Below are 144,179 nucleotides of genomic sequence, written 5' to 3' on the forward strand. Positions count from 1 at the left end.
TTAGACATTACAGTTACTTTAGTTTGTCATAACCACACTCAGGAGTTGGAAACATAAATTCATCTTGGTTTCTGACTTCATCTTTAATTTTATGGCCAGAGAGCAGGAGTTCAGCAAAAAGATATGATCACTTTCTAATGAAATGAAAATCCAAACAATGACAAATCTAGTTACATCGTGCCATGGAGTAAGATTTGTTCAAAGTTCAGGCTCCTAAGGGAAGAAAAACCATGATATCAAATGATAGACTGCAATCCATTGTTGAAGTAGTGAGTCTGAGTTAACACCTTAGAATTATTTTTGTATCAGCTACACTTATATTACAGAAACTGTTTATTATGCTTTCAATCTCGTCTTTAAAATAAGGCCACCAACTGCCTGCTGCAGCTTATGGAAACACTATATACAATAACAGATTAATATTGTGTGAGGAAATCTTTCAAACATAACTCATCCATCAGACACTGCTGAGAACTTAATTATGTGTTTCCACCTATTCTTTCTGCTCTTTTGATTATTCTGTTCTGCATATGGTAAGAAATTAAAGGTTAGTTTCCACCCTTTCACAGGAAGAACTGGCTTTTTCTTAAATATCAATATCACATGAAAACATATACAGGTTTCTTTATTTTCATAAAGTAGTGAAGTATGCTATGCAGTGCAGCAGACCTACTGCTGCAGGGTTCATGCAGGACCAGCCTGTTCTGGTTTTAGGTCACCTGGCATCAGTTAGTAGTAGCAATGAATATTTAAAGGGAAATTTTCATCCGTCAGCCTTAAAACAGGTCATGCAAATGGGCCATTGATTCCATTTTTTACAAGTGGGGAAACTGGGACATGATAAGGATAAGTGATATGTCTAAGTGAGTTAGAAACAAATCTGGGAATAGAACCTAGAGGTGATATTTTCAAATCCCCACTACAGCTCCTGTTTGTGGCCATGGTGATGTACAGGGTCTATACGAGCCCCTTTGCTGGCCAAGGCAGAACTCCCCCAATACAGGTACAGTATTGCACAAGATAACCGTAATGTGCCCTATATTGTTGTATACTATATGCATTATAGTGCCTAAGAGCCCTAGTCAAGGATCAGGACCCTGTTGCTCTAGGCACTGTACAAACACAGAATTAAAATGAATAGTTTAAGTAAAACCCTCTCACAAGTCTCAGTGCAACAGGGGCAGAGCAAGGGGCTGGAAGGGAAGTGGGGGTATCCAGGGCCATGTTATGGGGATTCTGAGCAGTGCTGCCTCCCATAGAACTACCCCCACCAAACACAGCCTAAATTATGCTTGAAGTAATTTGGTCCTCTGTAGCACCCCAGAATTGGAAGGGTGCAAAGGTTGCTTAAACCACCGTAGCTTTCCCTCCCCATGCTCTGCAAGTTCTGTGTTGTGCCTCCTAAAGGTACTGCATAGAATCTCCTTCCAGGCCTCTTCAATCTTACTCCTGCCTTCTAATCACTTAACCACCCCTGACAGGTGCATTTGCTATAGTGTTACTCTTTCTTTTCCCAGGGAAGTATTTTAGGTTTATTTTTATTCCTTCCTCACTTTGCTGTTCTTACAAGCATTTTTCCTTCTTAAGTGAATTTTCAGCCCAGGGACTGAATTATTCTATTTCTCCACAGGACAGGTACTGCCTAAGGAGAGGCAATACAACATACGTATAATGCTTTCCCTCCATCGGTGTGCCTCATACCTAAAGTGGAGAGGACCCACTTTGGAGATGAAAGTAGGTCAGTCTCCTTACCTATTTTGCTAAGACTGTCAATAAAGGTGCAATTTGTGACCTGGGTTTTCTTGCATGTAATATATATTCACTAGTTAATAGTATTTTTTAATTAACAAAGGCACTGCAGGCATATTCTATTTAGATGAGTGCACAGAAGTGTATATTTCTGTGGTTTAATACTTCTGCCCAACATTGGGGGCATTATTTCTATTATAAACTGCAAATGAAGGGTTGTGGTGGGGAAACTCATAGGCTTATGTATTTTTTATGAGATGATGCAAGTTTCACTTGGTACACATGGGGAATTTCTGAAGAATTAATGCACTGCACAGCCTCAAGGCCAATTGTTTGATCATCTCTCTGCATTCCATCAACCTTCTAACTTGCTAGGATTAGGGCACATTATGATACCACATTCACACTGCTTTGAAAACATACCTGATATTCTAATAAGGTAGGGAGTTTGGTACTTTTGCTTTCTAACAAATGTTTAATATGGATGGTAATTTTTTTAGTGCAGAGATAGAAGTGTCTATATTTGCTGGCTGTAAATAGCTGTCTCTCATCATGTCTGGTAGCTAATTGAGTGGGGGTGATGTCAGAGATATTCATAAGCTTTTATACTCTACATTTTTGAAAACCAGAATTTGCTTCCTCTCATTGCCATCTCCACAGCAGGTTCAATCAGAATGCTTATGTGGTCAGGCCACAATTAATATCTATGCAGTTGATTGATTTATATGAAACTATAACCAACTCGTCTCAAAACTGGAGTTTGTGTCTAGATTGCTTCCAGGAAAGCTGTCTCTTTTCTGCAGCTCTGACCATTAAAACATAGAACAACAATTATTTGTTTTACAATATAAAATAACAGAAAAGCTTAGCATATGATATGAGAAAAAAGTAGTAAGCTCATTGAAGCAGGGCTTTGTCCTTGAATTTGGTGATCGTTTTGCTTTTTATTATTATTTTTAGTTTTTGTTTGATCAAAACTGGACCAAATATTACTCTCATTTACACCAGGATAAATCTGGACTTAGGCCACTGACTTGAACATTAACAGATAATGTTAATACAAGAGCAGAACAAACTAACAAACAAAAGCGTACAATACCAACCAACCACAAAGGCTTTAATTTTCCATAAGACTGGAAGGGGAAAAAAGCTGTTTCACTGTTAAATTACACTGCTCTACAGCCAAAATGCTTCTGAAATAAATGTAGTCAAACTTTACTAATTCTTGGTCACTGAGAACAAAAATGATGCTTAAAATTGTTGATTGGCTCTAGTTTTCAAGTTATTCTATTGAGTCAGTATATACGACCCTTGACTTGGGAATAGCGGAGGATAAGTGAGTTATAAAGGGAAGGGATCTCAATTTAAACCAGAAATGACTAAAATACATCTTTGACTGGATCTATGAATAAATCTATGACTGGGTTTGGACAGTACTTGCTTTTTAGACAAAACAATGAATAATGCAATCTGAAGTTGGTATTGCATCATATATGATATGAATTGCATCATGTTGTTCCTAGAAGTCATGGATGATGCAATCATAACGAAGCTTACATCACTCTGCTGAACAAATTGCCCTATATCAGCTCTAGAAATCATACAGTGTCGTGCTCTCTTATTTGTGAGTGTTTGATTTTGCAAAGGGACACATTTCTGTTTAGCCAAAGTGAGCAGAGATGCCTCGTACTTGTGTGAACAGTGCAGATAACTTCTGCTATGTTTGTGGTGAAGTGACTTTTGCATCACAAAAGCGCAGTATAACCACTATGGTTAAGAAAGCCTATCACCTTTATTTTGGCTGCAAAATTGGAGATCCGGACAAGAGGTGGGCCCCACACATATGCTGCAACACTTGTGCAACAAATCTTCGCCAGTGGTTGAACAGGAAAAGGAAATCTATGCCTTTTGCAGTGCCAATGATTTGGAGAGAGCCAACCGATCATACCAGCAATTGTTACTTCTGCATGGTGCCTCCAGTTGGGAAAGGTGTGTCAAAGAAGAAAAAGTGGACTGTGCATTATCCAAACATTCCATCAGCTATACGCCCAGTACCCCACGGAGAAGGACTGCCGGTTCCTGATGCACCAGAATCATTCTCACTTGAGTCAGATGAGGAAGAGGATGAAACTTCTGGTCCTGAACCATCAATGTCACAGGACCCACATTTTCTCCCATCCTCCTCCTATGAACCACACCCCATAACACAAGGTGAACTGAATGACCTTGTCAGGGATTTGGAACTACCCAAGAGTAAGGCAGAGCTGTTGGGCTCCAGACTACAGCAGTGGAATCTCCTGGCAGGTGATGTTAGGGTTTCCATGTTCCGTGACCGTCAAAAGGATCTTGTCCCATTCTTCTTCATGGAAGGTGATCTTGTAGCCTGCAACAACATCGATGGTGTGATGGCAGCCCTCAACATCGTTCACGATCCAGATGAGTGGAGACTGTTGATTGATTCATCGAAGACGAGTCTTAAAGCAGTTTTACTGCATAATGGCAATGTTTTGCCATCAATTCCAGTTGGTCATGCAGTCCATAGGAAGGAAACCTATGACAACATGAAACAACTTTTGAGGTGCATAAACTATGACCAACATCAGTGGCAGCTTTGTGGTGATTTGAAGGTTGTTGCTCTCTTGCTTGGTCTGCAGACTGGATACACAAAGTACTGCTGTTTTCTCTGCGAATGGGATAGTCGTGCAAGAGATTCCCACTACATCAAGAAAGATTGGCCACTCCGACAGTCATTGGAGCCTGGGAGGAAAAGTGTTCAGCATCCACCACTTGTTGAATCAAGGAAGATTTTGTTACCACCCTTACACATCAAGCTGGGTCCGATGAAGAACTTTGTCAAGGCCGTTGACAAAACACAAGCAGCTTTCAAGTACCTCCATGGAAAATTTCCAAGGTTAAGTGAAGCTAAGATAAAGGAAGGTGTCTTTGTTGGTCCTCAGATTCGTGAACTTCTTCGAGATGATGCATTTGACCATGCACTGCGTGGCAAGGAAAAGACGGCATGGAAAGCCTTCCAGATAGTGGCAATACATTTTCTCGGAAACAACAAGGCAGACAACTACAGGTTGTTGGTGGAAAACCTCCTCAAGGCATACAAAAGCCTTGGTTGCAACATGTCACTAAAGATGCATTTTTGCACTCTCATCTAGATTTTTTTTCCACCGAACTGCGGAGCAGTGAGCGACGAGCACGGCGAGTGATTTCACCAGGACATTGCAACAATGGAGAAACGCTATCAGGGCAAATGGAGCCCATCAATGCTTGCAGACTATTGCTGGACAGTGACAAGAGATGCTCCATTTAATGAATACAAGAGACAAGCCAAGAAGCGCTGAGTAGACACTGAATAGGACTAAACTATGTACAGAATAGTTTTTTGCCTTTTGTTTCATAATAAATTTTAGTTATATAACCCTTTTGCTGATTTTTAAAGTGTTACATAAACAGGACAGGTGAAATATTATTATGTAAAGCAACCATAAACATATGAAAAGTCCTAGGTTTACAATTTATGATTAAAACTCTACTATCTACACAATATACATAGACATAAAATGTAAAAACTTAAATAACTTAGAAACAGTAGCCAATCAGTTGTTTTAATTGTCATATTTGAATTCAGCACATCAAAATACATAATAAATAGCACATTTTATCTCTGAAGCAGACGACTTCTCAAAAATTGTAGACCAGTGTTATCCTTGTGGTTTTAGTTTGATCTCTCCATCATGCTTGAAATTGATTTATTCTCCTCAGTAAATATCTATCCAGGGTCCATATATGGCTCCCATCATTCTAGTACCTGAGAACCTCACGAGCTTTAATGCATTTATCCTTACATCACTACATGAGGTAGGGCAGTGCTATCATCCCCATTTTATAGGTGGGGGATGGAGGCACAGAGACTAAATGACCTGTCCAGGATCACACAAAAAGTCTGTGGTGGAGAAGGGTAGCACTCATAGACTTTAAGGTCAGAAGGGACCATTATGATCATCTAGTCTGACCACCTGCACAATGCAGGCCACAGAACCTCACCCACCCACTCCTGTAACAAACCCCTAACCAGGGCCGGCTCTAGACCCCAGCGCGCCAAGCGCGTGCTTGGGGCGGCGTCCCACGGGAGGGCGGCAGGCAGCTCCGGTGGACCTCCCACAAACGTGCCTGCGGAGGGTCCACTGGTTGTGGCTAGGGTGGACCTCCCGCAGGCATGCCTGCAGATGCTCCACCGGAGCCGCGGGACCAGCGGACCCTCTGCAGGAGGTCCACCGGAGCCGCGGGACCGGCGACCGCCAGAGCGCCCCCCACGGCGTGCCACCCTGCTTGGGGCGGCACAAATCCTAGAGCCGCCCCTGCCCCTAACCTATGTCTGAGTTACTGAAGTCCTCAAATTGTAGTTTGAAGACCTCAAGCTGCAGAGAATCCTCCAGCAAGTGACCCGTGCCCCATGATGCAGAGGAAGGCGAGATCAGGGCTTTAACCACTTCCTGGGAGTGATCATCTGGCTTAGAAATGCCATGGAAATTGGGCCCTGCAGTGTCCCTGTCCAGTCTAGCTCTAGCTGTGAGCTGCAGATACCCTAAGAACGCATCTAAAGAATTAACCACTGGAGCAGAAAACGTTTTTATTTTTCACCTGTACATGTGTGATATTGTGTTCGTACCTCTGGGTTTCAAGAGGGGTCACCAATCACCATAACAACAGGAATAATTAAACAGAGCCTCCCTCAGATGACTTATCTGAAATTGAATGTTTGACTAGTGAATATGTTCATTGAGCTCCCAGCCTAGCTGGGTGAATAATTTAAAGAAATATTTAGTGAATAATTTATTTTAAAATATTGCAAAAATTTATCAAGTAAACTTATGCTATGAATATTTTTCAGTCATCTCTAATCTCGTTTCCTTTGGGGAGGATTACCCTTATTTGGTGAGGCTTCAGATCCAGGCATCCACTTGGAGGGAGAAGTGCAGTTTGGCCCATTACAACATATAGCCACACTAGAAGCAGTGGAAATAATATGAGACAGAGCAAAAGACTCTCACAGGTCTGTCAACATTACAGAGTGCACTGTCAATGATCTTCTTTTTCATCTGTGTTTTTCAGATGTCCATTGCTTGAAAATGTATGCATGTGAATGTAAAGAGGTTCATAAATTGATGCTTCCCATCTTAGTGGGGAATGTTTGATTGGGCTAGCAGAGGAATGTCCATTCTGTGGGGTCTTTTTAGCTATTCCTTGCTGAGAATGCACATGGGGACTGTGTGTGGGCAAAGGCTGGGGCTGGGGAGAGTGGAGTGGAACACCAACTCCCTAGCCACCTTTTGCCCATTTCAGAATAGGAGTGAGGAAACCCACTAGCTCCAGCAAACCACTCTCTTCCCCTTACCCAGGTTATTAACATTCCAGAGCACACAAAAACCAGTCTTGTTGTTGAAAGCTGCCCAGCTTATCCTGCCCTATAGGTGGTATAGTTGTCAGAGCCAAGTTTCCAGACCTGCTGCGAGACTAACCAATGACTTATTCTGGGGTCAGGAGGGAAATGTTCCCTCCAGACAGGAGTGAGATGTTGTCTGGTGGGTTTTATTGCCTTCCTCACAGCAACTTGAAGACGTGGAACATGGGATAATATGTAAGAAGTGAGGCTATTATCATGAATAAAGGAGCCAAAATGGATAAATGTTCATGCGTAGGTTTCTTAGAGATCAAAAGATACAATCTAGACCTGCACCAGGGTTCAAGAGGTGGAACAAATTCTAGGAACCCTACAGGGGTCACGAGGGAGAGCACAAGCCAGCATTTCTTCCATACTGCGCATGGGAAATGTGGGTGAGTGTATACTATGCCTTGTTAAAGGATAAACAGTAGTAGTTAACACTGGTAGGTGTGCTCCCTTGGCACCCTGGGGTATACTTTGCCTATATCTGATACAATGGCTCTTATCCCTCTTATTGCCTGGGCTGAGGTTTAAAATCACAATCCACCCATACTCTGTTTAATAACAATGAACTGGATATAGTGCTATTTAGAGAAATATTGAGACAACAAGTATACCAATTTTTCACTGCAACTCGGGCCGTGATGCTCCGGTCTGAGCCACATGGAGCAACAATGAAGTCAGTGAGCTTCCATCACTGACCATTTTAAAATCAAGATGGGATGTTTTTCTAAAAGATCTGCTCTAAGGATTATTATGGTTTGTATTATAGGGGAGGTCAGTCTAGATGATCATAGTGGTCCCTTCTGGCTTGGCATCTAAGAATCTATGACTCTAAGGAGCTTATACAAGGATCTGCCTGTCTGGATCACATTTCAGGGGCCTGAAAGTATAAACCTTGAATAAGTGTCGTGAAATAAAAGTAAAGCTCTGCTCTGGTAAATAGAGTACAGTATTCCATTATTTGCTGATACAGAGATTGCTTAAATATACTTCTAAACGATCAACTATTGCTCAGTTCTCTATGCTCCATATAGTAATAGAAAATCATAATATTATGATATGCCTATGCTGCCATTTCTCCTCCCCCCACCCAAACAAAACAAAACAAATGAAAAATTTGAAACGGCAGTGGTGTTGTTTCTTGACATCTATTTTTGTTCTTTTTTGTTTCATAGTTTTATCTTGATACATTTAGTATTTGTCTAACACAGAATTATTGTATTATGCTGGACAAAAGAAAACTGGATTTTGTTCCTAGTAATGAGTTCTCTGAACAAACCCTTTGGATAGTAATAATTCAGATGGTTCTTTGTGTTGGCAGAGATTAACTTTCAAAATTCAGTTTTAAAAGTCTTTTTAAAAATGTACATAATGTGCTTACCATGACTTGACCCCACATCCCAGGAAGAAAAATACAAAAGTCTTTCATGGTCATTCTTTTTCCAAAGACGATATTGTGTCTTCTCCTGAATCTAGTCTGTCTGTTCTTGGTATCTCTTAAAAGAACAATCTTCACACATCTTGTTTGAGAAGATGGTAAACTTTTAGCTATGAGCTAGCATCATATTTTTTTCCTCAAAAAAATGGATACTGTTTTTTGTTTCTGTACATGTCTAAGCAAAGCAAACAAAAAGGTGCCTAATGACAACATCCCAGGCCATTTATATATATGTATTTAAAAAAATCAACTCTAAAGGTGCTTGTTGTAAAAGATCCACTCATTTGGGTTGATGCTCCCATATCTGGGGACCTCCAATAGTCCTGGAGCTCTAGAGAGGAAGGATGATCTTGTATTTAGGAGATTGGAGTTCACTTCCTCCTGACCTTCTTGGGCAAGCACTTAGGCTGTGTCTACACATAAACAGAAGATATGATTGCAGCTTGTGCAAACATATCTGAGTTAGATTTAAACTAGTTAGCATGGGCCAGAGAGGAGTGAAGCCACAGTACATGTCTGCTCAGAACCCTGGGTAATTATTTGGGTGGCTAGCCCACTCCAAAGCCCAGGGTGCCACAGCTTCACTGCTCTGGTACCTAAACTAGTTGGGTATATCTACATGAGCTGCAATCAGAACCCTGGATTGCAGTGTAGCTACACTGTCTCTATACCTCAGTTCCATGTCTGTAAAATTGAGACAATACGTCATTTCTGAACACTCTTTTTCTGTTTGTCTATTTGGACTATAAGCTCTTAGAGGGTAGGGATTGTCTTTACTATCTGCTTGTACAGTACCTCATGTAACCGGGTCCTTGTCCTGTTTGAGGCCTCTAGGTGCTTCCATAATACAAATTCTAATTAGGCAGCTACTCTTCAGTTCCCTTTAGGGCAGACTGGGCATCCAATTCTGTCTTCATCGAATACGAGGGAACTAGAATTCACATCTCTGTATGTTTGTCAGTACTATTTTGTAATTTCATACACAATAATGATGTCTGCCTTATTCATTCCAGTTGGGACACTCTAACCAGACTTACAACTGCAGACATTTGGCATATATTTAAATTGAGCTGCATCCAGTAGACAAGAATGGAAGGCAATTCCTTATCTCACAGTCTCACACGGGTTCCTGCTTTTTTGTTTTTGTTTTTCGGTTCAAAAGCCCTAATTCTTAGAACCAATTTCAGAGTCTCAGGAAAGAGTCAGCGAGCCCCCTCCCCCTGCTATGTCCCAGTGGGACACTGAGGTGGGAAGCCTATGTTCTAGTCTCTGCTCCTCTCCTACGGATTGAGCATTTGAGCTGGGGTCTCCCACATCTTGGGTAAGTGCTGTATAGGGCACCACTGGCAGCACCACCTGTATTTTTGTTTTTGTTTGTTTTTGTTTTTGCAGGAGATAGCTGACCTGCCTTAGGCACCTAATTCCAGTAGAGGGTTCATGATTGTGAATCCTAAAAGGAGACAAGTGCCTCCCTCCAGCACAGATTTAGGCACCAAGTCCATGTGAGAGGCTTAGGCCACACTCATCTCCTCAGCATTTCCTCCCAGCTAGTTTAGGCACTTCACTGATCAGTTGTCTGGCTTATGAGGATCCTGTTCTTTGGCATCTAACTCTCCCCCTGCATTGTATAGGGAGCATAGGCACATAACTCGGGGCTGTGGATTCCACTAAGTGGCAGGATGCCTGAAGTTAGATCCACTTTGTGGATCTAGCCTAAAGCCTCTTGCACAATTAAAATCTGTGTACCGTATGTATAAGAATTGGTTCATTCACAAAATACAGCTACTTCTCAATTGGGGGTATTGCAGCTATTATAATAGTAAGAGATAACATTATACTTTAGAAAAGAATACAAAATATCATAAGCAGCTGCTGGTACTGGAATGGCAGCTAGACTGTAATTAATAGAGTTGATGACAATGCCAGCTTTAACATGCATAGTTTTGCAAAAAAATTCAGGGCTCTTTATTGACTACTAATAGCCAGGAACCTGCTTTTTATCTAATCTGAAATACAGCACCTTCACTAGGACAGCATCCCTCTAATGGAAAACATACATCACTTGCTTTGTCATGTTAGTAATGAGATCCAGTCTTGCTTAGTGTGTAAGCTCATGAAATCGCAGACCACTGGGTATATCAACACAGCAAAGAAAACCCACATCTGGCACATGCCAGTCAACTCAGGCTTCAGGCAGAGGCTTCGGAGTTATTTCATTGCTGTGTAGACATCTGGGCTTGGGCTGGAGACTGGGCTATATGCACCTGGGAGGTGGGAGGATCCCAGAGCTCGGGCTCCAGCCCAGGCACAGAAGTCTACGCTGCAGTGAAACAGCCCCACAACCTGAGCCCCTCGAGCCTGAGTCAACTGTCATGAGACAGCCGTGGGTTATTCTTTGCTGTGTAAACATACCCACAGTAACTTGGCTGCAGAGTTCTAAGATTTAAGCCCCACTCATAGTAGCTGCTATATATGGGTGAATCTTTATTACTGAGTGTAGAAGAGTGAATACCATGTTTGTGTCCATAAATTCCATTTTGATGAGCAAGAGAGCTTATTGTTTGCATTGCACTGGGAGTCCCAGATTTTGTAAAATAATTATTGATAATGGAGAGAACTGAATTAATGTTTAACTGAAAGATGTTTCCCCCTTCTTGCTTATCCTAGGATAAGTTTAGGATTTGCAGAGTTTAAAATTTAAATTTGTTTTTGGTCTTTAACTTTGTTTGTGTTCCAGTTAAGCAAAAGGGAGAGAGAGGGGCAGTAAAAATTCACCAAAATGTAGTCCATAAATAAAAGTAAAACTAAACTCACTTGAAAGGGAGTCTGAGCACACAAGAGATGAGTAGAACTCTCCAGTAATTCCAAAGCTGGGTTAGCGCTCAGTTAATTTACTGGGACTGCTTAAATATTAAGCCTTTCCTGTCCTCTGAAAATACTGACTTTGAAATAAAGATCAAGCGGTCACTCTTACTTCGTTCTCCCTCACATAACATTACTTTTCCAACAATCAGCTTTTAAAAATAAGCATAAATGCGACAAGGGCAGAGTTAATTATTGAAGTGAATTCACAATTATGTTGGCAAGATGAGTTTTCTGGAATGGATGTTTTTGCATGAAAGTTATGAGCTGGACTTTCCCAATATAATATCCTGGGGAAGTGTCTTGTCAAATAAAACCTGTTCTGGAATTACTTCAGCAAGTTACTGATATAAATAACTGTATTGTAGCTAAGTTTCGGTATATGAACACTATTGATGGGTATGGAAAAAGAACCTCTGTGGAACAGAATTATTTTCAAGCACCTAATAGTATACTATAACCCACCACATATTTGCAATGTAGATAATTGGTGAAATTTTTCCCTGGGATAGCTTGCCAAGCGACTAGAGCTGGGCAGGAAGTGGTTCGCCCATGTGAGACTTTAAAAATGTTCCCGTTCAGCATCAAGACAAAACCAAGAACTTTTGAAGTTGACCATCAGGCTACTGGCTATTCTGGGGTGGTTCTCAGTGAATACATCCTGTTGGAGCTGTTCCACTTTGTGTAAATAAGTAAATTATTTATTTTGGGGGTGGGAGTGACTGGTTGGATCACTTACCCGGGAGACCCAAGCCCGAGTCCCTGCTATGTCATTCTGCCACATCTCAATTGAGCAAACTAACAACCACACCATGGTCTATTCTGGAGTGAGTGTCTCCCATGCTCGTTTTGTTTTGTATTGTATTGTACGTACTTACTTACCAGAAATTCCATCCTGGAGCTGTGAATTATTCCTCAGTGAAAGTTTTGTCAAAGCTGGTATGTTCCCAGGGAAGATTTCACATTCAACAAACTGGCATTTTTTGACACACAACCATTTTGTTAGAAAATTTCCATCCAGCTCCACTGGGAAGTACTGGTACTAAAAGAGGGATTTGCCTTCTGTAGAGGACAGCTGAACTATTAAATCTGGTTGTGGCTCCATAGGCTGCCCTTGAGAGTTGCTGAATAAGTGCATTGCCAGGTCCAACCCTTCCCAGACTACTTTGGGGCTGCATGAGCTAAATCCATAATACCAGCCAGGGCAAGAGTTGCCAGTGGCTTGCACTGCTCTGCCTTTTCTCCAGGTTAACTTAAGCCATCCTAAATACTACTTCCTGCTCAACCTGCCTGGTTAGAGCAGCGAGCACCCCAGAGCCACTGGGTGTCTGCTGCCAGTGCTGGTGAAAAATGGGAAGGAATGCCTTAAAAATGGGGGCAGACGCCCTGGAACTATAGAGGACAGGGTGTCTGGCAGATCTGTTCTGGTGCCTCTCACAGCAGGTGGTCATAGTGAGGAGGGATGGTTAGGCACCCTGGTCACTGCATATGTGACCTAACACTGGATTGAATTTAAATTCACCAGGATTCCACAGTCTGTTCTTGCCAGTGCAACCCAGGTTGTGAATCTGGTTTCATGTGCTAGGAATAAGCCTAGCCATTAGATGGCTGCTGAGTACATGTTTCTTTCTGGATATTTATTGATGCAACACAGATGTCTTTATGATTCCATTACATTTTAGTCACGAGCTAGCTGCAACCTCTCAGGGCTGCTCTCCCCATCTCTATATTAAAATCCTGATTCACAAAGCTTTAAAGCTGATAGATCATTTTCTTTTATGTTGCATTAAAAGGGTTGTAAGGAACACCCAGTGATAATATAGTCAGAAGACAATTAACATTGGAGTTGATGATGATGATGATACATCTGAGTCGTGATTCAACCTGGTAAAATATCTTGCAGCATTAGAAGCACACAGCATTATATTTCTTCTTTAACAATAAAATAAAATGTGTAATGGTTTGCATGAAATCACTTGGGTTCACATTTTTCCCTAGTCCTTATACTTGATGTCATTCTAAAATTTGACTTCCATTTCATTCATTCACCATTTACTGCTATATTTTACTAGGATTTCTGTTTCAATGTTAAACCATAATTGTGCAGAATGTCAATGTACCTTGGTCCTTTGTGTCTATTTAGGGGAGTAAAACCCCAATTCTGAGCCTATGAGTGGCAACATAGGACCGTCCTAAACTTTGCAGTCAGGTGCAAAGGGGAAAACAAGGGTATGTGCCTGAAACCTCTTCCCCTTCCTCATCCCTCTCCCCAAGTGCTTTTCCTGGAGTGGTACAGCTACATGCCTCCCCTTAAGGCTGAATGCTTGATCTGCTTCTTTTCGATTGGTTCCACTCTGCATAGTTAATGTACAATTAATGTGTGAAATGTTCTTTTTTCCATTTATTCTTCCCACACATACTACTATTTTCATCATTCATAGCAGAGGCAGAACTCCTCCTAGGCAGAACTCCACTACTGGGAATACAAAATTACAAAATCCAGCAGTAATCAGCAGTATTCCTGTGTGAACCAAAGCCTCTCAATTAACACAAAGCTGCTTCCTTCAGAAATTCTGTCGGATGCCATCTAAAGGAATTTTTCCCTACTCTGTCTTCACGTTGTCATTTTTCCCCATTGTGTCTGCCTTATAGTCTGGATTATACATATGAAGTTGCTTTTTTATTGTTTATTTTAAAGCAAGCTTCTGGAAAGGGTGGTTCCATTAAATACAAAGAATGTATTTTGTTAAGAGCCAATTGCTAGGAAAAAAATGACTACTGATTTTTCATTATTATTCAAATGTGTTCTTCATTTATTTTTGCTCTGCATATGTGTCAAGCACAGGCTATTAATTGTGAATGCTCTGTATGGTGTACCTATCGTGCTTGCTCACTTAGCCTTAAACAAAAGGGAAAGACAAAACCTGTTCTGTTAAATCAGAATAATCTAAATTGCATTATTTATTCTCTACTGTGTATTTCTGTGGAGCTTTACAGCCTGTAGTCAGAATGATTATGCTATGCAGCCATTATAATATAAACCTTAATCTGATCTTGATTGATGGTTGCATAATCACAGTGAAGTGTGACAAGAAATATGGTTCACTTTGATTCATTTTCTGGAAGAAGAAAATACATTTAATGTTTCTATAGTTTTGACATTAATGATTTTTTATGAACTTGGGAGATAAAGGTGAGTACAGTTTTATGACTAGAAGAATCAAGGACCAGATCCACAGCTGCTGTATATTGGTGCTCTGACATTTAAATCTTCTGTTCTCGTTAGCTAGAGGATCTGCCTCCAAGATTCCTACTATCGTTGAGATTACTTTAAAAAAGGCTACTGTGTGTAAAAGCAGATGTTATACAGTTTGTCTAGGAAAAGTAATGAGGATTCAAATATGCTTTGAAAATAGCTGTAACTATTAGGTTTACTGACAGTCCTCCTTACCATTTGCAAACAGTGAATGATTGTGTTAAACCTACACCTGATGTTTTTTCCTTCAGTGCATTGGGGGTGCACCACCAAACTATATTGAGGAGAACATTTTACATAATGTCCATAATATGGCAATTTTCTATTTTGTTTTCCTTCAAAGTGACTGTATAACAGGGTTCAAAATACATACACCATCATAATTCTATTTCTCTGTCTAAAAATAGGAATATAGTAAAGAACTGAATAGCCTTCTTCCCTATAGACTACATGCCTTAAAGTTTCTTCCATGAGTTCCATTACTCCTCATAAGTGGGGGAAATCCCTTCTTATTGTACTCAGTTGCACTCATTTCAGGAGATCTCACTCATTTAGTCCCAAATTTACCTATATTCCACACAAATGTAGGATCTCATCACTTCCAGTGTTTAAAAGTACTCACATCAGAAATAAAGATTCAGGAAACTGACTGAGGTTACACATAGTTATTTACAGGAAAAGGTTATGGAATTCATTCTTCATGCATAAGTTGTCTCTCATTTTGAGTCTTTATCACACATTGCATCCCACATCTGGCAGAGCTGACTGAGAAATATTTTTCTCTTGTTGTCACTGAATTTTTTCTAGGAAATGTTTTGGGGTTTTGGCAATGAAAACTTCCAGAAACAACAAAACCCCTCAATTTTAGTTGCAAAATAAAAATGTGGGGGTTTTGATAAACTGGACATTTTAGACGACTAATATAATTTGTTTATTAGTGCCCAGATATGGCCTAGATATGGTTACTTCAATTGAAGAACTTATAAAGGGAAGACAAAATAGACACATGGAATAGAATTTAAAAAAGCAGATTTCTTTGTCTTAGAAGGGAAAAAAAAAGAAGAAAGTAAAACTGTATCTGCTAGCGTGGGTTTGTTCTTTTGAATCCTTTGCTACCTTCAAAGGAAAGTATATCATTTCCTCATGTATTTTTGCATGTTTAATGGCTCAGTGCCTCTGGGTATGATCTTCTTGTGCTGGCACTGCTTTTTTGTTTTGTTTTTCCAGTTTACATCTCAGGGTTTACAGGAAAATGTCCAATATACAACAATAAATGCCCAGATTAATAAAGCAACATAATCCCAAATGTCTACAGAAAGCAGAGGAAGCTTCCCCCATCTTTATGCATTTAATAAAAATAAGGAAAATTGCAATAGCAAATACTGAAGTAAATAAAATGCTCAAGTTACTTTTTCTATAGCCCATTGTGTGCTTTCCCCTCTTATAAGATGCAATGTGCACTTTCTTTTTATTCAAGAGGATACTTATCAATTTTATATGACGCAGTGCTGTATTTGTCTTGTTAAATACTGTTAACGTTGACAGTCACTGAGGTTGCATTAATATCGTTTCATCTTTTCTTGTGAGATGCTGAATGGGAGTGAGCAAAAGAACCAGTCCTACTGAGAATCAAGGATGATTTAGTAAACATCTGCAGTACTTCTGTTCCAGAGACACACAATTTATTAAAAATGCTTAATTCACCTCAGACCTACAATGAACATGAAGATATTTGAGAAAATAATTTAAAATGTGCTGAATGTAATGTTTGAATAAGAAAATATTTTCTTTTGTGTAAGCAACTGTTCATGATTTTTTTTTAAATATGTTGTTTATAATTACACAGTTCATTTACAAACCTTCATCAAGTTCCTTATTGCACTACTCTCTTGTTACTGCCTCAGATGCTGGGTACAAAACACTGACATTCGATGATGTTACATCATCTCACAGAATGCTCTAGCTGTCTTCAGACTTCAGTTTTTCTGTTTCCAATCTCTGGAAAACACTGTCCCTAGCAGGCTACTAGGGGAGAGGTAGACTGCCCTTATGGTATGTCTGCACTGCAACTAGACAGCCACGGTTGGTCTATGCCAACCGTATATGCAGTGTATATGTTGGTTGGTATATGCCAACCAATTGCAGTGTATATGTTCAGGTTAAGGCTCAGGCTGCAGCCGAGCTATGGTACCCTGCAAGGTGGAAAGGTCCCAGATCTCAGGCTGCAGTCCAAGCCTGAACATCTACACTGCAATTAAACAGCCCCTTATCCCCAGCCCCATGAACCTGAGTCACCTGGCATGGGCCACGCCTAATTGCCACTTCTAATTGCAGTTTAGACATACTCTTAGAGGCTTAAAGAAAGCCCTGTTATGCACTTCAGTGCATAGCAGCCCTATCAGTAAATGTGATATACTGACAGCTTGCAGACCTTCCGTTCTCCTTGAATCAGGGGATTCCCCTCCTGGACTGATCTGGTGTCCAGCATAGCTAAACCCAGCAAGGGAAGAGTCCAGGGCCAGGCTCAGATTCAGCCAAACCTTGCCAGAGCCTTCGGCCTGAATTCTGGGGTAGCTCAGCCTCAGAAATGGGGAAGCAGGGTAGGATCTCCCCTAAGAGCCAAGAAGTCCTGTAAAGAACCACCACATAGCCCCCAGGGACCCAGCCCCTTTGGGAAAGAGAGGAATGCATGAGGCCCCAGATAAGGTGAGGAGGTAGAGGACAAGTGCAAGCTCAAGTTTGCCTTGGACAAGGGCTGTCCCCACTGCAAGGTAGCAAAGGCAGACAATAGGTGCATGTTCAGCTTTATACCCCCTAGCTCCTGTACACAATATTGCCCTCAGTGAATAAAAATGGTTTGAAAAAGGCTAGCATATCTCTGTCCTGCCCCCTGTAGACCATATCACTGAAATCAACCAAAGTGCAGGCGTGGGTAGGTGTTCCCTTCACATTTTTCATTGCATTCTGAATGTTCTATGAGATTTATAATGAAAACATTGGCATAACATTTCAGTCATGTTAACTGCACTATTATAGTATTCTAAACATTTTAGAAAGTCACTCAGGTGATGACAATGAGGCATACTTGTGGCACCTTAGAGACTAACAAATTTATTTGGGCATAAGCTTTCGTGGGCTAACACCCACTTCATCAGATGCATGGAGTGGAAAATACAGTAGGATTACCACTACAAAAGTGATTTTCCTCCCGTTGATAATAGCCCACTTTAACTGAATTGTCTCGTTAGAACTGACCCCCTACTTGGTAAGGCAACTCCCATCTTTTCATGTACTGTGTATATATATCTTCCTACTGTATTTTCCACTCCTCGTTGTTTTTGCTGATACAGACTAACACGGCTACCACTCTGAAACTATGGTGATGCTGATCAGCAGGCTTTCATTTGTCAGTTGGTAAACTTCATTTTCAACCCCAAATATAAATCCATCTGGAAGTATATAATAATCAGTTTAGAATGTAACTACTTTTTCCAATTAACTCATGAAAATTGAAAAATTAAAATCTGTTCAAAGACAGCAAGTGCTTTACTGGATGTGACTAAGGGTCTAATTCTACCAGGTGCTGAGCATCTCCTGCAATGTGTTATATACCCTCAACTTCTAGTGTGGCTCTAAGTGACTTTTGAAAGCTTCTGAGCACACCTTGACTCCAAGTGCTGCCAGCGTTCAGTAACCAGTAGGATTGTTTCCCAAGGTCTTAATTCTGCAAGGTACAGGCAACTCTTGGAGGTTACTCAACTCCCATTGAAGTGAGTGGGAACTGAAGGTGCCCAATGTCAAACCATAAGGCCTCAGTCCAGCAAACACTCCAATATGTGTTTGTCTGTAAGCCTGTGAGTCGTCCCTTGCCTTAAGTGGTATCATACTGCCTGAGCAACAGAAGAAGGGCCTGGGTTTTCAGAAGAGCTCAGCACCCAACAGCTCTCATGCAGGCATCCAAAAAATTGGCCAGTTTTCATAAGAGCTGTTTCCATTTAGACTTCTTTACTGCAGTGGACAGACTTGCAGGATGGTCACCCACAGTGATGAGCTGCCAAATTTTTAACAACCGGTTCCCTCCTCCCTCCAAATTTTTAACAACCGGTTCCCTCCTCCCTCCAAAATTTTAACTATGGGTTCCCTCCTTCCCCCCCCTCCGGGGGGGGGGTCGTGCCCCATCCAACCCCTCATGTTCCTTGGCACACACACTCCGAGACCCCTGACCCATCCTCCCCTTCCCTGTCCCCTGACTGCCCCTTGCTGCCCCACCCAATCCCTCCTCTCATTCTCAATGGACCCCCAGAACCCCTACCCCATATAACTACCCCTTCTCTCTGTTCCTGAGTGCCCCCGCCACCTCATCCAACCCTGCTCTTTCCTGACTGCTCCCCGGGACCCTTGCCCCCATTCAATCCCCCTGTTCCCTGCCCTCTGACCCTCCCACCCCCAAACTCCCCTACCCTCTCTCCAACACCCCCTCCCTGCCCCCTTACCACGCTGCCTGGACGTGGCTGGGCCGGGACAGGAGTCGCACGGCCGGAGGATGCGGCGGGAGCCCAGCGGTCGGAGCCAGGTGGCTGGCCGGGTGGAGCCAGGGAGGGCTGCGGCCAGAGCTGGAGCCGGGCAGCCTGCCGGAGCCCGGCCCCCTGGCAAAACAGCAGGGGCGGCTGGAGCCACGGGGCCAGGCCGGGCTGGAGGTGGGGGGCCGTGTCCAGAGCCGAGCATCCCGGTAGGTGGGGGCACGGCAGGGCCGGGGGGGGGTTGCGGCAGGAGCCGGGCAGCCGGGGAGGGGTTTGGGGGGGGGGTCGGGGACGCGGGGCCGTGCCGCAGCCGGTGAGGGTCGGGCGGGGACCCGGGGACGGGGGGGCGGGCCCGGGAGGGTCGCGGCAGGGGCCGCGGGGCCGGGAACGCGGGGGGGGGGGCGCGGCCAGGGAGGGTCAGGCGGGGACCCGGGGAGGGTGCGGCCGGAGCCGGGCGGCCGGGGAGGGGTTCGGGGGGAGTCGGGGACGCGGGGACGGGGAGGGTCGCGGCCGGGGACGGGGGGCCGTGCCGCAGCCGGTGAGGGTCGTGCGGGGACCCGGGGCCGGGGGGGGCCGGGCAGGGTCGCGGCCGGGAACGCGGGGGGGGGGACGCGGGGACAGGGGGGGCCGGGGGGCCGGGCAGGGTCGCGGGCGGGGAGGCGGGGACGGGCCGCGCCCCCCCCCTTAGTTTCCTACCTCAGCGTCGTCTTCCTGGGCCGGGGAAGCCTGCTTGCTTCTCAGCCCTCCCAGGCTTCCCGCGCGAACAGCTGATTCGCGGGAAGCCGTGGGGGAGGAGAAGCAAGGAGGAGCTTCATGGCAGGAGGTGGAGGTAGAATTCGCAACGGTTCGTGCGAACCGTTTGCTAAAATTAGACGCCGGACAGAGAACTTTAGCATCCGGTTCTCTGTCCGGCGTCTAATTTCAGCAAACGGTTCGCGTGAACCGTCGCAAACCGTCTGCAGCTCACCCCTGGTCACCCAATGTGATTTTCATTGTTGTCCATGGGACTGAGCTCTTTCTAAAAATCTTGCCCCAATTCTGGGTGCTAATTTTTTTTTTGATTTTTTTTTTTAAAAATAGCCCAGATCAAAGAAACAGCATCAAGATGTTAATCAAGGAGGATCATGGGTAATGACTCGATTCAGCCTAGATAAATTGTCACCAATTTCCCATCAATATATGTGGTGGTTTCTTCTTTAATTGCCAACCCCCCAGACTGACCTTGGCATCTGAGAGTTGATCTGGATTCTTTCACTCTAGCTCGTCATCACCATGGGGATGTTCAGATGTTGTTTAGATCATAATCTGGCCCATAAAAGATCTGGTATGGAAAAGGACCAGCTTGACTGTTAACACTTTGCAGGGATGACACTTAATATCTTTTTAAATTTCAAATAATTTATTTCGAAGTCAGTGGGATAAAGTGAATGTGGAACCCAATGATATTTTTCAGAGTCATTCACAGGGTAATGTTACACTATAAACAGGAGAAAGATTTAAATAAATCAAAAGGTCTGATTTTGATTTTGCTGTAATATAACCCCCATCTGGAAGATGTGAAGTAAATACAAAGCAAAGCAAAGTCATGTTGGGGAAAGATCTGTCTCTGAAGTATCCTTGCTGCAAGTTGAAAACTGGAAAGGAAAGAGTCCAAAATAATTGGCACATACTCCAGCATTCTTCTTCCTGTCTTTCAGGAACAAGAGTTCAAAACCAAGAGTTCTCAATAATAGTTCAAATCACAGATGGTAGGTATATTGGCAGAGATTTGGAAAATAATGCATTTCTTGGCAATTATACATTATGTCCCTTATATCAATAGGGTTACATTAGTTTGATCCCATAGACAAGGAGAGTCACTGATCACATAACAATTAGGGATTCTCAATGTCCAGTCTCTAAAAGTGAAAGGTTACTAACCAACAAGATTTGTGTGTTTGGGACAAAGTAACATTGTGATGATTGCTTCATGCTGTGTGTTGGGGAGGGAAGGGGTGTTGGTTGGTTTGGGGTTTTTTGCACTTAAAACTGGTTGCTTCAGTTCACAGGAAAGAGGTGTATGTAGTGGTAGTGTAGCTGTGTTGGCCCCAGGATAGTAGAGAGACAATGTGGGTGAGGTAATATCTTTCGCTGGACCAACTTCTCTAGGTGAGAGAAATAAGCTTTCGAGCCACATGGAGCTAACTTTGGATAAACATAAGACAAAATACACAGTGTTTTATAACATTTAAATTGCATTCTTTTAAAGTCAGTTGCACATAGAGCTATTCTAGCTTCACCAGTGCATGCATCCCATTGTTTGTCTGAAAGTGAAATCTTCCTACATGGTTAATTTCTGTCCAAGGAAAATCTTCTGGACCCTGAGTGTACGTAAGCTGGTTATATTCCTACAGTCCGTTTTGTTAAGGTTATGTATCCTTGAAAAGTACTAAGCAGTGAAAATGGAATTCATGTCCAATACACCCAACTTTTAAATCAGCAACAAAAATATATTTTGCTCTGTGTTAACAAGATGTATTGGCTTAGCTGAATCACTGCAGCAAGTGCTGAATCATTTATGTGGTGAAGCTCCCTGCTCAGCACATAGAGAACTCTGTTTGTGTGGGGAAAGCTACATATATTGTACAAAATATTCACCTCTGATTCTACCCTGACATGTCTTTCTGGCATAAAAAATAATAGGCTATGAATTGCTTAGCATCAATTATGTTTTCAGTCTGTATGATATGGAAAGACTATAACTCTGGATAAAGTCCGATTTATAGCCAGTACAATTATTCTGAGGCCTAGGTATAATAGTTTAAATATAGTTCAAGGAGCAGGTTTCTCATAAGTGATTTAGGTGTGCAAGTCATTGACCTTCAATGGGACTTCTGAAAATCTTGTACTCCTAATGGTCTAAGGGATTTATGAAAATCCCCCACTTACAGTAACATAATATAATAGTCTGTGTAAGCCAGTATCTGTCTAATTCTTCCATACTAGAAAATTGTATATTATGATTCTATTTCAATGCTCAATGGAACCCACTTACTTCAGTGGGTTTTGGATCCAGTCCTATGTGCACAGTGCTGTTTTGGAGTGGTACAGCACCTCTCTGGCCTAGGAGAACACAAGGAGGCACACGGCCAGTCAATAATAGACACGTGGGAGTTAAATGGAGGACTAGAGACATCAAAGATAGGGACTTTGGTATAAATTAGACTCAACAGTCGGAGTAGTCACACAACCTATTGTATAGCGCCTGTATAGAGTACCCAAAGACACAGCATCAATGAACTTGACCTTATAGAGAGCCTTTCACAATCTGCCTGGTTTTAGGGGAATTCTCCCCTTTAAAAAAAATCCATCTCAAAAGTAGAGGAGTATATTATTTACTTCTTTGTGTTCTAACATGATACTAGGGAATATGGAAGAGGAATTTCAGGGTTAATTTCTAAAGGTATATTTACTACAAATTCCTTAAATTTAAGCTATTAATGTGAACTAATATTCAAACACCACTTTATACTAGCTTTAGTAAAGACAAAGAATAATATAATAGCAGAGTAATTTGACAAATGGATTTGGTTTATAATGCAATCTAATGAACTAAAGGAATCGGAGAGCCAAAAAATAATTGATTCTGCTGTGTGAGTTGTGTATTGAAGAGGAATATATAAATTCTTCCAAGGTTAAGTGAAAAATTCTCCAGTAATCTAAAAGAACTCATTCTTTCTTCAATTAGGAAATTAATCTTAATGAGAAAACAAAACCTCAAAAGATCAATTGATACAAAGCTGTGAGATAAAATTAATATAGAGTGGAAATGGTTGAAAAGTTGCCTGTTACATAGGCTTACAGTAATGTTCACAAAATTAATATTGTATGCATTACATTGCAATTTGGGTGAGCAGACACCCAAAATCAGTTGCACAATCAGTTAGTCTGAGTGCAGAATATGTCATGAACTGACAGTGCCTTGGTTTGCCTTAGTAAACTTTTTGGTTTGGGATGTTCAGTTACTGCATGGTTGAAAAGGGGGGAGGGAGGGTGGAAATCATAGTTATAAAGATATTTTCTATTAAAACATTTTTCACAAGAGATTCCACTTTAAACTATCTGCAGTCTCAGCCCAGAACTTGGGCCATATTCACGCTTTTGCGAAACTCTCCAAAAGTTGGAAAATTCTGCTGGAAATCTTCATGGAGTTACTTGGTAAGTGGGACAGTTTGTGCCCTCCCCCAGAGAATGGGCACCATATCCTGCCCTCTATCCCTACGGATCTGTGTAGACCCACTACCATATACCTCCCCAAGGCCAGTTGAATCACAGCTCCCTCAGGAGCCGCCACTGATTGATGGATACCTCAAAAACTCAGAGTCATGAATTTAAGCTTCAGTTCCCAGACCTTTCCCAGATCTAAAAAAGAGCTCTGTGTGGCTCAAGAACTTGTCTCTCTCACCAACCGAAGTTGATCCAATAAAATATATTCCCTCACCCACCTTGTGTCTCTAATATCCTGGGACTAACACAGCTACACCACCACTCCATATAACATGTTTTTGTGTAAGTATGGACACAAGGAAAAATTCTTCATCTCTGGACTGTTTGGATTCTAACAGGGCAGAATAACTGAACAAGAACACGGAGATCCCCAGAGTTATTCTGGGTAGCCCTGAGAAATTTTGGGAAGCTAGACTGTTACTCATCTGTACATGCATTTTTACCTGCTTTAACCTTTCAATAACTCTCATTCCTTTTTCTTAGCTAATAAATCTTTAGTTAGTTTACTAGAGAATTGGCTACCATCATTGTCTTTGGTTTGAGATCTAGGATGCAAACTGACCTGAATGGCTGGTCTCTTGGGACTGGGTGTAACCTGGAATATTTTCTGATTTTTGTGTGTGTGTGTAAGTGACCATTTACCACACAGTTGAGCTGGCCTGGGTAGCAAGATAGACTGGAGTGTTTCTGAGGGGACCGTCTGTGACTCCATTAGAAGACTATAGTAGTGCTTTAGGAGTTCACATATTATTTGAATTAGTGAAATCTAATTATGGAACATACCACCAGTTTTGGTTGTCTGCCCTGCTTTTGACAGTCTGCCCTGAAGTAGGCACTCACGGTTGAACCATTCCAGGCAGCATGACGGGGAATCCCTGCAGACAACAGCCATTCTCCTAGCAGCAATTTCTAAAAGGAACTTAAGGCAGGGTAATTTTGTAGAGTACGTGTAATGAGTAGAGACAAAGCACTTCAGACGTAGATAGTGGAGTAAAATATTGTAAATGTATTTCAGCAAATATTGGATGACTACGTGGAATATAATAAGTTAAAGGGTATTATTTGATTTTGTTCTTGGAAATAGTTGGGCGATCTTTAAGGGTCAGATAAATATGATTTCGGGGTTTCCCCCCAAATGATTTTTTTCTTGGGCAAGTTTTGTCAGCCATTGATTCAAAAGGTATATTTTTAAAATATATATGTATCTATGTATGATGAGAGACTACAGGTGAATAAAACAAACAAATGGGAGAAGTTGAATAAATAGCAATGATTGGTATAAGTAATCTCAGCACACTAGCAGCTTACATATCCTGTTGTTTCAAGGCTGCAAATAGGAAGTACTGAGGTGTGCATAAACCTCTGTTTTATTTGCATCTCAACCAAATATGATTGTGATGCTCTACACAGAAGTCAATAGGTGGGCTGTGTTTGGAGATGGGATTTGCCGAAATAAAGAGCATGGACAAAACTAGGACAGGGACCGTTTTAAAATGTGGCTGATTTTCTAAGCAAGGGTCCCAGACCACTGGCACAGGGAAGACGACCAGGCCAAGGTGACAGAATGGGTTGTTGGCCTAAGGAGGCTCACTAGACCTGAGGTGCAGAGAAGGGGTGAGAATCAGACTAGGGAGCAGGCCCACTGACGGGGTGGGGGAGGGAGAAAGGAGGCTTCCTGCCCATCCTTGCTCTGCATCACTGCCAGAAGTGGCTGGCACATACCTGTGGCCCTGTGCGCTGCTGCCCTGCCCCTGCCCTAAATGCCGACTCCGCAGCTCCCAGTGGCTGGGAACTGTGGCCAATAGGAGCTGCGGGGGCGGTGCCTGTGGGCAGCGGTGTGTGGAGACACCCTGAGCCCCCCCGCCACTGCCAGAAGGTGCAGCACTGCCCAAATGTCAGGTGGACTGCGTCCGCGGCTTGTGCATGCTTGGGGGCCCATTGACTGTTCTGCCCTGGGGCCCAAAATTGCTGTCAGCAGGCCTGCTCAGGAGATGGAGAGAGAGAGCTTGCACTGAGGACTTTTTGATATGTTTTCAGATATGTAACTCTCTCTAATGTGTTTAAGAATAAAATGCTCATAGTTAAGAAATTCCTTTGCTAAGCTTATGTTACTTGCTTCCCTACCACACTGTCCCTGAAGGGATTAACTAAAAAATCAGAGCTCCCACAGTCCAGAGAGCTCTGAGGGAACGTGTCTGGTAAAGCTGAGCTTAAGAATAACCATACTGGGCCAGACCAGTGGCCTATCTAATTCAGTATCATGTCTTCCAACAGTAACCAATGCCAGATGCTTTAGAGGGAATGAAAAAGACAAAGCAATTTTGAATGTATCCCCTATCATCCAGCCCTAGTTTCTGGCAGTTGGAGGTTTAGGGACACCCTGAGTATGGAGTTGCATCCCTGGCCATTTTGGCTAATAGCCATTGATAGATCTATCCTCCTTGAACTTACCTAATTCTTTTTTGAGCCCAATTATACTTTTGGCCTTTACAAAACCCCTGGCAATGAGTTCTACACACTACGCACAGTCATCCTGTGAAAGTTTTCCTTTTGTTTGTTTGAAGCCTACTGCCTATTAATTTCATTAGGGTGACCCTAGTTCTTGTGTTCTGTGAAGGGGAAAATAACACTTCCCTTTTCATTTTCTGCACACCAATCATGATTGTATAGACCTCTATTTGAATAACTGATTTTTTGGTTCAGTGGCCCAACTGGAGGGGAGAGGGAAGGCGAGAGGGATTTTTTTTTGTTATGAACTGAAACTGAATTTTGTTTTGCCTATCAGAAGGAAAAAAACAAATAACAAAAATATTTGGGTCAAACAAAATATTTTGAATGTCACTGTGAAAATGTCCGTTTGAAATAACACAGTTCATTTCAAAATAAAAGTTTCTTTATATTCGTTTGGCCAAAATTAGTTGCTGAATTCAACTCAAGTTTGTGAATAGTGTTAGCCAGTGAATTTATTATATAACCAAAACATTTCCCAGATCTAGTTTCTAAGTGACCAGGGGCAGGAGAGGGCTATGGTACTAGTTCCAGGATATAAATTGGCACGCCTGGGGGGTCCCAGTGGCCAAAGAATGCAGTGGCATAGGTTTAAAAAAAAGAAATGGGTAAACTAACCTAAACTAAACTCCATATTCCCCAAATGGGAAGTAGGTAAACTCATTTTACCCTCAACTACACTAAAGAAAGAAGGTGTTGGACATGGGGGCTGCACCTGAGAGTGTGCCTGAGACCCAGAACTAGGAACGGTGACCCATCTCTATCCACTCCCAGGGGACTTAGCACCATGTTGGGTCGAGCCCGTGGGTGCACTCACAACAGACTGGTGTCAGTCCAGAGAGTGGGACTGGGAAAAGTTATGATAACTGGACCTGATTCCTCCTTTTTTTCCCCTTTTAGAAAAAGTTATCATTGTTATAGAAATCCCAGAAAAAACATTCTGACATGAAATGTATTTGTTGAATATAATATTCTTTACTGTTCTCACTAGATATGAACAGCCTTGGTTCAATGTATAAAAATTAAAATGAAGAGGGGTGTAATTCTTACCAAAAAACCTCATGACTAAATACATGACAATGTACAGAATATTTGTGAACTCACTAAAACGTAAAAAACCCAAAAACTTTCGATTAAATCTCATATCACTTCAAATGGGGGAGAACTAGAGTACTCCAAGCCTTTGAGAATAATACAAAGAGCTAATGATAATTGCTTTGGATAAAAAATTAGCAGTGTTCACTATCAAATCACAAGCACAAGTTTGTATTGTGGAAAACAATTACTTTATTCCCTTTTGTTTTATAGTATAAAATAAAATATATATATTTTACAATTCTAGAAGTCTCCCAAAATATCTGTCTCCCACTGTAATGAATCTGATAAGAAGATGGAGAATGACGTGTTAAAAATAAATAAATCAACTTCATTCTCCCGTCAGACCATTAGTTTGCAAGCTGTAGGGGAATGGCTTTGAATTTCCTATCTTGGTAATGATTCAGAGTAGTGCTATGTTTCCTTTGTGCTTCGACACTTAGAAGGCACATATTTTGTAAGAAATCTTTTTTTCAGATTTCTTACCAGACCATAATCTTCTTTCTTTCGCATTCTAGTCCTCATGTACGGGAGCTTAAAAACGTCCCATGGGCATTTTTCATTAAGGTCTGTACATACACATGGGAAGTGCAGAATCTCTCAATTTCTGACAGATTAGGAATCTAGTCGGATGAAATTAGAAAGCAGAGTAATAATAAACTATTTAATGTCAAATCCTTTGATTCTCTTTTGATACCGATCATCCTGAAATTCAGTCTCTAGTTCCTATTTTGTGCAGTTTAATTTTCTTGAAATAAGGATATTTTTCTTGTCACTGCAAGGCAGATACCAAGAAGTAGAATATAACTTGTTTATCTTTCTCTGAGCTTCAGGAGGCTATTAGGGGTTTGTTTGTTTGTTGGTTAGTTGGTTTGTTTTAAGAAGTTTGGAATCTGTAATTTCTCAAAGGCATTTATTTTTTTAACCGAATCTGCTCCATTTCTAATTTCCATTATTATTTCCCATAGGTGATTCTTCTACAGACTTGGAACTGGAGAGAATTGAAGGAAAGAAACTGCCAAAAATGTAGCTAAGGAAGACCTTTGAGGTCTTTAGAAAAATAAGCAATTGAAAAAACTTGTGCTTAGATATTTTATAAAAAGTTTAAACTCATTTGAGAGTAAAAACAAGCTGATTAAGTCTCAAATATAAGATTTTCAGACTCTATTGGAAGCAGTCTATGCAGATATGCCCAGTTCTCTATCATAGGTTATTTAATAAACTGTGAGGTTAGGGGTATGAGGTGACTCTATGATGCTTATATTGTCCTGTCATCACTGAAAACTTAGGTTGAAAACGTTTACAAGCAAAGCATGTGTAGATGGTCCTTTCTTATCTCAAGTGAACATTTATTAATGACAAAAACTCACTACGGATTGTAGCTTGATGTGCCCTCTCTGTACAAGAATGTTCCAGGACTGAAATTGGAGAGACGCAGATTTCAGTACAAAGTTACAGTCACAGTTGGCATGTGGGATAATTTATTTTTATTTTTATTTTTATTTTTTGTATTATGCTTGGTTCTAGGCTTGATCTAACCCTTTTGATTTATTATTCCTCCTACCATGACTGTTTAAGAATCTACAATATCCAAGGTTTAATCTTAAGCAAAAAAGAAAAGGTTCCTAGTCTTCTGGTTGGGTGGTAACCTTTGGAATCCAAAAGGCATGAAGATCCTGCCCATGCTCTTAAATGGTGATCTTTTTTTTTACCTGTTTAAGGCGCAAGGCTTTCCAAATGTTGTAAATAAATAACACAGCTCAAATGGTGTCAACACAATAGCTTTTCTGCCATCTCAATCTCCTTTGTGCCTTTGTACTTACCATACTGCCTGACCATGTTTCTGTCAGTTCATTATGGGGAAAAACTGAACAGCTATCCCCTAGTGCCTTACCAGGGAATAAAGTTCGGAGGACATACGCAGTAACAAAAAGCAAATAGTCAAAGTGAAGTGTTTGTAAACAACCCATAGTCTAAAACTTTTTCAGCAAGAAATTCAGGGTCAGTTCTCAGACAACTTGATGGGGCACGGTCCTTCCTGGCATGTATCATAATTGAGCCAGTGCCTAGATGTCACAATTTTGCCTAGAGCAATAGAATATGAGCTTGTGCAATTCACCCAAACTCTTTTAAACATATCTGCCAGTTATAGATCATCATCTATTCCTGGTTCTGCAAGAAACGTAGTATGGGATGATTACAGTTTCTGGTGGCTCCCACTGTTTAAATTACAGTGCCATGGCTTTTCCTCTCCTTTCCTCACTGTTCTCCATAGCTACATACGTATTTTTCTCTTGGTATAAGTTACCTCTTCTATGCAGTAGGATTCTGTTAAGGTGGTTGTTAGTTGCTGTGGGAGAAATTCACTCCTGTCCAGAAGGCCAGCACAAAGCTTATGCAGAAATTAAGCTACATTTTGATGGTTTGAGCACTTAATACCACTTGAGTCAAAAAAGTAGGGCTTAATTGTGGCTGGCGTGGTGCATAGTTCTTGTGCTGCTCTTCTGCACAAGAGTGAATTTCACCCTATATTATTTTATTTTTACATGCTTGATTGAAAGTTTGCTTTTTCCAATATCCATGGAGCAATGTAACATCTTCTGAATACACTCCATTGGATTTAGAGATAGATTTATATTTTATATATGGTCCAAACTGCTGCCTCAGTTCACCAGTCCCCATTCTTTACAGACCTTTAAAATGGTGGGGGGAGATTGGGAAGGAGTACTAGTTTTTTAATGGTGTGTTCCTAATTCCCATAGAGGGAAATATATCTCACTTGTAAAAATATATATATTTTAAAGGTAACTTGGCCAAGGCTACATGATGAGTGAATTAACATATTGCCAAACCAACCTGATCTCCTTCTTTGAGAAGGTAACAGATTTTTTAGACAAAGGAAATGCAGTGGATCTAATTTACCCTGATTTCAGTAAGGCATTTGATACGGTTCCACATGGGGAATTATTAGCTAAATTGGAAAAGATGGGGATCAATATGAAAATTGAAAGGTGGATAAGGACTTGTTTAAAGGGGAGACTACAATGGGTTGTACTGAAAGGTGAACTGTCAGGCTGGAGGGAGGTTACTAATGGAGTACTAATGGGGATCGGTTTTGGGACCAATCTTTTTATTACTGACCTTGGCACAAAAAGTGGGAATGTGCTAATAAAGTTTATGGATGACACGAAGCAGGAAGGTATTGCCAATACAGAGAAGGACCGGGATATCATACAGGAAGATCTGGATGACCTTGTAAACAGGAGTATTAGTAATAGTATGAAATTTAATAGTGAAAAGTGCAAGGTCATGCATTTAGAGATTAATAACAAGAATTATTGTTATAAGCTGGGGATGCATCAGTTGGAAGTAACAGAGGAGAAGAAGGACCTCGGAGTATTGGTTGATCACAGGATGACTATGGTCTGCCAATGTTATATGGCCATGAAAAAAGCTAATGCAGTCTTGGGATGCATCAGGCGAGGTATTTCCAGTAGAGATAAGGCGGTGTTAGTACCATTATACAAAGCACTGGTGAGACTTCATCTGGAATACTGTGTGCAGTTCTGGTCTCCCATGTTTAAGAAGGATGAATTCAAACTGGAACAGGTATAGAGAAGGGCTACTAGGATGATCCAAGGAATGGAAAACCTGTCTTATGAAAGAAGACTCAAAGAGCTTGGCTTGTTTAGCCTAACTAAAAGAAGGCTGAGGGGAGATATGATTGCCCTCTATAAATATATCAGAGGAATAAATATGAGGGAGGGAGAGGAATTATTTAAGCTCAGTACCAATGTGGACACAAGAACAAATGGATATAAACTGACCATCAGGAAGTTTAGACTTGAAATTAGACTAAGGTTTCTAACCATCAGAGGAGTGAAGTTCTGGAACAGTCTTCCAAGGGTAGTAGTGGAGGCAAAAGACATATCTGGCTTCAAGACTAAGCTTGATAAGTTTATGGAGGAGATGGTATGATGGGATAGCCTAAATTTTGCAATTGGTCCTTGACTATTAGCGGTAAATATGCCCAATGGCTTGTGATGGGATGTTAGATGGGGTGGGATCTGAGTTACTACAGAGAATTCTTTTCTGGGTGTCTGGCTGGTGAGTCTTGCTGACATGATCAGGGTTTAGCTGATCACCATCTTTGGGGTCGGGAAGGAATTTTCCTCCAGGGCAGATTGGCAGAGGCCCTGGGGGTTTTTTTTTTGCCTTCTTCTGCAGCGTGGGGCATGGGTGATTTGATGGAAGATTGTCTGCATCTTGAAGTCTTTAAACCATGATTTGAGGACTTCAATGGCTCAGACACAGGTTTGATACAGGAGTGTGTGGGTGAGATTCTGTGGCCTGCGTTGTGCAGGAGGTCAGACTAGATGATCATAATGGTCCCTTCTGACCTTAAAGTCTATGATTCTATATCTTTAAAAGTCACACAAAAGGGTTAGAACCAGCTGTTCAATAAATGCAAGATTTCATTTTAGGTAAATTCAATGATCTGTAAGGGTTTTTTATGTCTAATTTTGCTTTTGTAGGTTTTTCACATTATTTCCTAGGCCATTAAAAATAGAGGGGGGGGATGAGGCTGACTTTGATGCGTTTAATAATTAAATTCCAGTGACATCAATGTAATTATTATATCCAGACACTTCTATTGCCCAGGTTAGGATATGGAGAATTGGTGCCATGTCTCTGCCTACTGCCCCTCTCACACTGCACCCCATTTTGTCCACTTATTCACAGGGAGGGGAAGAAACAGCAGCCACAGAAACTTTCTGTTCCACACATGAGTCCTTGCTCTTGCCTACTTCTCTGTACAGTCACTGGAGTGTCCCAAGCCCTTAACTGCTGTTCACACTCATATGCCTGTGTAGTTCTTGGATCTGGTCAGGACAGGAAGCAAAATTGACAATACCAGTTCCCACATGTATTGTTACAAAACTGATCTGAAAAGCATAAGAGAACCAGGTGGTTCAAATAGTTTGGCCAGGGTTGAGCTAAGCATCCAAACTTCTGGGTGCATATCAAAACTTGAATGCTGAACCTTCTGGGATTTATCCATCATTAGTTTTTTCTAGTTCCTTGTTAATAGTACAAACTGTTTTTTGTTATGGTTTTTAAAGGCCCAGAAATTCAGAATGGGATTATCCTGAAGGGTCTGGAGTGACCATTCCCAGAGGAATTTTCACATGGGCTCCTCTGTGAAAGTAGCAGAGTCCAAGCAAACATCACCATGCCTCCTTTCACTCAATGCATTATATGACACCATTGTAACCAGGAAAAAATAATTGGACCTTTTACTTTGGGAAAATTGTAAGGTATACGCTCAATTTATTTACAATTCTCCAGGTATTGGGTATATTTTCTGTTGGCTCATCAGCCATTGTTTTTGCTTACTTGCTTGTTGCCTAGTCAGTTGCCATTCCCTTGCTAGCAAGCAAAAGGATTTTTTTGCATTTATTTCATTACTCGAAGAGCAAAGTCCAAGCACAGCTTCTAAAGGAAAATGGAGCTTGAGAAATTTCTTAAAAGAAAACAAGAGGCTCCACAACAGAATTCAAAAGAGCTACATGTGTGTTAAAGCCTCATACTGGTGTGGTTGGACGGTTGCATATAGCACAGCCATGGGAACTATCAAGAGAACACCACCCTTTTGCTGGAAATGGGCCATTTTCAGTACCACTATAAACAGTTCTTTTTCTCTCCTGCTGATAATAGCTCACCTTAACTGATCACTCTCCTTATAGTGTGTATGGTAACACCCATTGTTTCATGTTCTCTGTGTGTGTATATATATATCTTCCTACTGTATTTTCCACTGTATGCATCCGATGAAGTGGGCTGTAGCCCACGAAAGCTTATGCTCAAATAAATTTGTTATTCTCTAAGGTGCCACAAGTACTCCTGTTCTTTTTGCACCCTTTTTTGATACACTTGTAATTAGTGCTGTGAGAAACAGGAAATAATCATGTTGCCACACTAAGTGAGATTACTTCTGGGCATGAGTAAAATGTTGTTTTTTTTAGTCATGCACAACCTCAGTAGAGCATAAGTATGCCCCTTTAACATTCCAGAGAATATTTCAGAGAATGTTGCTCAGATTAAATTCTGGTGTTTATGTGATATTTTTTAATTGGCCAAGAGTTTTGGTTACTAACAAATCGGAGAAGAAGATTTTTTGCGCTTGACTGTTCAGGGATAAAGCCTTTTTAAGTAAACCAAACCTATTTTAAAATCCATTCTGGCATTTACTACATCTGTTTTTTGTATGAGGAAACAATAACAGTTGCTTACATTTTAATAATAACTGGCTGAATAACTTTATATACAATGAAGACAAACCTTTCAACTTAACTTTATTTACACATTTGACCAGATTCATTTTTAAATGTCTGCCATTCATAACTTGTACTCATTCTAATTAAGATATAAATTGTCAGCTCTCCTGGTTTCTAGCATATTCCTCTCCAGTGAAGAGAGAGTGACTGTTTTATAACTTTCAAAGACTAAGCCTTTGACAGATTATCAGGAAAGTCATCAAATGTAGGATATTTTATACTGAAGGGAAAATGTGATTTTTCCTTTCTTATTCCAAAAAGACAGATGAAATGTGTTGAAATTAAGAATCTTACATTATGCTATGTTGCAATATTCATGGAGAGAAAAGGGGGAAAGTTCCTTCTTTATTAAAATATCAGAAAAACCATTTATCTCATAGCAAATTATTACTCTCGTCTCTCAAGTACTGATAAATATTTAAAGAAGGAAAAGTAATTTCATTATGTTACTTTTACTTTGTGTCCTGATATATTCTTAATTTTGTGTCAGTTCTGTCACTCGTGTAAGAAGAATATTATTAAACTATAAAAATGACTACTTATTGAAATAGTACATTGCACACTGATTGGCAAATTCTACTGTCACACCAAAGTGAATCTGAAATAGCTCTCTTTATTTCAGTAATGGTACTCTGAATTTACCAGTGTAAGTGAGAACAGAATTTTGGCCACTCTCAAGGAATTTCCCCCCTCAAATAATATTAGAGATGAAATACAACTGTGAAATTTGGATTCAGGATTGGACCTGATCTTCCCCCTCCCCGCCCCCCCCCAACCCAAGTTATGGGGTTTTGGAGAGGAGCCATGAAGTTTAGATCCAGATTTGACCTTACTCAAAATTTCTGATAAAGTGGTTTGGATTTAGGTTTCCAGTTCAAGATTATCTCTAATAAGGCACTATGTATAATAATTGATTTTTTGTTTAAACAAATAGGTAGAAATGGGGCCTCTTTCACTAAAAGCTTTGTGGATGGCATGAATCCATTTGGTAACTATCCGATAGCAAATAGTTGCTGCACTGGTTGCCATTATAATGTTAACATGAAGTTGCCATGCAGTGGCTTCTGAAATACCAGTTTGCTCCCTATATTTGAAATAAGAGGTTGTTATTGTGGTAACTCGAATCCTGTGTCTGTTGGCAAATGCTGACTTTTTATTAATGATGATTGCTGCATCAGCATTTGTTGCATACTGAATACAACTGTAAATAATGTCCTGTGAACGCTGTGCACAGCACAGTGTCAGTGAGGTTTGGAGTCAGCTAGAGAAATCCATTAGTAAATAGGGCTGTTAGAGAATGGAATCAGTTTATAACCTGTGCACATGTCTATGGCATGCAGGACAGCTTGTAGTTGATGAAAATGGAGACTTAGTGTTTGATTCTCCACAGCTTTTCAGTCTTTTACAGCTGTGTAAGGGGGTTGTAAGATGCTATCAAATCAGAATGATAGTATTTTTACACCCAACTTTCATTCACTGTGCACAAATGTGAAGGTTAAGGACAGAGAAGCAGAACCTAAGATTCTGTGGATTCATGGGAAGTTGCAAAACTAGACAAGATGAGTAAAGAAAGGTGAAGTAATTCATCATGACTCTGCTCACGTGGAGAAGACTATGTATTCATTGGCTATCACATCCATCTACTGTACTGTTTTTATTTTGGATGTGGATAGGCCTTCCCTATCTAGCTAGCTAGCTAATCTCGGACAGGGATTTGTTTTCAAATAAGTTTAAATACAAAGGGTATGTCTACACTGTAATTAAACACCCATGACTGGCCCATGTCAGGGCTCAGGCTGTGGGGCTATTTAATTGCTCTTGGAGTCCCAGAGCTCGGGCTCCAGCCTGGGCCCAAACATCTGCACCACAATTAAACAGCCCTGTAGCCTGAGCCCTGTGAGCCTCAGTCAGCTAACATGGGCCAGCTGCAGGTGTTTAATGATAGAGTAGAAATATCCCCAAAAGTGCCCTGGTTTAACTAACATTGTTTTCTTTGTAGATTAGTTTATGGGGTCAGTTATCAAATCAAATTGAATCTATATAAACCAGTTGTAAATCAGCAGAAATGTGTCCACACACACACACACACACACACACACACACACACACACACACACACACACACACACACACACACACACACACACACACACACACACACACACACACACACACACACACACACACACACACACAGGATTGAATGTATTGAACTAAATCGATTTAAAAGCCAATAGTGATTAAACTGGGGTTGCCTAAATTCGCCTTGTGATTAGTCTCCTGCCTGTATCATTTTATTTTATACTGTGCCAAATTCTGTAGTACAGACAAAACTCAATGGTAAGTTGTTGTTGTTTTTAGTAAGTGTTGACAGCTTGTTCCTTCAGTATTTTCTACAACAGCAACATTTCAAACAGCAATGTATATTACCAAAACTATAATACAGAATTTCATTTTAATTTCAGTGCTACTGTATTTTCCAGTACAGTGAATCAAATGACACATTTTAAATCAGATGCTCAGTACCTATCCAGTAAAGTATTTGATCTGTTAATTACAAAAGGAAAATTAAAATGAGAAAAATGCATTCATTTTGAAATGTTGAATGTAGAAAAGAAAAATGAAAGTTCCCTTTCAGTTAATATCCTAGATAATTTAATTCCTTCCAGATGGTTATCTATGATGAACATGTCATCTTCAATATGGAATAATCTTAGAGTCCAGTTTGTTTATTATTTGAATGTAATAATATTCACAACCGTGGTAGCAGCACTAAATATATAACTTAATCATCTGAGATTAGAGAGAACTTGAAATAGACCACGATTCATAGTGTTTCTAAATTTAATTTTAGAAATTTAACTGTTAGCATGTTCAATGAATTCATTGGTGGAAATGCTGAGTAATAGGGTATTCAGGGGCGGCTCTAGGTATTTTGCCGCCCCAAGCACGGCAGGCAGGCTGCCTTCAGCGGCTTGCCTGTGGGAGGTCCCCGGTTCTGCGGATTCGGCGGTATGACTGCGGGAGGTCTGCCAAAGTCGCGGGACCAGCGGACCCTCTGCAGGCACACCGCCAAAGGCAGCCTGCTTGCCGCCCTCGTGGCGACCAGCAGAGCGCCCCCTGTGGCTTGCCGCCCCAGGCACGCGCTTGGCGTGCTGGTGCCTGGAGCCGCCCCTGAGGGTATTGTTTGAGTTCCAAAACCTAAAAATAGCAATTGTAGGAGATATGATCATCTGGATTTTGGCCTTGTACTGAGTGAACTTCTAAGGGGGAAGGGCCTTTCAGCTGTGCTGATCTCCCTTTCCGGTAGTAATGATATTCAAATTGGCTCAGGTAATAAGAAAAATAGACTTAAGCTTTAATCCCTAGGCTCTCCTAGGAGTCTTAAAAAGAGAACACTCTCCCCCCTGTAGTCAAAGAAACAGTTTCATGTACCACAAACTGTGGTTCTTGATGCAAAATGCCATGCGTTTCCTATTGGCTGCTGAGTGCCCTCAGTTCCCATTCAGCACCTTACAAGTATGGGATGCTACCTGTTGTTATTGAATGTGACCTTCAGTAAATGGAAGACTTAAATCATGACAGATCTTCTAGGGAACTTTGATCCCAATGGCATGCCCATTTAAATTCACTTCTCTTATTTTGAACTGCCATTGCAACTGTATGCTACATTTCTCCTGGGCCATTCAGAAGGTGAATTTCATAACTTTCTTAAAGACAATGAAAATATTAATCTGTTAGGATTGTGGATTTATATTGAATAAAAAATATTTTGCAGAAGAAGTGTAATGTTGCCAAAACTCATTCAAATACAATTAAGTTTACTCATATATTGATAAGAAAACACCACAAGCCTTTAGTTCTCCCAAATTATAGTGTTTTCTATAGCACAAAGCTAATTTAACATGTGGAACTATATATGTAATAGTTTAAGCATAAAAAAGAAGGATCATACCTATCTTCAACTAACTCATCCTGCAATCAATGGCCATGTTTATAGCTTTCTTCAGCAATGAACCTGCTTTCATAAAAACAGACATTTCAGATATCAATATAGTCAAGTAGTAGGTAGAAGCCGGAGGAAATGAAAGATAGTAACAGAAATTGGAAATTTGTCAAGTGATGATCCTGCATTTGACATTTGACAGATCTTCCTCATGATCTTGCTTTTGACATTTGCATCTTTGTTTTATTAATAAAGTGTGCTTGTACGGCACTTCTATCTTGATACTAAGCCAGATAACATTAACCCAGTGCAATTAGAATATTTGGTTTTTATTCTCTGTTCACTGAAACAACTGATCTATTGTGTTGCTGCAGGCACTTAAAGATAGATACTTTCTTCACAACATACAAAAAACCTGCTACCATAATAATTTTATATTTATATACCTTCCATAATTAAAGACATTTAACCGTGGGCTAAAATCTTCTCATTTACAGCAGAAGGGCCACTGAAATCTCTAGAATACAGTCAATGAAGGTTGTAACTGAGGGTTTATTTTGACCTTGTATCTGATCACCCACACATCATTTCACCAACCAGTGACAAGCAGCCAAAGCTTTTGCAGAGCAAGGGAATTGTTAAACAATTTAAAATAATGCAATGGAACAGTTTAGCTCTGAGCATTGAAACTGAAGGAGAAATGTAGGTAAGCAGAATAACCAACACCGGATTTTGGCTAGGATATCCTGGTTAACAATGTGCCTCTCCCTACTTGTCTTTTATTGCATTTTCCTCCAACCTTCTCCATTTTATAAAGCCGCTGCTGCCCACACAGCCCCTATCACCATGCTAGGGTACTGGTTTCATATAATGAATTTCCAACAACACTTTTTAAAATATCCTGGGCTTTCCTTAGAGGTTTCCTGTCAAAGTATTGCCTCTCTCTGACTCTGCTTTATTCATGAAATAAATAACACTCAAAGGCAACGTGTATGCAGGCCCCAGCCATAGAAAGATGGTAGCAGCCTCAGCATGTTGTCCTTTGCTGCTACTGCATGTACAGTACTTAAACTGCAGATTGGTAAGGTTTCCAAGCCAATAATTGTTAATGAATATAAATATGCAAATAAGGGCATCTTAAAAAGTAGTCACTGTTGGGTGACTGAATTAAATCTGTGAAATTATATTTCGAGTAGAGATTTCTCAGAGGCCAGTGAAGCAAATGCAGGCATGTGTAAAACCAATGCAGCTTACAAGAAAAATGTGCTTGAGAAGAACATACAAATTGCAAGTCATCAAAAAGGTTAATAGAATCTGGAAAATAGCTATTTAAGATAACAAAAGGTAACAGGAAACAAGGAAATCACATACATTTCCTTTCCAGTTGTCATTGTTAAATCTGTAGAAAATGATAAATGATGATTTTTAGGGAGATAAGTTTTTAAAAAATCAGAATTGTCATTTCATACTCTACAGTTTTCAACAGATCACCACATAAAGCACATTGTCTGTCACTGATGTGCAGAATAGCCTACCTCAATTTTAGATGCTGCACCTGTGCCCCACATCCTCCTAGAAAAATGGCTAACAGCAAAATAAATGTATTCTTTAAAATTCAGAGATGAATCTGCTGCTACATAAAGAAAAATAAACACTTGAAAGCGAATTAAACAATTGACTCTACAATGGCAGCTCTGGCAAGTGTGTTAATTGGATACTTCAGTATAAACAAACTTATCCTGATTGTTGCTCTTTTTATTTTAAATAAAGCAAAAGGATTAAAGTCAAATGTCAAAGGATGCCATAATTATTAACAACAAATATATTAACGCAGGTAGGGTTATTCTAAAAGTAAATGAGATCAACTCTAAATTAAGGGAAGAGAAGTGAAAGAAATGTCAAAATGTAGGTAAGTATTTTGCTAACATCAAATCTTATTGCAGAAGGCAGTTTTATACAGCACAGTGTCAGAAAGTGTGCCATATTCTGAACACAACTCTGTGAATGAAAAATATTCACATCAAGGATGCAACTTTTGTCATGTATTTTATTAGATTAGCAGTTCAAATGGAGAAATGCTTTAGGTGGATTAAAGACCCCTGGAGATACTATATGAAGCTAGAATCTTTGCTACAGCCTTTTATCCTTTTTATCTCTTACATATTTTCTCCATGTGCATAACAAGTCAGGCTATAATGCTTTCACCTGCCATCAATACCCTTTGGACTCTACTGTACTAAGTTGACTGAGGACAGCTTTTCTTGGTAGCATTTGTGTTCTTCTTAAATACCTTAGTTTCCTTTCAAATTCCCAGGAAAGCTGGATTTTCAGTAGCACTGAGGATTTGTAACAAGTTGTGTCTGCTTCATGTCATATTATAATAAATAAGTAGTCTCTTTTATCTGGATTAGTAAATTACATTTCCAGGTAATAGATAGGCTTATCTTTTATAGACTATTATATTTAGATTTGTCTACATTTTGTCCTATTATAATATTCCATTTGTACAAATTAAATATCAGTGGCCAAGAATTTAACTGATGAATATGATTGCAACCAGGAACCAATTACTGCCAACCGGCAAGGGGCACAGAGCGGGTGCCTAGAGGTAACGGGATCCCCAGAGTCTGGCATTTACATTCTAGCTCACCAAAAGAATGTCTCGTGAGGTCTCTGATGAAAGCCTGTGTTGCTCTGGTCTTCGATGTCATTGTCACATGAATGTGCATATACTATGTAAGGAATTACGTACATATACTGAAAATATGTTCTGAAAGTCTGTCTTGGGACAGGTCAGCAGCAAAGAGGAAAAACAGGTTTTCTGTCAGACAAGAAATGGTTACTTATCTGGCTGTTTAAATGTAAAATACATATTGCATAGTTCACAGTGGGTCGCCACTCACCAGCCTGAACCAAATACAAATGAAGTACTATGAGAACTTCAAAGAAATAATCTAACAGCAAGTGGCTGGTTGGGAAGAGAACCATATCTTGAGGTGCATATCAAAGGTTTCCTCTACTATGTTCAGGGGACAAAGACGACACCCTACCACTCTTCGCTAATGAAGTAAATGGACTGTGAGTCTGCTTCATGTAAAAGGGGTCTCAATCAAGGTTGGCTGAAAACTGTGGTGAAAGAACTTTGGGTGGGATAACCTCCTTTAGACAGGAACTAATTCATTAGTTAGCTTAGTCTCTATAAAAGTGTGTGTTATAATTTTGTTTTACATGTAACCATTTGTTTCCAATATTCTTACTATCACTTGAATCTCTTCTTTGAAAATAAATGTATCTTTGTTTTCACTATAAATATTTCTGAGCACTGTGGTGTTAAGCAAAGTGGGGACAGAGTTGACTCTTACAAGCTGGTGGGAACAGCAGGCCTAGTAATTCAGTGAATGTTCAGTGGTGAGGGTCTGGACACTATAGGAAATGTTCTGAGGACTCAGGGGTTACTGTGAGCCTATTGCTACCTGTAAAGAGAGAGCCTGCAAGGGTCTGGATGGCATCAGGGAGTTGACTCACAGCAGGCAGAGACAAGACTTCCTCACACTATGGGCAGGAGGTGGGGAGGCACCTCTCAATCCTGTGTAGCCCTGGGGAGACTATAAGCCTTAATCTGCTACATCCATAATTAAACTGGGTAAACAACATTTATGCAGAATTTGTCTTTCTTGCAGTTCAATTTTGGGGGGCCCTTCTACAGGAATACTCACTGTGAGTGACAGAGTAAGAATTCTCTATAAGTGAAGATTTATCTTTCATTGTTCTATCAGGTGAAAGGAATTTTCCCCTCCTGAAATCCTAGGACCTTCAGGAGGCCAAGAACATCACCATGCAGACCCTGTGCCTCTGCACAACCTCTGGATTTTTGGTGTCTTATCCTACCCTGGCTGACACTGAGCAAAGAGTGGGAAATTCTAAAGCAAACTTCCATTCAGTTCATGGCCCTTTTGTGCTTGCCTTACACGCACTTCGAGCACTCAAGCTTTACCGGCATGACTGGTCATTTAAAGGGAAGGTTAAACTCAAATGCTTGAATAATCACTGAAAGCTAATTCTGAATTGTGTATCCAATTGTAAAAATTGCAAATGCTTTGAATGGTTACATAAGTCACTCAGGTAATAGAAGCAATGCCATGTAGCTTTACCAGCACAGAGTAAATTGTGACCATTACTAACAGCTATGAAACCTGAAAGTCTCTCTGTGAGAGTTAGGTACATAGTAGACACATATTACAGATATGACATTTTTCTGTTCCCGGCATGGATAACTCTCATAACTAAACAATGCAGCCCAGATTACTGACTCTGATATATAGTGTTGACTAGTTTATATAAACCATCAGTTCTGCCCAGTGAACAGGGTGAGCATTTACGAAGACTTTAAATGCTGAAGAGGTGTCCATAATGTTTTTTTTTTTTTTACTTATTGACTAATTCCCTTTTCCAAGATTTTCATAGTCCTCTGATTCTACCTCTTTGCATATCTTCCTGTCTTCTGAAAATCTTTTCACCAGTAGAAGGAATAGATTCTCTCGAGTAGCAGAATTATTTATAAACACCTCTATGATCAGAACAAACCAACTCCTGCTCAGAAGCAAGGATATTTTGGGTCCAAATTCTGCCCTCAGGTGGGTATGTTTGGCATTAGCATTTCTATGAGACTCGCATACCTTTGTGAGAGCAGAATTTGATCTAATATGTCCTACTTTACCATGCACATTTTGCTGCACAAGAAAAAACATAGAATCTTGAAGTAATTTAAAGAATATTGAATGTGTCCTTTTCTTTTCATCTTTACTGAAGAAAATATTGTCAGAAGAAGAAAATTCCAGATTTTTTTAAGCAACTGAGGGTGGAGTGAAAGAGGAAGATGTTTCAGCTAACAAAACCCAACTGATTTTAAATTGTATCCCATACATTAAGTAGTATGTACCCCTTACAAATGCTGAAGTCTAGCAAATTCAAAATATCAGTAGAGGTCATTTTATATAGATTAGTTTTATCAGCTAGTTAGAATTCTTTATCAGCTAGCTTATAATTGCTTAGATGAAACATAGGTTGTCACTTGATAAGAGCTAATTTAGTACAATTTATTATGGTTCTGATTACATCTGGTAATTTCAGGATACTAATAAAATAAAGCAATAACAAAATGATGATAAATTGCACTTTCCAAGCGATCTGATTAGCAGGAATGAGTCACTGTTTATCTGAATAGCCATGCAAGTACCTTTGCTCAAATAGCCTCTAAATCCTGAAGATAATGTTGCATCTCTAGGGCTAAGTCTACATAACAGAATTGTTATTATATGAGCGAGTGAGATAGCAACAACATAAATAGCATGCAGTGTAATGTGTCCAAAACAGGCAGTGCAGTGCATCCAAACTAGGCATCCTCTTTCAGGTAGAGTTGCCCTCTGCATTTAACTGTACTCTACCTGCCCTCTGGGTGCCTAGCCTACAATTCCAGCCACAGTTCCTGGAGACAGTGAGATTTGCAAAGGCTTTCTGAGAGCCCCAAGGAATTATGGAAGTTTAATCTCTTATCCCATAATTTGTGGGGAAACTCATGTAAACCCCCAGGTACCAGTATAATTTCCTAGGCATTTTCTCAGCACAGATGCTCTTGCTCCTTGTGCTCACAGTTTAGCCAATTAAAAGGGCAGAAACTACCTGGGGCTATAAAGAGCCAGGCTGTCAGTAAGGAAATAGTTGCTCAGGGAATAGCAGTAGGAAGTTCACTGGGAGTGGAGACAGTAGAAACCTGGTAGGGCTTATGATAGGGTAGTTTGCCCTTTAAAACCAGTACTGCCTACCGGGCCATCTTTCCTGTCATGTAACATGGCCTTTAAGAGTTTGGGGTGGTCTGATACACAAGGCCTGAGGGGATATAGGAGGAGATTAAAGTACTAGCATTTAGAATGAATTATGTTACTATATGTTTAAGGGCCTGAGTGGGTTCTGGAGTCTTGCAGAGGGTGGGGTAGGGCTCCCTTCTCATCCAGCCAGTAAGGAATGAGCTGGGAGAAGATCCCAGCATAAATGCTGCCTTCTGATTGATAATAGGGCAGATGCCTGTAGATACTATAGAGAGCAAGAAGGCTCCTGTAGGGACCTTAATTAGCAGGGGGAAGGTCTGCCTGCTGAACTCTCCTAGCCATTCATGACTGGTAAAAGGGCCTAGCTAGAGGATACTTTAGCTAAAGCCCTGCAGCTGGCTTGAACCGCAGCCCATTTCCACAGAGAAGAGGTGTGTGAAAATCCTGCCTTAATGAGGGAAACTATAAGGGCCTTGTATATAAACTATAAGACAGCATGCAGTGGTGGATTAGCCACTGGACCAATGTGCCCTTACCCTGTTCCCCAGCAGGATCACTGGGTGTGGTACAGGACTGCGAGCAAAGGGGGGGGGGCACTTGCTCTGGCCCAGGACCCCACAAAACCATAATCTGCCTCTGATAGCCTGGTATGTGCTGAGAAGCTCAGGGAGAGGCTTATTTGTGTAATGTTCTGCCTTTGGGAGTGAATGAACTAGATCTCTGAAGGGGTGCTGTTCAATATTCAAGCTTCATGGGACTTACTACACCCCTGACTCAGAGAAACTGAGGCAGAGATGCAGTGGTGGTGCACTATGCCTCCAGGGGAGTGCTTTGGGGATAGGGACCTCCACTACAGGCCTACAGGGAGAAAGCCCTTGGCAGTGGTGCTCAGTTAAAAGCGCATGGAAGAATCCTGTGCCCTGAAGCAGGAGGGACTGAGGAGAGAAAAAAAAACCCCTGGGAGCTGTAGCCCAGGGTGGCCTGAGGAACTGTTTGTGTTTGTTTACCTATGTAAGGCAAATAAACCTGTGCCTGGAAAGAGCTTCTGGGTGTGGCAGCGAGTACTTTGTGAGCTGGGGACAAACCAGTACTTTACACTTGTCTACAAATGTTTCTGCTGCAGATTTGGAAAAGAAGTCATGAGACACCTGAAGCAAAATGACAGCGGGTGCTCCAGAACCATGACGAAAGCCAGCAGTGGAACAAACAGCTGACAAAGTTTTGTGCCAGCATTCATCCACCTGTCCCAGCCATCTCTATAAGGTGCTTGAAGCTACGGTTCCCCAAGTGGAATGCTGCTTTTGGATCTGGATCATTTCTAGCTTTTAATTGCTCTCAAGATCTGGATTGAGCAGCAATTGCTTCATAACTTCAGAATGAGCAAGGAGAGTTACTGTACCATTTTCCTCCCCCAGTGAGGTCCCTTCCAGCCCTGTGTTTCTATTATTATGGTGAGAGAGCCTAAACATAGCCGTACTGGCTCATGAAGGGGACTGCAATCTTCATGTGGAAAAGTACAGACAACTGCCAACAATCTACCCCAGAAGTTACTGGTGAGTTAGAATGCCATTTGGGGGCTGTGGATGATGATGTCATAGAGGTTTTCAGGCCAATACATAATGTGTTGCAGTGGTCTGTGATCAAAGTGATCAATATCCCAAAGATCCCTGAGGAATTTTAACAACTGGGTTTCCTCAACTATACAGGAAGTATTAATGCAGCCCTGTGACGGTGCTGCCCGTGGGAGCCAGCTGAGGTCACTCAATTAGGGTGAACTGCAAACCAAACAGGGCAGACAAACCCCAAATGCTGGTGGTTATTCCAATACTTAGATTTACCAACCAGCACAAAACAGCTTCTACAGTACCTTACTGGTCACTTAGAGTCCAAACCATGCAGTTCCCTTAAAGTGCCCAGCCTCAGGCCTCCGTCCAGACACACCTGTCAGATATGATGATGATTCCTAAGAATCTTACTTCATCATATAAAAGAAAAGGTTCTTCCAATCCCAAAGGATCAGCCACATACCCAGGTCCAATTATAACTTAGATCTTACCCAAAATACACGCTAGAGCCAATTCTTATTAACTAAGCTAAAATTTATTAAAAAAGAAAAGAGAGAGAGTGTTGGTTAAAAGATTAATCTACAGACAGACTTGAATTCAATTCTTGAGATTCAGATACACAGCAGAGATAAGCTTGTAGTTGCCAAAAGTTCTTTTAGAAATAGTCCATAGGTTATAGTCCAATTTCCATATTCAGGGTGGCTCCAGTCAATGACTGTGGATCTCAATCCTTATGGCTTAAGGTTTCCCCCTCTTGAAACCCAAAGCAGATCTGAGATGAAGAAGGATCGTGTCCCAGGGTTCTTATACATTTCCAGCAGCCTTTCGGCCTGAGAAAACAATAGGCTTAATTCCTTCTCCCAAACATCCTGGCAATTAGCAGAGTAATGTATCCATTAAACAGTTCAGATACAGGTTAGCACAACCTTCAAAGAGATACATAGACAATAATACTATTTCACTCAAGTATCATTATAAATGTTAATATTCCCTTTTTTGATCTTTGAATTAAAACGATAGCAATAGACAAGACTTGTTTGCTGACATCCCAAGACCTGAGCAAACATCTCCCCTTCTACCTCTAACAATGCAGACTTGCATTTCAAAGCTCTGTTCATTTACATATCTTCCTAACCCGTCCTCAAGGTTCACCCATGGGTCAGGTCAGTCTGTGAGTTAATTAACTCTTTCTGGCCCTGTCATCTTTCAATGAGATATTATATCACAGTCATAACGTCACACCCCCAACGCAAAATTGATGCAGGAAGGGATGACACAAACATCACTGACTGCATCCCAAAAGCTCCCCATCCTGGGTTTTGTTTTATTACAGCTTGTATTGGGTTAGAAGCCATGTTACTGTATAACAGAAATGGTTTACCCAACTCATGTTCAATAACATGATTGAATCTTTTTATGAACTTAAGGTAAAACTTGGTTAGAACAATAGTGGATTGGATCTGCTCTTGCAGCAGGGTTCCTGTATGTTTCATGTGATCTTGCCAAGAGCTAAAGAAACTAGCTATTTTATTTATACAAGCTTTGGCAAATGCCTGGATCCCAATTAACATTAAACCAATGTAGATATTAATGTTGTTCATTGTACAGGAATCTTGGCATTTAGCCATGCAAGCAATATGGTAGTGTGCCTCAGTTTCCCTTTTAACACAGCACATTAGGTCTGGAATGTCTTTTCTCCTATGAAAAGTTCCAAGACTGTTTATAGGCACTAACAGTGAAACATTAGTATAACAAGGCCTTTTAACATAAAGTGGGTTCTTATGCATTGCTTTTAACATGTTCAAGGGATTTACCATAAGATTAGGCACATTGTACATTTTTACATTTCTTGGTAATAGCAACACATTAGTTATAAACATTACCATCAGCAATAACAACAAATTTATTGCAGGTGTCCATCTACCATCACGTTTGCTATGCCACACCTTTGGCTCAATACCATTGGGGTTTGGGCCTTTTAGGGTTACCCTGTGGCTTTCCTTTGCAAAATTAAGTTTTTTCTTTTCTCCTTGTCCTGAAGGATTAAACCCTGATTTCTTTTGTTTAACAGAATTCACTGGCTGATGGGGTGGGCTCTGTTTGCTAACAGCTATTAGCAAGTCTTTCTTCTCCCTGCCAGCCAAGTAATTTGCATCAACACAGACACTAGCTTTTAGATTTTTAGCTGCTACCCATTCCAAGGCTGGACTTTGTTTTACAGAGATATCACACAATTCCAAATAGTTTGAGGGTGAGAGTTCACTTGCTTTCCCCTGCATCCTCAAGCATTCAGCCATAAAACTGTTTTGCTTTGAAACACCAGTAACCAAATTTCTTTTTAAATCCTGAAGCACAGACTGGTTACTTACAGAATCAGCATGGAGACAGTCCTGTCCCAACACCATGGTCTTTCCAACAGGCTGGCCACACACAGCCACCTGGTTATATGGCTGCTTAACTTTCTTAACAGCTTCTACTTCATCTGAGACCTTCTCTAAGCTACCCACACTGGATCTCTCAAAAGGAAAGTCAGTGGATCCATTCACAACAGAAAATTTCTGGCTGTTAGGAAATGAAACCTTTTTGATTAAATTACTTTTACACCCTTCAGTCGCAGTAAACTGCTTGCACAGATTACCAGGAGGATTTCTTTCCTTAGCAGCTTCTCTAAGCAACAATTTACCTTTCACAGAAATTCTGCTCTTACCCTCTTCACCCAGGGCTTGCTCTAAAGGAACACTTTCCTGAGCCACAACAGACTCTTTCTGGGTTTTACTTACATTCATGATCACCTTTGGCCCTTCAGGCAGATTTCTAGACAATTTCCTTTTAGGCAAACCTACAGACTTTCTAAATAACAGGTTAGAAGCAATCTCCTTCCCTTGGCCATGAACTAGTTCAGGAATCTTTTCCTTCTTGCTACAAGTTGTTAAACTGTCAGTAGGTAACACACTTAAATCACCTTCATGCTCTCCTTGTGCCCTGGCTAGGGTATCACCCTGATCAGACAGCGTTGCTGCACCCTTTTCCAACCACACATTAGCAACTGGCAAACTATAAGCACCAGAATTGTCTGGTCTCTGGGATTTTGCTAAGACACTAACTGGATGCAACCTAGTTACAGTGCCATTCTCCCCAGCAGACACAAACTTAGGACCGTTCCCTTCCTGGGCTTTAGCTGTATCCACAACCAACTCTGAGACAACTGCACTATTCTCAACCATCACAGGCTGACAGGCACCTTCTGTCTGCTCCACAGACAAAGAAAAGCTGGAGACACATTCTCCTCCACTAGACACACAGCTTGGAATGTTACTTCCCTGGTCCCAGCACACAGGGCTGTTCACAGACAACTGCTTGGAGACCGAGGTAGCTCCCTCCATAGGCAAGTCAATACCCCTGACAGACACAGGCACATTCCCTTCACTGTCACATTTCTCCACACAGGACACAGGTAAGGGATAGGGACACTCATCTTCCACTATCCCTCCCTTCCCAAACTGCTGACTGGACAAAGCCATCAGCTCACAAGGCTGCCTAGGCTTATCCAGACTTTCCCTGCCAGGCACATTGCCACTCCCAACAGATAAACTGCTGCTCTTTTCACTACACTGAGCTACTTCCAGCAAATCACAGTTACCCATTTTAGGTTCACTTTTACAAGCTGTACTAGCCACCAATCCATCACCCATCACAGATCTACCCTTTCCTTCCTCAGTTAGGGCTTTCACCTGACCATCTACTTTAATCTGCTTCTGAGAAATATTCTCCTCACCAATGAGATTTTTTTGCTCCTGATCTAATTCCAGATTTACTTCTGAGACATTAGACAGACATTCAGAAACTTCATTCACAGACAAACAGCTATTTCCCACCAGGTTAGAATCCCCCTCTGCATAGCCATAGCAAAACTGGTTAAACACAGAAAACTGCCCAGAGTAATACCACATATCCACACAGTTATAAACTGGATTTTCAAGAGGATACAGTTTCTGCTGTTCTTCCATTGCTTTTTTGACTTGGAGCTGGAGTCTAGCAGTTTCTTGTTGCATCTTCTGGGTCTCCTGTTTCAGCTCCTGTTGCCTCTGTAGAGCTTTCTCCTCAGCAGCCAGTAATTCCAGACGCCCCTTACGAGCTTTTTCTTCTCTCTCATCAGCCTCCTTCTTTCTTTTAGCAGCTTCTTTCTCTCTTTCAGCAGCTTCTTTCTCTCTTTCAGCAGCTTCTCTTTCGAATTCAGCTATTTTTTGCCTTTCCAGCAATCGAAGATCTGCTAGTTTCTGTTCATGCTCCAGTTGCAGTTTATTTGCTGCCTTATTTATTCTAATTGTTTCTGCATTTTCTGTAGCATCAGGTAAGGGCCGTGCTCCTGCCTCCTGATCACTGGCCGTTAACAGATCTCTCATTTCTTGATTTGTAGCTTTCTTTCTAAAGCTTATCCCCTTTCCTGAACACAAATCTTCCAGGGCTTTTTTGTCAAGACCCTCATATGCTCTTTGCTCATCCATTGCAACTGCTCCTTAACCAACCAAACTCTCAATACCAAAATTCCAATTTGGATAGCGTGGGGTTCTGACCCAAAGCTTAATTGACCTGGTTCTGTGGATCCTAGCACGACTACGCCACTGTGACGGTGCTGCCCGTGGGAGCCAGCTGAGGTCACTCAATTAGGGTGAACTGCAAACCAAACAGGGCAGACAAACCCCAAATGCTGGTGGTTATTCCAATACTTAGATTTACCAACCAGCACAAAACAGCTTCTACAGTACCTTACTGGTCACTTAGAGTCCAAACCATGCAGTTCCCTTAAAGTGCCCAGCCTCAGGCCTCCGTCCAGACACACCTGTCAGATATGATGATGATTCCTAAGAATCTTACTTCATCATATAAAAGAAAAGGTTCTTCCAATCCCAAAGGATCAGCCACATACCCAGGTCCAATTATAACTTAGATCTTACCCAAAATACACGCTAGAGCCAATTCTTATTAACTAAGCTAAAATTTATTAAAAAAGAAAAGAGAGAGAGTGTTGGTTAAAAGATTAATCTACAGACAGACTTGAATTCAATTCTTGAGATTCAGATACACAGCAGAGATAAGCTTGTAGTTGCCAAAAGTTCTTTTAGAAATAGTCCATAGGTTATAGTCCAATTTCCATATTCAGGGTGGCTCCAGTCAATGACTGTGGATCTCAATCCTTATGGCTTAAGGTTTCCCCCTCTTGAAACCCAAAGCAGATCTGAGATGAAGAAGGATCGTGTCCCAGGTTCTTATACATTTCCAGCAGCCTTTCGGCCTGAGAAAACAATAGGCTTAATTCCTTCTCCCAAACATCCTGGCAATTAGCAGAGTAATGTATCCATTAAACAGTTCAGATACAGGTTAGCACAACCTTCAAAGAGATACATAGACAATAATACTATTTCACTCAAGTATCATTATAAATGTTAATATTCCCTTTTTTGATCTTTGAATTAAAACGATAGCAATAGACAAGACTTGTTTGCTGACATCCCAAGACCTGAGCAAACATCTCCCCTTCTACCTCTAACAATGCAGACTTGCATTTCAAAGCTCTGTTCATTTACATATCTTCCTAACCCGTCCTCAAGGTTCACCCATGGGTCAGGTCAGTCTGTGAGTTAATTAACTCTTTCTGGCCCTGTCATCTTTCAATGAGATATTATATCACAGTCATAACGTCACAAGCCCATATACCCATTCTGATGCCTTCCCAAAAAGCTCAGGAGTATGTAATATAGAAAGCGGTACTGTTCAGTGGTGGTTCAATGCTTAGTGGATTATCATAGTAGATTCCTGAACACTTACATAAGGTGGCCAAGCAAAGTGAATGATACAAGAGTGGGCCCAAGACCATTCTATTCCCACCAAATAATGTTAACAATAACGGTAACTTCATTCCCATGTGATTCTTGGTGACCATTCATACCATTTTTACCATGGTTAACAAAAGTCATTCTTGGATTACACCAGCCTGGAGGGAGACTGATTCTAATTCCCACTGCAAAGGAGTGGGATAGTGGTGAACAGCACTTCTGAAAGGAGGGGGGCGGGGGGAGAAAATTTTCTGCTGACCTGCAAGACTGTTCAGCTATTCGTGTCATGACTATATTACCTTCCTGTGGCATTCTGCATGGTATAATGTGTGGAAATGGCCTGTGAATGAAGTGAGATCTAAAAGGATTTACTGCTACCAGTGTGCAGCCAGACAAACAAGCTTTTGCACCTGAGGCTGCTGCCTAAATTAAAACACACCCCCTGACAATCAGCATGCTGTCATAATTAGAGGTACTTTTACCCACACTTTCAAACCAAGTGTGGTGAATGAGGGATGGCTCATCCAGATAAATTGTATTTTGGTTTTGTATTATTAGTTATTTACATGTGTGCTATGTTCTGTGGTGGCAGATTTTCCTTTATGCTTGACATATATTCTTGAATTATTCTATGCAATGTTGTAGCAGTGCTGGTCCCAGGATATTAGTGAGATACAATGGGTGAGGTAAACTCTTCTTATTGGACCAATTTCTGTTGGTGAAGGAGAGATGCTTTCAGGTTTACACAGAGCTGCTCTTCTTCAGGGCTGGGAAATGTAGCTGTGACACTCTGAGTACATTTCCCAGACCTGAAGAATAGCTCTGTGTAAGCCTGAAAGCGGGTCTCTCTCACCAACAGAAGTTGGTGCACTAAAAGATGTTACCTCACCCACCTTCACTGGCAAATGGACAAAGATTACAGAAATCATCTCAGTTTCTATGGTAAGAAATTTGATGATGCAAAGAAAGTAATTATTAGCAGTTGCTATTTTGAAGTCCTTTTTATGGTGGGAGCATACTCCAGGGGTTAATCACTTCCTTTTTTTATACTTTATGAATAACTTGTATTAATCTTGTAGAAGGTGTTTGTAGAGAAATGAACTGATACTGTAGTGATAAAGAATCTCGTGTTTTGATGTGAGAATAACAACCTCTTCTCAAGAAACTATATTCTTAAAAAAGCATTTGCAGGCCAGATGCAATGTGAAAACAAAGTAGCATGTGCATGCTGCAATAGACAGAACTTCTTATAAATCCATAAAATGCTGCTTGTTGGAATTATAATTTTCACAGGCTTGTAAGGAACAGAATGCCTGGGCAGTGAATCTAAAGGTTGGAGAGGAGAGAGACAGTCCAAACAATTAGTGTTGTACTGATTTACATTTTTGTATTGGACTGGCGGTGTAGGGGTAAGATGTCATTGGAAGTCTGTCTTCCATTCTCTCTCATTCTGGAAATGATTCTGCATCATTTCCCAATATTCCTGCCTGACCTGTCCTGAGTTCTTCAAACTGGTACATTCTGTCTGAGTTCTTATGAATAGCTCTGTTCATGTTCAGGAAAAGGTTTTTCCCTTCTTTGACCTGAAGTTTGTCAGGTGTCCCAGAACTGTGAATCTGGATAACAACCCCCTCCCGCTGTCTGTGAGAAGTTACAGTTAGGTATTGCTGCGGCAATATATACCTAGCCATCCTTTGAACTACTACTTTAGTGATCTAAAAGGAGCACTTTCAGTCAGGCTTTGAATTCTGATACCTCTTGCAAGGAATTTTCTCCAGACTAGAGATAATGAGGCACAATTAAAATTCACACAAAACTTACAAGAATATGGATGGTTTAGGATGCTAAATTAGTGCCAAAATAAATGGTATATAATCTTCACTTTAACTGGATTTAAAAAGTTGCCTACTGTGGGCATCTGCCACAGTCGTGCCCAACTCTCTTTTAAATGAACAATTGAGATTGAAAGAAAATCCCATGTTTTTACAGCATCGCTGGAGTTCTCATTTTAGTTATACCCAAATATTGATTTAGGGCTGGATTGTGACCCATTCCTATATGGTTGAGCAGGATAATTAGGTGGTGTAATACCCCAACCCCTTTCATAGCTGTGTGTACCTCTCTTTGTTGCTTCTGGCATGCTAGGTAGATAAGGAGTTTTATGTTCCAATGCACAGATGTAAATGAGGTGGTAATCGGGACCACAAATTCTTATTTCAGATGGCTATGCACAAACTATAAACAATCCACTTTGATTCTCAGATTAAAGGTTGAATATATAGGGCTGGCAGTGGGGGATCTTTATACATGAAAATTTAGTGTTTGAAATGCAGATGATTGAGGCATAGAACCCCCTCAGCTTTTGCCACTTTTGCAGAATCACAGATCTGACTATGGTGGTGTCTGGAAAGTTACCTAGCTGGTCAGTTAGTGCTGATCTTTTAATACTTCAGAGTCATTTTTTCAATATTCTCTGAAAATGCGGTTGCAAAATTTGCAATTGCACTCATTTAAATGCATACAACCTGGCATTTGGGATAGCAATTGTATATTTACACATACATACATCTGCATGTAGATTCTCTTGTCCATGCAAATATATGATTTTGCACATTCAAATGTTCAGACACATTAAGACAATGTGCCGTGTCTGAGGTTTGCTGGAAGGCAACTGGAAAAAAATATTAAGAATTTATTTATTTACTTGAGTGACTAGTAGAGACAGTAGGCCAGATGTGTTGTATATGGAGCCCTTGCAACAGATCTGAATTTTTTTCCAGAATGATATAGTGTATTCTTTGTACTCGTCAAAAAACAAACAAATTATCATTTGCTTAGGAAAGCAAGACTGGGAAAGAACACCTTAGTGTATCATGAAGTTCATGACACTTATTATTTGTACTTCTAATCACTAAAAGAGTAATTACAAACTCACCTATATTTTTACTACATTCTCCATCATTTAAATGGAAACCAAATTATAAAATGTATTAGGTTGGTGCTTCCAATCTTGTAAAACAGTTTTTCTGTTACCTAGGTGAATGAACATGCTCAAGCAACATGTTCAGATTTTATACCAGCAAGGATTTCAGAATTCTGATTATACAACCAAGCAAAATTTAATCATCTGCCTCCCAAAGTTATGTACCTCTTCTGTATCATATCTACACTCTTTCTGCTGTGGCTGGAGTCATATATGACCAATGGGGAAAAGGACATAATCTACTCCTAAGTCCTAGTTGTACCAAATATGTACTACAAATATTCAGTGCTACACAACTGTTCTACCACCAGAGCTGAAAATCATTTGAAAAAAAATAACCTACATAATTTTTAAAGCAAAGCACAAAAGTACTTCATGTTGTGTGAACCTATTCAGTACCACATGTCATCAAATCTTCAGTGAGAGAAAACTATGCAATAACATCTCTGTGGTTCATAAGGGCTTCCCACATGGAAGAACTTACATCAATCAATGTGTTCTCCCAAGACTGCCAAAGTCTCAAAACATTTCAGGTCAGTAAACAGTGGTAGGTCTTTATTTATAGAAGGGAAACCATTAATTCCTACCATTAATACTGAAGATGATTTTCTTTCTTTCCTTTTCTATAATAAAAGGGTGGTTTTGTCCTAACCTGCATGCAGACAATTTAATATAGGTGAAAAATGTTAGAAAAGAACCAGAAAACAGTGATTATATTGTCCTTGATTCCAAGTGGATGTCACAGCTTCCAAGTAACTATGGAAGATCTGAGGTTACTGTATTTCCTTGTTGTGTGTGGTTTTTTTTTAATTGTATATAGAGGATACTGTATGGTATAATTTACATACAATTGGCACTTCACAATTACAAATTTAAACATTTCCATTCTGAAGTTCAGATTACAAATGCAGAGGAGCACAGTAGCACAACACTTTGACAGTTTCAGGGGATAGCTGTGAGAAAACCTTATGCTAGTGCTGCTTCTTGATGTAGGACTCTGTCGCCTAGGTCAGTGCTTCTCAAAGTTGGTCCACTGCTTGTTCAGGGAAAGCCCTTGGCAGGCCGGGCCGGTTTGTTTACCGGCTGCGCCGCAGGTTCAGTCGATCACAGCTCCCACTGGCCACGGTTCACCACTCCAGGCCAATGGGGGCAGCAGGAAGGGTGGCCAGTACATCCCTCGGCCCACGCCGCTTCCCGCAGCCCCCATTGGCCTGAGCGGCGAACTGCAGCCAGTGGGAGCCACGATCTGCCAGACCTGCGGACACGGCAGGTAAACAAACCAGCCCGGACCACCAGGGGCTTTCCCTGAACAAGTGGTGGACCGGCTTTGAGAAGCACTGGTCTAGGTTATAGCTTTAAGCCACTATAGGAAGGAGGGAAAGGTCTTTGCATGGGTAGCACAAGGCTTGGAAAGGAGATAGCTGCTGCTTTTTCACACAGTGCAATGTGGGCTCCACTAGCCAGGACACAATGGAGTTCAGGCTTCTCTCCTTAGCTTCTCCATTTGAGGTTTCCAGTAATGTTGTTGGTGTTAGAGACCTGGTCTCTTGCAAGCATACGGGGTTTGAAGACCAAGATAAGGCCTGGTCCCTGAACAGGGCACAAAGTCATCTTCTCCTCCACTTCTGCCTATCTACATACCCATTGGCCCCCATCATCCTAAATAGCAATTAAGAACGTATCCTTGCAACATGCCTGTGGGATAGAGAAGTGTTGTCACCATTTTGCAAATGGGGAAATTGAGGCACAGAGATTAAATGATTTGTTGAAGGCTACTCAGGGAGTCTGTAGCAGAGTCCAGTCTTTAATCCAGGACACTTCACTCCAAGGGCTTTACTGTAAACATTTTTCTTCTTGTCCACAAGGGTAGGCAAAATTTAACCCCGTGTCATTTAGTTTTCCCCAAGCCAGGTCTCAACTTGGAAATAAAAGCTGATCCATCTTCCCCCCAACTCCTGAGCTGCTGGCATATTCCAGCATTCTCTTAACTTTGTTTCCATTTTAGGATCTCCCCCTTTTCAGCCAGCAGCAGTGAGAGTGGGTTACTACATCAACCAGTTGTTCCCTCCAATCACATTAAATCTCGTGTGTGTCTGCGTTGGCTGTCACTCAGAATCAAACCCCTTTTTAACTCCCCTTGTCCAATGGTTTAATGCCAATCAAAACTTCCTTTTTTAGAGAATGCCTGGCTTTCACTAGACAAAAGGGACTCACTTGCTGCTCAAAATCATGCCCACTTATCTTTTGCATTTCAGTGGATGCTGTTAACTCCTTTCCAATGTGCTTAGCAGGCAATGTGCTAATTATCTAAATTACCCATTTCAATGACTGCTGATGCTACTGGACTGGTGTGTCCTCCTTTGATGATTTTTAGATCAATCCTACAGTTGTCTTCCTGAAAATGCAATACCTCTTTACAGAAACAAATGCACTTTTTATATCTTTTGCTACCACATAAGATGTGTAAAAAGGAGCAGCACTTTCTGATGTTTTTCAAATATTTTATCTAAAAAGTGTGTCCTGGGTGAAGCTACATTTGCTTTTTAATTGGTTACTATTACAATGAATTCTGGGTTGGCATACTGTTAAGATTCTGAGGCAGCATGGTTTCCATTCTACTGCACCCAAAAAAAAGAGAGACCTCTGGTCCTCTACAGTGTGAAATTTACCAGGGAAAGTTAATGATCAAGCTTTTGTACACAGCTGACAGAGTCAGCAAAAATTAATCTGGGCAGCTGAAAGTACAATATCTAGAAAAGAGTGAAGTTTGTGCTTTCACCCTTGTAATAATCAGGCAAGGATCCAGAAAAATGATAGATCCATGAAGGATATAATTTGTGAGCTTTCATTTTCTGCAGAGTTAAACTCTGCAACTGAATCAATTTGGTATTCAAAATATTTGGTTCCCCTCTCAAGTGAACTAATGGCAGCATGTGGATTATCTGAAAGATCTAATGTATTCAGAATGTAATTCAGTATCATGGTATAGAAATTGGTCACCCAGGTCACTAGTGGTTCAAATGCACATTCATTGACCAAATCCTGCAGATTAGTTTCAAAGCTTCATGACTGCTAACCAAATTAAATAGGGTCTAATCAGAAACCTAATATTGTCAAAATAGTCACATTTCCACCACCACCACCGTAGTTGTTCAGTATTAGGTAACGATTCAATTTTATACCTTTATTAAGGCATTTTCCTTATTTCTCATTGCTCTCAATGGCCCAAATGCTGATGGGTACAAAAGTCACTAACTTCTGTGTAGGGGGAGCTCTGTGCCAATCTGGAAATCCTCAGGACCTCCAGGCATCCACAATAGATGGAGAGCAGAGTCGTCTTTAGGATTTATGGGGTCCTATACAGTATTATTAAACTGGTGCCCCTATGGCCAACTGCAGCCCAGGCTCACGTGTATTTTAGATAAGGGAGATCTTTTGAAGTATTTATTTTAAAAACTGTATGTCTGAAGATCCAAGCATTGAAGGCTAAAGATGAATACTCAGACTGTGTATTTAAAAATCTATGCAAGGATATTTTTAGAGATGTGATTTTTATAATCTTCAGCAGTGTTTCCCAAATTTGGGATGCCACTTGTGTAAGGCAAGCCCCTGGCGGGCCGGTTTGTTTACCTGCCACATCTGCAGGGCCAGCCGATCACGGCTCCCACGGGCCGTGGATCGCTACTCCAGGCCAATGGGAGCTGCAGGAAGGACGTCCCAAGTTTGGGGAACACTGATCTTCAGCAACACACTAATGAAATATTTTTAAAGCAAATTTTAAACTAACATGTTCCGAGTAAATATTATAGTAATGCTGTTTACTGTTTTTGTCAGTAAATTCAGAAACTGATAGTATATACCTGGGAATTGGCACATGCCTGTTAAATGGCTTCTTTATCACTTGAATGGCTCTTTAACAGTTTCAGTGTTGCCATAGATCTGGCAGGCTGGAAGCTTTTTCACTTTTAAGTACTAGATCCCCTCTGAAGGAAGACTCACCAGGTTGCAGCAGCCAGCTGTGGTGGGAGCCTGCAGAAAAGGTCAGAACAGGGATATGAAGAGGCTGGAGTGAGGATACTAAGACCCAGGTGTGCCCCAAATTTTTGGGTGTCCTACACAGCTGCATATGCCTAAGGACAGCCCTGATTGAGAGTTTGGTCAGTCTAGCTGTAGTCAGGTCCCATTCAGTTTCACTGGGATGTGGGTAATGGGGGAGCAGGCTTTGTGGGAACTTTGCCAACCCTGCCATCTCCAATTGTCTTGGTATGGAGACATTGTTGGCCTCACTGGGTCTCACCCAACTGCTGACCCATCAGCTGACTCTGGTACTTGGAGGGGCACCCTCAGTTTCTTCACTGTCCCCCTTCCTGTCACTCAGCTGAGAGGACCTCCCACATCAGCAACGCATGCAGAGACATCAGGAAGCTTGCCCTTGCTATGCTCCCTTTATGCCTGCAGTGCCATATATATTTTCCAAGACAGGGAGCAGAGATGGGTGGCTGCAAAAACTGCTTATGGCCACTACTACGCTGAGGGATCTTTGAGTTCTTTCTGTATCCAAGTAACTCACCAAAGGCTTGGTTATGTAGCTAGTCAGCAGAGCAAAACTGGATCTGTTGCTTGTATATTTTATAGGAGAGGTTGAAATTTATTGACATGAAATGACCATTGGTGGATTTGTTGAAGTTTCTTCTTACTACTCTCTTCTCTAACCCAAACAAGAATGGGTTATAAGGTCAAGAACTAGCAAAATGCTTACTGCATATTCTATGTAGGCTTGGAGGGATTAGATTTTTATCTGTAAAGGTTGATTTCACCATACATACACATAATGACACAAAATATTTCCATCAATAATAGAAATGTACAGATAGGCCTAATAGCCAGTATTTCCGAGGCAAATCTACCTGAAAGTCAATATGGTTTTCGACCTAGCCGGAGCACAGTCGACATGGTGTTTGCTGTCAGACAAATACAAGAGAAGTGCATTGAACAGAACATGCACCTGTATGCTGTCTTCATAGATCTGACAAAGGCATTTGATACCATCAACAGGGAAGCCCTTTGGACTATTCTAACACGACTTGGCTGCCCAAGAAAATTTGTCCAGATTATACGCCTTTTTCATGACAGCATGACAGGCGAAGTATTGTCTGATGGAGCCACATCTGCCCCCTTCAGCATCACCAATGGCATAAAACAAGGATGTGTTCTTGCTCCTGTCTTATTTAACCTGTTCTTTGCATGCGTCCTCAACCATGCAATGAAAGATCTGGATCAAGGTATATATTTGAATTACCGGCACGATGGTTCACTTTTTGACCTCCGTCGCCTGAATGCAAAGACTAAGACAGTGCAGAAACTCCTTCTTGAGGCACTCTTTGCCAATGACTGTGCCCTCATGGCTCACACTGAAAATGATCTTCAGCACATTGTCAACAAGTTTGCTGGGGCCTCGCAACTCTTCGGACTAACTATCAGCCTTGGAAAGACAGAAGTTCTCCATCAACCTGTACCTGGATCACATGCTTCTGTCCCAAGTATCTCCATTGATGGCACTCAGCTTAAAGTAGTGGAGAACTTTAAATACCTGGGTAGTGTCATATACAGTGATGGATCACTGGATAATGAGATCAACGCACGAATATCCAAAGCAAGCCAGGCACTGTCAAAGTTTTAAAGTTTTAAACCACCACAACATCTGGATGTCAACAAAACTGCATGTGTACAGAGCTGCTGCTGTTTCATCTCTTTTGTACAGATTTGAAACATGGACACTATATATATATATATATAGGCGTCACATAAAGCAGCTCGAAGCATTCCACATGTGTTGCCTCCACAACATCATGAAGATCCGCTGGCAAGACAAAGTGCCCAATCTTGAGGTCCTCGAGAGAGCCCAGATGACAAGCATCGAAATGATGATCATGAAGTCACAGCTACATTGGACCAGTCATGTCAGCCGCATGGATGCCAACAGAATCCCCCGCCAGCTTCTCTATGGTGAGCTCTCCCAGGGCATCTGGCATATAGGTCGTCCACGAAAACGTTACAAGGACACCATCAAAGCCAATCTGCAGTATAGCAGTATCAAACCCAGGGACCTTGAGGACGCCGCCAGCGACAGAACACAGTGGCATGCAACTGTCAGAAATACATGCATCGCCTTTGAGGAAGACCACTGCCGGTGTCTACAAGAGGCACGCGAACGACGTCACAGAGCACCAGCAACGCACAACCCACTGACTGCGAACTTCCCATGCACCATCTGCAGCTAAATGTGCACCTCTAGAACTGGCTTGTATAGCGATCAGAGGGCACACCATGAGACCAACAATAGATGATTTGCTCAGATTTGTCATCATCGGATCAACGGACTACCAAGAAGAAGGACAGATAGGCAAAGTATGAAAAATACTGCTTAATAACTTGAGTTGATTTAAAGATATTTACTTTGTGTTTTTCAACATATGGTGTTGACAGTTTGTAACATTTATAAAGTTTTAACTTTTTGAGTCTCAGCATCTATAATCACTAAACAGTTATTGTCTGGCTCCCTGTTATTTCCTGAAACTGCGAAATAAAAAATGCTTAGAAATAAACATCAATATCATCCATCAATAAGGCTACAGTTTAGTCATGGGTATTTTTAGTATAAGTCATGAATAGGTCACAGGCCGTGAATTTTTATTTATTGTCCGTGACCTGTCCGTTTCTTATTTCTAAGCATTTTTTATTTTTATCAATTTAAACTTTTGCAGTTTCAGGAAATTACGGGGGGGGGGGGGCAGACAATAACTGTTTAGTGATGATAGATGCTGAGAGAAATTCCCCCGACTAAATCTTAAGGGGGTTCCTCTAGCTAAATCTTAGGGGGGCTGCACCCTGGGAGACCACTGCTTAGGCAGTCCCTAGGGCCAGCTGCATCAGCCACTACTTGAGCGTTCCCTATGGCCAGCCACACCGGCCACTGCTCGGGTGGTCTTTGGGGCCAGCTGCCTGTGGCCACCTAAGCACATGGGGGGCTGCGGGGCTGCTCAAGGGGCTGGCTGCAGGGCCGTTCCAGGGGCAGCTGGTGTGGCTGTCCCTGGGACCAGCTGTGTGGGCCGCCCTGGGTCAACCACACTGGCTGCCGCAGAAGTCACGGAGGTCACGGAAAGTCATGGAATCCATGACTTACGCAACCTCCGTGACAAATATGGAGCCCTATCTATCAATTATGAAATAGAAATATTTTACCAAGCCTTTCTCTACTGTACATGTTCAATGTATGAAGTTATTAAGACTAAGTGTTTTAAAGTACAAATAATGAGAAATCCTGCACAGAAGCATCACACAAACTAGACCCACCCATGGCTCGATGAAATAAAAAGGGCACTTCAATTCATGCATTTCCACTTTGACTTTGCTGTCTGTCTTTGGTGCTTTCAGTCAGGGAACAGGATTCAACTGGGCAACGTATACTTAGGTGCACACTGGCTGTCTTTCCAACGTAACCAACAGTCTGTCCAAACATGTATTTGGTGCTGAATAGAAAGTTACCTCTTCATATGTTCCCCCTTCCATTCAGCTAGCTAGAACTCAAACTTCCATGTTCATGGTTTATATTTTCCTATGACCCTGAGTTTGTGATGCGTTCATAATTGGCTCTTGCTGCCTTTAATGTTGCTCTTTTCCAGTTTCACACACTACTGTAGGGACTAAGCAAGAAGGAAGCCTAGAGGAATGTGTGGGAGAAGGTGGGAGGAAATGTGAGAACAGTGATGTTTCTTCATCTTTGCAAAGTTAACTCTGTACTTTTCCCCCATGAAGAAGAATGTACCGGAGCCTTCTGCAGTACAGTTGAAAGCTCTGACTGCTATTGCCAATACAATCTCAAGGCCTCGTCAAAACGTGTAACCTCATAATAGACATTTTATTGAGGAGTAATTTCGAAGAGCAAATGTATGACAATAATTTAATAGATGACAGACCAAATTACTGAACACCAGGGATATACTACTAAGAGTGTGTTAGTGAGGGAAACTCGTAAAGAATTAATCATAAAAATTCAGAACCCATTTAATTTCTTCAGAAATAGTTGATAAATCAATAGGCATACTTTTAATTTATGCTAAAACAATAGATTTGGGGGAGGGGGAATTGGGAATACCTACTGAATTAGTTAAAAGATTGAAAGGAGGCTGTTTTTTCCATGCCTGGGAACCACACATGCATTTTTTTCTGATCTGGGACAACTCAGTGGCTCTCTTTATGAGGAATGTGTGTTAGCGTATAGTCTAAACCAGCTGGCCAGGCCTTGGCAAACCCAGTGGCCAAGTTAGTCCATGAACTGGCCTACAGGAGCAAGAAGTGGAGGACAGTAGGAAATGTGCTTGTAGGAATGGGAGTATAGTGGAGGATAGTAATGAGTGGGAAAATAATGCTTTTGTGGAAATTTCATAGGAAAATATGTTTGCAGGTTCATTCCAAAATTAAGGGAAGCTTCCTTTTAAAACAAAAACAAACCATACACTCATTCTTTGCTGTATTGTAGAGCCTAGAGGCCCCAGCTGAGGTGAGGGCCCCTGGTGCTTTGCACTGTACAGAGTCAGAGATGCACTTTGCCCTGAAGAGCTCACAAACTTAATAGACAAGACGGAAAACGGGTGGAAGAAAGGAAGTGGTGGTGGTGTTCCCATCTTACAGATAGGGAACTCAAGCACAGAGGGCCCGATTCAGCAAACCATCTGTAATCAAGGCAGCATTTAAGCCTGTGCTGATGAGACTTAAGCATATGTCTAACTGCTTTGCCAGACTGGGCCACAGAGTTTAAATGAGTTGCCCAGGTTCACACAGGAAGTCTGTGGTACTGCTTGGAACTCAGTCCAGATGTCCTGAGTTCCACTCCAGAGCCTTAACCATCTTATCTAGTTTTAATCAAAATTTGATGTTTCAAGACAAAATTGCAAAATTTCACAGAATGTTCAGTGAAACTATATAAAATAAACTGAAACAAAGAATATATTCAAACCCTCAAATGTTGTGAGCTTTCATTTTGTTGTACATATTTCACTCACCCCAATAATCAGCAACTCTTCTATTTTTGGAAGGCAACATCCCTTTTTGGTAGCTCTAATAGTTGAAGAGTTTAAATGACATACATAATTATAATTAAGTCACCAAGTTCATAATGTCAAAGGACCAAAAGAGGAGGCTGTCTCCTGAAAACAATAAAATGGGTTTCCAATCAACTAAAGAAAAAGCACGTGGGGGTGGGGGGAGAAAAGCTAATGCAAGCCATTTATGTTTCTTCTAACTTCCATGAGACTAATTTTAAAACATAATTTATATATGCCATTGTAGCTGTAGCTAAATAGGTCATTTAAAAAAAATTTGGTGGCTAAATTTAGGCATCTAAATCAATATTTAGGCATCTAAATAAATTGCCTGGGTTTTTTTTTTCCAGCTTCCATTGAAGTAACTGAAACTTCAGGCATGGAAGTTTGATCATTTTTGTCATGCTGTTTAAATGAGAACAAACTATGACAATTGATCATTTGTCATTTTATGCTGTAGAATAACTTTTCTACAGCCCAGGGTCACATTCTACAGTTCTTACCTTACCAAGTTCTTATTCAGGTAAAATAAGAATCCATCCCATGCTCTGATGTGCAAAATAATGTTAATGTCAGTAAGTTCTGTCTGAGTAAGGATTATGGTGTAAGTGTGCACAACCAAAGTGAATGGAGCTGCATCTATTTACATCCGCTCAGGATCTAACCCTGTGTTCCTATTCCTGGCTGTGCTACAGATTTTCTGACTAACCTTGGTCAAGTGGCTTAACCTTTCAAGGGTGCCCAGAGGATGAATTAATTTTGTTAGTAAAGCACATTGAGATCCCTGCATATAATATGATATGGAAGGTATATGTATTACTTTAAATAAAATTATCTAGGCTGCTAATGGTAAACAGTGTATTGCCCCATGAACTTCTAGTCTTGTCTGTCAGAAAAGAGAGATTTTTCTAGTGGGTCATCATATACCAAAGCATGAACTCTGAGAAAAGCACATCTTTAATTTAAATGAAGACTAACCTAGTTATAATTTCATTACTATTTTATCACTGTATGACTTCTGCTATTTGTAAATGTCAAGTAGGGAAAAGTGTTTCAGTTTAAGCTTCATTGTCATAAAATAAAAGCTTAATTTCCAGTGCGTTTAAGGAAGTGGTTCATGTCTCAGAAGTAAATTATAATAGACTTAACTGAGTGGAAAATCATTTTGATGTTAACAAGAAGGGAAAACTGGCATTTCTCACGTAAAGCTAATTTCACATACAAAGTTTCTAGCTGAGCTTAATCAAGATACACTTCAAACATCCTATAGCCTTATTTTCTGTCTATTCATCTCCTCACTGTTTTTCTTCTTTAGATTATAAACTGCACGTTGCATGAATTGCATAAAGTTATAATGAAGAATGTACAATGCAGATATGTTAATACTCAGCTAGAAACATTTTCTTTTCCGATCATTCCAACCATTTAAGGTCATTATATAACTCTTCATAATTCTTAGAATATTACAAATAACTAGAAATAATGTTAAGCTCAGAAAATTGTGCATAAACTGCCCTATTCTCTACTAAAGTATATGAAACCAAGTGGCAAAGAGTGTGCATAATTTGTTTTGGTGGGCAATCTGAGTCTGATCCAATGCCCACTAAAGTAAAAACAATAATCACCAAAAAAAACCAAACCAACCCTCATTGACTTTAGTGGGCTTCAGATCAGGACTTTTTGGAATAGGAGTTTGGATGCAGGAAAGCACTTAATTTGCTTAACAAACTAGCCCATTGACTTCAGTCAGGCTCTGTGTAGTTGTATGAGTCTGCCTGCATGGAATTCATTGCAGGATATCAACCTGAAACTATTAACACGTTAACAGACTTCCTATTGATGACAAAGAATAATATACTGTTACAGGGCTTTCCCTTCACCCTCTCCCCCGATTCTTGTCACACAGACAGAAAGCAGAAGACAAGAAGTCGGAAATGTAGACAATGCAATGTTTATTTAGGTTAGTTTTCAGCAAACGTATTCTATAACTCTGATGCCGCAGAGCCTTCTTTCCCAGTGTCTCATTCCCCCCACTCCCCAGGAGGCATAATTATACCTGAAATGCAGTCCCACAGTCCCACCCCTTACAGTTTAGGGTCATGTTCCATTTTGGGTCTGGGGTCTTCATCCCACCTCTTTTGTACCCCATGGGCAGGGTAAAAAGTGAGGTTGTGCTCTGGTCAGGGATGGGCATTTCTTTGGTCTTTTAGTATTTTATACCTTCCTGCACAAACCCCTTTGCCCCTCCCGACTGGTTGCTTGATTTTGCCTTAAAGTGTGCTCTGAGTAACACTTTAACTGCTCTTATCTATTCCCATTGTACTAACGAATCTATCTGATTAGGCAGAAGCAACATCACAGTGCCTTTGTCCTTTGTTTACACATTAGTATAAGAGTATCAAAAAGTCAAACCCAAAATTTTATCCCAGGCTAACAAACAGACCTATATACTAACATATATTTCTGTAGATTCAAGGTTGAACCTTATGTGCTCTACACCCTTCCGCTCAGAGGCTGTTCAAAGTGTGGTTTAATAGTTAGTACATCAGTGCCATACAAAGTCTCCTTTCTGATGATTCACCCACCTCTTCCAAAAATATCACCCAGTTTTTTCTTCTTAATTTGCATTTAAAAAAAACCTCAGTGACATCAATAAAAGGAAAATTCTTCAAGAGCACTATAAATCAAAACCCCATTTCAGATTGTCACCCGGTCTGGAGTGGCTCAGGGCAGACTGCCAGGAAATAGGGCACAAACTCCAAATTGGTTGTGTTCTATAATTAGATTTCACCAACCAAGTAACAAGTGTGAACTCCACAAGCACAGCAACAGCCTTAAGATGGAGTCACAGACCATCCTCTTGGACACTCTGGTCTATCTTACCCTCCAGGCAAGCCAAAAAACACAACAATATTCAGGTTCCCCCAGTCCCAAAGAACCAGTCCCTTAACCCAGGTCAAGTGCACCCTAGATCTCTCACCAAAGACAACTCTTCTTGCCAATCCTATAATAAACAAAAGGGTTAACTAGGTTATTAACTAGGAAAAGGAATGAATTATTTACAAGGTTAAAGCAAGTAACATACACACCTAAAGGATTCAGAGTAGCAGCCATGTTAGTCTGTATCCACAAAAAGAACAGGAGTACTTATGGCAAAAGTACTTGTGACAAACTTGTTAGTCTCTAAGGGTAGGTCTATACTTACCCGCCGGGTCGACGTGTAGAGTTCGACTTCTTGGAGTTCGAACTATCGCGTCCGAATGCGCTCCCGTCGACTCCGGAACTCCACCACCGCGAACGGTGGTGGCGGAGTCGACGGGGGAGCCACAGACTTCAATCCCGCGGCGTCTGGACGGGTGAGTAGCTCGAACTAAGGTACTTCAACTTCAGCTACGCTATTCGCGTAGCTGAAGTTGCGTACCTTAGTTTGACCCCCCCCCTTAGTGTAGACCAGGCCTAAGGTGCCACAAGTACACCAAAAGGAGTTAGTCTTAGGTTTCAAAAGAGAATAGGAATGTCTATAATAAGCAAACTCTATATGTCCTTTAAGGCTAGCACAGGCGAAACAGTTGGGGGTCTTTTGCTTATGCTTAGTGATTCTTGCCCCTGTAGAGTCTAAGCAGCAAAAAGAACTAGTTTGATCAAAAAGTTTGTTAAGTTTCTCTTTGTCAGAGACTTTTATCCCCTTCTTTCCAGAGCCCAAGCTACTGGGATGAGTTCATAGACAAGTCTCCTCCGTCTGGAGTGGGTGAGGAGTGCATTTAACAAAGTCTTTGTTCTTTTGATGTCTCTCATTGGCTCATTTGTTTTCAAAGGCCTTCTCATTGGGCAGGCCCTAACATCGTCTGAAGGAAGCCAGCATTTGCATTAGAGAAGCCTTCTCGATTCCTTTTGAATTACAGAGGTTTACAAAGCAAACATTTGCTATTGTTTTGTAATCTGGGGTACAGCTAAGTGAGACCAAGGCTATGTCTACATTAGCACTTTTGTCAGTATAACTTATGTCACTCAGGGATGTGAAAAAACATCTCTCTGATCGACATAAGTCGCACTGACAGAAGCGCTGGTGTGGAGAGCGCTTTGTCGGCAGGAGAGCATCTCCTGCCGACATAGCTACCACCGCTTGTTGGAGGTGGTTTAATTATGCTGACAGGAGAGTTCTCTGCCATCTGCATAGAGCAGCTACACAAGCGATCTTACAGCAGCACAACGGTGCTGCTGTAAACTTGATAGTGTTGACATGACCTAAAACATACAGCATGCTACAAGGTATTCATGCGGTCTAAACATCAACACATTCTTACAACTCTAATATCTATCTTAGCAATACTAACATACAGGCGAGCCACACTGGTTTCCAGCTACGCATTTGTCAGTGTTCAGTGAGGCCTGGTGCCCTGGCATCATCTGGCACCTGATCTGCCAGCATCACAGAGATACTCTATTTCTTCATGGAATATTCATGGTTAACTTTATGAACAATCAATAATTGTATTGATATTCACTTTGCAAGTACAGTAACTCCTCACTTAACGTTGTAGTTATGTTCCTGAAAAATGCTACTTTAAGCAAAACTATGTGAAGTGAATCCAATTTCCCCATAAGAATTAATGTAAATGGGGGGAGGGGAGATTAGGTTCCAGGGAAATGTTTTTGCCAGACAAAAGACTATACACACATACACCACACAGAGTATAAGTTTTAAACAACCAATTTAATACTGTACACAGCAATGATGATTGTGAAGCTTGGTGGAGGTGGTGAAGTCAGTGGGTGGGATATTTCCCAGGGAATGCCTTAGTGCTAAATGATGAACTAGCACTCGGTTGAGCCCTCAAGGGTTAACACGTTGTTAATGTAGCCTCACACTCTACAAGGCAGTACGAATGGAGGGAGGAGACACAGCATGGTAGAGAGAGACAGTGACACTGTGTGTGTGTGTGTGTGTGTGTGAGAGAGAGCGGGGGGAGAGAGAAGGAGAGACAGAGACACACACTGTGAGGTGTGTGAGAGAGAAAGAGATGTGCATTGCTCCTTTAAGTATGCTGACCTCATTCTAAGTACATTGCCTTTTTAAGTAGATCAGCAAATTGAGACAGCAGCTGCTGCCAGCAAGCTCCCTCCCTCCTGACTCCTGTTGTGTTCCCGCCTTGCTCTATGGAGATGGGGTACAGGAGCGAGGGGAGGGAGACAGCCTGACATTAGCACCCCTCTTCCCTCTCCCCCCCACCCCCCTGCACAGAAAGCAGGAGGCTCCCAGGAGCAGCTTCAAGGCAGAGGGCAGGAGCAGCACACGGCAGTGTGGGGAGGGACAGAATTCCTCCAGGTACACTTTGGGATACACGAGAACTGTACACAACTCAGAACTGGCTGGGCAGTGGAACTGAACTGAGAAAATGGAAAAGGGCTCCCACTTTATGGAAAAGTGTATATCCCTGCCTAGTGGCAAGTTCTGTGCTCAGAGGTTCAATATGCTACTCATTCCTGCACCAGTGGGAGGATTCTTTGATGGGAGGCAATGCAGTGGCCTTCAATGGATGCAACACAGACTGGGTTCTATGCTGAAGCCAAAGAGTTCAGCAGCAGAACTGAGTGACCTCCAGTGAGGGCCCCTGCTACTGAGCCACTAAAAAAGGCTGAAATCACTATAGCTGGGGCTAGATGAGCCTCAGAACAGGACCAGACAACATCTCCCAATTGGATTGGATACAGGCCTGCCTAGGTGCACTTCAGGATTCTGGGGCTATGCTACCATTTGACATCAAACCATGAGTGGGATTTACAAGATGGGAAAGTGACATTTGCCTGTTGGATATTCTCACTGGGAGGTCAGAAACCAAATTAATGGACTACTGCCAACGTTATCATGGGAGTGTTTTACTTCTATTCATACTGATCTATTATTGCTGTGTTTTCCCAAGTTGTTGCTGCATTCCCTTTTCCTTGTTTCATTTTTTCAGGTGCAGAAGTATTGCTTATTAAGGGCACCCAGGGAAGGTATTTAGAGATCCCAAAATTTCTGGCCATGAGATCAGGCCAGTTGTGGTTGTTAGTTTTAAGATGAACACTTGCTGATGCTGGCAACACCTGACAGAAGTATTACATATTGAACTAACTGGTTGAAAATTTTCCGTCGGAAACATTTTCCACCTGAAATTCATTAAATCAAACCAGAAATTGTGACACCAGTGAAACAAAAATAAAAGAAGAAACTAGCTATGGGGGAAGGGTAGTGTTCCTTTTCAGTAAATAACAGAAGTTAATTGGTTCTTCTCAATCTGTGGCACCTATTTCAATTTAATTTAAAATGGATTGCTTAGTTTCTACTATTTATGTACTCCAACATGATACAGAATTGGCAAAATTGTTCTGTAAAGTCAATCTCAAGCTGTTTAATATTCATCAGCCCTACCTAGTCTGCCACCTCAACTCCAAGCTGAAAATGAAAACTAGAAATGTCCTGTATAATCAATGTTATTTTTTGAGATTTATTTTTGGAAAGGAAATGAAGAAAACTACTTCAGCACTAGAAAGCTTAACTCCTATATTGGCGTTGTCTGTCTTCAGCAACAAGTGAAGGAGCCTAAAGACTTTTTGTTAGATGTTGAAATGAAATTATGGCGTCAAGGAACATACACAACTTTTTTTGCCAAAATTTACATATTCATCACAACTCATGCTTACTGAGGCATGTATTGACATTGGAATTTATTGGTGCTATGCTCTTTTAATAGTCTACCAAACTTTATTACAGAGGAACTGTTATTTATTGTATCTAGCTTTATAATAACTTTCTATCATTGCTTCAAACTATTTTATTGGTTGTGTAAATTAACTTAATTTGTGGAGGAGGAGATAGTCATGGTATTACCTAGTGGGCAAGAACCTGGCTTCAATCATTTTTTACACAGAATTAAAGAAAATTGCCATTATTTACTCTTCTCAGAACATTCTCCTTGTTCTATAGGCTGTGGGTATAACATTGGTTCTTTTGCCTATATTACAGCAGTGGTATCCTTTTTTTCCACTTTACATCTCTTGAGGCTTCATTTGTGAAGCTGATGTTTATGGAGTCATTATACTTTTGTCTCACTATCTCAGATTGCTAGAGGAGGTTCGTCATTTTTGGCATCCGGAATCCAAAAAGTGGAAAATACTGTCTCGTCTGCTTGCTCAGGGTTTGGTTTTAACAAATCCTTCTATAATACTACTTTCTGCTGAATTAGGAGTCTGTTAATCGGATACTTTCATAAGTAGTGTTGTTTTGGAACCATGCTGTGTGTGAATTTCTGGCAAGTTGTTTACATACTAAAGTTCTACCCAGGTTTGCATCTAGTTGGAAGAATTAATTCTTCAAATTGTATGAGACACATGTACTTTAAATATTATGGTTAGGATAAGCAATTCATAACAGTTGGAGAAAGGTATAAGGCAACTGTTATAGAGCAGAGCCAAACATAGCAGAAACACTGTGGTTCCAGGGGGCTTTTGGGTCAGCTCACGTACAGGCTCTGCACCTCTGCATAGTGTAGAGATCTATAGGTGTTCCCAGTACCTCTGCTGCACACTGTAGCCATATAATGATGGGCAAGGGAACAAGGAGAGGATGAGAGGGGTCTCCACTAGTCAGTCACCATCACACACCATAGAAGATTATAAACTATGTGCTTTTTCTTTATGAATTTTCATTACAAGTGTGTTCCTGTGTTTGGCAGGAGAGTACCAATTTCCCATGGATCAAATACAGAGCTATTTTCCAACCTTTTTGTTTTCATGTAAATTGCCAGATAAATGGAATTATGCAAGATGCATATGCAAAGCAGAGAAAATCCTGCTCTTATTGAAGACAATGTTAAACTTCCCACTGACTAACTTCAGTGGCAAGAAGAGAAGGCTGGAGGTTCTTAGGGCTGATCCTGCAGTTCTTAAAAATCAGACCTCAAGTTCTTATTGACCCACTGGGCCAAATTCTGCTCTCAGTTATCAGTGGTGTGAATCTGGAGTAAATCCAGGAAAGTCAGAGGAGTTACTTAAGGTTTATACTGGTGTAATTTTAAGTGGAATTAGTCCCACTGAGTGCCATGAAACTATTGATGTGAGTAAGTGTAACCCACACACCTTCTGGGTGTGGTGTGCTGTCCCATCCAGTGGCACTAGATCACTTAAGGAGAGAGTTAAATGAGTCTTACTCTACAGCCTTAGCTAACTGCCAGCTGACTTTTAGCTCATATGACTTTTAGCTTGTGCACTAAGCTCCAGAGATCCCCGGCTCGATCCAGCCTGACGACGACCAGGGTCTATTGGCTTTGCATAAAGTTTGCTGGATCTGACCTTCTGGCACTAAACCCACATCTTTTCAGTAATTTTATTCTCAAATAGAAGGAATTGATGAAAGCTGCAAAACTAATATATTCGATTTCTTTCTAGATTTTGAAAACAAAGACACAGGCCTTGATTCCCACTTAGGCTAAGAGCCTAATTCCCATTTCCAGTAAGGCCCTTCACACTGCTCTGGCAGTGCAAAGGCTCATTAAAATGGAAGTAAACTTCGTTTACAGACATCTAAAGATTCCTTTACACTGCCAAAGCAAAATGAAAAGGGGATTTGTTGAAAATGAGAACTAGACTCACTTTACCTATTGTTTTAAATAATGATCTTTACTTTCTGTAAACATTTTTATAAACAGAATAACTTTCCATTATGTTGCTTTATGTATGTATGCATGCTCAATCCAGGCTATAGGGAAATGACTTCATGGGTGAAAGGAACCATGTACAAGGTCTAACAGCTTCCCTGTGCAGTTATATTTCTTCTCAGTTTGTCTGATCAAATGGAGAGTAAGAGCCTAATCCAAAGCCCATCAAAATAAATTTGAATCTTTCTTTTAACTTCCACAAGTTCTGGATCAGGTCCTAGAAACAAATGCAAAGAAAGGAGTTGGAAGCTACTCTAATGGAAGCAAATGATGAAGTAAAGCCACTTACAGTACTGTACTACTGACACCAATAATTGCTTTCCCAAAGTTTAGTATGCTGCTTTTTAAAGTGCTATGGGTCTGTACTGCAAATATATATATTCTTCTGAGGATATCCTAGTCAATACTCAAGGCCTTTCCCCTGCTCCACAGGTGTTAAAGGTGCTTTAATCTTTAGTGATTCAACATGATCTATTTTCTCTCTGATTATGGATCTTACTTTTGAATATTTTAACAGAAATTATTTCATAAAATGTTTTAATATATTTTTGAGGAAAGAAAGGCTTAGATGCTATCATCCGTGCCACTTGTTATCAGGTTACCTCAGTAGCTATTATTTCTTATCGAATCAGACAGACATTGGAAGCAAACTGAATAAATTTGGCATATTGCCTGCAGAAAAAACATTGCTGTCTAAACCACTCTATTGTATTTATCTTCTTCAATTTATATATAATTTCATGAAAGAACTTTACTGCAAGGCGCCTGCTCTACCTTGACTTATTTTAGATGCAAGTAAATAATAATTGCAAGCTTATGAGCTGTCGAACTGAGAGAAATTCAGGTTTGTTTTCACTTCTGTGTTGAGTATCCTTAAATTTAAGGCCTGATTCTGCAAGGGAGTTTGTCCTTTCCCAGGACAACAGGACTAACACTGAATTTATAAATTGTAGCTTCATCTGAAACCTTGCAGTGCTATTCTCACTCTTTGCTAGATTATGTTGACAAGGACTTCCATGATCAGTTACCTGCATTTTGCTTACTCACCAGGATGAATAAAGCTTGCACATGCTAGCCATGATGGAGGAATACCCAAACCAACAAAATGGATACCTCCAAGTAAGAAAATAAGACCTTAATTTAGCCAAGCACTTAAGCATGTGAGTAGCTCCTTTGAAGTCAATGGATCTACTCACATGTTTAAAGTTAGCACATGCATAAATCTTTGCAGGATCAAGTCCTAATTTAAGTTGCTTCCCTAAAAATGTGGGTTAGTGTTTTAACACCTAGACATAATCCATTCTCCTCCTGCCTCTACTTATTTGAAAAGTCTGTCTAAATTCTCACCTAGGATGATGCAAATAAAATATGTAACCCTTTGGGGTCTAGAGAGCATGGCCCCTTTAAATCTTTTTCCCAAGCGGGAGGGGGAGAGTAAGAAAAAGGAGGGAAACTCCAGGGGGCAGGGCTGGAGCCGAAGGGAGAGAGAGGAGAAGCAGCATGGCTGGCCCTGGAGAAGGAAGGAGAGAGAACCTGCCTGAGGAGGACAGGCCCGATCGGGGACAGCCCAGGACAGGAGCCAGGAGGAGCCCTGTGCCGGGGGGAATCACCCGAGAAGGACAGGCTGGAGCTGGACCCAGGATCACGGCTGCCCAGAGCTGCCTGGGGCTGTGAGTACTGGGGCTTGTGACTCTGCACTGGGAATAAGGAGGGAGGCTGCTAGATAGTTACGGTAAGTGGGGAGGTGGTCGCTCTGTGCGGCTTTGCAGAGAGCTGCAGAAGAGGGCACCGGAGGGGTTTGCTGGGGAGAGTTCACTGGCGCCGAAGACGACCAGGAGCACCCAAGACTCACCACCGGACTGAAACTTTGCTCAGGCCTCCTGAACTCTGTGCGCAGACACACTGCTCGGTGCCTGCCCTTCCAGACTGTGCTATCACTGGGCCCGTGGGGCCTTGGTTTGAATGCAGCCCTGTTTTACTGCTCCCCCTATATTTCCCCTTGTTGTTTTTCTCCTCCCAGCGCTCTGTAAATAAATATCTCCCTTTGTTATATCCATTGTACTTTTCCTGTGGGTGTGTGTGTTCACTCTGGGGGGTTTGGAACAGGTGCCCCTGGGGTGGAAGGGATTTCTCCTGCTGCATTCCTGCGCGCGCCTTCTCCTGGCCAGAGCTGCCTGCAAAGCAGACTCCATCTTGTCCACGATGGCGCTAAAGTTACAAATAAAATAAACTACTCAAATACTGTCATAAAACAATTTCTCTTTGGTCCATTTCTGACGTTTTCATTTTTTGTCACCTTTTAAAGTATATTTTAAAAATGTTATGTGTGAGAAATGTTCAAATAATTTAGCATTGCTCAGTGTTCACCCAAGTACAGAACACTGCTAATCTCAACTGATCTACATCAAAGATGAATCTCCCAGGAGTTGATTGTCTTAAGTATGTATCAAAATAAATGTGCTATCATATACCAAACCACAAGATGTGTGGGGTATATGTGATATGGGGAGACTGTCACAGTCCTCTTTCCATTCGTAAAGGCTCAGAAGTAATGTACTGGTGTTTTCCTCAATTTACCACATAAAGGTTAGATGTGTGTGTAGTATAAATAACAGGGAGGGAGCTGGGATTAATTAAAAGAGAATGCTTATTGTGAAGGAGTATAGAATGCAAGGCCATAAATGTCTGTTGCAGACAATCATAGAATATCAGGGTTGGAAGGGACCTCAGGAGGTCATCTAGTCCACCCCGCTGCTCAAAGCAGGACTAATCTCCAGATAGATTTTTGCCCCAGATCCCTATATGGCCCCTTCAAGGACTGAACTCACAACCCTGGGTTTAGCAGGCCAATGCGCAAACCAGTGAGCTATCCCTAAATCCTGAAGCAAAGCAGAAGCATTTGATAACAGTAGATGACATGTAGCATGTCTATACTCTGATGCAATGAATGCTCTATGGCAAGATAAAGAAACTAGGACATAAGTGAAAGAAAAAATATTTTCTTGTTCTGAAAGCTGGATATAGCACTATCAGATTTCCTATTGGTTTCTGTTTGGAAAATGGTTTGCATGACTAACTGTCTGAAGGTGGATTCAAAATGTTAATGATAACTCAGAAAAGGAAACAGTAGAGATGAAGTGATGGGACTCATGTATTTAGGCACTGACATGGTTGTCTACAAAGGAGGGGTGATGACTAAACGCATCCGCTGAGGATGGGATTCGAACCCATGCGTGCAGAGCACAATGGATGATCTAGGCATCTAGCAGTTTCTTTGGTGGAGAAGGGCATGTAAAGTTATTATTCTTCAGTGAAGAATGTGCACAGTGAGACTATGGTTCACATTAGGCTTTAGTAAGTCTTCACATTGCGTAATCTCTGTACCTAGGTTCTGCATGTGCAAAATGGATGTGCACTCCTTATCATAAATACAAACATTTGTGTGAACAAAAGTCATTGTGTAAAATCAGAGACTGAAAACTTTGCTGAGTTTTCACTAAGCTATGGATAGTAAGAAAGTCTGCAGTATATATTCAACCATAATTTTGCACTCCCAATCACATTTAATTGCTATTATTCTGTAACCCTGGATTTGCTGGAAAGGTAAAGCTGACATAAGATTTGTCTTGCAATTGACTTCCTGTTGTCTCTTTAGAATTTTCTTCCCCTTTCTCCTCACAAGGCGAAGGCCAAGTCCAAGTTCAGTGTCATCATCTGCTTCTTTCACTTACCCCAGTTTGACCATACCATTGATTTCAATAGTTGTTCCTGCTTGTGTGAGTAAGAAGAGAACCATACCATACAAAATTCTTTTTAAAAGAAATATTTCTCTATAAATACCTCTAGAAATCAGATTTTTTTTTCCTGAAAAAGTGCAAACAATTCTTGGCTGTGAGGCATAAAGGATGGGGGTAGGGGAGTGATTAAATATGGGGCTCTTAGTGTGTGGAGGTAGAGGGGAGATTGAGAACTTCTCATTTCTATATCTCCTGACAGATGTGAGAATCTCACAGTGAGATGTTCATTCTCTACTATTGTTGACTAAGTATGAGCCTCAAGACAGCCTTTAAGCAGAATGATATTGTTTCCCAAACTGCAGTCTGAATGTGCAGTTCTGCTTAAGAAAGATTCTCTCTCTTCAGAGTCAATTTATCAGCAGCTAAACTGTCATGTGTAACATATGAAGATTTTGATTATTTTGTGTTTGTTTTTTTCCCCTGTATGTTAAAAATGGCACATTGGGTCTATGCAGTGACATGGATTTTGGAATGATACCTTCTTGGCCAATTCAGGGCTGTTAGCTTTTGTATCTGTTTGAATGTCAGGAGTATAAGAAAGTGATAGTGGTATAATCTTCTTCTTCTTATATGTATGTTTTAAGTTTGCTTGACTATATATGTTATGGGGTGATTCAAATCTATATAGGGTAGTACAAATCTATATGTAGAAATTTCCTCTCATTCTTTCTACTTAGTACAGTAGGGCCAGTTTTTGAACTGATTTATACTGGAGTAAATCAGGAGTAACTCCACTGACGTTGTTGTTGACTTCAGTGGAGTGACTCTAGGTTTACAAAGATTTAACTGAGTTCAGAATCTGAACCTTAGAGTTACTATCCTATAGTAGACTTGTAGTCTATCTAGTCTCTCTCACTGTGGCCAGGACCAAATGCTTCCAAAGAAGTTGCAAGAAGCACCATAGTAAGCTTATGTAGAATAACGGGCCCCAAGAGGAAACTTCTTACTAGCCTCAGGAAGTTAGTGGTTGTTTATGCCTGGAACGATAAGAGTTTTTATATCTTATAAACTCTTGGCTTCTCTGATAGCTTGTCACAATGATTTCCAAAAGCCAATTACATTTTGTAGATGTAACCCTTCTGCCGGGCCGAAACGATAGCAGCAAGGGCCGGGTTCAATACATAGGGGTCCCTTCCCCACAACATAATGCAAAACCAGCTCGAGCCCCCACCCAGTGACCTGGGAAAATCTTACACTCACCCCTGGGCGCCTCGAGGAGGCAATATTTCCCCTCTCGCAAGCACAGAGTCTTGGTGTAGCAGAAAAGGTTTAATTACATGACAAACAACAAAGCATTAAACTGGGAAAATACCTCAGCTAGAGTTCATAGGTCAAACCGTGAGCAAAGACCCACTCCAGCAAATTGGGCCATGTCCTTCTCTCGGGGCCCTTGAGTCCAGCAACCCCCAAATCACCCACAGTCCCAAAAGTCCCACAATCCAAAAGTCTCTGTCCCGGGTCAGTGCAGCGCCAGAGCTCAAGAGTCTCTCTGCAGAGGTCCCCCTCCCCAGCCTGGGTAGAAAAGGGGCACCTTACGTGGTTTCGGGGCCAACTGCCCTGCCTCTTCGTGGGGTTCTGCTTCCACTAGTCATCTCCGCAAACAGCTCAGCTCCGCTTGCTCTGTGGGCTGCTCCGCTCTGCCAGCTGCTCTGGTCCACCAGCTGTCCTGTGAGCCACTCCAGCCATCCTCACGAGCTGCTTGGCTCCACTCACCCAGTGGCTGCACAAACTGCTCCACTCTGCTCTGCCAGCTGCTCTGCTCCACAGTATTGCTTCAGGCTCCCCCACTCATAAGCACAGTACTTAGTGCTCTCAGCTCAGCAAGTCCAGCTCTTCAGTGATTTCAGCTCTTAGTGATTCCAGCTCTTAGTAGGGGAGCCCCAGTACCAGTGAATTCAGCTCAGTAACCTGCATTTAGATTCTTAAGGGAATCAAAAATTAACTCTGACATTCCACAGTGGAGAGAGGCACAGGTGAAACTGGTGCTTCTGGCTCACGCAAAGAGCCTACACCACCAAGTACAGATCTCTGTCCCCAGCCTCTCTCTTTTCAATGGGTTTTGGAACCCATGTGCCCCATCTAGCAAGCGCTGTCCAGCTGACAATGAAACCCCCCCATCACAAGACAATTTTGTAGTTCCCCATTTACCCAATCAGGGTGACAACATTTCATTCCTCCTGCCCCAATAACAACGAAATTGGGGCTCCCACAGCTGCGAAAATAACCATCCCATGCTGCTTTGCGGTATGCTAAGTGGGGTGGGAGTGCCCATGCAAATAACCGAAATACCAATGCAACACTTTCCGCACTCCCCATAATTTACCACCAGATGTCAGGGTGGGGCTCATCCTGACTCTGCTTACATAGACACAAATAAATCCTTCTCAGATATTTTATTTGTAGTCCTTTTAATTTCATTGGATAGCCCCTTATTCTTGTATTATATGAACAAGGATAAATAAAGGTTCTTGACTGACATACACTGTGATTTGTAATTTCATACCTGTACCATCTCCTTTCTAAGCAGCCTGAATCTTTTCATTATCTCCTCATAAGGGTCCTTTGGAGTTCCAAACAGCCTTCTCTAGTCCTAGCTAACCTCAGCTCAGAATTTGCCAACTTGCTGTTTACCTCCTTTGCAAGATCATTAATATATTGTTATATTAAAAAATAATCCTAACACAGATCTTTGTGGCATTCCATTGTAATGTTGAAAATTGATCCATAATTCCTCCTTGTTAGGGTGCAGCCATATTTATTAAAGAAATATGAGGAATAACATTTAGATATCCATAGGTGAAATATTTTGCTCTTTGGTTTGTTCTTACATGGGACTTTTTTAATGTGACATTTATACGCAGCATGGACCTTATGGTGCAGTATTTTGATAAATGCTGCTGTAGTTAATTTCCTTCATACATCCATCCCTATTCCATTCTAAATGCCAGTGGAACAAACTCTTTCAGCATTTTAATAAGTGCAAGAAATTGTAATATTGCCAGTGGCACTGTTTGATAGACAAACACTAAGCATTTTCAGTCCTTCCACTTTATCCCATAAAACCTTGCTGAGTGAGACAGTGCTGTAAATGACTGACTCTGGTCTGCATTTTGTCTGAAAACCTGGAAGACTAATAGCTGTAAGACTTTAACTGCTGTGATGCTTTGCTGTGTCTTCTGACCTGTTGGATCTACTAAACTTTAATATGTTTGTGTCAGACACACAGGGCCATTGTTCAAAATGGGTTGCAGTCCGATGTAACACACTTAATTCTCTGTAATCTTTTTTAAACTGCTGGGCCTGATTCTCAGATTGGTAGACCCTCTTGACTTCAAATGAAATTTGGTAAACTGAGACATCCAAAAATTGTGGAGCCCCTTTTGCAAATTTGGGATGCAGTAAACATTATATCAACATATGTAATATAAGGAGATGAACTTTATTCTGACAACCAACATTTGTTGTTATACATACTTAGAAAAGGGTAATCAAATCTCATACTGCAGAACATCACCTAACGGTCACAGATGTCAAAGGAATTTTCCCACCAAGTACTGTATTGTCCAGTACGATAGGAAGCATGTGCAGCATGTGAAAACTAGGAGGCTGGCTGTCTTCCTTTAATGCATGCGGTATTGGCTTCTGATAGAGAAAAGGCTGAATGCTGAGTTTGACAGACCCCATTGGTTTGATTTTGTGGTTTAGCAAATCTTGAGGTCCTATAGAATTATAGTATGAAATATGGTGTTTTTAAACATATTCTAACTGCCATAATACAAATACTAGGATCAGCCTATATTCTGGCAACCCCTAGCTGATGTAACAGCCCCCCGGTGCCATTAGCAACAGTCATACTTACCAGCCTGGTGCACAAGGATCCCAGAAATGGAAAAATGCAAAAGCACAAATGCAGTCCCTTTCTTGAGTTGATATCTGAACAACTCAGCAGTAGCTGGGATTTTGGAGCATGGTCTACTTACAGATAATTCACAGGATAAGAGCTAAACTAACTGAATAAAGTGTTTGCAATTTTTCAGCCAGCTCAACTGAGCACTAAGTGCAAAAGTTTGGGTTTTTTTGTTTTTGAGATCAAGAACAAATAAAGAAAAGGGGGGAAAGTATTTGGTATAAAATACATTTCAATAATTTCATCAGACATGTTATTATTGCTCTCATGTGGACAATTCTGTATCATTAAAGATAATGAGATGATGAATACCTAGCTTTGATTCTCTGGACCTCCTTCTCATCTTCTTTTGTAAAGGGGTGAGAGTTTTACTGACATACCTAGAGACTCAGACATTTTAGATGATGGAAAATTCCTGAGTTTTGATAAAGCTATCAGCTGTCTTCTTCAGCTATCCAGAAAGGCTTTCAAGGGGCAGGAGACCAAACAAATTTTATGCCATTTCTTTGCCAATGTCTACATCTCTTTGAACCAATTATAGAGCATGCACATCTGGCAAAACACCGGAGAATGTAATAAAATGATTACACTGTCTCTTAGAATGGTCTCCAAAGGCCTAGCGTGAATTTTTGGCTCCCATCCACAGAAAACACTGAGTACTACCAGGTCTGAACATACCTCTGCCAAGAAACAGGTGAAAGTAACATTCTAGTTAGATGCACCTGGTTTGTCATAGCTTAGAACCAAGAAATGTATTCTATATTTTGTTAACATTTGTTTTTGTATGATGGTGTGCAACTTAATATGACGAGATACATTTGCTTATAGGACATGGCTCATTTTTTCCTCAGTAATATTTATTGTTAATCACTCAATTCCCTCCTCCCACCCAAAAGCCTCTGAAACCTCAATATACCTTCAACTATACAGTGACACTGGCAGACCAGGTGCCAGAGATGCCAGGCTCCAGGCAGCCTGATCCTGTAATATTAGTTGTTAATCATTCAATTACCTATTCCCACCCAGAAGCCATTGAAACCTCAGTATACCTTTAATAATCCATTATGAATTCTTTTATTTTCCTTAACACATGCAACCAGCATTTGATGGTAAAATCGCTCATGAAGATGTGTTGTAAAGTAAAACTTGGGCATCTAACAGGCACTGAAGTACTCCATCTGAAATAGTGCTCAGATACTAAACACCTTCACACCTACTGCATGTCATCTTTTAATGCCATTTCAAGTAGTACTGCTTTTTTTTTTTAAACTCATTCATGTGGGAAGGCTATAATCGTGTCAGACACATGGCTTTGTATGCCTCATAATTATTGAAAAGCTATGATTGAAAAGTTCCATGAATGTACAGACCATGGATAGGCAACCTTTGGCATGTGGCCCATCAAGGAATCCACTGGCGGGCTGGGACGGTTTGTTTACCTGCAGCATCCACAGTTTCAGCCAATCGCAGCTTCCACTAGGCATGGTTCACCATTCTAGGCCAATGGGGGCTGCAGGAAGCGGCAGGAAGCACATCCCTTGGCCCACCCCATGCCGCTTCCCGCAGCTCTCATTGGCCTGGAACAGTGAACTGCAGCCAGTGAGAGCTGTGATTGGCCGAACCTGTGGATGCTGCAGGTAAAAAAAATCCCAGCCTGCCAGCGGATTTCCCTGACAGGCCACATGCCAAAGGTTGCTGATCCCTGGTACAGACTATGCAGAATGTGGCTATTCATACTGAGAAACATTTTGGTGGAAACTTCACATAGACCTCGTCTATACCTGGGAAAACTGGCAACGTGCAAAATCCTCATGTACACAATTTGCTTTGATTTCAAGAAGCGGCAAGGTCCACTAGTGAAAATGGTGCTTTTCCTTATCTATTGTAGGGGATTTCATTAGTGTGCGAAAGACTGAAATTATGGCTACTTCCAAGTGTAGAGAAGGCCTTAGTCTTCTCCCACCTAAGAGTTTACATTACTATTAATGATTATAATAATAAAAACCTTTTGGGAAAGTGTTCTTTTTTGTTTTGTTTTTTAATTTAAAAATGTGGAAAAGATTATAAAAAGAGAGAGTGGATGAGTAGGGGCTAATAATTCTGGAGAGAAGACTCAGAGAACTGCAGTCCTTGTAAGCTGGGGTGAGGAGCATACTATTACTGCTTTTCTGTAATTTGTCTGGTCTCTCTCTCTCTCTCTCACACTCACTCTCTCTTTCCCTCATTGTAACCATTTCTATGGAACTACCTGTCAGGAAGCAGGGCCAATCTCCAGGCAATCTAAGAGGGAGAAGAAGGATAGCTCAGTGGTTTGAGCATTGGCCTGCTAAATCCAGGGTTGTGAGTTCAATCCTTGAGGGGGCCATCTGGGGTAAAAACTGTCTGGGAATTGGTCCTGCTTTGAGCAGGGGGTTGGACTAGATCTTCTGAGGTCCCTTCCAACTCTGATAATCTATGATTCTAATAAGTGCAGCTTGATTTGTTACACCACCTTCTTTTGGTTGTGTGAAGAGTACATACCTGCATAACCCCCCTAGGATAGGTATAAATAGTAGTGTAGCTGGTGAGCCATGGCTTGAGCATGCGAGGACATGCCTCACTGGTGTGATTATGGGTGCAAGTACTTTCTATTCCCCCAAGCTGTGTCTTCCTGTCTATGCTGCTATTTTTAGCAGTGTAGCATCCCTCTGCCTCTCTGATGCTGGAGACTTTCTCCTCCAGGAACAAGCTCCCCGCAGCGGGCAAAGGCTCTGGTGGAGGGAGAGGAGAGAACAAGGCCACCCAGAGGGGGCGACAAGTGGGGCAATTTGCCCCAGGTCTCGCAGGGACCCCCATGAGAATATAGTATTCTATAATATTGCAACTTTTTTTATGGAAGGGGCTCCTGAAATTGCTTTGCCCCAGGCCCCCTGAATCCTCTGGGCGGCTCTGGGAGAGAAGGCAATGGAGACAGGCTCCCCTCTGCCAGAGCCTTTCACAGACACGTGTAGCCACACGTTGCAGGGTGGACACAGCTGCTTTTCACAGCAGCGTGTAGCACTGCCATTAGCGGATAATGTAGACATAGCCCTGGAGTGCTTGCTCTGTACCCAATTTAAGAACAATGGCAACCTAGTTAAGGGAAGCCTGCACTGCTTATCTCTAAGCTATATCTCTTTCTCTGGAGTTAAAACACTAAATTCACATGAAGCTCCCAACTTTCCCTGGATGCCACTGCGCTGAATTACCATATTCTGCAGGTCATGAATGAAGTAGCATCTTGTTTGTCCTTTTAATATGTTATACATCAATTATTCAACAAGAGTGGAGGATTCAGAATATGTAAGAGTTTAGGGAGTCAAAGGAATTTTCAGGGTAACTGACTGAACACACATTTTGGGGGGATGTGATTTTTTTTTTAAATAAGATTTTGGAATAATTGAGTTTTGGATGGTCAAGATTTGACTATATATAAAAAACTGTTAGGTACCTATTGCTTGTTATACTGATTTTTTTTGTAAGTTTAACTTACCTGAAAAACTATTTTACATAGTTTTGATAAATATATTTGAGAATATTCTATAGCTGAAGACTTGACAATTTTAGCAAAGAAAAATGTTTTGTTTAGTTCTATATTGTAGCTTAAAGGTTTTCTGATTGTTGCTGTTCATTGCTGGAAGCAAAAAGTATAGTGGGAAAATACCATATGTTACAATCTTTTCTTGGAAACTTCAAAGTAGGAAAGTATTTTTTTATTTATAGTACAGGCCGACAGAAGATTGCAGGGATGTAGTAAAGACAGAAACCGTGAACCATTCCCACAGGTAACAGAAGTCAGTACCTTAACTTTGAACCAACAATTACACCACTGCCTCTGATATTGAATAATAGTTTTGACTTATTTGCTTGCTGTGAAATATAAAGCCTTGGAAATGAAAATACATTTGTGAAAATGCTTCACAGATATCTATCAGATCTGCAGAGACATGCAGGCTGCAATTGCTTGAGAAATACCTCAAGAATCACAATACTTAAATGTTAATATTACTGCATTTCCTCTTCCTACCAAAAACCAGGATTTTGTTTGTCATTAAACAAGATCTATTCCTGTCCATATGCAGCCATAATTACCATGCTAAAATGGACACATGACTACATTTACAGAAACTATTTGTGAGTTTCAATAAACTAAGCTTTAAGAGTGCTTTTTTCCCCTTCTGTATATCAGTGTTAAGGAGACAAATAGGCTATTTCTTACCTGATACAGAGAGGTACAAATAAAAGGTCATTCCTCATAAGAAGGCAAAGGGTTACCATGTGGTCCTCCAAGAAGATGACTAGCCTGTGAAAAATTATACCCCACCAGTAATTCCTTAAACTTGAAATTTCTCCACTAATCCCTTTCTCTTCTCTTCTTTCTCCATTCCATTTGACGTCAGTGGGCATTTTGCCTGTATAAGCACTGCATAGAAATTGTTCTTACAAGTCTATGGAGGACTGATACTGATATGCAGCACAGTAACTAACCTCAGGAATTGATCATTTACATATGTTATAAAAATTATTTTGCTGCTTGTAATTTGTTATGAATTAAAAGGGAAAGAGAGAAAAAGAAAGGGAGGTGACATTTTTATTCATTTTTGCACTCCTAATATGCAAAGTTAGTAGTTAATGTTAATGAAATGTATATGCCAACTCTGATCTAGTATATGGGTTATTTTGTATTTTTATATCTGGTTGGGGTAGATTTTTAAATGATATAGGGCCTGATCCTGCAGACATTGAGGGTCTACTTGTGGTAGGAAGCACTGCACTCAGTAAGGTTTACAGGAGTGGGCCCTCCATTTGCATATAAAAACATCTGCATAAGACAAACCTATCTTTCAAACAACATTTGCCTTAAACAGGGAGAGCTATGTAATCAGATGAATCTGTATTTGAATAATAAAAGGAGAGAAGTAAAGAGGGAGTAACATAAAATAAATGTCCAGGTATGATCTGAATCTGAAATTAATGTGTTTACAAAACGTATGCTACAGACATTCTTTTAAGTTACCAACACTAGGGTTGACCATGACCAGATCACCTTTTTTTAATAAAAGGTGTTAAATCTTGTCTGCATTAGTATTTACGAAAGTATTAGCTAAAACATTTTTAAATGCAACCTATTTTCCTAGTCTAGGGAAGGCATGCAATGCATTGTGATCCACAGAGTAAGGAAGGAGCTGAAAAATAGGCTGTGCCAAGTCTGCCTCCCTCACTGAGGTGGATCATTGGGAAATCCTGCAAATGAGATGTTAGAGAGGGAAGATCGATGTCATGCATATAATCTCCATTGCTAGTGTAGATGACAAGGATTGTTTTCCACTCTTCCAGCTAAATTAAAGTTGGCTAGACAGCAGCAGCAGCTAGGAATCAGAGAAAAGATTAGTACGATGGTGCAGTACACACTTAAAAAGGGAATAGAACATTTTCAAAAAAGGGGTTTCAATAATCAGTGTGTTGTGTTGTCCATGTTAGAGGAGGACTCCCTTCTGTAACCCTTACTCAAGTCTTAAGCATAGGCGGCAGGTTCATATAATTTTTGGTGGGGCCCAAAATGGTGGTGTCCCCCCCCCCCGGCTCTCACCCTGTAAGCTGATATAAAATGAAGCTACAATGCGTCAGCACCACAAGATTACAAGGGTCAATTAAAAGTGGAAAGTCAGAAGCAGCACTTGCCTATTAATACCTAATATACGGTATTAAATTTTGTTGCACCTGTTGTGACAAAGTGGGAATGTTCTTAATGTTTTCTCTGAATACTGTGTGGGTGCCTCAGTTTCCCCTGCAAAGTGCCAACTGACGGTGTTGGGGACAAAGAGATCAGGTGGCCTCCTTGTCCGGAAGAGAGACAAAGGCCAGATGAGGGAGTGTCAGTTTGGAGCTGGCTGGGGAAATCGGGAGAGGCCCAGAACTTGGGTCTGGGCTCCCCACACCCCAAGATGGACCTGACTGAGGGGTCCTGTTTTCTGTACTTACAAGCTCTGTTTTAGACTGTATCCCTGTCATCTAATAAACCTTCTGTTTTACTGTCTGGCTGAGAGTCACATCTGACTGCGGAGTTGGGGTGCAGGGACCTCTGGTTGCCCCAGGACCTGCCTGGGCAGACTCGCTGCGGAAAGTGCACAGTGTGGAAGGGCATGCTGAATGCTCCGAGGTCAGACCCAGGAAGGTGTAAGCTTCTTGCCCTGGAGACAGTATGCTCAGAGAGGAGGCTCCCCCAGAGTCCTGACTGGCTTTGTATGGAGTTGTTCCAAAGCATCCCAGCATCCCCTTCCACACCATGCGCTTCCCGGAAGTCTGCACAGGCACTGACACTCCCTCCTCTGGCCTTTTCCAAGCATTAGGAGGCCACCTGATCTCTTTGTTCTCCAACACCTTCAGTTGGCACCTTGCAGGAGAGTGGCCCAGGCCATCAGTTGCCTGGAGACAGGGTGTCAGCCATTCTCTGTGCAGACAGCATCACACTGGCCCTCTAGGGCTTTACAACAATCACACCCCCTTATCCCACCATCTAGAGCCTTAAGAAATGCATTGGGGAAACTGAGGCACACAGACAGTATTCAGAGAAAACACCTGTATACGACCAGTTACATACTTTGAAGGGTGTAAAATAATCAAATATTGTGCTAAATACAATGATACTCCAAACTGACCACCAAATTTAAGTTGCATGTTTTTCCCCTCAGGTGAGGGTTCTGGGGTGGGGGGGATAAGGGGTTCACAGTGCAGGAGCGTGCTCGGTGCTGGGGGTGCAGGCTTTGGAGTGAGGCAGGGCTGAGGATGAGGAACTTGGGGTGCAGACAGGCTGCCCCAGGGCTAGGGCCAGAGAGGACTCCCCATCACCACCACTGGCAGCAGCAAGCTCCAGGGGAGGGTCCCCTCCTGCCCCCCATGGCACACACACTCTGCACATGCTCCTAGAGCCCCTCTCAGGTCCAGAAAGCTCACTCCCCTCCCCTATGATGGGTACTGGGGGGGGCACAGGTGGCCTTCCATGTTGCCCCTCACCATAACTTCACTGTGGATGGGGGATGAGGCTACCCCTTGCCCAGCATGGGGCAGAAGTGGGGTAGGCAGGGTGGTGGCTGGCTATGGGGTGGGGGAGCAGGGTGTCATAAAATTCACCCAAGCCCCAGCTGCTCAGGTCTAGGAAGCCTCCCTCTCCCATCCCTCCTGTGGCGGGTGGGTTGGTGGGTGCTGGGGGAGGGGGCTTTGCCTTCACATGTGGCTTCCTGCCTCCCCTGTGCAGCCTGCTGTGCCTCACTGGGGGGCTGGGACTGGGGCTGGGGCAGGGGGGGAATCATAGGGTCAAACACTCAAACATAATAAAAAATCATAGGGTCAAACACTCACGGAAGTCCCAACTGCTGCTAAGGTGAATGATGTCTGTCTCCTGGCCCGTTTGTGTCTCCTCCAGGTAAGGGCGGGAGGGGAGGGGAGGCCCCCTCCACTCCCCTCCCCCTCCTGAGTGCTTCAGCAATCGTTAGCACATTCCTCTTATGTTAATGCTTAGCACATTCCTCTTATGTTAATGCTGCAGCCCTTAGGCTACCGGCAGCAGCAGCAAAGGAGAGAGAGAGAGAGACATGCTGTGTGCTCTCTTTACATTCAAGCAGGGAAACTCAAAAATCTAATATTTCCAAATATTGGTGGAGCAGAGCCCCTGATTATGAATATTCCTGGGGCTTTAGCTCCAAGAGCCCATATAAGTTGGCGCCCATGGTTAAGCACAGGAGTCATCTCAGTGCTTTCATTTGAGCAAGGGTTGCAGGATGGGGATCAAAATCTGTGAAGGGATTACGAAACAGACGGGAGGGTGGGAACAATGGAAAACTTTAACAGCTGTCATTCCTGGAGAAAGACTCTACTATTGCTTTTGATGCAGACTGCGAAGCTAAGGTTTTATATAGCTAGGGAGACCATCTGTCCCGTTTTTAAAGGGACAGTCCCATTTTTTGGGCCTTTTTCTTATATAGGTGCCCCGTCCCATTTTTTCATAGTTGCTATCTGGTAACCCTATGTATAGCATATGGATTGCCAATCAAACTGACTAACTTTTCCCATGTCATCCCACTGGAGATGCAGGGTTTAACCTATCCCACTAAATTAGTTGTGGGATCCACCCATTTTATGGAGTTAATCTTACTGCTTGCAAGAAGTCCTAAACTCAGAAGTAGCTGCTGTATGAGAACCACATAGTTCACAAGACTTAAATTCTTTTATCTTATCCAGTGTCATGACCAGAAACTTGTCCCCATCCATGCCTTGAGGGGCGATGACATGTAGGGACATGTGAGCTTTCCTGTAATGCATTATATTTGGTATGAATGAAGCATTTAAGAGGCATTTACCTAGACAGCAGGAGGGAAATAGCAGATGTTAAAAGGCCAATGCTGATAACACCAAAAATGAGACCCAGCATGAGAAACGATAAAAGGAAGCGTGCTATGGCGAGTGACTATGAAATATAGAAAGAGTTAAAGTGTTCCTAGTAAGTTGTAGTAAGAACCAGTACAGAAAACAAGGGCCAGATCCAGAGCTGCTGCAAATCAGCATAGCTCCATTGAAGTCAGAGCTATGTCAGCTTACAACAGATGAAAGTCCATCCCTACAAGTATAATGTCTGCACAGTCATAAAAAAAATTAGCTTCTGTCTTTTATTTTGTTCACCTAACTGATTGGACACTGAACCCTGTAAAGTGGAACCAATAGACAAAGTCATTAAAAAAATCTAGTTCCCTAGTAAATTATAATTTCACTTCCTTGTAAATGACAATTACTCTGTAATCAGCAGAAACTGTTTTTAAAATTGCAACTGCAGTGATACAGTGAGCAATAACTGATTTAGAAGTACATTAGTTCATATGATCTTTCTCTGAAGATAAGTCGCGAGCTTCTCTTTGCATTCTGCAAAAATTTTAAGACTTAATAAACACTGTTATATGGTGACAGATGGAAGTATCCATGAATTCAGTGAATACCCTATATTTTTTATTTAAAGGGTCTGAATATCTGTGTCACTGGATTAAAATGTCTACCAAGTATAAAAGTGCAAAAGGCAAAAGTTTATAGTAGTGCATATGGGGCAATTTCACAAAGTCTAATGCACTTATCTGTTTCATAATAACTCTAAGCTTGGCATGGAACACCAACATTTACTTTGTGCAGCCTATTTCAGGGACAATTTTTCTCATCTGAGGTTCAAGTAACAGTACAAATGTGTTATATTCCCTAGAGGTTTTACTTTTTTCTTCTTCTTCTTTTTTTTTCTAAAGTACAATCCATTTGTAGCCTATTATTCAGGTGGCTAAGGAAAGCAATTTAGGTCATTATATTTCTCAAAGGTTCACCTGTTACTTTAGCACTTTGACATTAATTGACTAATCATTAACAACCCATATTATCTACTAAATTGGGAATTAAATGAATATGAATCAGCACAAATTGCACTCTTTTATCTAAAAGAAAAAAGTGGCACATGTCCGGACCTGAGAAGTAATGAGTATGCCTTCAATTTTTTTTACTTTTCATCTGGGATCTTTTTATTGTCTGCTATAGAAAACTTACTATTTATTAATAGGATCTAGTTATACGATTCTTGCTGACTTTTGAGTAGTACCAGCACTAAATATAGATAATTGGAAAATATATACATAAGTTGCAGTAATGACTAACTCTTTCTTTTTAAATGCTTAGTGCTAAACATACATAGAAATAAGTATCATGGCTACAGTGCAAATTGCCTGCTGTATGGATGAGAACAGTCAGATGGGATGACAACTCAGTCCAACTAGTTTGAGACTAAGTTAATGGATAATTCTTTCAATTCTTTTCCAAGATACTATTAAATATATTTAAGGGAAGTTAATGGACTAAGTCACCCCTGCTGTTTTAACTCCATTACAAGAAAAAGAACTAAGGGAAATAATGTAAATATCTGTAAATTATACAACCTGAAATATAAAAGAAAGAGGAAGATGACTGGAGATGATTTATGGTGTGTTAAAAAGGATTAAATGTCCTGCCCCAATTTTTGTTGTTTGGTTTGTTGTGGTTTTTTTTTCATATTTAATAACATTAGGATAGTATTTTATAATGTTGAGTTTATTAAATAGTGGAATAATTTACCATAGTGGGTTTCTGACGCACATCAACACTACAGGAATTAAAAATATAGACTAGATATAAAACTTGGATGATAAGGGTTAAATCCTGAAGTCCCCACACAAGCAAAAATTTCATGTGCTTCACTATGGCTAAGCAAAGGATTGAGTGATGAGACCTTTAATAGTGGGGGCATTCCTGTATTACAGTAAAGAAGAGGGACTAGATGACCTAGAAGGTCATTTCCAGCCCAATCATCTATGATTTAGGATGCTAAATGAGCTATTCATCCTCACGCCAGACACGACGCAAATGATGAGAATTTCTTTACATTGTCCCATAAATCAGCTGAACATTGATTTGGAAGGTCCATTTGTCTCAGAATGGATATTGAATTATCTCTTAGGCTAGGTCACCCATTGACCTCTAGAAAGCTCAAAATATCCTGATGTGTCTGCTGCACAAGAGGGTTGGTCATGCCCACCATTCCGCAGTGCGGACAATAAAAAAATCACTTGCAGTTTATTCTGAATAAATTTGAATCCGATTCTTAGAGGGGAAAGACTAGTCTCTTATCCAGTAAGCCACTCAGTCTTTCTAGGTGGATCTAAATTTTATCATTTAAAGTTAAATTTAATTTGATTGCAACTGTATTCCACACAGACAACAAAAATGAAGAGGGAAAAAAGGAAACCCTGCAACCTGTGCTCTCTGAATTTTAATTATCTTTGAAAATCAGTGACTGAAAAAAAAATTAAAATCCAGCTACACAGTAGTCTTATAGTGATAGGTTACTACCAATAACAATAAAGAAGAAATATCTGGATCAAGTAAGAATTTAAAATATTCAGAATAAAAAGCCCGTGGAGTAATTTATCTACGGTAATTATGGGGAACAAAATATTTTACTTAATATTGGCAGATTTGAAAGTTCTCTTTGTTCTATCAAAGTATGTGGGAAGAAATTATTTTTGCTAAGACAAGGGGTCACATCCTGTTACAATTAGATTTCAATACATTATGCAAAAAAATCACAATTAAAGAGAGTTTAAGAAAGATATATCCAAAGCAAATGCATGCACTAATTGAAGCAGGGAACAGAACTAAAATATTGGAATCTTCATGCACATATTCGGAAAAGGTAGCACGATTTCATGTTTTCTGTCTTGCACATATTCAGAGATAAAGGGCCATTACAATCAATGGAGTTGCTCTATCTTATCACCAGTGTAACAGAGCACAATTTAGCCCTCTTGGATGCAATTATTTGGTCTTTCTACTGGTTATGGCCCACATCTTGCTTCTACTGAAGAAGCTGACAAAACTCTCCTTGAATTTAGTCAGAGCAGGATTAGATCTCTACTCTCATTTCTGTGATGACCTGTGACTGTCCAAAAGAAATGGTGGGGAGACACAAGTCCAGCCATCCACCACCAAGTCATTTCCACTGAGTCCTTCCCTAGACCAAGCAAGCCCACCTTGCCGCTCTTTACCTCATACCCACTCCCTCCATCTTTCCTCTCATAAGCATAAAATCTTGAACGACACCTTCCCATTTCATCCTTCATCCCTCCCTCCATCTCAGGGCACAAATCTATCACCTATTCCCACCCAATTCAGAATCCACCCATCCACTCCTTTCACTCCCTCCTGTTTTCCTCCTTGCAGAAACCTCATGCAAATAGGCTTCTGAATGAAAAGAGTCATGATATGTTTCCCTACCAACTTCCACTGGGAAATCCCAGCATAAACTCACAACTTATATGGCCCGGTTCCTTTCCTGCCTCTTCTCACATTTAAAGAATTGTTTTTTAAATCTGGTAGCTCAGAGTCCATCTCCCAAAATGCAGACTCCTATCAATTAAGCCATAGGAGATTCTTGAAAGCTGGACTGCTTCAGTCAGAACGGGGAGAGGAAGATTAGCCAGAACTGCAGTATTGTTTGTGTTAATATGAAGTATATATGTAAGTGGAGTAAACTTTTCTGAACATGTTGTGTAATGTACTTGAACAGTAAATAGACTGGGAAATAACAATAGTTTACCTGGGTTATTTGTCATTGTGTAGGATGCAGTTAGAAAAGATAATGATTTAATATTTTGTTTTTGCTATCTTACTTGTACTTCTGTGTATCTCTAACTCCTTAGTTATATTTGTAAAATAAATATATCTTTTAAAAATTCACACTAAGATCCAAACATTACCCTAAATCAATACTTGATTTACTATAGTATTTACCTGGTGCTGAATTTTGATACCTTGACTCCTCCTGGGTAGTATTTTACTCTGGAAACAGTTCCATCAAAATCAGTCAGTCTGCTTGTGGAGTGAGGTGTGACAAACTGGGGCTTCTGTCTGTACTACTTCTATATTGTGAATGCCTTTATGAAATTGTGTCATAGAAAGTCTGTATGTATGTGGAGCCACCCTGAGTTCAGGGGCGCCTCCAGGCCCCAGAACACCAAGCACGTGCTTGGGGCGGCATGCCGCGGGGGGCACTCTGCCGGGACAGCGGCCAGGGCCGCCCAGAGGGGAGGGCAAGTGGGGCAATTTGCCCCAGGCCCCGGGCTCTGCAGAGGCCCCCAAGAGAACGGCTGAGGCTCCCGGCCCGACCCCGCCCCTCTCCCGGAGCCTTAGCACATCCAGGAGCTTCCCTGAATAGCTGCAGCATGTCTCCGGCGGGGCCTGAGCTCAGAGCTGCGTGATAAGGGGACGGGGCTGTGAGCTCCAGAGGGGCCTGAGCTCCGCCCCGCTCAGAGCCGCACAGTAAGGGGGCGGGGCTGCGAGCTCAGGCCCCGCTGGAGCTCGCAGACCCGCCCCCTTACCACAAGGCTCTGAGAGGGGAGGAGCTCAGGCTCCGTCAGAGACACGCTGCACCGCTGTTCAGGGACGCTCCTGGATGCGACGCGCTGAGGCTCCGGGTGATAGGGGGAGCCGGGGGTAAGAGGCTGGGGGGGGCTGGGTAAGGGGCAGGGAGTCCCAGGGACAGGGAGGGGGCAGAGGTTGGGGGGCAGACGGGGAACGGGGGGGTTGGATTGTGGGCGTTCCTGGGATCTGTCAGGACTCAGCGGTGGGGTGGATAGGGGTCGGGGCAGTCAGGGGACAGGGAGCAGGGGTGGGGTCCCGAGGTGGTGGGGGGGTCTCTGGGGGATGATGAGGGGGCAAGGAGCAGGATGGGTCAGGGATTCTGAGGGGGGTGGGCAGTTGGGGGGCAGGAAGTGGGTGGGGGTCAGATAGGGGGCAGGGCCAGGCTGTTTGAGAGGCACAGCCTTCCCTACCCTAAAGCTCATTCAGCAGTTTGAGGCTTCCAGAAGAGCCAAGCTGTTAGCTTTTCCATTAGGGCTACCATCCCTTTCACTTCTCAAATGCCAAATTATAGTCTATATTTAATTTCAGTGCCATAGGGAGATTCATGTCAGGGAAGGGTAGCTTCATTTAAAATTAGCCACTGGGGGAGAGATCACATGAGAAGAGCAATATCCTACACCACCTACCTCCTTCCCAACCCTACCAAGGGAGACCCCCCAACCCCCCTGCATTCCCTGAGGCTTCAGAGGGGTTAATTCAGTGGTTCTCAAACTTTTGTCCTGGTGACCCGTTTCACATAGCAAACCTCTGAGTGCGACACCCTCCCCCCCCTTATAAATTGAAAACACTTTTTTTATATATTTAACACTATTATAAATGCTGGAGGCAAAGCGGGGTTTGAGGTGGAGGCTGACAGCTTGCGACCCCCAGTAATAATCTCGTGACCCCCCTGAGGGGTCCCAACCCCCAGTTTGAGAACCCCTGAGTTAATTTAATTTTAGCACCCTGTGTCCATTCACATGCATGTGCTATTTTCAGCATTTCAGTTTTCACAACATAGGCTCATCCCAGATTCTGGAACAAGCTCAAATGCTCAGTTTGTGGAGTATGTACATAAGCTATACTAAAGACAAACCCATAGTAACCATCTCCAGTTTGTGAGGGACCCCATGGAGCCAGTCTCTAGGAAACAGATAAATGCATGGAGATTAAGTCCATTAATGGCTATTATGGGTAAGGAATGGTGTCCCTAGCCTCAGTTTGTCAGAGGGTGGAGATGGATGGCAGGAGAGAGATCACTTGATCATTACCTGTTAGGTTTACTTCCTCTGAGGCATTGGCATTGGCCATTGTCGGTAGACAGGATACTGGGCTGGATGGACCTTTGGTTTGACCCAGTATGGCTGTTCTTATGTTCTAAGCTAAATGAACCCAAAGTTATGGAGACAGATATGTGTCAAGGAAGCCAGCAGAGTATCAGAAACCTGGAAAAATCTCTGACTGGATGGGCTCAAGCGTTTGGTCACAAGCTGAGGTAGTTCAAAAGTTTTGGATTTTTTTAAGCAAAATAGTTTTTATTGTTTCTTTAAACAATCAAACAGCAAATATTTGGCCACACACTTCTGAAACCCCAAACCATATTCAAATTTTGGCAGACTAATTTCAGCTTTTCAATTAAAAAGAAACACAACAAATTTTGAAGGAAAGCAGACATTGTCCATGATTTTTTTCTGCTTTTTAAAAACCCCTAGTTTATGATCCAAAAAAAGTTTTGATGGAAAATATTTGTCCAACCCTTTTAATGAGCTTTAGTGCCTTTTAGCACTAGCTGATGCTGAGAACCAGTAATACCTTGTAAAGAAGTTTTAAGAAAACTGGGTTTGTGCCGAGATGCAGAAGGTTTATTTTTCCCAGGGCCACCCATGGCGGGGATGCAAGTGGGGCAATTTGCCTGGGCTCTGCAGGGGTCCTCACGAGAATATAGTATTGCAATTTTTTTTATGGAAGGGGCCCCCGAAATTGCTTTGCTCCAGGCCCCCTGAATCCTCTCGGCAGCCTTGGGAGGGCGGCAGGCAGGGTGCCTTCGGCGGCATTCCTGCGGAGGGTCCACTGGTCCCGCGGCTCCGGTGGACCTCCCAGTGAAGCCGCGGGACCAGTGGACCCTCCGCAGGCACACCTGCGGGAGGTCCACCGGAGCTGCAGGACAGAGGACCCTCCACAGGCACGCCCGCGGGAGGTCCACCAGAGCCACGGGACCGGCGAGCGGCATGACGCCGTGCTTGGGGTGGTGAAATGTCTAGAGCCGCCCCTGCCTGAGTTAGCAGGGTTGTCATGTCTCTGCCAAGCCAGATAAAATGGTGAGTCATCAGCATTCAGTGATGATAAAAACTTGGAACATGGGTTTGCTGTAGCTAGGAGAAGACATTCCTCCTTTTGTCTGAAGGGAGGGATGTGTGTAAGAGCAGTGGGGAAAAAATTACCAAAAGGCAGAACAAAAGAAGCAGGTGACCCCAGCAGGAGTCCATAATGGGTCTTATGGAGGGAACTTGGAGGGAGAGCCATTTTGTAGTATACTAAGATGAGGGAGGTTGGAGCAGGGTTAAGACGGGTAAGGGGATGGAGCATCCTGCCTGCCTCACTGACTGATGGAACACAGATGATTCCTCTCCCTCCCCTCCAATGGCTCCCAAAGGAAGAGTGAGATAGTGAATCTGTACATTCCTTTGCTTATCTCTTAAGTAAAGAGCATAAAGATGTTAGTGTGGGTGTGGGTGGTTGGGTAGGTCCGTACAAGTCCTGGGGAGTCTGAATGGTCAGCACTATGTCCAAAGAGGCTGGATAGGAGGTTCTAACACTTGGGGGATGCCAGAGATACGGTCTGTGCCTTCCCTGAGAGAGTGACTAGGACCCTGAGGTTGGAGCAGTGGCTGGACTCTGTTCATAATCCAGGATCTTAAAACACTCCATGGATCCAGAGCATAGAGGCTTGGGTTCCCCCCACAGCAATCCTAATGGGCGTTTGGAATTGGCACTTGCTTGGATCTATACATAAGATACTACTCAATGTGAAGGATACCACAGTATCTGTGGTAAATTCAAATACCCACGATAGCAAAATGGTTCATGTTTTATGTGGCTCCCTCCCATAGAGTGGCAACCACTATACTCTGCAAATTCTACAGCGTCAACTATCTTATGTGCTGTCTTACAAAAGAGCACTTAATAAGGAAATGTATACGCTTTTTTGGTTAGCTTCAAAATGACTTTTGCAGGACATATATTGATGCACTATTTTTTGTTTAGAAATAATGTAAGTGTTGAGAAATTACAGTTGGCTGGTGTTCTGTGCTTGGCAGTTCATAGCCCTGATACCTCTGGGCTTGCTGCATCAGTTACAAATGTAAAAAAATTGCCCCAGCTCCTCTTGTATTACAAATTAAGCACTGGATAACATCTATCTGTCTGCTAAGGTTCCAAAAACCATCAGCCTTTTTTCTGATTCACATATTGTATCGCTCCACATTCCTGCTTCTAAGCATTTGATCAGCTCATATGAAGAGTTTACCTGTAATCAATTTAAAGTGTTCACAAAAATAAGTGAAGGACTAACCTGTAACTGTAAAGAGTAGAAAGTGTTGTATATGATAATGTTTGCTCTGATGTCTGATGGGAGGTGGATAACCTGAACTGGATTTGTGATCACCTACTTGGAGCGGGCACTCATGTCATGTGTCAGCAAAAATGGTACGTTATTTTATCTTCTTCTTAGGCCTGGTCTACACTAAGGGGGAGGGGGGTCGAACTAAGGTACGCAACTTCAGCTACGCGAATAGCGTAGCTGAAGTCGAACTACCTTAGTTCGAACTACTTACCCGTCCTCATGGCGCGGGATCGAAGTCCGCGGCTCCCCCGTCGACTCCGCCACCGCCATTTGCGGTGGTGGAGTTCCGGAGTCGACGGGAGCGCGTTCGGAGTTCGATATATCGCGTCTAGATGAGATGCGATATATCGAAATCCGAGAAGTCAATTGCTACCCGCCGATCCGGCGCGTAGTATGGACATACCCTTATTAGACTTCTGCAGATATATCTCCACTTGCTTAAGCTGTAAATATAATCTGTTTCTGTGTGTGCTTGACCACATATAATTTTTTTAAAAAAATCATGAAGCATATAGAAATAGCTTACATGGTCCAAAATCACTGGGCACTGTATAATGTAAATTAACCTTTTATTTGTCTTCAAAATAAATGAGCCAATTACACGCCATTCTTCTGTGGTGGAGATTGTGTCCTACCTTAGAGACATGTGCAGGTTGGCCTGCTGAAAAATCAAATGAAGCCTGATCCAAAGGCTACCAAAGTCAGTAGAAGAATTTCCACTGACTTCAGTGGGTTTTGAATCATGACTTTATTATATATGATATATAAAAGTGATGCAAATCTTTAATCAAACCATTATGTTGAATAATCGGCAGAGACAATATGCATCTTGATTCACACACAAAGCCAGCTTAAAAATATTTGAATAAGCAAAACACTGATTTGCAAATAAGCAGGATTAATGGATAGTTATAGACACCTTCCTTAATGGAGATATGGTGTCCAATCTGACTAGTGTTGAACATCTAGTGTTTGCCCTATCCATTACACATCACAATGGTAAGTATTTAATTGCAGCCGGTGTTAGTGTTTTGACTGAAAGGTTCCTGTTTAGGTGAAAATTGGGTGGGGAAGGAACGAGCAACCAAAACAAAGCAATATGGTAAAACCAAAATTAATTCAAACCTTTTTTATGAAGGTGGGAGGGGAGTGTCTGAGCGGGTTTTGTTTGTTTATGTCTACTGATGAGACCTAATATGGATTTAGCAGTACTAAGATGCTTAAATAGTTAGTGCAAAAAAAGTCTATGCAGTATTGATTTAATAATAATTTCATCACTTTTGGGATACGTAGAGAAACAGAAAAGTATGTTTTTGACTCCAGATAATTTGTGCTTAAACAGAAATACTGAAGGCTTATATAAATATTTAATGTGGAATAATTAATGCTGTAGAAAATAAGAAATCTTTTTGAAATCAAAAGCTTTTAATACAGCTAATAAGTATTTGTGAGTCAAAGCAAAATAAAATATCTTGAGGCTTCTGCGAAAAGGGTCATGATTGGGACACGCGGAAGTGCAAAGATAAAGGAGTTGAGGCAGGTGTATCACAAGGTAAAGGAGGCAACCTGTCGCTCTGGTGCTTCACCTAAGGCCTGCCGGTTCTATAAGGAGCTGGACGCTATCCTCTGTGGCGACACTACTTTCACCACCAAGAGCCCTGTGGATACTGCAGCGGGCCTGGAGGCAGCAGAAAGAGGACCTAACCCAGAGGACGAAATCATTGATGAAAAGCCAAGCGGTCTGCCTCAACACTCCACCCCTGAGCAAACCTTTCTCCCCTAACTTCACAAAGATTATGCAATGTACAACATGCGGCTATGACCATGGGAATATTAACCTCATTGAGGTCTAACCTGCAATAAAGTCATTGCCAGCGCATCTTTAATCTGCCAAAGGCACATTCCACTGTCATCCAGCACCTATTCAGCCTGTTGTTAACTGCTCTTTACTGCTGTCCTGGTTTCTTGTGTAAGGTTTCATGAGCCATCGCTGTAAGGGGTATTCCGGGTCTCTCAGGATCACTATCGGCATTTCAACATCCCCCATTATAATCTTCTGGTCTGGAAAGAAAGTCTCCGCTTGTAGCTTTCTATACAGGCTGATATTCCTGAAGATGCATGCATCATGCAGCTTCCTGGGCCTAGGTGTTATAAGAAGCACACGGGATCTTTACAGGGGAGAAGGCAAAAATGCCACATTCATTAAGAATACAGCAGTTAGCATATGCTTTTCAGTTATACACACACACACAATGCACCGAGTCCTGCCAGTTGATGTTTATAGTTACCAGTCCAGAGTCTGGATCAATCTAATGGCCAGCCAGAGGGGAGCCGGGCTCTGTCGGTCGTGATCCAATGCTCCTGGAGTAGTGGCAAGACGAACCCAAGTTCCCATGGCAAAGCACCCTGTTCTTACAGTCTTTTTTATCTGTAGAAGTCTATGGATTTTGCTGTGTCAGTTTCTGACTGGTTACTTGTTATCTTTTTGATGTAAACATTCCAATACACCTCCTAGAGGGTCATCCTGTCCTGGTTTTGATTTACTCAATTGTCCTGTCCTTAGGGGTGCTAGCCTTCACCTCAGAGTCATCAATCTGCCCTTCCTTCATTATGGATGTGTGTTGATGGTTCTCTCACTCCTTCTTCCTCGACCATCTGGCTATAACAATGGCCTTCACACCTGATACATACATTCCTCATTCACACAAACAGTCTTTTACAGAGGCCTTCAGATAGGATAACATTTTGGAAAGGATTATATGGTTACTAAAGGGATTACAAAAGAACCTTACCTAACTTAGTTTGCAATGCATACGAGAAGCAAGACCTTATAGCAAATACTGTAATGAAATCTTATCCTAAAACAAAAAGGTGACCATAATCATCCATAAGGACTGTTCTGGTCTGTCCCTGCCCAGGGTCAGTACAGACACTGGCAGTCTATCAGATGCATTTCTACCAGTGTCCCAGAGGGTCATTCCTTTCTGCTATTCAAAAAAGGGTGGCTGGCAGGATGAAATCAAATGATACATTAATTCTCATAGTACAATTATAAAATCCTGCCCCTACATGGGGTGATCCACAAGTACCTGCAACACCATGGAGAAGTACCCCTTTCTATTGATGTACTCCGTTGCAAGATGGTCTGGTGACAAAATTGAAATATGTATGCCATCTATCACCCCTCCATAGTTAGGAAAACCCATTTCTGCAAAGCCGTCCACTATTTCTCACACACTTCCCAAAGTCACGGTCCTTCGAAGCTGGATGCAATTAATTGTCCTGCACACTTGCATTAATGCAGCCCCAATGGTCAACTTCCCAACTCCAAACTGATTTGCGACTGACCAGTAGCAGTCTGGAGTTGCCAGTTTCCACACAGCGATTGCTACATGCTTCTCTATCAATAGGGCAGCTCTCATTCTGGTGTCTTTGGTGTCACACAGTTCCAGGAAGATGGCTTTCTGCATCCAAAAGTTGTGTAGCCACTGCTTGTCATCCCAGACCTGCATGATGATATGATCCCATCATTCAGTGCTTATTTCTTGAGCCCAAAAGCAATGGTCCACCGTCTGCAGCTGTTCCATGAGTACCAAAGCAATCTTAAGTCTCCTATCCATCTCACACAGCATGTCAGACAACTGGGAGTCTTTTTCAGTTAGGAACTTCATGATTAACTGCACTGCCATCTGCGATGTCTTAATCAGAGCTATCAGAACATAGGGGAGCAGTGCGAGATCCATCACTTCTCACAAAGATGCCGGGGTGCACAGCAAACAAAGGCTGTTGAAAAATGCTGCAAAAGAAAGTGGAAGCCCATGGAATGCTGGGACAGAAAACAATGCATCATGAGACATTGAGCCCGGTCCCAAGATGCACCGCGATCCGCTCTGCCTTCCCACATGACCTAGCAGCAGAAGATGTTGAGCTCTTGCATTGTTCACACTGTCAGTGATAGTGCCCCAACTGTGGATGCGCTCTGCTAACAGGGAGCGAGTGTGAACATGCAATATCAATTTTTATTATAGAGCTTTTTGAGTGGCGACATTGATTTGTGGAGTGAAAACCTCAAAAGCAGGCCCCCAAAATGAAAGATTTTATAGATTACAACAATTTGTAACCCACTATGCTCCCCACATACACTTTTGTCCTATAATGGCAGAGGTGCATGCACTAGTTACAGCACCTTGAATGATCAATTTCGATACGTGTCAACTACTTATGCTAAACAGCTGTTACGCCACGAATTTAGCTTTCCCAGAGATGTGGGTTTTTTTGTGTGTAAGCTTGAAAGCTTGTATCTCTTTCACCCACAGAAGCTGGTCCAATAAAAGATATTACCACACCCACCTTGTCTCTTTGATTTGTAAAAGTCAGGATGTTCACAGATAGGTCATGAGCAGAAAGATTAAAATGAATCTGTGCTAGACAATATCCTATAAAAGCGGAAAAATAAATCATCATTGTAAAGACTTAACTGCAGAGTCTCTGATTCCAATCTGTGGTAATATTCTAAAAATGTTATTTTTGTGGGGAGATTATAGTTAAGGCTACGTTTTAGTCATGGGTATTTTTAGTAAAAGTCACGGGGCCATAAACAAAAATTCATGGGCCCATGAGCTGTCTGTGACTTTTACTAAAACTACCCGTCATGACTAAAACTTGGGTGGGGCGGTTGATCCGGGACACCCACGGGTGCTGGGGGAGGTGACCAGACCCCTGATGGTACTGGGGGAGGGGAGGACCGGTGGCATGGGGCCCGGGAGCCCCGCTGGTGCTGGGGGATGAAGGATTGGCAGGGCTGGCAGGGGCTTCCTACCTGGTTCAGCATCCCTGTAGCTCCTAGATCAGTGTTTCTCAAACTGGGGTCGCTGCTTGTGTAGGGAAATCCCCTGGTGGGCCGGGCTGGTTTGTTTACCTGCCCCATCTGCAGGTTCGGCCGATTGCGGCTCCCACTGGTCGCAGTTCGCTGCTGCAGGCAATGGGGGCTGCTGGAAGCAGTGGCCAGTAAGTCCCTCGGCCCGCACTGCTTCCCCACAGCCTGGAGCAGCGAACCACAGCCAGTGGGAGCCGCAATTGGCTGAACCTGCAGACGGGGCAGGTAAACAAACTGGCCTGGCCCGCCAGGGCCTTTCCCTACACAAGCGGCAACCCCAGTTTGAGAAACATTGTCCTAGATGGTGGAGTTAGGGGCCAGGCCAGCTCCTCCACTGCTCCCGCCACTGGCTACTGCAGCTCCCATTGGCTGGGAACTGCAGCCAACGGGAGCTGCAGGAATGGGGCCTGTGGGCACGGGCAACGCACGATGTGGAGACTCCGCACAGCCCTCGGCTACCTAGGAGCTGCAGGGGCCCCCCCTCCTCTGGTAAGTGCCCCCTGCAGCCCCCAAACTGCTGCATCCTGCCCCTAACCCCCTCCCACAAACCCAAACTGCTGCTGCGCAGGAGGTGCTGGGGGTAACGTGGGTCGGGGGGAGACTGATAGAGGACTGCTGATGTATTACTGTGGCTCTTTGGCAATGTACATTGGTAAATTCTGGCTCCTTCTCAGGCTCAGGTTGGTCACCCCTGATATACAGCAATTCTAATCACATATGCATGCACAGGCTGCTGTAGTAGCAATAAAGAGTTAAACATTCCTACAATCTCAAAAAGGAACACATAACTAAAGTCAGGGTGATGCCACCATATGAACCACAAAAATAAGTTACCAATGATCCTTTAAATGTGCTTTCCTGAAAGGTATTCAGGAATATTTGCCTTGCTGAATTCATCCTATATTCATGATATTCAACAATTTTGTAATTCAGTGTGCACAGCTTGAGTCTTTATCCTTATGATGATCAGCAATCCCAAACTTTGTGATTTCTCATAGTATGCAACTATCTGCGACAGGAAGTGATCAAAAATAGATACCACTTGACATATCATTCTTTGCAGCTCATAATTTATTCCATGTAGATGTAGTGTAATATTTGTTGCCTTATTTTCTAACTCTTGTTAAATGCACACAAGTATCCTATCTGCTTTTTCAACTGCTGTGGTACATTAGATAAAGTTCTCCAGTGATCTACTTTTCCCATTTCCATGTAGCTGGGTTTCGATGGTATGTGCTGTGTTGTTAATGTGCAGCCAACTTTCAAAAACAGCTAGTATGTTGTTGTCGTGCCCCCCAAAATTGGGAGTGCAACCTGTGATAGCTTTTTTCACAAAGGGGTTGCTGTTCCTGAATTCCACCCCACACAGGATTAGAAGAGGTTAAGATGGCCAGGCAGGCCAATTCACTCCACAGGCTGCACCTGGAGGAGAAGCAAGGAACTAATTGGGAGTAGGCTCAGTTGTGCAGGAACAGGCAGGGTCTATATAACACCCAGTAGCTGGTAACAGCCAGGGGTTATTGGGAAAGGTTATAGGAAAGCAGGCAGCAGTCATTGCCTTTGAAGAGGGAGGAGGGTTTGTGGGCTAGTTCACCCAGAAGAAGAAGGGGAAGAAGTGCAGAGAAGGAGCAGTGAGGGCTAAGAGAGGAAAGCCCATAACTACTGAGATGAGGGTCCCTGGACTGGAAGCTGGAGTAGAAGGCAAGCCTAGAATCCCCTACCATGGGGAGAGGCACTATGGGGCAGTGAGAGAGAAAATTGCCTAGGACTGCTCTGGAGAAGGGACTTTGCTACCCCAGAAGTGGGGAACACAGAATTTGCTGGCTGGAGGGTTGAGTCACAAAGAGGACACTACAGTACCTGGGATGGGAGTAGAACTACAGACCTGTGAGAGACAGGGTGATGGGGTGCAAACTGCAGAAGTGGGCATTGACCTCAAGCGCTAATCCCTGGAGTTACCAGGAAGTAGTGCATTCTCATGGTGAGTGGAGCACTCTGTGACACTTTGTGTGTCTCAAGCTGAACACCAAAAACTGAATCACAAAATCAGTGACTGCTCTTGAAAATTTTGGGCTCAGATAATTTAGTTTCTCTATTTTTTTTCTTATACAGAATAATGGTTTAATGCTGGATACAAAGACTCCAAATTGACTTGGTTTAGACAGTTTATACTATGTAATTCTAAAGCGATATAATTCAAATATTCCCAGCACAATTCATTACCTGCCTAATGAATTGCACTAATGACTTTGGCCAGTGGTTTACATGCTGTAACAGGAGGTTAGATTACAGTAACATTAAACCTAACAGTAGTCTACTCACGTAAAAAGTTCAGAGTTTATCCGCAGGTATCTTCCTGCAATGAGTAGCTACCAAAAAAAACCACCACAAAAAACATTGACAGACTATAACAAATTCACTCCACCGAAAATTGTGGTTCTAAGAATTTTACATGTTAGATAAATGGAGTTGTCTGCTGCCCATTTGGAATATTGTCATCCCCTCTTTGCCCCCCTGGGGAGGATACAGCCATAAATGCTTTAGATTATACAATAAACAAAAGGCTTAAATAAATGCAACCTTAAATATGTACAACAGCAGGTATATTGCCATGATTTATGGTAAACCTTGATTATCCCCTAAAAAGTGAAGGTGTTTTTCAGAAGTATTTTCAGTACCAGTACAAACACAGCAAATGTTGGTATGATTGAAAAATGTATATGTTCTCTCTGTGCAGAATGCCACTTGATCAAGGCCATTATTATTGCACAGTTTCAGTATACCAAAGCTCACTTTCATAAGTAATACAGGAGAAAATAAACTTGTTTAGTGTTCAGATTTTTCATGTTAACACACAATATTTCATGGGGTTTTGTTGGTTTCTGTTAGTGTGTGTGTGTGTGTGTGTGTGTGTGTAGATACACTATCTATCTTGGTGTGTGTGTGTGGGGGGGGGAATACCTGCATGCAGAGCTTTAAATAACCTGAATCTCTCAATGTAGTGTATACTCTTATATTTTTTTCTCTTATACTGTGCATTAAAGGCCAGATTTGTAAAAGAGGTCAGCACCTAGCAGCTCCTATTCAGAACAATGCTACTTACTGATTTAATGGATGGAAAACTTCCTTGGAGCTCGACAGATTCAGGTTAAAGGAGGCATATATACAGAGATAGGTTTAGGGACATGGGCAAATTGGCCCAGTCTGATGTTAAATTTTAATAAAGTGCAGCCTGCCACTTAAAATACATCCCTGTATGTGTCCTCATTCAGTTGTGGGTCCTGATCAATGGGTTGCTGAGCACTCTTGAATAACTGGTGTGATAAACTCAGGACAGACAGCTATAAGGGAGGGTTAGAAACCAGTCTCAGAGGGTTAAAAGGCCCTTCTCCCTATCAAGCGGGGGTGGGGGGAGAACTACGGGTCAATCAGGTTCCCTGAGAAGGGGTTGTCAAGATATCAATTAGAATCAGCTGAGAGGGAGCTGCCTGAAGTTAATTAGGATCAGCTGGTTCCAACCAAGGGCTGCCTGAGACCTTTTTAAACCCTCCCCTGGGAAGGAGGAAGGGAGAGAGAAAAGGAGCCTGCTGTCAGGAGGTGAGGAGCAGCAAGACAGCAAGCCTCACCAGGAGGAGAGGCGCTATTCTCTCCCACAAGGGAGAAATATACTATAAAAAGGACTAGTGGAGGAAGGGAACAGACTTCCCCTGGGTCCCAAGGGAGACCAGATTACCCAAGCCTGTCTCACCAGGGCTAAAAGCAGCGGAGGCTGGGGAGACCAAGAAGGTGCGTTGCCACACTGGCCATTTAATTTAGGTGCCTAAAGAGTTGGTGAGGCCTAGTGAAAATCTGGCCAAAACACTATTTTGATTGCTGCAGGGGAAATAATGAAGAGCAAAGTCCAGAAATCTCTTGTAAAGGAAAAGAGATGCAAGTTCCTGTGACAGATTATTTTAAATGGATGCTTACTTTCTGTAGTTTAGCAGAAGAGAATGAGAAAAGCATTCAGAAAAATGTTGAATATTGTTTGGTAATTAAGGGTATATCAGGATATTCATCATCTAAACTTCAGATGAAGGATGGTAGGGGGGTATATCTAGCTAGTCCAGGGGTCGGCAACCGGTGGCTCGCGGCTCGCCAGGGTAAGCACCCTGGCGGGCCGGCCCGGTTTGTTTATCTGCCGCGTCGGCAAGTTCGGCCGATCGCGGCTCCCACTGGCCGCGGTTCGCGGTCCCAGGCCAATGCAGGAGGCAGGAAGCGGTGCAAGCCGAGGGATGTTCTGGCCGTGGCTTCCTGCCTCCCGCATTGGCCTGGGACCGCGAACCGCGGCCAGTGGGAGCCGCGATCGGCCGAACTTGCCGACGCGGCAGATAAACAAACCGGGCCGGCCCGCCAGGGTGCTTACCTTACCAGGGTTGCTTTCATCTAGTGAGGAAATATATAGAAATTTCCTCATTTTAACATATCTTTGTCATCAGGATAAAAGTTGTGTGAGCAACAGTGGCATGGTCTCTGGTAAGTAACTACATATTAGGGAAGCTGACATTAGTGTATTATGGTTCTGTTTGATCACATGATGCTATAGCAGATGAAATGTTCCCTTTCGGGTGGCCAGAACAGAGCCCTAAAGGAGATCTCTTCTCTGTCAAACACCGCAGAACAATGTGACTGCAGCAGTTACATGTAACCTTATAGATTCCCATATCAGAAAATCAGACACAAATTTACTCTTATAGCTTTCATTTGTAGAATTAGAAGGATTTTCTATAGATCAGCATATATGCACATTTTTCTATTTCAGTCAGCTGGTTACTTATTTAACTGAAAGTTCAGAGGATAATGGTTGCTTCAGTCTTCCATTTTATAATTAGGAATATTCATATAGCAATATAAGTATGTATGTCCTGCATAGTGGGGAAAGTCAAACAATAGGATAAAGTCCTACAGTATATAATTAGTATGGAATAGGTAAAAATGATGATCGGTAAGGAAAGGACTCATAGCATATATTTTAAATTATACAGGCTGTACATACTGTAGTTAGAAAAATACACAATAAGAAAAAACATGACTTTGACTTTAATTTATTTAGGGACGTTATTGAATATATTCACACCTGCATAGTAGCTTGATTTCCCCCTACTCTTTTTTGTTTGCTGATTTGTGCATGCAATATAGTAGATCATCGGTTTCATTTGTCATCATTATATAGCACTCTCCAGAGTATGCAAATGTGATATCATTATTTGCAAAGCAAGTCCCTAAGTAGGGCTCTATATTTTGTTGAAGCTAATTCATTTTGTTTGACTTTTCTATTGGTATAATGGCTTCATGCTACATGTAATTTCATACTTTAAATTATTTTTTTTGTAGTTGTAGGAATTTAGGTGGGAAATGCCAGTTCAGCTCAGTTCCAAGAACTAGAGTTTGCCTGCTTCATGTATTGAGCCAGAAATCACATAAGAGCACTCCTGTAAAGAATCTTATTGATCAATGATCTTGCATTATAACATGATTAAAAAAGCCAGGTCTCTGCCAGCTGACATAATGCTTACAGAATAGCTTTGCATTTTCATAAATGGTTAATACATGTTGCAGAAGTTTAACATGATCTGATTTATAATAATTGCACTCACTGTAACTTGTATAGTTTATCTGATATTACTTGTGAATATAATTTTCTTTAACTATAGGATTGTTCTCATTTCATCCCAATAAAACAGTACATGACCATTTTGAATTTGTTCTTTTCTAATTGGTATTTGACACTCCATTTTGTGAAATGTCACATTTGGCAAGTCAGTTGAATAACAATAATGAACTTTACAGTTTCTGTCTGAAAGTCAAAGTTGTTTGTTTCACTGTTTTTGTTTACTTTGAAGGATAGAGTGCACAGATAACTTGGAGAGAGTTGGTGGTGCAGATTAGAACATGCTCTATAGACTTGAGACATTTCTACATTTAAAATGGAAAAAAATGCAGACAGATTATAACAGCTGCAACAGCTAGAATGTGATAAGCATTCCTTTGTATGTGAGAAATAAAAAAGAAAAAGAAAGGTATACCTATTTCCTTGATGTGGAATAGGAAATGTGGCCTGTTGTCCTTAAAAAAGATGAACAAACTGAATAAGATCCCACTGGGGACAAGACTTAATGTTTTGATTCAGCGTGATCTAGATGTAACACCAAACGATTTATTAAGGTCAACAGAGTGAAAACTTGCTGGATTTTGATGATTTATGTGGTGTTTCTTTTGTGGAATTTTCTAAATCTCTGAGATGACAAATTTTTGATTAAGGAACAAGAACTGAACTGTCCCAAATTGTTCAGCTCCTTTCACTACCTGTTTGCATATCTGATTATAGAAACAAGAAGGTAGCAGTTTTTAGCACACGGTGGTTGCTTCCAGAAATGGTTGTAAACTTTAAGCAAATATTGTAGAATATTCCTGGAAACTAATTTGGAGTCATGAGTATCCACACTGGAAATCTGATTCTAAGAGTTATACTCCTCCAGTCAAAGAACGGAAACATAATTGGGTATGTGTCTAATAGAAACATGCTCAATTAGAAATACTGACCACTTTCAATGAGCTATCCATGAATAAAGTATAGGCCATGAAATTATTCAGTGAATAATTTATAACAATGGAAAAATGCAGGAAAATCACTCTGTAGGTAATACAGAAATGAAAGATGTGATTTTTTTTTCAAATTTTTGGATGAATTGTGCACCTGGGTTTAATCTGCACTATATTTATAGTAAACAACTAGGGGAAAAAACATGATCATGTTTAAGGAGAATATCTCCTTTGAAGAACTTTCTTATTGTTGTAGGTCAGAAGTGGCTCAGTCATTATGCTTAGTGAAACTTCACATTCAGAAAGTCTCTTAGTTTGATGGTTAAAAGACTTTTTTTTATGAAATACCCTCTTTCCCATAAGCGGCTAGGAAACACTGACGAAACTCTCCACAATTAATCCTCCCTTCCTATTCAGGAAAGATCCTCCTGAAATGTAGAAGGTCAAATGTAACCAAACCATTAGATTTAATGATCTTCAGTTTCTTTTGATTCAAGTTCTAAAACTGACTCCTCATGGTCTTTCATGGCAGCAAAGAACCTTTAGCTGATTTTGAAACTAGAAAATAGTTCAAGTCTATCTTGAACAAAATTCTGCTGGATGGACATTTGGGAGCTGCAAAACAAAGAAGTGCTGGCAACACTCCCAAGGGAGAGAAGAGGTGGTGATTTTAGCTACACCAGACTAGACGATGACTGGCAGCAAAGAACTGTGACTAGAAAACTATTAAACACAGGACTGTAACACATAGATGAAACTATGATGGGGATATGTAGTGCATGGGGAAAAAATAGGTGGATTATTTGATAAGTGTTAGAGAAGGAGCAAAATTGTCTCTTGTCTTTCAAAAGAAAAGATGTCTTAAATTCCAGAAATCTGTTAAATCTATAGTGTGCTAAAAGAAGATTAGAATACAGCCTAGGACATCTCAAAACTGAAACTCATACTAATTTTATTTAAAATGATCTTTTTGTTTATATTCAAGACACTTATCTCTAATCCAAAATTCATTGAAGTTAATGGAAAATTTCCCATCTATTTCAGTGGACCTTAGATCAGTCCCTTATTCCTGACTGCAGATAACAGAATATTATTTATAATTAACACAAATATTCCTTGAGACGAGACTCAAGCCCTCAGTAAATGAGTGGGAAAGGGAGGTGACATGCCAGGAGCAGGAATGGGGGTGGAGTGCAAGGCATACCACTGGATTTCAGTTATTGCAGCCACTGATTGTAGACCAGGCTGGAGCTGATATAAATAATGCTGGGGGCTGTTTGGGCTCTGGACAACCCATGTTCAGAGGAAAAGGGGTGTAGAGCTACCTTCTTCCTGCATACACTCATCAGTGTGGGGATTGAGTCCTGTATCCACTGCTGCAAACTAGAACATAGCTGGGCAGGGGACATAGACCAAAACGTAAGATGCCATGTCCCAATCCTCCTCCTGTAATTACTTTACCTGTTCTGCACAACCACTGAGAGGTGGAAAATACCCATCCTCTTTGCTAATTCAGCAATGCCAGGAAATCCTGATCACCACAAGTGAAAACTTATTTCAGGTTTAGATATGAACAGGCTCCGCTCCTGCTCCCATTGAAGTCAATGGAAGTTTGCTATTGACTTCAATGCGTGATTCATTAATGAGGCAGCTGCCTGCCCAGGTAGGGTGCTCCTGCCCATGGCTGGCTGTACTAAAAAATGGAAATGGAGAGGGAACAGAGTTAGTTATGTGCTCCATGAACTTGAGCACTCAAGAATGTGTGAGATTTGAATTCAACTGTGAAGTGACCTAGCAGAGAGGCTGCCAGAATTTCTGGAAAAAGATGGGGTTGGTTGCATACTAGAGTCCTTATTCTGAGTTGGTAGATATGGAACTGATTACAAGTAATCTGGGCAATCCTACCCTACCCCAGAAAAGAAGCAGTAAAGGTGGGTCGTCCTGACCTGCCTAGAAAGACTGCAGGGAAGCAGCCAGTCAGAGCTCAGCAGGCTCACATAAAAGGAGCCACAAGGCCTAATTTAGTCAGTCTCTGAAGGGTACCAGAGGAGGAAGGAAGGTGCTCTTTGCTGGAGTTTAAGGGAGAGCCAGAAGATGGGTTCTGGTGACATTAGCACTCTGTGAGGAAGAACTTCAGCCCTGAGGTAAGGGTGAAGAGGAAGGGGCTATGTGGGAATTGGCAGTACAGTTTTTGCTGAAATAATTTTGCCCAGCTCTGACAAGGGTAACAAGAAGGGAAAGAGGCTTATTGGAAGGCTTCTGCTAGAGAAGGCACAGTTCTACCAATTCTGAACAGGGCCACATTGAGGATTTGGAAGGGGTGGAAACTGGACAGAGGTGGAAGGGGCCTGTATGGCATGAGCCCAATAAGACATGAGATTTGGGTTCATTCATAAGGTGGGATGAAGTCTGGCCAGTTTTCCCCCACATATTTGATAATTGTATATTATTGATTATGGTCAGGTACAAGCTTTCATAGACTTAAATTTCTCTCCTTGCCCCATCACTATCCCATTTTTATCTATTTCTCAAAAGAGATAATAGGATCTAAAATAGACATGTCTCCACATCCCAATAACTAAATTATAATCTTGGTTTAAAGATCTCAGGTGATGAGGGACATCCCATTGTAAATTGCTACAGTGTTAATTACTATCACTGTTAAAAATGGGCATGTTATTTCCAGTCTGAATGTGTCTCTCTTCAACTTCCAGCCATTGAAGCTCATTATGCCTTTCTCTGCTACAGTAAAGAACCATCTTCTTGTGTAGGTATTTTTAGACTGTGACCAAATCTTAACCTCTTTAACAAGCTAAATACAGTAGATCAATTTTCTTGATCTATTGACTGAGTGCTTTTTAGACCTCGTATCAGTCTTGTGGCTCTTTTCTGAGCCATTTACAATTTTTGAATATCCTTTTTGCTGTGTGGACATGGTATTTCAGCAGCAATCAGCTGTGATGCATACTACTGTTCCTACTTGATATTCCCCTGTTTATATATCCAAGAACTGTATTAGCCTTCCTACCTTCTTAGTCACAGCATTGCATTGCGCTCATTCAGTTGGGATTATCCACCCAGCCCTTTGACCCTTTTCAGAGTCACTGTTTTCCAGGACATAGTGCCCCCACTCCCAAACCCTATTGCCTACATTCTTTGCTACATTTATGAACTAATAATTGGCCATATTAAAATGTATGCTTGTGCCTAGCTCACCCAGAGATCAAGATCTGAGAACTGATCCCTGTATAAGTTTATTAGAAACATATCCATTTGATTATTGTACCCCATTAACAATTACATCTTGAGATCTTTCAGCCAGTTTTTGATCCGCTTAATACAAAGCTTATTTTTAGATGATGGAACCCTGGGGGGAAATACCAAAAGATGCATAAAGACTCCTCCAGAGCTAGTTGATTTTTTTTTAAGAAGTGGCGTTAATATCTTTAGGTTTATCAAATCTTGAGATTTCATAAAATCTCAAAACTTTTATCACAATCTCGTCACTGTATAATGATTTCCTTTTTAAGTCACATTGTTCAGCTGAGAGTGTTCTAACTTTACCCCCTGATAATTTGGCTTTAATAGCTAGAAAAACAATTATTCTGGAGGTTGACACTCTCAACTATATTTCTATTACTGACTATAGTTCTCACTCTGCCCTTTGCAGTGTCAAAATTTTTTAATATAATCTTACCAATATATATCATATAATTTTCCTAGAAATATTTATTTAAATGTGTCCATGATTTAAGCCTCTTTCCCGCATAACGTAACGAGTGTGAAATAAAACAAAATTTTACCCACTTCATGGGCAGAACTAATTCAGACTCTAAAATAATCTAAGCAAACAAATATCACTGAAAATGAAGTATGCATAGTTCAGACAGATTTAAGGATCCATTCTGGGTGCAGTTTTATGTCCCATGCCTGGACTGATTTGGGGCCATGTTTGGCACAGCTCCCTCCAGTCCTGGGCCAGTCTCTAAAATGAATTAATGCAGGGCCCCAAGAGAGCTGTTCTGCTATCTTTGGATCACTGGGAAGAAAACACATTTCCGTGCCATCACTTTTTCCCTTGGACATGGGTGCCAAGAAAGCTGTCTCTAAGCTACCTGAGAATTCTCCCATGCTTGACTTTCCATCATCTGGTAAAACTGGCTTTTTACACTGGCACTACTTACTCCCTTCATGTACCAGACAGCACTGACAAGACTTCACTAGGAATAGCACATATTACTCCTTTTCCAAAGGGGCTTCTCTCCAGGTACCCTGGAGAAATGATGCCTTCTCCTGCCCTATGCCCAATACTTCCAGCTTGCCTTGTATGGTGTATGTCCTATCCCAATGCAGCTCAGGCTCTAAAACAAGTGAGTGAGAAAGAGATACAGTGCAGAAGTCTTTATTCTGGCTTTAACTAGTGTAGAAACCTTCTTGCTATTGCAGCTGCTATTTTTTTTTTAGTAGAGTACACACATACAGCTAAGTATTATGATGTGGAATTGCTTCAAGGAGTGCAGCAATCAGAACATTTCCCATGAACTTCACAGTGTGTGTTTGCATCTGGATTGTTCTCCCATAGAAAGGTCTTTCCCTTTGAGATATTGAATATATCTTAGCTTGAAATTTGTGACATCTTTTCATAGGTAAAAATTGTTCTAGTAAGTAGAAAAGTTTAAGTGGAAAACACTTGCCATAAATGGGAATGTATTGGTTATTTTTCAGTCAAATAGATTGTCCAGATATGATTTACCATAATCTCTGCTCTTTTGACAAGTTTAGTCAGACTTGATATTGCAATTGTGGTGTACAAGCAACTCCAATCAAATTCAAAGAGAGTATGCATCTCTAAAAAGCTTTCTTCATTAAAATATATCACCAGGGTTACTCATCTGATTAAATTTTGTCAGTGTGGAGTTGTCCTCTGATTTTACAGGACCAGATTGAGGTACCATCAGTTCTTTAGCATTGTATCATACTCAATCAGTAGTTGCATTGATTTCTTAGGAAATATAATTTATTAAACAAAAACAAAAAACACAGGGCGAAATCCCATTTCATCCTCCAGTCCCATTCAAAACAATGGAACTGCGAAGATATAGCAGAAGTAGCTTTCTAGAAGTAGCTTGCATACTTTATGGACATTGACTTTATTTCTCTGTTTTATCTAGTCACCACCTTAAGAAGACACTTCTCAGCAGGCTGATTGTTGTAGCACTGAGTAGGGTGGTGGTGGTGTGTTGTATTATTGCACAGCAGGCTAACCTAAGCAAACCATTAATAAAAGTCATGGTGGGATTCAAGATTAAAAGTTGCTTTCAATTTTCTAATCACTGGGAGGGCTACTTTCAAATGTGCTGTTTCCTGTAGCAAATGGCAACTCTAGGAACTGTAAATAACAAGAATGTGTTTGATCTGACTGAGAGTTGAACTTTTGCCTTCCCAGTGCAGCATGCAAAGCACATTAATATGCTGAAGATTCTGATTGTGATTCCCCGAGCATGTTTATTTGTAGATGCTTTTTAACACACTGTAGGAGAATGTTATGCAAGGACAACAATTTGGAGACAGCCGGCTTGGCATGATATCTTAGTTGTGATATGTCTTAATCTACTAGTCTTGCTACCAAAGTGGAAAGGAAATTTATTTCAAGGAGCTTTGGAAAAAAGACCCTCAAATCTTTTGTACTCCTTGACTTTGATACAGTCATTACATTTGTACTTTGCATTTGCAAGTCCTCTTAAAAAGGACTCAATAATTCCTTTTCAATTCAGGCCTATCAAATACTGAATATGATTTGTGTAATCTACTGGAGTTCTTTCTGGCTGTTTTAAAATCCTCATTCTAGCACAGCTGACCTGCCCATATGTAGCTTTAATAACTCACATTTTGTAACTAACCAGGACAGAATTATAATAATGCCAGAGTCTATTAAAGTAAAAGGCTATTCTGTTATTACTTGAAGGTCACTGAAGTCCTCTACGATGACATCTGTATTGTGCCTGTACTTCTAGATTTTCATAGGTACAGAAACAGACATATTAATCATTGAAATTCATTATGAATATTGGAAGAACAGTTGTAGAAAATAATTCAAATTTAACAGCTCCACAGTGCACTAACTCTTCATATCACCAGCCCTGTGAAAGTTGGCTGCCTTTTCCCTTTTTGCTGTGAATATGCTTGCTCCTCAGTTTTGCCAGAGGAAATGATGGTAACCTTAGGCAATTATGCTGAAATAACTTGTCAGCTACTCATTATTTCATTTTTAATGTCTTTGTGAATTAAGTGCTTGCAAAGGCACCAGAGTGAGAACTTGAATTTATCCATACAACAGCTACAGCATAGGCAGTGGCTGAGCAAGTTTCCCCGCGTTGTACATCAGAGTTACATGATCCTGACGTGAAGAGACAAGATCTAAAAGTGAGAGGGAATTCCATTCCCTAGTCCCAGTCAGTCCTTGACCTGTCTTAAAATGCCAATAAGGGTGACAAATAGTGCCAGCTCTGGTAGAAATTTTGTGATATGAGCACGTCCTGTATTTACTAGAAGCTGTTCTGAAACCACAGTGTTTTTTTGAGGGGAGGCGTCTGTGTATCAGATGATAAATTCTTACTGACCCAGGCTGGATTGAAACTGGTGACACAGAGGGGAACAATTCTCTATCCTATTGTTAACTCTCTGACCCAACCGGTTCCCCTAGGTCACTGTAGTAATTATTAAATGTTGAGCATTTGTACAAATTTTGACAAATACCCAGCATCTCCCACTGATAACATTTACTGAGAATAAGCCCCTGCAGCCAGCAGGAGAAAAAAGGCTCTGTGCTTTCTTTAAGGGTCTCCCCTTTTTCTTCCCTTTTCCCCACCCCTTGTAGGAGGTCAACTTCCTCATAGATTTGGGAGTAGACATTAGCTGGGTCAGAGGGCATTCTAGCTGATTGGCTAGTCTGAGGGGTACAGCTTCCAGTGACTCATATGCCCTTTTGGGTGCATGGAAGTGCTTTCCCCTAGTTGTTGTGCTATTATATGTCTAGAACAACAATTGAGATGCTGGAAAGGACGCAGGATGCAGCAGGTATATAAACACAACTGTCAGTGGTCCCAGCCAAGGAAATCCTCTGCATGGTTGCAGCAGAGACAGCGAGGGCAGCAGTGCAGAGTCTGCACAGGATCACAGAGATGCCCCAGCAACTTCTGTTTGGAACCCTTGCGCTGGGAAAAATGGGAAATGGTGGATGCTGAGCACTTCTGAATACCAGGCCACTTTAGGTGCCTCAAAAGAGCTCAGCTCCCCCATTTAAAATCTGGTTCTAAAAAACTAATGATTAGCCATCCAACATGTAGCATTTGAATTCAAGGGATTGTGTTTGAATCTGAAGCCCACAGCAGTTTGATTCTTCATTTGGATCTGTTTGCCAAGCAAAAATAGAGGAAAGCTCAGTAGAGCAACGGTTCCTGTGATCTGTCTCTACCTTTCTTCCCCCACTTCCTGCCTCTTCAAACCCAGCAGCTTCCCTCACTGTGCAGTCCAGTGCTGCTTAGCTGTTCTTAATGGGGAGCTCTGAACACTCCTCCCATTGTAGCCTCAGCAGGTGGTCTGGGTGTTCACAGTACATGCATAGGGAGCAGTACATGATTGTACTCTGGCATATGGTGCCATACAAATGTGGCTAGCGGGTCCCCACTCACAAAGTAAGTGTTGTGATCTATATACAGGAAGACAACTGGCTGTCAGTGTAGGCTTCTGATAAAGGTGATGTACTTCTAGTTACCATGGTAACTAGGACATTTATTAACCATGTTGGCACAGACCATATCTAGAGACAACTTAATCACTAACTTGTTACAAACTTGGTTGTACAGTTTAGCGTGGATGGAAACTAAAAAGCCTTTGCTGCTATGTTGTCATGCACATGCAATTACAGAGTGGTAAACTAGGGCAGCTCAGTAATGTAGTCATGGTGCATGTATTGCTTATACTTTGATAGCCCTCTAGCCTTATAATAGGTGCAGCCATGTTTTCCAGAACACTTTCTTTCCTGGGAGAGGCCAGAAGATTCTGAAATGTGTCATTCAACACAGACAAGTGGTCTCTCTGCAGCAGCCAAAACACGCTGATCCCAAGTGTGTAAAAAATGTTTGTTTCATACAACCTGAGCTTTATATTTTTGAGCACAATCTACCTGTAGTATGAAAGGCCTTGTGAAAACACTACAATATGGAGAATGTTTTGCTATTTTAACATGCTATATTTGCTATTTTTCCAACAGAAAAAAGAAGAAACCAAACAAAGCCCTGACAGGGGCACTCAATGCTGTAAAAAATGTGGATTGCCCTTTATATCTCCCCAGGTTGTCATTGAAAACATTATTGCATCCAAGTTGGCTGACTAATGCTGTCACAATTTTAGAAGTGATCTTTGGGGATCTAGAGGGAGAGATTTCAAAAGTGCATATGTTAATATATCCTCAAGGTACAGCAACTGGAGGAAGTATATGGTGGTTGTGCAGCTGAAGTTCTATACTTTCCTGATGATTAAACCCCAGAGGCTGAGCTGCTTTTGGAATTGTTACATGATATTATCTTGATAAGTCCTCTCATTGCTTACATATTAAACAAACATGGCATCATGAATACCAAGTATGAGGAAAACTATATATTGTAGCGGTGCATGAGTACCACTGTAGTTCAGGTTGCATCTGTTTAAAGTGAAGATTTCTAAGTCCTCTAAAACTGACACTCTAAGTTGAATTTCTTTGAAATTCAGTGTGCCTTTTGAGGGTGCAATGTAGGATTAATTACCCAAATTTGGAGTCACTTCAGCCAGGTGTTCTGGAGATACAAGCTTACCGAATAATAGCCATTTGAAAAAAAAATTCTAGATTGTTATTCATGGGGGGGTTTGTTTGTTTGTTTTTTTGGGGGTGTGTGTGTGGTTGATCTGATGTAGGTCACAATTGTCTCAATCTGTCAAGTTATACCTAAGGAAGTACATGGCGCACACTACATCTTTGGGGGACTCAAACTGACAATAGCATTTAAGAATGTGTGCGTGCATATTTATATAGTTTGCATGCACTGATACAGAAAAACAGACATTTTATGTGCTTTTAAGTTCAGCTCTTGAAAATGCTGTAAAATGCAAAAGGTTAACTGTATTGCTTTGAAAGTTGGTGCACCTAATGGGAGTTGGGAGTACTGTTAGTATCCAAATATGGGGTTCTTTGACCAGGGGTAGAGGTTGCTACAACTTGAGTCATGGGTGGCATCACATTTTGGGGGAATGTAAGAAAATATTTGAAAGAAAAATCAGACATCAGTGCTTCCTGAGAGGAGTATTGGGGGGCAGAGGAATGAGGGAATAGGGGTAGAGAGGTTATGGTGTGGGGAATAAATGGGGGATGCATGGTAAAGGAGATGAGAGATTAGGGCTCTGGTGAGGGAGGCATGGCAGCCCCCCCCGACACACACACACTATGCCAGTGTACCCTAACTCCCAGGATCCTCAGCTCTGCCAATGCATCCCAACCTGCCAATGCAAACACTATCTCTGCCAGGGCAACTCAATACTTCATGAAAGCTAGTAATAAATGTTGAGGGTTTGTGGATGAACAGAAAATGTGCACTGTATGCTATAAAAATATTACAAGCTCTGACCCCTCAATTGGTATGTCTACACTATGTTTTAAAACCCAGGGCAGCAAGTCTCGGAGCCCAGGCCTAGAGACTTGGGCTTGTGCTATGGTGCTAAAAATAGCAGTGTAAATATTGTGGCTTGGGCTTGGAATCCTGTCTCCTCCTTGGGCTTCAGAGCCCAAGGTCCAGCTCAAGTCTGAAGCTCTACACAGCAGTTTTGAGCACTGTAGCATGAGTCTGAGACTCGCTGCTACCAGATTTAAAATGCAGTGTAGAGATACCTAGTGGTTCTTGGCAAAGGGATACCTCTACTGGAGAGGGGTCAGAGGATCATTCTCTCAATCATAAAATTGTCAGGGTTTCTATTCCAAACTACTATCTGTAACTTCTTGCCAGCCCTACTACAAACTCCACCTTCCAACCATTGCAAAACACAACCAGAAACACTATTCCACTATAGCATAGTTGCCCTTTGCTCCAGGCATTACATGTGAGTTGGTTATAGGAGGGAGAAAGTAATTGTGATAGAAACATTTATCTGCCAAGGAGAGAAGGCTTCAGGGAGATACATGTGGTGGGGAGGCCAGGTTGGAGGGGAAAATGCAGTGAATGGGTCAGGGGTCTGACTGGAGATGTGACTGAATCAGGGTGTGTGTATGAGAGAGAGAGAGGCTGCCAGCTCATATGCTAGTTCTGAGACATATGTACAGCTGCTTTAATGACTACTAAATCCTACCAGCAACATGCATCTTTTCCTGCTTTAAAAAATACTAGGAAATCCAATGGCAAAAAACTACGTTAACGCAAAGTTAAGTTTGCTTGATGGCATGTTGTCCTCTTGTAGAACATTTACTGTTGAGCAAAACTAGAGGAAATACAGAGTTAAGGGTGTCCATGCAACCTTAACTCTGCTGCATTTCAGCAGTGTCCAATATGCCCTGTTAACACACATACCTTTACTCTGCCAATCCCACAGTTATTGAGACCTACAAACCCTTCACCTCCTTTTACAGTCTATTTACTCTCACAAGTTACTGGGCTTCATACAGGGATAACTGGGTGCAATTTAATGATGTGCGATATACAGGTCAGAGGAGAAGATTTAATGATCACTTCCAGCCTTTCACTCAATGACTCTACAAAGTAATTGTGCATACAAATTAAGTAAACTTTTCTTGTGCACTAAAAACATAGCAGCAGAGGTGTACAGTGCTTGGATAACAATGCCTTTTACGAGGTCCTTAACCAATGTGCAGTAGATATTTATATTTTATATTCTATGAGCAGCTACTGCACCCACCTGACCAAAGTACGAAATAAGAAATTTCTCCAGTCTGCTGAACCTTCTGTGGATTTTCAGAGGACCAGTGAATGCATTATGTAGATGAGGTGTTTCTGCATTTGTTACACTTGAGAAATAGTCTTCTTCATTGACCCTCAGCAACTCTTTTCACGGAGGAAATGCTGATATAATTCTACGTTCCATTAAAATTTCCTCTCGTGTGGAAAGCTTTTACTATTGTATATGAAAAACTACAACTGCATACTTATATGCATACACATTGGCAGACACTGGCTCTACATTATGAATGAGTTAAAACTAAGGCTTTGAACCTTGAGTTCTAGAATTATGTTTTGTTTATATTTCTGTAGAAGAACTAAGGCCCAATGAGCTGTTGGGGCCCAACAGCTGCCTCAACATGGATCTGCTGGGGAGAGAGAGTCCAGTGAATCCTTTCGCCAGGTACAAAGAACTCCCAGCTACCATAATACTCTGGCCCCTGTTCCATAAGTGCAAGGAGTGTGGTGCTAGTTCTGCAGGCAGAGCTATTTGTCTGGGTTGTGGTTTTAGGGTAGTTGTGGTCATACTCCACACAACAGATAAGGACTGCATAAGGTGGAAGAGCAAACTACACCTTTTCCAAAGAAAGCAAGTCCTTTATGTAAACATAGGGATTTAGAAGCATTATGCTTTTCTGGCCCTTGCAGGCATCATGCTTTCTTTCTGATTCTTTTTCCAGTGCTTTTATGGCTGTAAGAGTCATAACTGAGCTTCTAATTATTATCACCAGGCTTCGAGAATGTGGGTTTCAGGTAACTTGCACAGTCTCATTCATATTATTGTAACATACACTGCACTTCCACAAATGACAAATTGCCGTTAGTAATAAATATAACTTTACCAACTCTAAGTATATAAATATTCTAATCTGTTGAAATCCTCCTTATATAATACTGTGTGTTTGAGGATTTTAATCTACTGATTTAAACAAAAGATACATTTCATCCCATGCTATCTCTTGATGGATTCCTGGCTGTTATACCTCATTGTGCTCTTTCTTGGTTTTTAACAACCTTCACATATTTCTTGCAATATTTCTCTATAAATACTTCTAAGAATAAGAAGTTTGTTTTGTTTATGAATTAATATGTCCAAAAGTGATATCTCATTTCTCCATTACTAATACCTCTCCTGCCCAGGGGCAATTTATCCTTTCAAGAAGGCTAACCTTTAAGTATTAATACAAAATTCTGAAGGAAATAATCGTCTTTCTTTCTTGATCTGCTTCATCCCACAATCTCCTTCTGAAATCAGAAAACCAAGTTTACAGGATGTTTGTGCCATGTTTGTGTGTGCAATATCGGGCACATATAGTTTTTGTTAAAAGTTGGTTGCTAAATAAAATCTTATTCCTAAACTACACTTCTGACCTTGTTCTCAGGGGCTGGTATGTTTTCAAAGACAATCTGAAAATATATAACATATGGATAATCATTACAGTTGTTGTCTGTACAGCACCAATGGCAAGGGAGGCAGGTGCAGCTTGTGACAGTGCAATCAAGGCAGAGGTGGAAACAGTAGTGTGGTAAACACTAACAGGAGCACTTTGGCTTTCTTGACCATGGGATGATCTTAGAAGAAGGACTGCTGAGCAGAGATGGCATCCACCTATGAAGACAGGGGAAGGGTACCTCCAGATACAGACTGGATTACCTAGTGAGGTGGACTTAAACTAGGTTTGATGGGGGCAGGAGACAAAAGCCCACAAGTAAGTCCAAAATATGGAGACCTTAGTGAAAGGTTGAAATCTTAGGGGAACTTGGACAATCATAGAAGGGACAAAGACACAAATAGTATAGAGGGGGAAATCTAATGAACATCATAGATGTTTGTATACTAACACTAGAAGTATGGGGAATACACATGAAGAACTAGAAATACTAGTGAACAATCACAATTATAATGGTCATCATAGAGACTTGGTGGGATAATTCACATGACCGGAATACTGGCATAGAAAGATAGAGATTGTTAAGGAAGGACAAGCAGGGAAAAAAGAGAGGAGGTGTTGCTTTGTATATCAAAGATATATACACTGAGGTTGAGATAGAAGTGGGAGGCAGACCTGTTGAAAGTCTCTGGGTAGGGTTAAAAGGGATTTAAAAAAAAAAAAGCAAGTGTGATGTCATGATAGGAGTCTAGTATAAACCACCTACCCAGGCAAAAGAGGTGAATGAGGCTTTTTTATAAACTAACACAATTAGCCAAAATGTAGGACTTAATAGTGGTGGGTGACTTCAACTACCCACACATCAATTGGAAAAATAATACAGCAGGTCAAAGATTATCCAACAAGTTCTTAGAATGCATTGGAGACTATTTTTTACTGCAGAAGTGGGAGGAAGTGATTAGGGGAGAGGCTCTTCTAGATTTGATTTTGATAAATGGAGAAAGTGGTTGAGAATTTAAAGGTGAACGGAAGCTTTGATGAAAGTGATCATGAAATGATAAAGTTCATAATTCTAAGGAACAGTTAAAGGTAAAACAGCAGGATAAAGACAATGCACTACAGGAAGGCAGGCTTTAGCAAACTCAGAGCATTGGTCAGTAAGATCCCATGGGAAGCACATATAAAAGGAAAAAGAGTTCAGGAAAGTTGCAGTTTTTAAAAGAAGACATTATTAAAGGCACGCAAGAGCAAACTATCCCAATGCATAGGAAAGATGGGAAGTATGATAAGAGACCATGCTGGATTAACCAGGAGATGGTCAATGACCTGAAATTCAAAAGAGTCATAAAGTGAAAAGTAGGTCAAATGATGGATGAATATCAAAAACAACACAAGCATGTAGGGGCAAACTTCGAAAGGCCAAGGCACAAAACAAGATTAAAGTAGCTAGGGAAATAAAGGGTAACAAGAAAACACTTTACAAATACATTAGAAGCATGAGGAAGACCAAGGACTGGGGAGACCCATTACTCAAAGAGGCCTCAATGAGGTTAGTAGTGACTGAATGACTGATATACTGAACATCAGTATAAGTGGGGTAGGATCTGAGGCTAAAATAGGGAGAGAACAAGTTAAGAATTACTTAGACAAATTAGATGTCTTCGAATTGGCAGGGCCGTACAAAATGTCTAGAATACTTAAGGAACTGGCTGAAGAGATCTCTGAGCAATTAGTAATTATCTTTGAGAAGTCATGAAGGACGGGAAAGATCCCAGAGGACTGGAAAAGGGCAAATATAGTGGCTGTGTATAAGAAGGAATTATTGACAGTTTAACTTTGGTATCCTGAAAGATAATGAAGCAAATAATCAATTTGTAAGTTGCTAGAAGACCAATAATGTGATAAGTAACAGTCAACATGGATTTGTCAAGAACAAACCATTTCAAACCAACCTAATATCCTTCTTTAACAGGGTAACAAGCTTTGTGGATGTTGGGGAAAGCAGTAGATGTGATATATCTTGACCCTAGTAAGACTTTTAATACTGTCTCACGTGAACTTCTCAGAAACAAACTAGGGAAATATAGCTTAGATGAACTTACTATAAGATGTGTGCACAACTGGTTGGAAAACCATTTTCAGAGAGTAGTTATCAATGGTTCACAGACAAGCTGAAAGGGTATATTGAGTGGGGTCCCAGAGTGATTTGTCCTGGCTTTGTTTGTGTTAAATATCTTCCTAAATGATTTGGATAATGGCATAGAGAGTAGAGTTAAAAAGTTTGTGAATGATACCAAGATGGGAAGTTGCAAGTGCTTTTGAAGACAGGATTAGAATTCAAAATGATCTTAACAAACTGGAGAAATGGTCTGATATAAACAGGATTAAATTCAATAAGGACAAATGCAAAGTACTACACTTTGGAAGGAAAAATAAATTGTACAAATGGGAAATGACTGCTTAGGGCTGATGTGGAAAAGGATCTGGGAGTTATAGTGAATCACAAACTAAATATGAGACAGCAATGCAACACTGTTGCAAAAAAATAGGGGGAAAAAAAAAGCAAACATCATTTTGGGATGTATTAGCAGAAATGTTGTAAGCAAGTCATGAGAAGTAATTCTTCCAGTCTACCCAGCACTGACAACGCCTCAGCTGGAATACTGTGTCCATTCTGGACACCACACTTGGGGGAAGATGTGGACAAAAAGGAGAATGTTGAGAAAAGAGCAACAAAAAATGTTAAAGGTCTAGGAAACATGACCTATGCAGAAACATTGAAAAAATGGGTTTGTTTAGTTTGGAGAAAAGAAGACTAATGGGGTGATGTAACCTTCTTTAAGTGTGTAAAAGGTTGTTTTCCTTATCCACTGAGAAGTAATGAGCTTAAATTTTAGCAAGGGGGATTTAGGATTGACATTAGGAAAAACTTTCTAACAGTAAGGATAGTTAAGCTCTGGAGCAAATTACCTAGGGAAGCTCCCTCATTGGCAGTTTTAAGAACTGGTTAGGCAAACACCTTTCAGGGATGGTATAAATAATACTTAGTCCTGTGTCAATGCAGGGGACTGGACTAGATGACCTATCATGGCTCCTTCCGGTCCTATGAGTCTGTGATTCTATTATTTTCCATTCTTCTATTATCAGCAGGCACTGAGGGCAGAAGTTAGTACTTCTAGATTCTGACTAACAATAATAATTCAATTTCCAGCTCTCCAGTAGCATCAGCTGATGGACTTTGATGCTACTGGTATGTCAGACACGCGCACATACTAATCCACAAATACTAACTATATCAATCATTTGTTCTTAGTTAAATGTCATTGTTATCAGACTTGATGAGACCAGATCACCTTAGCCTCCTCCTCCTTCGGGCTTGTGAAAGCTGTAGAAGTGTCTTTGTGCCACAGTCACACACTGTGCTGTGGTGTGGTAGCACAAATGAGAAATTATTGCAGTCACATCATGAAAGATTGGTACAGTGGAATTTGGTGTAATAGGTTAAAGGGTTGAAATGGGCAGTGCAACCGCCTCATGATGGATGTGTTTACTGCTCATTTACATGAAACCATTAAGAGGTGCATCACAGAATAAAGGACTGACCATGCAATTGTCATTGACAGGCTGACAGAGTACATGTCTGGGAACTAGAACGGCTTTATGTAAACAAATCCTTCAAGAGCCATTTTAAGCACCACTGGGCAAGATGTTTGCCTGGTAGTTGCTTTATTTTCTTATATTGACAAAGCAATTAAATGGAGAGGATTTTTTTGTGGCTTTGTCTTGAGCAGACTGATTCACACTATCTTTAATGTGTTGGTTCAACAAGTGGGTTTCTAGTGCCCTGGTTTAGCATTTATTTATTTATTTGCATAGTTCTATCTGCTTACCTGTGAACAACAGTTTGTGGAAAAGATGAAATTTCATTCTGGATCAAGCTTGGGAATACTGATGAAAATATTTATTGTTGTGTTTTTCCCCCCTTCCCCCCATGTGGCGTCTGATAGATCTCAAATTGGTGATTTCACGCAGTTCTACTCTGGTGGCATTGAAGACTGCTGAGGTGGAAAGCAGAGAAATACAGTGATAACTCTATATTCAATTCTGATAAGGAAGAAAATGCTTCCTATGCTGCATCTGACAGTATGCCCATTTGCTTTATAGACCTAATCTGGAATCTCACAGAGAGAACACAGAGGTCTGATGATTTTCTCCAACTGTAAGAGGACAGAGTAGAGTAAAAGTTTTGCTGTATAAAAGTCCTGATTTATTTTGTGTATCGTTTTTCATTTAGTTCCCAAACATCAGTTATTTACCTTTATTCAATAAAAAAAATAGAGTAGGAAACTTACTCATTGTTAGCCTAACAGTCAACATAAATTTTGCATTTCTTGCAATACAGTTGACTTAATCTGTGTCTACTTTGTAAAATACAATGATGTCCTTTACTGTTAATGATGATACCTAGCAACTCTTTCTCCGGAGTTTGTTACATATTGTGTAAGAGAGATTTTGTTTCATATTTATACCAGCTCTGCATCTTGCGACATCTCACAAAGTGGTTTATAGTCCTCATATATCATCAGCTAGATAGCTTTTAGGTGTAGTCTGCAGTCCCCATTTATTATATTGTGTGTTTTCTTCTATCCTGCTCTTTTGTCCTGCTTGCATTTCAGCTGTCTGAAAGGCAGCTTTTTTATTCTCTCATCTATTACAGTGAAGTTCCACTCTGATTTGATTTAACTCTTTCCTGCATAATCCATGCTTTTTAATCTAACATTAGATGCTGCTCTCATAACAAAACCGTCATACTAGATTGCCTGGCCTCCTATATTTTATTGTCTTACCATTATTTAACTAAATTTCCAATGTTGCCTGATTTCCGAGAGTTTTTTCATTCAGTCATGACTAAGGCTAAGATTTTTGTCATGGTTATTTTTAGAAAAAGTCAGGGACAGCTCATGGGCAATAAACAAAAATTCATGGAAGCTGTGACCTGTCTGAGACTTCTGCTGCTGCGGCTCCATGGTTTCCCCTGCCACCATGGTGGCTGTGAGCTGCGGGGTTCCCCCTCTGCCTGCAGCAGCTAGGAGCTGCAGGGTGACCATATTTCCCCAAATGAAAAGAGGACACCCCCAGCTGGCCACCAGAGGCATCCCCCTCCCTCTACACAAGGTCGCCCATTGCTGGAACCCTGGAGGGCCCCCTCAGGAGTCTGTCACCAGTTGCTGGAACCTTGCAGGGGGCCCCCGTCGCTGCTGTCGCCTGTTACTGGAACCCTGCCAGGCTCCTGCTGGCTGCCAGCTCGAGAGTCTCGCACCCTTAGGGGCCAAAGCATAGAATGTCAAGGAGGTCTCGGTAAGTCACGGATTCCGTGACTTCCATGACCTCCGTGACATAAATGTACCCTTAGTCATGACACATGGATAGCAGACATCTGAATGTATGGTGCTTGTGGTCCATATTTCTTTTCAGAATAAAATTATTTTAACTTAAATTGGGAAACAAACCAAATCATTTTCTCCTATGCATTTTAAATATATCTATCTCCAGCTTATCACCTCTTATTTATCTTCGTTCTAAACTGTTATAACTTTTTTGATTTCTCATACAGAATTTTTTTTTGCATTTTCTATTTCCTTTTGGAAATAAAATAATGGTTGCCATGATTTGGGAAATCACTGTGTTAATGGAATTTGTATCAATTTATTCTTGATGGGTTGGCTTCTCATATGGAGAGCCCAATTTTAATACCTGGTTGGTTGGTTAGTAGAAATTAAAAACCTATTTCTGAACTCTAAACCCAGATCCAAATCTAAAGTGTATGGTTGGTCCCTACTGCTATAATGGGCTAAACCTCCCCCACTCCAAGTTCTAGGTTTTGGAAACCCATATCCAAATTTTATTACTCCTGTCCATCTGTGCTTACTGGGACATACAAATCATTAATCTGTCTTTAAATTAGCATGTAGGCACTTAAATCTCTGCTAGAGGAGTCCATATGCAGTGCATGGCTTGCTAGATTTCCCGAGTTGGAAATTGGCTGCTCACTTCTCTTTCTTGCTATTGGTTGATGGTAGAGTAAGACAGAGCTCAGCATTTAAAAATAGTTGAGTTCACATTGTTCTCTGCAGTCATTCCCAATTAGAAGGTTCTGTGACTAGCTGCAGAATGGGCGGCAGAGGCTCTCACATTTGGAAAGTGAAGGGCCCAGCCTGGATTAGTGTCATGTTTGTTTAAATGGACATAATGGTACTGCATTGGACGGAGGGGCTGAAAATATTGGTTTTGTTACTTAATATCTTTTTTTTTCTGTCTGGGATATAATAGCCTTTTGCAGAAAAGATACAGAATTATTGGAATTTTCCACCCAATTTGCAAATCCAGTTGACACAACCTGACTTCAGTGACACAAAAATGTTGACGTCAGACTAATGACACAGAAAATGCTTATAAATATTGTTACCTTAAGATCTTTGAGTCTTCAGACCATTAGATGCACATTTTATATGTTAAATGTGCAACTAAAATGTTTTATTTGGAGCATTTTAATTAACCAATTATTGCTGGCTATAGTTAGATATGTTACACATTGCTTTGCACAGAATTTTAGCCCTAATATAAACACTTAGGTTTGTTATCTTTTGGCTGTAAGTGACATCCAGCTTTATGTTTTATGCATTACATATATGATTTTGCTTACGATTTATGCCATATATGATATATTTCCAGGGCTTCATGTACTGTAAATAAATTAAAAAACAGACCTTTCATGAAAGTGCTGCAAAGTAATTGGCTCCAGGAAGGCTAAGAAGCTAAATGGTACTTGGAATAGTATAATTAATATTAATCTCTTGCTTGACAGAACAAGTGGTTAAAGTACTCCACCTCTTTTACTTGATATGCAAATCCAGCTGAATTGTAATATTCTGTGATAAACATATTATAACAGTTACTGGCTGAATTTTAAGCACACTCTTTAACAGTAGATGTAGAACGTGAAGGAGATTGAGTGAATGTAATTACAGAAATTCAGTATCCATTTAGAAACTGTTGGTACTTAGTTTTTACTGGCAAAAATAGAGAAGGGGCATGTGTTGGCATTCTTTCATGTGTTGGCTCTCATAAACAGAGAATTGATCCCTTCTGCAAATTTGACCAACAGATAATTTCCCTCGAACAGTTTAGCAGAGACCAATGTATAGTGCCTGTAGTTCAGATTTTTTTCCTCTGGTAACATTATTGGACGGCTGCCCTAATGCTTATTAAAATATGTCCACTCCAGCCTTCCTTCCTGCTCTGTTTCCCAGCAATTCTTCCAGCTTCAGCTTACTGCCAGTAGCAACTTTCCGTATATCTCTGGCTATTGCTCAGCTTGATTATTTTTCCCCCCCTGCCCCTAATGGATAAACTCCGAGCTCTAGGCGGCCTCCAGCTGTGGAAGGTAATGTGTTACTGTTCTCTCCCCAAGCCTTCTCTGAATAGTCAAGTTGCCCAGGAAAGATCCCAACTTCGGTGTGTGGTGTTCGGGGAAATCCTGAACTGCAAGATTTAAATCCCAGATTGAACCTTCCCCCCTCCTAGTTATAGTTTTCTTTTGGACCCTTCCCCGCTGCCAGATTCAGGCTTCCCCAGTGCTCTATACCTGCCTCCAGTGTCTCACTCCTGGTTTCAGATTTCTTGGCCAACATTCTGTTCTAGGACACAGAACCATGTCCTTCCTAGCTGCAGTTGCTAAATTAGGTAAAATGCTTTTTTCCCCCTCCTAACCCTGCTAAAGAGGGGTCCAAACAGGAAACAGACACAGTTAAAGGAGTTGATTTCTATCTCTTGACTGTTGTTTTCTGGCTACATCATAGTTTCTAACAAGAATTTTGTTAAAGGCTGAAACCCTACTTCCAGGACTTCTTTGTCCCATGTCCCTGATAACACTCAATAATTTATACCTTATCTTTATCCTCAAAGCTAGAAATACATGACACAGACTGAATTTTTCTTCCCAATAAGACTCTAGTTCAAGCCCCTAGTCATAATATAAGTAGAAGTGGATTCTGGGATGACTGGGAATGGATTATTTGTAAAGTATTGGAATGGCATCAAAAACCCTTAAAGTTCATTTTTAATAAACTTTTTTTAAAAGCATATCATACTTTAAATGCAATTGAATTCTATGTTAAACAAATGTTGCACAGTGAGGACTGCATATTAGGTACTACATGAGTGATGAGTCATAAACATTTTAAGTTAAACAATACTATAAAATAACAACAACACATCTGCCATTACGTGTGTCTGTTTATTGATGTGTCAATAGTGGAAGAAGTTCTGTAAAATAGACTTAATTTATTTTGCTTCCTCCCAATAACCTCTGGGAAACAGAGCTATCTGTCAATCACAGCTGTTCTTTACACTAGATCACGAGCCTCTTCATTCTCTTGACAGCTCTTTGCTGCTAACTTCTGCCCCTGCAATCCAGTAGCTGGCTTTATATCTTAATTCTGGTCCTACCTGATGCATCATGTGAACATGGCACCAGCCCGAGTATTGGTCTTCTGTGCATGACAAATGAGACACTTTATAGTAATGTTCCTAGAACTCTGATACCTGTAATAATCCATCCAGTATTTTAATCAGCCTGAACCAGGGTCATTCCTGTCCCTAAATAGAACCTTTGAACCAAGCAAATATGTGTGAAGAGTCCAAAATATTAGTAGGTAAATAATCCTCTCTACTAAATCTCATAAACTTGTTCCATTCACTGCACAGACCTTCACCCTGCATATATAGGATGGGATTTTCAAAGGTGCTCAATATTGGCTTAACTCACTGAAGTCAATTGTTTTATAAATCAATAATGATTTCCATGTCAACTGTACTTGGTTTCAAAATAAAATGGGGCTACTCCTACCTGCCTTGCAAATTCAATCTGAGCTCTGGGAGGCATGTTCCATCATATCCATATCCACTGATAATTAAGGCTCTCCAAGATTAATTAGACTCTCAGTGACACCTGTTCAATGCTTTGTCTTATATGAGTTTGTACAGGAATAACTGATTGGAATTTACTGAACAGTTCTGTTCATGATTTACTTGAAGCTCTCTGGCTCTCCAGGTACAACAGAATTTAAAAAGCTGCATAAATCCACCTTTTAACTAAAGTGAGCAGTTATGAATCTGCATATACACAGCAAGGAGAGCTATGGAGTGAGAGATGTCAATTAGACATAATCACTCTTCAGAGCAGAACCCTACTTAAAAATTTCAAAAACAATGTAGATGTTTTGTCTGAGTTGGGCCCCAATCCTACAATATGATGTACTCAGGCAGACCTTTTTGCCTGTGTGGAGTCACATTGAGAGACTTAGAATGCACTTTCTGAATGTTAACATTTAAAAGGGCAAATTTCCTAAAACCCCTTTTTAATTTTGTACTTGCATGTTTTTGTGTACACAAATTTTCACATGCAAGTTTTCTCAGGCAAAAAAGCCCCATAAACCTACAGATTGCTTAAGTATTTGTTTAATTACCTGGATTTACACATTTGAACTTTTAAAAACATACATGTGAAATATTGTATATGTGAACATGAATAATTTCTGGTGCGGTATCAGAGGTTGGACTGAGTACCCATGAAACATAGGACTCAAAGTTTTAGCCAGCTATTACAATGGTTGGGGTTTTGTTTTGTTTTGATTGTAAACACTGTACTACACTAGTACTGACTGAGACAGTTGAATGACTTTGCTGGTATAACAGGGAAAAAATGAGGAAAAAGTCCAAAACGGTAAGGGTTTGGTTGTTATTATAATTATGTGTAAAGCTATATTGCCAGCTGTGTCCTTGTAATGGCATTGTTAGATTGACCTATGAATAATTTTTAACTTGTATTTGATTTTAACAACAAAGCCTCAGGTGCTGGAAATTTTCTTGCAGTCCTGATGGAATAACACTATCCCTGCCAGAATCAAATGAAAAATAAAAACTTACATTCTGAAAAGAACATTTGTAGTTTTGAGGAGTTTTTTTGTGTTTTTAAGTCATTCTGAATAATGTTAACTAAAGGGCTGTGTGGTGAGGAGATTTCTGATAACGTTGAACAAATCAGAAGGGCAAATATGCATTGTATCTTTTTTGTCACGTAGAGGTTTCCAACTTTTGGTGAGTGTGTCAAAATTTGGAAGCTTGTGTGAGGCCCTCTGAAAATCAAGCTACTTATTGGCACTGACAAGCGGATTTAGTGGCCCAAATCTGAAAATGTTTGCCTTCATCATCATTCTTCATATAAATCTTCTCTGGTATATTTTCTAGACCAGGATGTGATTGAGTGATTAGGTCATTTACCACAACATTTTACTAGGCATGGTGAAATGGGCTTGGGTGAAGCAAGAAGCTTCTCAGAATCTTAAAGTAAATCCAAATCAAAACTTTATTAAGACTTGAAAAAAATTGTTGAATGTCATTTTTTTAAACTTTATTTGGGTTTTACCACTTTTTGGTTAGTGCAGACATTCGCACTTCCAGGTTCTGGCTAAGACCTGAAATAAAAAATTCCAGGGAAGATATCCTCAGTGGTACTGTTTGACAATTTCAAAACAGGGAAGCATTGGAAAACTCATGAGATTAATCCTCTTCTACTTAATTTGTGGGATATAAAAGTTTGTGTTTATCGAAACCTAATACTGTACCAAATATTTTGGAGTTTGGATTTAAATTTTACCTTATCTTGGCTTTTATTAATATTTTATTTGCAGATTAGGGAATTTATTAATGTAAAAATAAAAAAATGCAATGATGGAATATTCCAAGGGAGACAATGCCATAGGCTGTGGTAAATGGGCTTGGTTTTGGGGTTTTTTTGTTTTGTTTTGTTTTTTAATCAATGTGACTAGAATAAAAGATCTTCCATTATCAGATGGGAAAATCAGTTCTGATTTATGTCTGAAATAGATTGCGGTCCGTTAAGCTTGGTATTGAGTGAGGAAAGACATGCAGGGCCAGAATAACAGTGAAAAGCCAAGTGGCTGCGTTTATTTGGGGGATAATTACAACTTGGGCCGGGGGAGCAGGCAACTTTGGCTGGGATGGTATCAAAATTACAAACACACCCCAAAACACAGTAATAATACACTTTGTACTGCTCACCACACCACACCAAATAGGCAGACACACCAATCTTACAAGATAGGAATCGGGTTCGTCAGGGCGGTACCCGGTGCAACACAGAACAGAGACCCACAGGCCACTGCCTCAGCCACCCTTGCTTTCACACTAAGGGTAACCCAGAGTGTGGTGCGGCTGCAGCTGGGCAGCTTCCACTCACTCAGACCGCGGGGACGGGAACCCCTTGGTCTGCTAATCTCCAGGTGGAGACAGCTCCCAGATTCATTCACTCTGGACAAAGACAGAGCAGTGATTCACACACATAAAACAGTTTGCAATTAACAATTTACTAACAACTAGAACAATTATACAAGCTAGCTAAGCAATTGTATAATTCTGAGCTCATTAATACAATCCTGATATCCTGAGTAGATACTTGGTACTGAGTTAGGGAGGGGAAAAACAAGAGGCTAGATAAGCTAACTGTCAGACATCAAAAAGCAAATACCGCACTCCAGGTGCAGCTGACCAGCAGAACAGACACCAGAAGCATGACGAGCTGACAGGGATCGGGTCCAAACGACAACGAATCCAAACGATACGACACGAGCGCGCTTTACCGGGAGGAGACCCTGGCCGAAAGGGTGATCAGGTCCTTCAGCTAACATGCAGATGCTCCACACAAATTTTGGGGGAAAACCTAGTTTTATTGAGAGGTCTCACTCCCTCGTATCGGTATCTGATTGGCTTCCTGGTCCCTCCTCCCTCCAGGCTTCAAGCTGTTGCCACCCCACGTCGGCAGGATTTGCACACGGCACACTGGAGTTGACAAGTAAACAAGCTTGACCCTTCGATGACTGGGTCCAAAAAGAGCGGGAAAGTGAGTCGCTGGGCAGGATTAACCTGACCTCCAGACGACCGGCCCAAAAAACAGATTGCCGGGCAGAACCAGGCCTTCACACACAGAACTAGCCTGACCTTTAGATGGCCCAGCAGGAGAGAGGAAAAAAAAAGAAAACAGGAGAACATACACAGCCAGTGTTGCTGGGCAGGATTGAGTCTCTGCCCTCTCCTATACAACAAGAACCTGGTCCAAGATGGAGGCAGTCCTGTCCTTTTAACAGGACAAGATGGCCGTGGACCAACAATTGGCCATTCAAAGCCATAACTTCGTGTCGGATTGCGACAGTTTAACTCTAACTTTGGTTACAATAGTCATCAGTGAAGTTAAATAAGACACAAGGTCTGCATAAAGGTTACAGCAATCACTATTTTCTGCCATATTTCATACATTTCTCAGTTTATGAAGATGTAGCACATCTATAATATCTTCTTCTGAAACAAAACTTCTCCTCTCAGATTTCCATGCAAGTTTCTCTGCAGCCTGTCCAGGATTTTTGTATACAAAATAACAATAATATTGCTTATGAATTCTTCTACTTTTTTTCTATGCAACTTTTAAAACAATGGATCATCTGCTGTCTGACAGTGGTAGTTCTTTAGCATACCTCAATAACCAGAAGAGGGTTTTTTCATTATCTGTAATCTCTTCTTCAAAAGCACTTGAGCTATTTTTCTCAAGCCATTTTGTGGCAGAGGGTTTCCTTGAGAGATTTTATAACCTCAATTTTTTATTCCAAAGAATCAAAGTTAGACCTTTCACATACAAGAGTAAAAAGCAAAATTCAGCTTTGACGTTAACACAAGTGTGACTGCATGTGTTCTGGCCTCTTCCTGATGTTATGGTGGGTATCCTGTCTGACTCATCTGATGACCTGCAAATTATTGGAGTGTCTCTTCTTTTTAAAACTTCCTCTAGACAGCTGAAAAACCTGATCTGTTGCTTGCACTGTTGCTTCTGGCATTTGCATGTACCATTGAAATGTTGCATCTCTTGCCCTGGTTCTCAACTGCTCAGTACCAGGCCTCCAAGGATCCTGTGAAGGTGAGTGAGTGTTGGTTTGATTTCCATTTGTCTGGTTCATAGTACATACAGCCAGTCAGTTTGCGTTATGCCTGGTGACCTGGCATTGGTTTTGGTCATTGCCCACTTTTCCTTAGAAGGTTCTAGGAAAGGTACCATCATTTATCCACCTCCAATTAGTCCCAACAGGTTCCTTCACTGCAAATTTTACTGTAGCCATAAGCAAACACAATGACAACACCTTGTCTCCACATTCTGTCTTTGCTTATTTAGTGGTTCAGCAAAATTATTCAAATTATAACACCAGGCTATGGCTCATTTCAAGGACATGGATCAGGGAAATCTAGCATCTTCAAAGCGGGAAAGCAATTCCTCTTCAGTTTCAGAAAAATGTGGGATCCTCCTACACTGGAGAGGTAGGATTGGCTTAGTAAGGGATTGTCTACACAACAGTTTTTGTATATGTTTGAATCTAGCATGGTTAAAGCAGCACAACCCAGTACTGTGGATGAGTTATACAGGCATAAAGGTGCTTTTACCTATAAACTTTATTTCCACAATTTTAGGAGAGTAAATATACAGTACAAGACACATTTTAAACTGGTATAACTAAGTCCACTTTAGGGGTTATAATTATATTTGTAAAAAGAAATCACACACCTTACCAAAATATTTAAATTTTATGTTGACCAGGCCTACAAGAGAATCCTAGTATAGCGGCTAACCAAAATAACCTCCAGAACAAAAGCAGACAAAGGGAGGATCGAAAGCTGGAAGAAGGTTCTACCGCTAGTTTCATCAGACCTTCACCGAAGGTTCCAGGCTTTAATTGTGCTAAAGAAGAAGCAGAACTTGTCTCTAGAACGTGGTGGGAAAATTAAAACAAATTTTTTGGAAAAAAAATTGGAAATTTCAAAATGGTTTACACTTTGAATTGTTTAAGAGAACCCCAATTTTCATTTTTTCCACAATTGTTATCAAAACATTGAAAATGTTATCAGAATAGTTATCAATGTTTTTCATTCCCTGAAAATACATTTTTGGCAAACAAAAAATTCAGTAACCATTTTGACGTTTTAAAAAAGGTTTTTTTTAAATCACTCTCTTTCAAAATGAAATATTTTGATGCCAACAATTTTTCATGAAAAACATTTCTATTTTTAAAAGAAGTGCATTTAATTAAAAAAAGTTCTCACTATAAAAATTTCAACCAGCCTCACTTGGCATATAACTGGGACATGAGCAATTTAATTCTCTTTTACACAGATTTTCTCTGGGGAATTTTTACATAGTATGATGTACTCATGAGTGCTACCTGGGCAGAACAGCAAGGATACAAGGCTGGAGTTTAATTTGTACGTAGTTGTGGGTTTCAAACTAAGGCAGAGTATGGGTATTATTTGATCATTTATTCTTTAGTAATATTTTCACTTGCAATTTGCAAAGGCCTAAGATTAACTGACCATCTGTCTATTTTACTGCAGACAAATATCTGCCTCTCTTTATTGGCAGTAATCTGTGGCAGAAATTCAGCAAATATGGGCTGGTGTTCTCAATGATTTATTCAGTGCCATTCACAAAAATCTAGCAAAGCCATTCAGAGCATTACAGGATACTTGAGTAATAGAAGAAAAAATAAAAAATTATTCAACTCTGCCACTGCTTTAAAAATATGGCAGTCATTTCTTTTATATCCTTGAATCTGGCCAAATAGCTTTCTGTAGAGCTCAGGGTTTATTAGATATTTCCATCAGCAGTTGCAGGCTCAAGCCCATTTTTAACATATCATTAAGGAAGCCTCACCATGTGTGTGCCTGGAAGTAGCAAGATGATTGGAAAGAGTCATCAGTTGTGAATCCCCAGCTTTACTGCCCAGTTTCCTGTTAATTGCAAACTATTGCCTCTTTTTCCTATGCCATACAATGAGGTATGCAGAACATGTACAACAGGAAAATTATAAACACCTTAAGAGCGTTATCCCTTTGAATTCTTGCCATTACCCTGGCTTAAGTGAGAACTCTTTTCAAATCCACTTCATATTGATTTTTCTTTTCCTTTTTTTTTTTTAAACTATCTATCCCACTTATTTGCCACAATTCTCTTCCCACTTATATTTCAGATGATACAATCTATGGTTCAGATGACATTTTTTACAAAACTTTCCCGAATCAATGAAACACTTTCAGCCAAAAAAAATGTAGATTCAGCTCAACCAAAACATTGTTTCTTCAGTTAAAAAAAAGAAAAATCTGAAAAAATCAAAACATTTTGATTGATTTGAAACAACTTTTTGTTTTTGAATTTTACTTCAATTCTATTTTTTTTTAAGATTTTAAAAAGCCCAAACCAAACATATTATCTAGGGTTGAAACAAACATTTCAGCCTGAATTGATTATTATTTTTTAAATACCAAATCAAAAAAAGTTATTTGTACAGTTCTGCCCTCTTCTATTTCCAGTGTCCAAACCGTAGCTATATTTTCCCTTATGCATAAACTGTTCAATCTAAAATTCATAAAAATATAACTTTCATTATAAAATTGCTGCCTCAAGACACCACCTAGTTTGTGTGGGTTAAGGCTTCAAATTACCTGGCCTTGAGCTGTCTCGTGGTTAGAGGTTTTTGGCAGCGCAGCCTGTAAAGAGACTTAAATTTTTCAGATAAGTCAATATATTTTTCCTGTTAACTGGTTGTTCACTCTCCTGATGTTTAGGGATCCAGTATTAAGTTTCCATGCCATTTGTTTTTTGGGGGACCAGTTAATAGATATAATCACCTATAAATAGATATAATTTATAATATCTTTTAAAGTGCCATATTGATGTGAAGCATTATTATATTGTCATTTAAGTGTTGTTTTCCACTGCCTGAATATGGAGCAAATTTGTCTGACCCTGCTTGTGTAACCCACACATCTTCTGGGTGTGGTGTTCTGTTCCATCTAGTGGCACTGAGACCACTTAGAGAGAAGATTAATGAGTCTGCTCTACAGCCTTAGCAATGAACCATATGGCTTTTAGCTGGTACGGTAGAAGCTCATGCACTAAGCTCCATAGGTCCCAGGTTCAATCCTGCCTGCTGACAACCGGGGTCTGTCGGCATTACACTTGCATGTATCCTATGTTGGAGTCAATTTATCTAATCTTGCTCTTATAGTTGGAGTACAATTCCCAACAGATACATGGAAAATATCTATCTGTGTGTACAAAATATTTACCTAGAATAAGATGGGCTTGTGTGTGAGCATCATTACTCCAGAACAGAATGGATTGGCTGTTGTTGTAACTCTCTTACTCTTTCTACAGATACCTGGCAGTGTATGCCTGGAGCAGGCAGAGTTATTCTCAGGTCTCACTCTCATCCCGCCAGATTGTTCTCAGGACAGTAAATAACATAGGCATTGTTAAGTTCTGTGAGATCATCTTTGTGATGGCTCCAAAAGTAAAATCGGTGTCTCTTTTAGTGCTTTGGATGCCTTTTGGACCATGTAGCTTAAGATGGGATGAAGGGTTTGAGCTACATGAAGAAACATAGTGAAAATAGTGGCATTGGGGAATTTTGATAGTTCCTTCTAGGGTAGAATATTTATATCTGTATGCATATATAAACATAGCTACGAACACATGTACATGCTTGCAGAGATTCTGTAATCAGTTAATAATGCCTGTTAAGTCTGCCTTCCTGCTCAATGGAAGGGAAAAAAACATTTTCCCCTTCTCAGTGAGGGCCATGAGGGACCCATTTAGTTAGTTATTGTTTCTAAAAAGAAGAGAGGCGAGGACTTCTCTCCCTGCCCCCCTTACAATTATTATGGGTGTTTTGGTGAGTTCAGAGTTGGTGTAATGTACATGCTTCTCCTTCGTACCTGAAGCATTCTAACTGGTGCCCGTATGCAAAATTCTTTCACTGAAGAGGGTGCAGGCTGATTCTCCTGTTCATTTGTGTCATGTCTCTATACAGCCACCTTGTCAGAATATAGTATTTTTTCCCCATTATGATGCCCTTCTCTAATGAAGCAGCCACTTCAGATTCTTGGTGTGAGCCTTGCTGACAACAAATTGGGGAAGGATTTCACCTCCAAATCAAGGAAGTGTGCCATGGTAGGAGATAACAAACTTGATACCTTTTATCTTTTAGTTGTTTTCCTATTAGGCCAAAGTATCTCCATAGCTTTATGCTCTCCGAAGAAGAATCATGATCCGAGAATATACTTTAACTATTGTGGAATATGCAGCCTTTCCTCCAGAAGCTGAGGATTTCTTATTTCACTTAAAAGGCAAGGAATTTTAGTAAGGTGCAGGTCTCTTAGGTTTGTAAACCATTATTCTCTTTAGTTTGTCTAATTATAGCTTATCATGTGAACAATTTATTGGAACCATCAAAGGCGGGTTGCCAAGTTAATATGATTCCAAACACAGTTCTGTAATTAGTCATATAAATAACAAATACAAAACACAGCATCAGAAGGAAAACAAATGCAATCAGAAAATTAAATACAAAGATTTATATTTCCCTTGACAGAAAAACATCTGCTCTATCTCCATTTAAAAACCTGCTCAAAATCCAAATGAAAGGTAAATTGACTACCGGGAAAATTAAAGGTATTATAAGAATGACATTTTAATATGTATTAGACTTATTTTGTCACCATAATTGTGGCTGTATCATCTCACCTTGAAAAGGACATGATGTACTTGAAAAGATCCAAAGAATAGCAATTAACTGATAAGAGATTTGAGCCAATTTATACTGTGGTGGAATTGAAAGATTGTAACTTTTTAGATTAGAGAGGTGGAGAATGAAGAGTGACATACTGGACATATATAAAATAATGACTGGATTAGTGAAAATTCACTTTTCATCCAGATCCTTGATACCAAAAATAACATTTAATTGCATGTATTGATAGTAAATTTAAACCTGATGACAAGAGTTGTTTTTTTTTAATACTGTTATACACTTCCGGAACTAACAGTCATTGAAAGTAATCCAGACCTATTGTTTAGTGATGCCTACAATCAGGGGTGGCTCTAGACATTTCGCCGCCCCAAGCAGGGCGGCATGCCGTGGGATGCGCTCTACCGGTAGCCGGTCCCGCGGCTCCAGCGGACCCTCCGCAGGCACGCCTCCAGGAGGTCCACCGGAGCCCTGCCTGCCACCCTCTCGGCGACCGGCAGAGCGCCCCCCGCGGCGTGCCTCCCCAAGCACGCGCTTGGCGTGCTGGGGTCTGGAGCCGCCCCTGCCTACAATAAAAAGGGGGCTAAGTATACAAATAAAGATCAATTTTTTTAGATCAGTAATTTTGTGTTAGCAGACTTTCACACTTTATTTGCAGTCCCAGGTAGGCATTTGTACACTCAAATGTCTGTTGGTGCAGGACAGTGTGTTTTCCCCGTGGAAATGCATACTTGTACGAAGTGTGCATGGTCAAATTTAGATGCTGGCTTTGAAGTTGGTTGAAACAGTGGCCTGAGATATGTAGTGTGTTAGAGCTGTGTGAATAGAGGGGAAAATTTCTACAAATATTTCTTTGAGTTGTTTTAATCAAGTTGCGTTAATCATTTTTGTGCCTCTCATATTTGCTTTCCAGAGATATTCTAATGGATGAATTTTACTGCTAAATATTTCCAAAATACAGATTAAAACATTTGCATATTCACCAAATGCAAATGTCAAATTACAACTAATTAACAATAATGTAAATTCCTAATTGTGTATTAAATTGTAAAATTTAAAATTCCACATTCATCTTGTTGATTGTTAGTTACATAAGTCATCCAAATGGAGGCAAACAGTTCCACTTATTTGATGTTATTGTCCAACCCAGAACAAGTTTGGGCCCTGATCCAACAAATACCAATGCACATGATTACATTAATGCATGAATAGTTACACTGAGCTCAATGGGACTTCTCACAGGATTAAGCCTTACAATATTTACAATGAACTGTTCATGAAGAATCTGGAGGCAAAACATTTCTGTTGAAGAAATTTGTGACTAATTTGGAATATTCAGTTCATTCAATAATGTTGCAATTTATTTATTTTACCTCTTTTTGTTAGTTGGATATAAATCAAATACATTATCTAGTATGAATGATTTGCCCAGCTCTAAATAATAGCTAAATTAACCAAAGGTGCTAATTAAAAATATATATTAAACTTACCTTCCTCTATAAATGACAAACAAAACAAAGAAAAGAAAAAACAATGAGGAATCCTTGTGGCACCTTAGAGACTAACAAATTTATTTGGGCATAAGCTTTTGTGGGCTAGAACCCACTTCATCAGATGCATGAAGTGAAAAATACAGGAGAAGGTATAAATACATGAAACATGGGGTTGCTTTACCAAGTGTGAGGTCAGTCTAACAAGATAAATCAATTAACAGCAGGATACCAAGGGAAGAAAAATTTCTTTTGAAGTGGTAAGAGAGTGGCCCATTACAGACAGTTGACAAGACACTGAGTAGTCCCATTGAATTTAGTGAATTTGGTCCTAATTATTTGCTACAACTTTAAACATAAATAAATGACAAATTAAAATTATATTGTAACTTATAATAGTGCAAATATACATATTTTATATATTCTCAATAAAAATGCATCAATTTTTAGATGTATTTAAAGATGAGGCATTGGTTTGAGAAATGGATTAATGACTAATTAACCGTAGATACCTTGAGACCTAGAATGTTTTCAAAAATTGGAATCATGTCTAAATAAGAAGGAAAAGTGAAAGGCTTTATTGATAACCTCCGTTTTTTTTAATTTAGTCTTGGATCTCCTGACATCTACTTATTAGATGTCACCAGTGCGCAAACTCAATGTTCTTTTAGGCCTTTAAAAAGAGGTTTACGAACTTGTCTGTTGTCCAAATTGTTCAGTAAATGAGATAATTAATATTGAAATTTTCCATAGAAATATCAGGGAAAACTAATAAAAAAAAAAACAAGACAAACATTATGCAATATATATGGCCCAAAATTAGTCGTATGAACATTCTGAAAAAGGAACTTCAGTTTAAAAGAGGCACTTGCAGATGAGCACTTGGGGCTTGAGAGAGGAATTTTGAATCATTATAATGGCATAGTGGACTATGGAAACCCTTGCTACTTTGACCACTGGTTAAATTTGGCTCAGATTAAATGTATTGTAGTTACAGAGCCCAGTCACGTGAAATTTCAAAACACTGGGAACTAGGGCACTTGGTACTACCCATAATTGAGTCCATAGTGACTCAAACTTATTACATTCGTTTTTGCCTTTGGATTGCCTTTCTTCAGTCATCCCTCCTAGGTCATGTTTCTAGACCTTTAATCATTTTTGTTGCTCGCCTCTGGACTTTCTCCAGTTTGTCCACATCCTTCCTGAAGTGTGGTGCCCAGAACTGAACATAGTACTCCGGATAAGTTACTTTGCTAAAGATCACAATTTGTGTCCCTAAACTCCATCACTGGTAAACAGAGTGGCAGCTCTATCTAGTGATTTTTTTTTACCCTAGTTTACAAAGGTTTTCCAGCAAAGCAACATTGTTATCCTTCTTGTATCAGAAAAAGGAGCTATCAAGAAAGAATGAAACTGGTTTGACTCTGAGGCCTGGTCTACACTGGGGGGGGGGGTCGAACTAAGGTATGCAACTTCAGCTACGCGAATAGCATAGCTGAAGTTGAAGTACCTTAGTTCGAACTACTTACCCGTCCTCACGTCTGCGGCTCCCCCGTCGACTCCGCCACCGCCGTTCGCGGTGGTGGAGTTCCGGAGTCGACGGGAGCGCGTTCGGAGTTCGATATATCGCGTCTAGATGAGAAGCGATATATCGAACTCCGAGAAGTCGATTGCTACCCGCCGATCCGCGCGGGTAGTATGGACGTACCCTTAGGCTATATCTACATTTGGGCTAGGACTGGAAGTGTGATTCCCAGCTGGCGTAGACTTACCGGCACTAACTGCTTAAGCTAGCATCTAAAAGTAGCAGTGTGGCTGCGGCAGCTTGGACAGTGGCTTAGGCTAGTCACTGAGTACGTACGCAGCGGGGCAGGTCAGGTGGGATTGTACTCAGCGTGACTAGCCCGACTAGTCATCTGTGTCACTGCAGGCATGCTGCTGTGTTTAGGTGCAAGCTCGAGCACAGATAGCTAATGTACACATACCTGCACTGGGAATCTCACCTCAAATGTGTGATTTCGCTCAAACCAGCTCAAATGTAGATCTATCATATGTTATAACTGAAGCGCTCTGCAGAAAACAATCCTTTCCATGGGCCAGTCAGTTGTTTGAGTATAAGGAGATAATTCTTAGCAATGACAGATGAGACAGAAGATGCAGAATAATACATGTAGGGACTCTAGAGATGCAAACTCACAGTTATGGATGCTTTACTAAAAGATATGTTATAGCTCAAACAGATGTTGTGAGTCTTCTGCACTAAATTACTGGATGAGGTTCAAAGACTTGTTATGTAGGATGTCAGACTAGGTGATCATAATGGCCTCTGCTGGAGTTACAATCTATGAATCTATTAAGTGTCTTATCACCATAGTACCTGAATCCCTTCTGACTTTTCTAGAGAACTGCTATATTTTAGATACCTTTACAAGAGCTCTTTTCAACAGCACTGCTTCATAGAAATGCTAATTGTTTGATACTTTAACCACTCTGACTTTGGAAGGTGGCACTTGTGAAAGACTGACCCAGCACAATTGTTCAGCATAGCTATGGTACAAATAGCTCTCTTCATATCTGCTTACACTGGTTTGTTGAAATACCTCTGAAGAGTTAACTTGGCAATTAAAAAAAAATCAGAATCCTGGAGCTGAGGGAAGTAGCCCTAAAGAAAACAATTGCATCCAAAATGAGTTACCAATGAATGTTATATTCCAAGATCCATATACTCAAGGAAATGTACTGAATTCATTTTAATTGATATTCACTTTTTAATTCCATGTGATACAACATAGTGCAGGGTGTTAAATAAAATCCTGTTGTTCGGAAAATTGCAACAAGTAGAAATGCTGCTTCACAAAGTGTTGATGGGGAAGTTATATCAGGCACAATGAAAAGGGAAGGTGGCCATCACCAAGTATCTCTGAGAAGTTCCCCATAGGTAGTTTCTGCATCACTGACCTAGAATCAAGGGGCAGTGAGGTCTAGTACCTATCCACTGAGTTCACCCAACCTTTTTGGAGTTTCATTCCTAGTAGACTTCCCCTATCACACTCCAGATAGGTGCTCTATTGATATTTTCAAAACAACCCCTGGGCACCACAAAAAATGTGTGACGTCCCATAAATGCAATCCTCCTTGACTGGACCTAAGTTGCCTTTTTGAAAATTCCATTAGTCGTCATACTGCTCAGTCATACACCTATTGAATTCAATAGTAGAGCTGGACAGGAAATGCTTTGCTCATCCTGAGAGAATTTAAGATTTTGTGTGGTGGTGTTGGTTGGTTTCCCATCCCCAAATGAGATGAAAATGTTGAAATTGGTCATTTGAAAAACTTTTTGGATAAGGTCAACCAAAATATTTCAATTAAATAATGCCTAAAAGTTTTTTGTTTTGATGTTGATGTTTTATTTTTTAACTTTATTCTAAAATTTTGAAACAAAATGTCAATTAAAATAAAAGCATTTCAAAGATGTGGGAACAAGACACTCTCTGCCAATTTCAAAAGGTTTTCATTTATTTTTTTTCCAAATTGGGAGATTCATCTAAACCAATCCTTGTACATAAACAGTTTCAACAAATCAACATTTTCCAATGAAAAATATTACATTGGAGAATTCCTAGGCAAATCTGGTCAGTAACAAAGCTTCCATTGGCTTCATTGGTGCTGGCTCAGATCTACATCCCTTATTTAAACAGTTATGCTCATTGTCATAGGTTTATTCCCAACTTTGAACTTTAGCATCCAAAAGATGGGGACCGGCATGGATCCTTTTAAGCTTAAATCCAAGCTTAGATCTGGTTCTGCTGCCACCAGCTAGAAATTCCAGTGTCTAGCACACTCCCTGTTCCCCCCAAAACTTCCCTGGGGAACACCGATCCAAACTCCTTGGATCTTAACACAAAGGGAAATAGCCCATTCCCCCCAACTCCCCCTCCCTTAGCCGTCGGGAGAGATCACCTTGATTCAAACTCCTTGAATCAAAACAAAGAGGGATTCACCTCCCCCCCTCCTCTTCCCCTGAAGTTCCAAACCAGGGAAGAAATCAATCAGGTTCTTAAAAGAAAAGATTTTATTAAAAGAAAGAAAGAAAGTAATACTATCTCTGTAACACCAGGATGAAAATATTACAGGGTCTAACTTATAAACCTAGAGGGACTCCCCCCCCGCCCTTTCTCAGAATAATCAAAAGTAACAGCAAACAGAAATAAAGATATTTCTCCAGCAAACACACATTTGCAAATACAGAAATTAATTATAAGACTAATCCGCCTATCTAATAATCACTAAACTGAATAGAAGAAAATACTGCAGGAAGCTTGGAGAGCCTGGATATATGTCTGGCCCCTCTTAGATCTAAAGAGAGAACAACCCCCAAAACAAAGAACACAAACGAAGACTTCCCTCCACAGAGATTTGAAATTATCTTGTCCCTTGATTGGTCCTCTGGTCAGGTGTCCGTCAGGTTTACTGAGCTTGTTAACCCTTTACAGGTAAAAGAGACCTTAGCTATCTGTTTATGACACGCCCCCCAAATCGCAGACAGTGGGGGACCCATACTGGCGGTGATTTCTTCCTAGAACTTTAAAATAAACAGATTAATAAAACACATGCACCGTTACATATACTACTAAGTATGTAAAACTACAAGATTCTCCACATTTCAAGAACACGTTTTAATCATTTGATTCTGGGAAACTCTCACGAGAGAGTGCATCAGCTACTTTGTTGGAAGCTCCTGAAATGTGTTGAATTTGGAAATCAAAATCTTGGAGAGCTAAACTCCATCGAAGCAGTTTTTTGTTGTTTCCTTTGGCAGTATGGAGCCATTTTAGCGCAGCATGGTCGGTTTGTAGCTGGAACCGACGTCCCCAAACGTATGGGCGTAGCTTTTCCAGGGCATACACAATGGCATAGCATTCTTTTTCACTGATGGACCAGTGGCTTTCCCTCTCAGACAGTTTCTTGCTGAGAAACACGACAGGATGGAAGTTTTGATCCGGTCCTTCCTGCATTAGAACTGCTCCTACACCATGCTCAGATGCATCAGTGGTTACTAGGAAGGGTTTGTCAAAGTCCGGGGCCCTTAGCACAGGATCAGACATGAGCGTTGCCTTAAGCTGGGTGAAGGCTTTCTGACACTCATCAGTCCACTTAACTGCATTTGGCTGCATTTTTCTGGTTAGATCAGTTAGTGGGGCAGCGATTTGGCTGTAGTGTGGTACAAATCGCCTGTAATATCCGGCCAAGCCTAAGAAGGATTGGACCTGTTTCTTAGACTTTGGGACAGGCCACTTTTGGATAGCCTCCACCTTGGCCTGTAGGGGGTTTAGTGTTCCTTGACCCACCTGGTGCCCTAGGTAAGTCACTCTGTTTTGGCCTATTTGACACTTTTTGGCCTTAACAGTGAGTCCTGCC

The sequence above is a fragment of the Mauremys mutica genome, chromosome 9 (genome assembly GCF_020497125.1).
Source record: "Mauremys mutica isolate MM-2020 ecotype Southern chromosome 9, ASM2049712v1, whole genome shotgun sequence".
Taxonomy (NCBI): Eukaryota; Metazoa; Chordata; order Testudines; family Geoemydidae; genus Mauremys; species Mauremys mutica.